Source organism: Dipodomys merriami, unplaced genomic scaffold (genome assembly GCF_024711535.1).
Source record: "Dipodomys merriami isolate MVZ:Mamm:240054 unplaced genomic scaffold, mDipMer1.0.p SCAF_146, whole genome shotgun sequence".
Classification (NCBI taxonomy): Eukaryota; Metazoa; Chordata; class Mammalia; order Rodentia; family Heteromyidae; genus Dipodomys; species Dipodomys merriami.
Window position 1 is genome coordinate 899589 of NW_027202782.1, and position 116244 is coordinate 1015832.

A 116244-nucleotide genomic window follows, 5' to 3' on the forward strand; every position below is an offset into this window, starting at 1 on the left:
TGAGCCTGTTACCTCCAATTCACCACTAAAAAATTAGAAGTGTAGCTGATAGCATCCAGGGCCTAAACCCAAGACCCACTACTGGCACGCATGTGCACACACACAAGCACACACACACACACACACATACACACACACACACACACACACACACACATAAATTATAACATTTTTCTTAAGAGAAATACAGCTAATTGAAAGTATACAAAGTGGATTTTGTTCATTGAAATTTTATTTCTCCCTGACAAATTTCTGTAGTAATTCCATATGTCTGTATTGGTCATTTGATCTGTTTGGCTCAGTTTGGTCATCCATAAATACTCAAAAAATGCTTTGGTGGTTGTTCTCTCTATTCAGAAATGAACAGTGACAAATGGAGACTTCAGTGCACTGGCCAACACCTCACCATACCCCACAGCTCTTTGGTAAGGTGAAGAGCCAGCCTCTGCTTGCTGCGTGCTGATGTCATTATTGGAACAGGAATCTGGCTTATTTCTATAACCCCTGTCACAGGCAGAGCGTACTCTTAAAGAGGTAACTTGAGGCAACAGTGAAAACTTTTCCCCAATCAGAAATTAACATGGCCTTAAAGTTTTCCTGAGGGACATCCTGCTACAAAACAACTAGTTCCTGGACAAAATCCATACTTTTACAGAATTGCCCAACTCAGGAGGCAGGAAAACTACCAGGGCAGAAAATAAATGGGACACACAAACAAACAAATGGAGCACTCTGGTTCTTGGCAATAGCAGATTCAAGTCCTTGTGGTGGGGGACGGGGTGGAGGAGCATGCCACAACTCATAGCAACTCAATAGGAGTTTAGTCTCTGACCAACAAACCATGAGAAATACCACGTGCACTTCAAAGAGTGGATTTTTCTTTTAGAAAATATAGATTGTAGCATATAATAATTATATAAAATTTCTAAAAAATTAGTCCCCAAAATAAGAACGCAAATACACACTATGAAGGACTAGACATGATGAAAAATAAACTTAAATTGAACATTTGAGCCAATTGAACATTGAACCAGGCACTGATAATCCTGTCTGTTCAGAAGGTGGAGATTAGGAGGGCTGATTTGAAAACAGTCTGAACAAGAGGTTATTGAAACCTAGTATTGAAAACAAGAAGTTATTGAAAACTAGTTATTAGGTTATTAAAACTAGTATTGAACAAATATAAAACTAGTATTCAGGTATAGTGGTATATGCCTGTCATTTCAGCTGCATAAAAGGCTGAGATCAGAAGGAAGATTGTGAATTTAGCATAGGCAAAAAGAAAAAAAAGTTGGAGAGACCCCATCTTATCAGAGAAAGCTTGGCTTGGTGCTATGTGCTTGTCATTGTAGCTGTAGCAGGAAACCGAAATAGGATCATGGTTCAGGCCAGTTTGAGCAATAAATGAGACTTAATCTCAAAAATAACCAGAGCAGGGCTAGGAATGTGGCTTAATGGTAGAGTGCTTGCCTAGCATGCCATGAAGCCCTGGGTTCGATTCCTCAGTACCACATACACAGAAAAAGCCTGAAGTAGCTCTGTGGCTCAAGTGGTAGAGAGCTAGCCTTGAGCAAAAAGAAGTGAAGGGCAGTGGTCAGGCCCTGAGTTCAAGCCCCAGGACTAGCCAAAAAATTAACCAGAGCAAAAATGGGTTGAAGAGCTAGGTGCTGGTGACTCACAAGTGTAATCGTAGCTACTTAAGAAGCTGAGATCTGAGGATTATGTTTCAAAGCCAGCCCAAGCAGGACTGTCCATAAGACTCTTGTCTCCAATTAACTGATAAAAAGCCTGAAATGGTGCTGTGGCTCAAGCTTGAGCACTTGCCTTGAGAACAGAAAGCTCAGGGGCAGTGTCCAAGCCCTGAGTTCAAGCCCCAGGACACCGGCACACACACACACACACACACACACACACACACACACACACAAGGGCTGAAGTTGTGGCTCCAGTGGTAGCATACCTGCCTAGCAAGCCCTAAGCCTTGAGTTCAGACCCCAATTATACCTCCTCTAAAAAAAAATCAAAGAAATGAAAAATGGTTGCAAAAATTCTTTTTGAGCTTAACAACAGACTGGAGGAAATTAGTGAATTTTAAAATGCAGTTGAATTGCTTAGAATGAAAAAAAAAAGACAAATGAGTAGAAAATATAAAGGAAAGGTTAAAGGAGAAACAAGTTAAGACAAAATCTATGATACCAATAACTAGAGTTCCAGGAAATAGTGGCAGAGAGGCAAATGTTTCAGAGGTAAAAACTGAGAGTTTTCTTCAGGCCAATGAAAGACAGGAATAAAAAAATAAAATAAAAATCTGAAATCAGCCAGACACTGGTGGCTCACACTTGAAGTCCTAGCTACTCTGAAGGCTGAGATCTGAGGATTGTGAATGGAAGCCAAATAAGAAAGGCCATAAGACTCTTATCTCCAATTAACCACCAGAAGTGGAGCTGTGGCTCAAAGTTGTAGAATGCTAGCCTTGAGCAGAAACTTGGGGGCAGCAAGTGCCCAGACCCCAAGTTCAAGCCCCACAACTGATAAAAAAAAATCAAAAATCATAATGCTTACCACCAGATAAGAAAGCAACTCTTGGCTGGGAAGGTGGCTCAGTGGTAGAGTGCTTGCCTTGCATGCCTGAGGCCCTGGGTTTGATTCCTCAGTACCACATAAGCAAAAAGAAAAAAGCTGGAAGTGGCGCTGTGGCTCAAGTGGTAGAGCACTAGCCTTGAGCTGAAGAGCTGAGGGACAGTGCCCAGGCCCAGAGTTCAGGCCTCACAGCTGACAAAAAAGAAAAAGAAAAAGAAGAAAGCAACTTAAAAGTAAAGCCACACTAAGAAGATCTTTAGAGCAACCAGTTTAAAAAATAAAAAATGAAAACGATCACCCACAATTGTGAAATTAAAATAATATAACAGACTTCCTAACAATAGGAATAAAAATTATAGTGACATAGTATCTTAAAAATTCAGAGAAGAGGGGCTGGGAAGGTGGCCCAGTGGTAGAGTGCTTGCCTTGCATGCATGAGGCCCTGGGTTCGATTCCTCAGTACCACATAAGCAAAAAGCCAGAAGTGGCGCTGTGGCTCAAGTGGTAGAGCACTAGCCCTGAGCTGAAGAGCTGAGGGACAGCGCCCAGGCCCAGAGTTCAGGCCCCACGACTGGACTCAAAAAAAAAAAAAAATTCAGAGAAGATGTGAATGGCAGCTTAGAATCATAAATTCTGCAAAATTTTTTCCTGATTTTCAAAAGAGAAGGCAAAGTAAGGATGTTACAAACAAACAAAAAATGAGGGATCTGAAAAAAGGAGAAGACGGGGAGCAAGGATATCTTAGCAACCCTGGCCTGCACAGAATAATCATGTCCATGTATACAAGGGGTTTGATTTATTACCGTTTATTTATTTTACAGTGCTAGGGATCAAACTCCAGACCTTATGTATGCTGGTCAAACTGTCTTTTACTGAGCCACACTTCCTTCCACCCCCAGCACGTGTGTGTGTGTGTGTGTGTGTGTGTGTGTGTGTGTGTGTGTGTGTGTGTGTGTGTTTAAAAACACACTAAAAACCATGTAGTTAGTTGACTAAGGAAATAAGTTAAAATGTTCTAACACCCTTATGTTTTGCCTAGGAATGGGACTAAATGTGGACTCATTGAACTAAGTTAAACAGTCCCAGAAAAATGTGAAGGGTAACCAACAAAAAACTGAAATTACACATACAGCATCTAAATCATTGGGGCAGAAGAAATAAAGTAAGACAAAAATTTCAGAGTTTTTGTTTGGGGTGGGAGTATGGGGGGGTGTGCACACACGCACACACACACACACACACACACACACACACGAGTGCACACACATGTGCCAGTACTGTACTGGTGCTTGAACTTGGCCCCATGCTCTCCCTTAGCTTTTCACACCATGGGGTGCCTTCCTACTTGAGCCACACTTCCAACTCCAGCTTTGTGGTGGTTATTTGGAGATAAATGTCTCATGACTTTTCCTGTTTGAGGTTGGCTTTGAATCACAATCCTCAGATCTCAACCTCCTGGGTACCTAAAAGTACAGGAGTAAGCCACCAGTGCTTTAAATTTTAGTTTTTAAAAGCAAGAAATGAGCTGGGCACCAGTGGCTCACACCTGTAATCCTAATAATCTGGAGGCTGAGATCTGAGTGACTAAGGTTTGAAGCCATCCTGGGCAGACTTCATATCCAATTAACCATCAAAATGCTGGGTGGGATGCAGGTGCTCATGGTTTATACCTATAATCCTAGTTGAGATCTGAGGATCATGATTAAAAGCCAACCCTAAAAGGACAGTGCAGCAGGTTCATCTTCAATTAACCATCAGAAAGTGGTTAGTGCAGAAAGTGGAAGTGCAGCAATGACTCAAGTAATAGAGCTTCAGCTTTGAGCAAAAAAGCTATAGGACAGCTCCCAGCCCCTGAGTTTAAGTTTGGTATCCCAATAGGGATACCAAAGAAAGTTGGGCTGGAGGTATGGCTAAAGTAGTAGAACACCAGATGAGTAAGCAAGCCAAGTGAAAAAGAAAGATAAGAAAAGGAAGGAAGGAAGGAAGGAAGGAAGGAAGGAAGGAAGGAAGGAAGGAAGGAAGGAGGGAGGGAGGGAGGGAGGGATGGAATAAAATGAAGAAAGAAAAGAAGCAAAAAATAGCATAGAAAAAAAACCCTATGAAACAAAAAGTCAGTGTTAGAAATGTACCTACGAACAACTCGGAAGAGGAATTCCTACCTTCCCTGTATCATCGGTGGGGGGGGGGGGGGGGGGAGAGGGAGGTGGAGGTTGCTAGTCTATTCACTCGGTGTCCAGGGAAGACTTTAAATTTCTCACTAATTTCTGCTAAGATTCCCAGATCAAGCAGTTTCTAGGTCTGGCACACGTCTTAGCACACACTTTACAAACCAGTTTCTTGAATCCATGACACAGAACACTTTCCCAAGTCAGGTGTGGTGGATTTTCACAGACAGGGTGGACAGAAGCCTAGGATATAGGGCCATCAACCCCCTAATATGAAAGGAAGCTGCCTAGGGCAAGTGGAGTCTTGCTCGCATGTGTCCACTTCACACTGTGGTTGATGAACATCCAAAGCAGTCCACTTCAGGCTTCATACCTGAGGGCCATTGAACTCTGAGCTTATGCATTACAAGGCATCCTGTTCTGGGAGAAATGAAGACAAAGCTTGGGCCAGCTCAATAGCTGTCCTTCAACTCAAGGTACTTCCTGCACAAAAATTGCAAGAAAAGGGTGACAGAATCCACTGACGCCATTCAGGAGACCCATGCTTTTGCAATAATCAAAATAAATGCAAATAGAGCTGGAAGGAGTCGAACATTTGCCTAGCAGGTGCAAGCTCTTGAGTGCAAGCCCTAGTCCTACCAAAAGTAAAAATTAGAAAAAAAATACAAGAAGATTAAAGGCCAGTCAATTCGATTTGAATACAGTTATATGTTTGGGGTTGGGTTTTTTAGATTAGAAGACTGAACTTACTCTTCCACTGTGCTAGATCCCCATCTCCTAGTTCTTTACATCTTCTTTACAGGTACATGTCTAGAAACTAAAGTGAATATTCTTAACGTCATTAAAGAAATTACATTTGTAGTTTAAAATGCCCCCCTGCCACACACACACACCCCACAACCTCAGACCCAGGTAGTTTTGCAGCAAAATTCTACTAAATTTTCAAGGAGAGAATAATTCTATTATAAAATCTCTTCCAAAAAAATGTTTAAAAGATGAAGTATTTATGAGGTATTGAGTTCAAACCCCAATACCACTACTCCCTCCCCATAAAAGGTGAACAATTCTCCAACTTAATTTATGAGGTCATGAGAGGTTAAAAAAGAAACTAGACATGAAATATCAAGGAAAATTACAAGCCAACCTCACTCTTAACACAAACGCAGAAACCCTAAACAAAGACATTAGCCAACGTAATCTTGGGATATATAAAAAGATCATGCATCATGACTAAGTTTGTCTTATTCCAGGAATGCAAGTGTAGTTTAACATAAGCTCTATAAATACTATTAACAGCATTCACCACATTAAAATTTTTGATCATCTCAATAGATAGAGAAAAAGAAATTATCCCCACTCAGCACTCACTTGCTGTGATTTGGATTTTGTTTGCATGCATCCCTCAGGGTTGGACAGTTGAAAGCTAGGTTCCCAATGCGGCAGGATTAAGAAGAGTAGGCCTTCATTGGGAGCACTCTCCTAGGACAGTGTTAATGTTCTCGAGGGGCCCAGTTACTTCCCACAAGAGCCAGTTGCTGTGAAAAGCACAAGTCTTGCTCTCCCCCGCCCCGCAGGCTTTCTGTCTCACCATAGTCTCTCTTTTAACAAGTGTTCTGAACATTGTGATGCCAAATACCACAAAACTGTCAAAGGCCAAATGGAGAGGGCCACCAGGCATGGGCTTTCAGTCTCCCATACTGTGAAGTCAACCTCTTTTCCCTATAAATTACTGAGGCTCAGGTATTGTTACAGCAATAGACTAAACATCTAAACATACATTTTTTTTGTTTGGCCCGAGACTGAAACTCAAACTTGGTACCTGCTGCTTTCACTCATTGTTTAGCATTCTACCAACTGAGACACGTTTCCAACCCTGAACGGGAACATTCTTAACTTGACAAATATAATCTTTTAAAAAGTTACAGGGGCTAGCTAGGCCCCAGTGCCTCTCACTACTCAAGAGGTTGAGATCTGAGGATCAAGGTTCAAAGCCAGGCCAGGTAAGAAAGTCCATGAACATATTTCCAATTCACCACCAAAAAGCTGTAAGTGGAGCTGTGGTTCAATAGGCAGAATGCTAGCCTTGAACAAAAAAAGGAACAGCACTCAGGCCCTGAGTTCATGCTCAGCACGCACACACGCTCACATGCACACGCACACACACACACACACACACACACACAAGTTACAGGAAATATTCTAGTGGTAGAATGTTGGTAATCATTTACATATAATTAGGAACAAGGACTAGCAGAATAGCTTTGTGGTAGAACACTGGCCTTGCATGTTCAAGGCCCTAGATCCCATCTCCAACACTACTAAAATAGTAATAAAATAAATGAATAAGTCAGGAACAAGACAGGATGCCCTATCACCATTTCTATTTAAGGTTGTACCAGAAGTCCTGGCCAATGCAAAACAAGTAAATAATAGAAGGAATAAAGATATATGGAACAGAAGAGAAGACATGAAATTCTCATTGCCTACAGGTAACACAGTTGCTCACACTGGGAACTCAAAAAGGTCTAAACATTATTTTAGACAATGAGAGAGTTTGTGTAGATAGTTGCTTTACATAAGTATAAAAACCTGCCAGGCACTGGTGGCTTACGCTTATAATCCTAGACACTCAGCAGGCTGAGATCTGATGATCAAAGTTCAAAGTCAGCCTGGGCAGGAAAGTCCATGAGACTCTTATCTCCAGTTAACCACCAGAAAACCAGAAGTGGTACTATCGCTCAAGTGGTAGAGCACTTGCCTTGAGATGAAGAGCTGAGGAACAGAGCCCAGGCCCAGAGTTCTAGCCCTACAACCAAGAAGAAAAAAAGAAGAAAGAAAAATCTGAGTTGTCATATACTAGCAACAAATGAAAACAAAATGATTACTAGAAATGTATTTTACAGTGACAACAAAATATAAACACATTTGTGGGAGCCCTGCAATTAGAAACTTATATAATTTTTATTGAACGCATTAAAGGAAAACAAGGTATATACATACATGTTTCTGGAAAGGAAAAGTCAATACTTTATTCTTTTTCTGTAAAATGATATACAGATCTGATGCAATAAATACCAATAGGCTTTTTTTTTAAAGAAATTGGTAAGCGATTGTAATAGGTTTTCTTGTTTTTAGAAATGGTACTGCAGGAGATCCAGAAAAACAACCAACCAAAAAACAAAACAACAAAAAAATAAAACCTCACCAATCCCATGAGAATGCATGTAATACCAGGCTTTGCCACACAGGGGAGCCCTGAGGTCAATCAGGAGACAAAGGGAGACCCAGAAAGGTGGGCAAGCACTCATAATGCCCCAGGGAACAGGCAAGGCAGAAAAGGCAGGCTTAAACTTTCACTAGGTCTGGGGCATAAAGGCTATCTCTGATTGTATTGTACCTGGCTTTGTGGTGATTAGTGTGGTTGCATGCTGGGCTGGAGTCTGAGAATCTAATAAGGACTTGGTGAGAGTCTAGGCTCTGGATTGTGTTTGAAAAATACAACCTCAGCCTGATACCAGTGGCTCATGCCTCTAATCCTAGCTACTCAGGAGGCTGAGATCTGAGGATCCTGGTTCAAAGCTATCCCAGGCAGGAAAGTCCATGAGACTCTTATCTCCAATTAACCACCAGAAAACTCGAAGTGGCGCTGTGGCTCAAGTAGTAGAGCACTAGCCTTGAGCTGAGGAGCTGAGAGATAGCACCAGGCCCGGAATTCAAGCCCCATGACTGACATTATTATATGCATTTATCTAAATGCCATAATGAAACTCTTTACTGTGGATCACTTCATGTTTGCCAATACAAATGTAAATACAGATGACTCACATCTGTAATCCTAGCTACTCAGGAGGCTGAGATCTGAGGATAGCCATTCAAAGCCTGCCTGGACAGGAAAGTTTGTGAGACTCTTACCTGTGAAGAACCACCAAAAAGCTGGAAGTGGAGCTGTGGCTCAAGTGGTAGAGCTTTCGCTGTGAGCAAAACTAAAACAACTTAAGGAACAATGCCTATGCCTTGAGTTTAAGCCCCAGGACAGGCACTAAATAAATAAATAAGAAACAGCCAGAAGAGGACTTTTTCCAAAGGTGGTGGTGACACCGAGGCAGGGCCATGGTAAAGTGATGGGGTCATATTATGTGCCATCAACGTGCGCCTGGCATGCAAACAGGACAGGTGGCAATGCGTAGGGTTTGCAGAGCTAAAAGCATGGCTAGTATATAAACTTATTCCAAAATTTCTGTGGAAAAGTCAAATCCCAAGATGAGTTAAGGTACACATGATGAATAAGATGTGGAAACTTGCCCCACCAAATATCAAGATGTATTTTAAAGCTATCCTAATTAACACAATATGGTATATGCACAGGAATAGACAGAACAGAGAACCTAAAAACAGATCCATGCAGATATGGAAACTTGATACACCATGTTTTATTGGTTTTTGAGATACACTTTTTGCATATTTTAATTTCTCTGGAAGTTCTTCCAACGTTCCTTTCACAGTGGCCTAGCTACCATCACATACTTGGTTGTCATAGCCCACCAGGGCTCAGACAAGACCAGCGTACGTGATCTTTAAGCCAATAAGTGATTCCAAGAACATTAGAACATGAATGAAGAGCCTAGGATGTATAACTCCATTCTGGTTTTTTAAAAAAAGAAGAAGAAAAGAATGATATGAACACACACAGAAGAAGAAGAAGAAGAAGAAGAAGAAGAAGAAGAAGAAGAAGAAGAAGAAGAAGAAGAAGAAGAAGAAGAAGAAGAAGAAGAAGAAGAAGAAGAAGAAGAAGAAGAAGAAGAAGAAGAAGAAGAAGAAGAAGAAGAAGAAGAAAGAAGGTCAAGGTGTTTTATTTAAAGGATTACCACAATGAAACCCTTTCAGACTAGGAATGTATGCCAATAAAAATACACTCACAAGGGCTGGGAAGGTGGCTCAGTGGTAGAGCACTTGCCTTGCATGCATGGGCCCTGGGTTCGATTCCTCAGCACTACATAAGCAAAAAGAAAAAAGCCTGAAGTGGCGCTGTGGCTCAAGTGGTAGAGCACTAGCCTTGAGCTGAAGAGCTGAGGGACAGTGCCCAGGCCCAGAGTTCAGGCCCCACGACCGGACCCAAAAAAAAAAAAAAAAAAAAACCACTCACAAATAAGGTGTTGGGCCTGTCACTGGTAGATTACGCCTGGTTTTCTAGCTACTCAGGAGGCGGAGATCTGAGGATTACAGTTCAAAGCCAGCTTGGGAAGACAAATCTAACCATTTCTTTTTTTTTTTTTTTAATTGTATTTTATTTTATTTGAGAACATACTGTACAGAGGGGCTACAATTACATGGGCAGGATAATGCATACATTTCTTACCAAGCATTGCAGCCTCCTCCTTTGTTTACCCTTCACTTCCCTTCCCAGCCTCCCCCCTCCCCCCACCCAATTTTACCCCCCTCCCCCCACTCAATTATACCCCCCTCCCCCCCCCACACCGACATTGTAAAGCTGGTTTTGACATGACATTTTGTACTTCTCATTGTTGCAACAGGTCCACCTGAATCCTTAAACGACTTGTTTGTCCCCATCTCCTCCACATTTCTTATCTCTAGTTAGCCAGAAAAGCTGGAAATGGTACTGTGGCTGCAGTGGTAGAATATCAGCCTTCAAAGGAAAACTAAAGATAGTCTTCAGGTCCCAAGTTCAAGCCCCAGTACCAACTCGCACATGTATGCACGTGCACACACGCGCATATACACACACACACACACACACACACACAAAGTGCTTTTTACTACAATTTACAAAAGTAGGCATCAACAGCATGGAAGAAAATTCCAGAAAAATAATAATAATAAAGCATTACAAAGTATTCTTTTGGAAGCCTTGTTATTATTAAAAAAAAAAAAAAAAAAGGATTGAATTACTGACATGCAACAGTTCTCTGCAAAAACATTATGTTGACCCAGAAGTCATTCATTCACATTCATTTCTGGGCTAGGCAAACTTAATTTCTATATAAACAAACTACTAAGGGCAAAGAACTCCATAATGAATGAACTCTGAAGAGCAGTCACCTCTTTGGGGTGGAGGTTGACCGAAAATGAGAATGGGGTGATGGAAACTGTGTATCAAATTACTGAATGTTTATATATTAATATACAGATAAGTGTGCAAGTTGTTTAGATATGTGTAACTGTGGAAAATCAACAACCTGTATATGTAAGATCTGTACAATTTACTGGGCTTCAAAAAATACTTAAATATTATATATCAACAATGTTCCTGATGAATCAAAGTTGTTTGTATGTTTGTTTTTGTATACTTTTTTTTTTTTGGTCGGTAGTAGGGCTTGAACTCTGGGCCTAGGTGCTGATCCTGAGCTCTTCAGCTCCAGGCAAGCACTCAACCAACTTGAGCCATAGTGCCACTTCCAGTTTTCTTAGAGATAAGAGTTTCACGGCCTTTCCTGCCCAGGCTGGCTTTGAACCACAATCCTCAGATCTCAGCCTCCTGAGCAGCTAGGATTACAGGCGTGGGCCACCAGCACCCAGCTAATTGTAGACTTTTCTGCCTCAGCATGCTTCCAAGCTCAGCCCTTAGATTGAGTCTCCAGAGTAGTTAGGATTAAAAGTATGAACCCCCCGCACCCAGTTTTATATTCTGAGGAAAAGCATGGATCCAATTACTCTAAGTCCTAAGTGAAATACCAATGAAGATAATGGAGGAGGACTCTCAGATTATCTTCTCCATCAGAGCAACAAGAAAGCTAGCAATACATAGTCAGACTCAACATGTTCTGAACTCTGGAAATTAATCCGATGATTACAACAATCCGAACATTGATTCATGGGAACTACTAAATCTCAGTAAAAAAAAAAAAAAAACAACACAAGAGCTTTTGTTGTTGCAGTTTGTTCTGCTCCTGTTCCTTGCTCTGTAGTATCATTGCTTTGAAAACCAGACTTCCACAGTCATGATGGAAAGCCAGGCAGCCACGGATGAGTTCAGGGGCCAAGTGGAGTTCCCCAGGGCCTCACTCCCACAAAACTGCTATCACTTGAACTGTAAGATTGTTCTCTGGGGACCTCAAGACTGCAAGACTCCTTATTTGACCTCTCAGGAAACACAGTGGGAAAAAAAGGCTTTTCCCCAGGACATAGTTGGTGCTGAGTTTCCTTCCTTCTTACTTTCTTTCATTCCTTTTCTTTCTTTCCTTCCCTCCTTCCTTCCCTCTTTCCCCTTCTTCCTCCCTCTCTTCCTTCATTTGTTTTTTGAGACCAGATCTTGATTGAGTTGCTCAAACTGCCCTGGAACTCACAACCCTCCCAGTTCAGCCTCCCAGGAAGCTGGGGTCACAGGCATGCACTATCATGCCCATCCAGGGGCATCTATTGAAAACAATAACAAGTATTATTTAACTTTGGGGCTACCTGAGGTGTTGGCCCTTCCTGACCCCTCTTTTTTCCTTTCCTTTCCATCTCCTTTATTCTGTAGGCTCCATCTTTCCTTCCCTCTCCTTCTCACTTTAAAGAAAATTATAGCAGTACTGTTTATATTTGCTCCAAACTATAGGCAACGTGAATTGTATCAACAGAGAGTTACACTAATAAAGTGTACCCTGCAAATGAGGACAAGTTATTAAGCAAGAAAAGAAAATGAGGGGCTGGGAAGGTGGCTCATGGTAGAGCGCTCGCCTTGTATGCCTGAGGTCCTGGGTTCAATTCCTCAGCACCACATAAGCAAAAAGAAAAAAGCTGGATTGTGCTGTGGCTCAAGTGGTAGAGCGCTAGCCTTGAGCTGAAGAGCTGAGGGACAGCGCCCAGGCCCAGAGTTCAGGCCCCATGACCGGACCCAAAAAAATAGTAATAATAAAAAGAAAATTACTTGCTCAAGTGAAACTTCAAACCATAACATGGAATAGGGAAAAACATAAGTGACTGAATAGTGTATGCTATGTGGTACTACTTGTGTAAACCTCAGAAACCAAGCAAAAGCAATGATGTGTTGTTTAGCAATATGTATATATGTGATTTTTAAAACAATGTTTTAAGGAAACACAACTGATAAACAACAAATTGAGGATAGATTATATGCTGTTTGGAGTACACTTTTTATAATGACCAGACACAAGTGAAGACTAAACAATATTATTTAAGAACACATACATATGTGATTTTTAAAACTATAAAAGCAAGGGAATGATAAAGCCAAAGTTCAGGATAGTTTATATTTCTAGGGGAGCAAGGGGGGGTAGGAGCTGGACAGTTTTTTCTGAAGTTGTGTAGTAGGCTTGTGGCATACATTTTGATTGCCATGTTTCACAATTTACAACTGTGCCTTCTATGGATAGTTTGTTGGATTCATATGTGAAGAAAAAACTTAAATTTCCCCTTTCACTGGCCAGCAAATGACTGCTGTGTGCCTGAGACACAAAGCTCTGTTCTGTCCTAGGTTCTAGGACCGAGCAAGGAATAAAGCAAACCCCTCATAGCCTCCCAGGATAAAGAGGGTTGGGTGTGAGCTTGCTCTTTAAATCTGCAGAAAGTAGAAGCCAATCCACAGTCTGAGCCATGAGATTGTGGGATATCTTCTTGAAGGAGAAAGTTTTAAATTAAGATAATTAGGGCAGTCAATGGGAGCCAACAGAAACACCTCACTTGGAGTGATCTTCCTGCCTCAGTCTCCTGAGGAGCCGAGACTACAGATATGCACCACCATATCCAGCTTAATTTGTCTTAAGCACATGTTATTTACATAAATGCACAAAACCACACAGGGTTAGTCCAAGTTTATTCCAAGACTTCCCTCTATGTGCGTGTTGAAATGCTCTTTCATTTTCATAGATAGTTGTTAGACTTCATTACTGTTTAGCAAAGTATTGTTCTATTTTTTGGTGTTCCTAGCTTGTACTCCATGAAATTCAAGTGCAGAGACCCCTCCATATCGCAGTCCTGGGGATATGCCCTGGTGGAGGGGCATGTGGGTGCTGGGGTAGGGCCTCATGAGTGGCTTGACACCTTTGTTAGGGAATGCTCTAGCTCCTGGCAGAGTTTGGCTTCTTTCTTTCACACAGCCAACTTGGCCTTCTGTTGCTCAGCCCTGAGGCCCTCATTAGAGGCCTGGCAGATATGGCCACCCAATTTTTTCAGCCTTCAGAACCCTTTTCTTCATCAATTTCCCAGGCTCTAGGTTTTGATTATAACAGAAAACAGACCCAAACCGTTGGTCATATAAAGAACTGACTAATTAGGACAGGTGGTTCATGGCTCAGCCTGGAATCCTAGCTACTTAGGTGGTTGAGATCTGAGGATCATGGTTCAAAGCCAGCCTAGGGAAGAAAAGTTGATGAGACTCTTACCTCCCATTAACCAGCAAAAAGCCAGAAATGGAGGTATGCTTCAAGTAATAGGGTGCCAGCCTTGAATGAAAAAGCCAAGCAAATGAGTAAGTACACTTGGCCCTTTGTTCCAGCCCCCAGTATGAATACAAAATAAAGTTAAATTTAAAGTTTAAATTCATTTATAATTAAGGTCTAACTATTTTACCTGCTAAAGGTGGTCAAGACTTGTCACTTTTTAAGTAGTGACTATTTACTACTAGTTTATCCTCCACGCAAGAACCTGTTTTCACTGTGAACTGCGGCTGTGGTTGGACCTGTCCACGGCTAGGGTGGACCTGTCATTCACCAAGACTCCCGTCCTCATTATATGGCGACTCCGCTGTCTCCTGGAGGTGATTCCGGGTGACCGCATACAGCCACTCTCTTCCCCATGGTGTCTGAGGCTGGCTCTTCCTTTGAACGCATTTATTCCCTGAGCCCCTGAGATGGGGGGGGGGGCAAGGGGCAGGGAAATAACATGTGGAATCTTGGTGGTACTGAGCTTCCTGTCTGGTAGCCCAGGTTACAAGTGCCTGTGAAGTGTCAGTCCTGTGGGCTCTGATGGGCAAGGTGAGCCCCGGGCTCTCCATCTGTAAGACTAAGGGGCTGTGGAGAAGGCAGAGCTCTGTCCTGGAGGGCAGGCATCACACAGCCAGCAACACGTACTTCTGCATAATCAGTAACAGGCCGGAACAGCAAAACTGGGAAGGGAAGATTAAAAAGTAATCCAGATTTCATAGCAGAGCGGACTGTGATGAAATGTAGGCAATCGGGGGAAAGCACTAAACCCAAGTCACCAAAGCCTATCTTGCTCTTACAAAAACCTCAAGGCCGATGTAGAAAAGGATATATCTGCCCTCGAGGGAGTATTTCAGGGTCCCCCCTGAAACAACAGACTGCCCACTTCTGAAGTTCTGTCTTTGGGGTTGAGGGCTGGGGAAGCCCAGGTGACCCAAGGTAATTCGCTGAGCCATTCACAGTAAAGTAGCCCCAGTGAACATTTCCCCCATCCCTCAGACCAGAAAGTCTCTCGGCAGGGCCTTTGGTGGGATGCACTGCTGCCTGAGAAATGCTGCTACCATCTCCCTTCAAACATTGGCTGGATACACAGTGGCACCCAGATAATAAGCTTGGGACAGAGACAGTGGAGGCTGAGCACCTAGCATCCTCTGGTGCCCTCTTGTGGTGGTTTATGTGATGTGCTTGGCAGGAACACTTTCACCCTGCTCCAGCCCTACCCAGTGCCGCCACCTCCTCTCCCCAAGCTTCTGGGCACTGGTCCAGGATCTGCATTGGTTCCAACTTTCTCTTCCCTCCCTTAATCTTCCTTCTTGCGCTCAGGTCTCCTGCTCCCCTCTCTCCACTTTCTTTTCCCTGTGTCCATTTTCCAGTTTACAACACTTAAAGACCCAGATTGAAGGTCTTTCCTGTTGGGAAACTGAGTCCTGAGGGTATTAGAATAAACAAAGAGCAGAAAACGATCTCAACAGACCAAATCAGCTCCTCATGGTGACCTGAGGAGAGATGCGAGGTGTGGCATGTTGGGGACAGGGATGAAGGGACTTAAGCAGGGCTCTGGGTGAAGGTGGCTGGAGTACAAAACGTTTCTGGACGAGCTTTGTAAGTTTGTGGTTTGGACCTGAAGTGATTTATGTAGGGCTGGCTCCAGGAACCTGTTATGCAAACCCACTGAACAGGTTCTAGTTCAGCCAGGTGTGGCCTGCTTCGAGGAATTCAGGCACCTGCTACCTGGCCAATGAGGGGAGGAGGAGTGAACTTTCACCTTTTGAGAATTGCAGATTCCTATCATTTCCTACTTCAAGACTTGGAACTAGGCTTTGCCATTGTGACTGAAACGTAGGCAACAGGCTTTTCCAGGAAGTCCAGAACACAGTGAGCCCCTGACTGTAAGATCAAAGGACTCAGACCTGCGGGAACTTGGAAGACTCGGTGGTCTGGCCAGACAATCAATGAGACAGAAAATACTTTCAACAACCATTTCCATGCCTCCCCAATGCCAGATCCTTCACCTATCCAAACACTAAGTTCCACAGAAACCACTGTGATTTCAAAGTCAGTTTTGTCCCTCTTCCCTCTCTTGAGCAGAATGTCTCCCCTGGCTGGAGTATAAACCTGACAGGAAGCAGGCCACGTGCTCCACAGAGAGCCCAGCGTTCACACCCCATGAGGGAGGAACAAGTAGCCTAAGTTCACCAATGATGAAAATGAGTTCATGCTGAATTACCCAGAACCACAGAGGATGGGGAAGGGCAGAAAGTTTTCCCACAGCAGGGCTCTAGTCCCCAGGGCCTCTCCCTTAACTTCTACATCACCAGCTCCTTGTATAGGATCCCCAAAAGGCTTTGATGCATGAATGGGCTAAATTACCTTCTCCCCGGAATACTGACCTGCATGCTGTGACTGTATGGAAATACTAATGTACATCAGCTTGTGCTTCTTTTACATTCTCTCTCTCCCTCCCTCCCTCCCTCCCTCCATCTTTCCCTCCTTTCTCTCTGTCTCATTGTATATGTGTGTGCATTCACACACGCGCCAGTACTGGGGCTTGAATTCAGGACCTGGAAGCTGTCCATTCATTTTTTCACTCCAGACTTGTGTTCTGCTGCATGAGCCACAGCTCCACCTCTACCACCCATAGACTTTTTAACTCTGACTGGCTTTGACCCTTAGTCCTTAGATCTCAGCCTCCTGAGTAGTTAGGATTACAGGTGTGAGCCACCACCATCTGGCATCTCTCAATTTAACAGCTCAAAAGCTTCTCATATTAACATGGATATTTTTTAAAGAAATATAGTGCAGATATTTGTCAGCAGAATGTGACTAGATGGAAGTTTTGTTGTTTTTTTTTAAGGATGTAACCCATCACCTCATGTGAATAAATTTAGGTTTGATTATCTACAGGTAACATAATGTGAGAAACCTAACATTTGAACTCAGACTCTGTAATATGGGAGATTAACAACAGATTAACTGATCTGAACTTTGGTTTTCTTAACTATGAGCAGAGGACGTAAAATCTATACTCCATCATCACAAAGGATGATAACATAGACAAAAAGCCTACCACAGTCTTCACAAAATGTCATTCACTTGCTATTTCCTCCATCCCCTTCCATGGGGAATATGGATTTATTTACATGTTCTTATTAAAGTCTTAAAAATGGAAAATGTAGTCAAATCCAAGTCACACACGTACATATATAATAAAGGTACCTATGATGCCTAAAATCCTTTGAAAAGAATGACACAATAACTATTAGCTGACAAGTTATTGAACATGATATAGTGCCATAGTCTCAGCACAAAGTGACCTTCACTACTTCCTTATTTTTACTGCAACAAATCACACGATGAAGACCTTCACTGGGGTCACAGCGCTGGGAAGGGCTGGCGTAGGCGTGTGCGGGCATCTCTGGGGACATCGGTAGAAAGTCTCAGTAATTGGTTTAATGGAGCCATGCCCTCCCCCACTTGAATCCATCCTGTCTCTCTTTTTATGTGTCCAGTCCTCTATACCTTGAACATTTCCTCTGTCTTTTATGTCCCATTCCAGCCAACTCAGGGCAACAAGTGAATTCTAAGCAGGTGTTGCATATCCAACATTGCACCAGAGCACTCGGAGAATATCAAAGAAGCAGAAATTGTGTCCTAGCTGTGGGGCACACATAATCTTGTCAAGCAATTTGGGCAGCGGCTGTTATCTGGATATCAGTGCTGATATCTGACTTTCTTAATATAAGTTTCAGAAAGCTCAAGAACTTTTAAAAGGGTACAACAACACAACAAGGAAGGATAATCCATTCTTCCACACAAATAAATAAAGCCACACATTTATTAACTCCTAGTTGAGGCCAGGTAGCAGGAGAGGTTCAGCAATAAAGATGACTTGATCCCCAAAGACAAGGAGAGCTCCATCTTATGGAAGAAGATCAATCTTGTGTGTGTGTGTGTGTGTGTGTGTGTGTGTGTGTGTGTGTTTGTGTGTGTGTGTGTATACAAATCTTGGAACTTGAACTCTGAGCCTGTGCACCATCCTTGATCATTAGTGCTCAAGACTGGTGCTCAGCCACTTGAGCCACAGCTCTACTTGTAGCTTTTTGGCAATTAATTGGAAATCAGAGGCTCAGGGACTTTCCTTCCCAGGCTGGCTTTGAACTGAGATCCTCAGATCTCAGCCTCTTGAGTAGCTAGAATTACAGGTGTGAGCATCTATATGGCTGAAAAGATCAATCTTTAAAAGAACAGGTGGGACTCCTCTTTGGGGCCCCTTTCTTCGGAGAGTCTTCCCACTTTCAATTGCTTTCCTTTAACTTTCAAATAAACTTGCTCAGTATGCAAACAAACAAACAAATGGATTGGCTATAGGGGCAGCTAAGTAGTAGAATACTAGCATGCACAAGGTGTTTAATCCCAAGCACGGAAAAAAAAAAGGCAAAAGGCAAGTCCATAGCATATTATCACACCCTGGCCAGTCACAGTGAGGAGAAAAGAGTCCAGTCTAGTGACTATTAGCTGGTAGCAGGAGAGAGATGTGGTCCTTAAATTGAATGCAATACTGGTGGAAGGTAGATGGGAAAAGTCTGAAGGATAGGGTAACCTAGTAGGTCCAGAGGGAAAAGCAAGAGAAAAAGTAGGAAATATGGTTAGAAGTCTCTAGTGCCCTACCAGAATGTGCATTTTATTCTGAAAGAAATGGATCCACCAGCCGGGCGCTGGTGGCTCACGCCTGTAATCCTAGCTACTCAGGAGGCTGAGATCTGAGGATCGCGGTTCAAAGCCAGCCCGGGCAGGAGAGACCTTGAGACTCCTATCTCCAATAAACCACCAGAAAACCAGAAGTGGCGCTGTAGCTCAAGTGGTAGAGCGCTCGCCTTGAGCTGAAGAGCTAAGGGACAGCGCCCAGGCCCAGAGTTCAAGCCCACAACCGACAAAAAAAAAAAAAAAAAAAAAGAAATGGATCCACCAAATGGTTTTAAACAGAGAAGGAGAGAGTGAGACTTGCATTTTTTAAAAGTTCTTCTGGCAGCAAGCATGAAGGATAGGCTCATGGGTAAGAGTCTGCAAGGAAGGACACCAGACATTAGAGTGTTTCAGTGGTCAAGATGAGGAATGAGGGAGTAGAAGGAAAGAGCAAGGCTGTGGTAGAAAAAGGAAGGAAGGGAGGGAGGGCTGGGGTGATGTTGATTCCAGCCATTCTGAGCTGGCTCAGGAGGAAGTGGGTAACAGGGAGAAAAGAAAGACAAAGTAGGGTATCATCTACTGCAGCTAAAATTAGGAGCTTGTTTCTGATAACTCGGGGAGCAGAGAGAACCTCTCCTCCCATGCTCTTCCTCCTGAGAGCTAGTTATAGGCAGGCTCTAGGGATTGCTAACTGGGTGATCTTGGGCAAGCTACTATACCTTGCAATGTCTCGCTCCTCATTGGTGTTCATGAACAGTAGTGAGTTCCTACTGTCACCCCTTGAGATCCACCAATACTGCAAGCCTGGGCTCACCCAACTGCAGGGAGAAAATATTTGGTAAAAGAAAATTGTTACTGAACACAACAGATTTCTTTTTTTTTTTTTTAATTTTATTTTATTTGAGAACATATTGTACAGAGGGATTACAATTACATTGGCAGGATAATGCATACATTTCTTACCAAGCATTGCAGCCTCCTCCTTTGTTTACCCTTCACCTCCCTTCCCAGCCTCCCCCCTCCCCCACACCCAATCATACCCCCCTCCCCCCCCACTCCGACATTGTAAAGCTTGCTTTCACATGACATTTTGTAATTCTCCTTGTTACAACAGGTCCACCTGAATCCTTAAACGACTTGTTTGTCCCCCTCTCCTCCACATGTTATACTGACATCAAATAAAGTGAAAGCGGGGGTTACACTGTGGGGGAGGGACATACAAAGCAACAAAGAAATAATCTTATAAATGCGTTAGAAACACATGCATGAAAGAAACGAAAACATTAAAATACATATTTAAGGGTTCGTTTTCCTAACATCACATTATCTGATCTTTTCCGCTTGACTCATACCTATACTAGATATTGCAAATAAGGGAAAACATGGGACCTATGTTTCTTTGGGCATGGCTTACTTCACTTAATATAATTTTTTCCAAGCCTTTCCATTTCCTAACAAATGGGGAAATGTCATTCTTTCTGATGGAGGCATAGAATTCCATTGTGTATATATACCACATTTTCTTGATCCATTCATCTACTGAGGGGCTTCTGGGTTGGTTCCATATCTTAGCTATGGTAAATAATGCTGCAATAAACATAGTTGTGCTGGTAGCTTTAGTGTGGTCTTGTTTGTATACATTTGGGTAAATGCCCAAAAGTGCGATTGCTGGATCATAGGGGAGATCTATGTGAAGTCTTTTGAGGAACCTCCATACTGCTTTCCAAAGTGGTTGAACAAGTTTACATTCCCACCAACAATGAAGTAAGGTTCCTTTCTGTCCACATCCCCTCCAGCATCCACAACAGATTTCTTGTTGTGTGGCATAACCATTATTTGTATAGCATTCACATGATATGAAGTGTTATAAATACTCTAGAGATTATTTAAAGTAAATGGGAGGGCCAGATGCCAGTGGCTCAAGCCAACAACCTTAGTTACTCAGGAGGCTGAAATCTGGAGGACTGTGGTTCAAAGCCAGCCCTGGAAGAAAAGTCCATGAGACCCTTATCTTCCATTCACCAGCTGAAAGCATGATTGGACATGTGGCTCATGCAGTAGAGCACCAGGTTTGAGGAACAAGCTGCATAAGAACAAGGCCCTGAGTTCAAGCCCCAGTACTAGAAAAAAATAAAAAGTATTCAGAGGGTCTGTGTTGATGAAATGCAAACAGCATACCATTTTATATACGGGACTTGAATATACTTGGATGTTATTGCCCATGATGGCCCCCAAGCTTACAGAGGGACAGCTGTGCATGTGAGTACTTTAGTCGGGCCCCTCACGGTGGACTATCCACAAATACGACCTGTTATGCCTGTCTCTCTTCTGAAGGCTTTGCCTTTCCTACAGGGTGAGTGACCACTAGCCAGGAACAGACAATAGTGCATCTCATCTTTACCCCTCCATAACATACTTCTCACTCACAGGAGCAGGGCCCAAGAGCGCTTGATGCCCCTGTCAGGAGGGAATGGATTTCATTGTTAAATTTCCACACATTTACATTACAATCAATTCTGGCTATTTGAGCAGAGGTTATACACCCTTCTTCATTCTTTGTTTTTTGCATATATGCTAGTCCTGGGGTTTGAACTCAGGGCCTTGTGCTTTCACTTGGCTTTCTCGCCTGTGGCTTGTGTTCTATCACTTGGTGTTCTGCCTCCAGCCCCTCATGTTTCTGGTTAATTGGAGATGGAGCCTTAGGACCTCTCTGCCTGGCTGGTTTGCACTTTCTGCTTTGAGCTTTCACTTGGGTTTTTTTTTTTTTTTTTTTTGGCTCAAGGCTGGTGTTCTACTACCTGATCAATTTCTCCACTCCAACATTTTCCCAGTTAATTGGAGATGGAGTTTCAAGACTTTTCTGTCTGCGCTGTCTGCCTGGGCTGTCTTTAAAACCTCCATCCTCAGATCTTAGTCTCCTGAGTAGCTAGGATTACAGATAGGAACAATCTGCTTTCAGACATACATTTCTGAAAGGAGATATGTCAGGTTCTGCTCTGTGAGAGTGGCATCGAAGGTCCATGAAGGAGAAATGATCCTTGCTCAAAGATATTAGGATCTATTTTTGACTACCTGAGGATTCCTCTGAGTGAGTTTTTAAGTGACATGAAGGCCTATCACTTATAAAGAAAACTGATTTTTCTCAAAGGCCTTTCCAGAAAACAATAAAACGTTTCCTCACTTCGGAAAGAGGAGGTCAGATCTGGACAACATTCTGTGGGCTTTGTTTTTGTTTTTGTGCTTTGTTTGATTTGGGTTGGTTGCGGCTGGTTGGAGTTTTGTTTTGTTTCTTTTTCCTGTTTGCTTTTGTTATTTGTGTTTTGCATGGAGCCGAAAGCCTCATGCAGATTTCCTACCACTGAGTTATATCCTAGCCCTGTTGTTTTTTTTTTTAATAAAAGCTCTTACTTAAATTCCAATGTCACATAATAATAGAATTGCTCTTGTTAGTTTAGTTGGGAGAGTGATTTGGACCATGTGTGTGCATATATATGGACATATAATATATACATGTATTATCCTCACATACTCAGAACTGATGGTCCCAGAAGCTCATTTATGGTGACAGAAATCAGAGCAATGGTGGAGTATGGAAGGAGATGAAAGGGGCACCAAGGAGATTTCAGGAGTCCAGGTACCTATTCCATAGTTAGCAGGTGGACTACACAGTATGAAAACTCAAAGAACTATACCCTCAAAAGCTTTCCCTTCTATTTTATGTAAGTTATTCTTCGCATTTTGAAAAGGAAATGAGAAGACATGCAAGCGGATCTCTAGCTCAGCACAACTGACTGAACTTTCATTGAAGTGCTTTCCTCTGCAAAGCCATAGGGACAGGGATAATACAGCAGAAAGCTATGAAGATAGAGTCCTGGGGGAAAGATACAAGGCACAAGCGTGTTGGTGGTTGGGTTTGGGGTGTTTTTTGTTGGTTTTTGTTTTTCAAGTGAGGAGGATTGTACCAAGGGTTCTGCATGCACTAGTAAGTGCTCTACCACTGAACCATACTCCCAACTCCTTGATGCAATTGTGAAGCTGGGAAAGAGTTGGAGTCAGAATTGTCAGAGCAGAGAGCTAGAGATCTTGCCCAAAAGAGAGAGTACCTGCCAAGCAAGCATGAGTCCTTGAGTTCAAACCCTAGTACTGCCAACTAAAGAAAAAAGAGCTGGCAGGTGGCTTACACTTGTAACCCTAGCCACACAAGAAGCTGTGATCTAAGCTTTGTGGCTCAAAGGCCAGTCCTGACAGGAAAGTACATGAGACTCTTCTCCAATGAACCACCAAAAGCTAGAAATGGAGCTGTGGCTCAAGTGATAGACTTGGGTGAAAAATCTAAGAAGCAGTGCCCAGGGCCTGAGTTCAAGCCCCAATACCAGCACACACACACATGCTGAAACCACAGCCAAAAGATAAACTGGGCAGCCCTGGTAACAGGAGATGAGCAATCCTAGTCTCAGGATGAACCCACATTTCTCACAAGTCTCAAATCCAGTGTGGAGATTTGGTATGACTGTGATTCCCAGGTGTCAGGCTAGCATTGGAGAAACGCATTTTGTCTCTCCATATCTCAGAAGCTATAGCCTAGTGCCATCCTGTTTGAGTTTGAGCTACTCTGGCAACTTGAAAACAAGGAACAATCACAATTCAAGGAACCAGGGAACACTTTACTATTCCAAGTAGGTGAAGAAAGTCACTAGAGATAGTCCTGGAATAGAGAGGGTCAGATGTGGAGCTGCTGAGGAGTTTAAGAAACAGGGAGCCTGTGCTGTGGAGGGGATGGTGGCTGGTGGCCCTGTTCTCTGTGGTGAGGAGGGAGCCCCATCCTCAGGGTTAATTCAGGTTCCGGGAGCTCTAAACCAGTGGTCAGTGTTGTGGTAAGCCTGCAGGCCTGCCTTCCTGCAGCAAGTGGTTTGCTGTCCAGCAGAACTGAAAGCTCTGGGCCCGGGTTGCACAGATCACTTCCATTTCACCTTTCTTTATTTTTGTAGGGTGGTTTAAGGCCCAAAAGCACTGGCATAGATAAGCAGTCAAGTTCCTTCATTCTCCTGTATAGAACTCAGTGCTCTGCCTCTTCCATACACCTGAGAGATACGCCCTTACCTTGGACATTTGCTGGTCCTGGCCCTCATTAATTGGAAGGCTTCTGGAATATATGAGGATCAGCCCAGCCAACAGGATGCAAAGCTCTTCCCGGCAAGCAGTCATTCCCAATATGCAAAGAAATGAAGCTTCTAAAGTAAATGCAGCCTTGAAGCACAACTGATCCTTAACTGGCCTGGTTCTCAGTCCACAGACAGCACTGGCCTGAACAGCAGAAACTATTAACAAACTCCAGCTAAAGCTACTGCCCTACCCACAACCCCTGGTAGGCTCCCAAAGTAGAAGACCTAGAAAGAACCTTCTCTAGTTTTTAGGTTTCTTTTTATTTCCTTTTAGTGTATTTTACTATCATTCTTCCTTTATTAATATCATTTTTAGGGGGGGTTGGTTGGTTTTGTTGTTTTGTTGGGGGTTTTTGTTTGTTTGTTTGGTCAGTCATGGGGCCTGAACTCTGGGCCTGGGTATTGTCCCTAACTCTTCAGCTCAAGGCAAGTACCTTGAGCCACAGTGCCACTTCTGGTTTCCTGATGGTTAATTGGAGAAAAGCGTCTCACAGACTTTCCTACCCAGGCTGGCTTTGAACCATGACCCTCAGATCTCAGCCTCCTGAGACAATATACAGGCCCAGAGTTCAAGCCCCAGGACCAGCACCAAAAAAAAAATTCAAACTGGCTGAATGGATTAAAAAAATAGCATCCAATACTTCGCTGTCTGCAAGAAAGTCACCTTGCTGGCAAAGACAAAATAGACTGAATATGAAAGAATGGATAAGGATATTCCAAACAAATGGACCCGAAGGGAAGCAGGAATAGCCATATTCCTATCTGTCAAAGGATGATACTTCAAGCCAAAATTAGTCAGAAGAGAGGAAGATCACTACATATTCAAGGAATCATCTATCAAGAAGATGTCAAAAAGATAAACATACATGCACCAAATTTGATGCACTCTAATTTCATAAAACAGCACTAGAGTCAGGCATCAGTGGCTCATGCCTGTAGTCCTAGCTACTCAGGAGGCCAAAATATGAGGATCTTGGTTCAAAGCCAGGTTGGGCAGTAAAGTCCACAAGACTCTTATCTCCAATTAAGTACCAAAAAAGCTGGAAGTAGAGCTGTGGTTCAAGTGGTAGAGCACTAGCCTTGAACACAAAAGATCAGGGACAGCTCCAAGACCCTGAGTTCAAACTCCAGGACTGGTGCATGTGCACACACACACACACACACACACACACACTTAGACAAAAGGACAGATAAGCCAAGATAAAATAGTAGTGCTTATTAACCTAACTTTCATCAAAAGATAGGTCATTCTGGAAAAAAAAAAATAACAGAGAAACCTACTCTGGTTTAGGCAAGTCATGCCTATAGAATAAGGTATGGATTTGGGAAGGAGCTGTAGCTCAGATGGTAGAGTGCCAGTCATGAACTAGCAAGCTGAGAGCCTGAGTTCAAGCCTTGGTATCAGTAAAGGGATGTCTTCATTCTGACAAAAAGGAAATTTAAGTTACTGTACTGTTAAAGGGATGCAGTAGTCCTATTTGGGCAATATTCTAAGCAGAAGACAAGAGACATGGAAAAGAATCCTGTGATAAGCAATGGGCGAAGGGGCAAGACACTTGGGGAAAGGACACGGGATGTATCCTTGTATAACAAGGATTCCTGGGTTCCAAGGGCACAGCTGGACTGTGTTGCAAAATCAGACAGGCCAACCAGAATTAGCAAGCAGGAGGACAGGGGATGGGCCTGCCCAGGAAAAGGCCTAGTACCACTGAAAGTGGAATGGGATATCAGATCTCCTTCAATATCTACTCATCTTGTGTGATGGTATTACTTTCTGTGTGTGTGTGTGTGTGTGTGTGTGTGTGTGTGTGTGTGTGTGTGTGCTCATGCGTGTGCATGTGCGCATGTACACACTAGAACTCAGGACCTGGGTGCTGTCCCTTGCCTCTTTCACTCAAAGTTGGTGAGCCACAGCTTGAGCCTCAGCTCTACTTTGGCTTTTTTGGTGGTTAATTGGAAATACGAGATTCACAGACTTTCCTGTCCAGGCTGGCTTTGAATTGTGATTCTCAGATCTCAGCCTTCTGGATAGCTAGGATGATAGGATTGAGCTATTGGCACCCAGCCATTCCTTCTTGAACTTTTGATGTGACAAAAGTCCTCTCCCAATCTAGGTTAGATAAGCATTGAGTTAGATCAGGTTACTAAAGTCACGGCAATTCTGTGAGGTCAGGATTTTCACCATCAGTTGACAGAGCAAGAAACAAGTCGGAGAAGCTGAGCAGGCGCCCCAGGTGAGCTCTCTTAGATAGATAGCACCAGTGCTAGCTTCCCTTCTTCCACCCCATGGCTGTCTGACTGCAGAGCCAGCATTCTTTCCTCCGCTCACGCTTGCTGAAAGCAAACACAGCAAGACAAATAATTCCAATACATGCAAAAGTGCACCATTTGCCTTTTCAAATTTGTATAATTTTAAATGTCACCGCAAGTTCACTTCTAGGTCATTTTTTAAACAAGCAACTTTGCTTTAAGGCAAGTGGGGAAAAGAATCTTCTGAAATTTGTACAGCTGTAAAGCCACTATTCCATTTCTGCTCCGCTTTCCAGGGACAGTTCAAAACGAAACAAATGACAATCTAGGACACTTATCTTGCCTGTGGTAAAAAAAAAAAAAAAAAAAAAGACCACAGTGCTTTGCTTCCTACCTGGGAGATAAAGCCCTCACCAGGTTCAGGATCGCCTCTGGGCAGACAGCACAGCAGAAAAGCAGTCACAAAAGCAGTCAGATGCTTTCAAGTGCAGGGGCACCCACTACAGGCTCCAGACCAATACACACTGACTTTGAACATTCTGGTCTCTTGTCCTCAACTCCAGCTGAAAAAGCTCTCCCACCTTGATCCAGGGCCCAGGCTTCTCACTTACAAATCTGATGATTCTTTTTTGAAAAATACTTGTATTGTTACTGTAAAGGTGATGTACAGAGGGGATACGGTTATATAAGCCAGGTAATGAGTACATTTCCTGTTGAACAGTGTCACCCTTTCCCTTGCTCTCTCCCAGTTTTTCCCTCCCATCCCCACTCACAAGTTGTACAGTTCATTGTCAGTTCAGTGTCTAGTGAATATCACTGCTACATTTGTTCATTTGTTCACCCTTTATGTTCCCTCCTTTACCCTTCCAAAGACAGTTAAACTAGCAATCAAAAGAAAACAAAAACAGCAACAAAGGAAAAAAAACTCTTGTTTCCACTTCTTGGAGTTCATTTCAATAAATATTATTGGATATAAACATAACCATATACATATAGCTATTTAGCCTTTGTGATCCTCTCCTAAGAATATCCTCCTTTGGTCTTACTGTGTGAATGTCTAGATACATGTATAATTTATCATATCTAAGTATAAAGTACATCCAATCTACATGCATTTCCTAGATCTACTTAGCCCTGAGGTGAACATCAAGAATTTTCAAGTTTTGCTTTAAAATTCAAATAATCTCACAGCCATGAGATGGTGGCTCATGCCTGTAATCCTAGCTATTCAGGAGGCTGAGCTGAAGACCATAATTTGAAGCCAGTCAAGCAGACAAATCCCTGAGATTCTTATCTCCAATTAACCAGCAAAAATCCAGGTAGGTAGTGTGGTTTACGTGGCAGAGCACCAGCCTTGCACAAAAAGAGCTAAAGGATCATGCCTAGGCTGAGTTTAAGTCTCAATACAAGTACTATATACATAAATAAATAAATGAAACAGTGGCATAGGGACTAAAAGACTCTAAAAGAGGGATGATGGCATGGAGCTCATGATCAGGGCTTACAGCAAGGGGGAAAGGGCATGTGCAGGAAATTGTGCTGCACAGAATTTAACACTGAAAGGACTGAGGATGACCACTCTCGATCCTTCCAGAACTCATGCCCACCATGTCAGAAAGGAGGGGAAGAAGCCCACCAAACTGTTCGTCCCTTCATCTGCCCCAGTTCTGCAGAGAACTGTCTTAGGAGCCCTCTGATTGCTACTCTGATCACAAGAGCATTGTCCATGGTGGTACTTTCCCTACCTGTTAGACTTGGTAAGAATGAAGCTAAAATAAGCAGCCGTCTCCAAGGTAGCATTCCCCAAACAGTCTTCCTTTACTCTTCCTTTACTTTTTTTCAAAAGACTCATATGACATCACCTGATACATAGATTTTCTGCCCCTTAAACCTCACTGACTATGAATGCGGCATAAGCAGTGGCGAGAAAGTAATGCCCATCCCCAAACCACCTTGTGCAGCAGCATGACACATATCCTGGATGCTTCTTTTTAGCCATTTTGCATTATATGATCCTCTCACTGCCTAATGATTTTTAAAAAATGAGCCTCCAAAGGCCATTAGCAAACTCTTATGCTCATGCTTTAGCCCAAAATGCACATTTGGGAATGGAGGGGCCAATCTCAGGTCTGATTCACGGATAGAAAGAGCTGTCAATGCCCCATCTTCTTCTCCACCTGAGCCTCCCAGAGAGGCTGGAGTCACCAAGTAGGAGGGAAGAAAGGCCACAGGGTCTCATGTGCATATGGAAGGTGGCCATGAGATGTGGGCTTTGTCCAGCCTGCAGAACCCCAAGACCCACTGTCTGGATGATGGAGGTTGAAAGAGTAAGCTTAAATCAAGTAAGTAACTATTCCAATATCTCAGTTGCCTTTGCTGATCTGATTACTCAGAACCCTTCTCCCCACCCACAGGCTCACACAGAGCAGCAGCTGTGTGTGGACCGCTTTGCCCTCTGGAGTAGTCCAGTAGTCAAGAAGGCCTTGCTCCAAATCACAGACCAATCCACTCCCTTGCTGTCCCAATAGACAGGAGCTTCATCGTTGTTCCAGAAACAAATGGAAAGAAGGGCATCAACCTGGTCTGGTTGGTGGGTGAGAACTCTGGCATAGGGAGAGGGCAGGTTCTCTTTTCCTGGGAATGGCATGTGAGAGGTGTACATAAAGGGTCACCCAGCTGCAGTGCAAGCCAAGGGTTCTCAGCTCCCTGTGATCCTCCAAGAGCCCCAAGCTCCCAGGTTTTCAGTGTGGCACAAAATGGGGTCTCAAACCAGAAGACACCTGCTCTTTGGCTTGGCAGATTTTAGATTCCAAGCAAATGGCTTGGAATGTGAAGAGGAGGGTTTTTTGTTGCAAAGTGATGCTGTAGCTGCTTCAAGCTCGCTGTAAGCATCTTCAAGACATGTAACTGGTGCTCTCTTTGTGCTGGGCCCTGTCTATTAAAGTCCCTGCAGGGCAACGTGTCATGTCTCTCAATATCTGTGAGGTTATTATCTGCTCCATGGAGAAACCAAACTTCCTCATTGCTCTTCACGAGTCTACTGTGAGCATTAAACCAACAGTGCATTGTCTGGTACATTGACATGATGCAGAGACAGACAGACACACATAGATGGATGATTTTGCATGATATAAATGAACAAGTCTGCATATACATATGTACATTGTGTGAGAGAAAGGAGAGAGAGAATCTTCCTGCTTCAGTCTCCCAGGTAGCTGGCACTACAGGTGCAGCCTACCATGACTGGCTGATTGACTCATTCACTCACACATACATACATGCACACACATATACACATACATACATACATACTTCATTAGTCCAAATGTGTTTAACGGTACACAACTTTTTCTTGGAAACAAAGTACTTAAGGAAAACAAAGCTGAGGTACAAACACCCTTCTTTTTGGATGCATTTGGAGACAGGTAGAAAAACACTGATGTAATAAGCATGTATACATATATATATATATAAATGTATATACATTATATCACATATATCTATTATGTATTAGATATATCATATATTAGATATTAGATATATATAACACATATACCTATGTATTGTATGACAACCAATTATAATTATTATGTGACAACTGTCCATGAGGAAAATTCATCTACAGAGTCTGCTTCCTTATACACCAAAAATATTTATTTTCTGCTTTTTAAAAAGCAAGTAGGCCAAGCACCAATGGCTTATCCTTATAATCCTAACAACATAGGAAGCTGAGAATTGATTGTGGTTCAAAGATAACCTGGGTGGAATAGCTGAGGTACTATTATCTCTGATTAGCCCAGCAAAAAGCCAGAACTGGAGGCAGGACTCAAGTGTCAGGTTGTGAAAAAGCTAAGCAAGATCAAGTCCCCAGCACGAAAAAAAGTGTCATATTTTATCAAAGAAACCTTTTATAATTTTATCCATTAAGATGACACAGACTTAAGCTAGGTGTGGTCTTTACACCAGCTCTGTGGAGACATAGGTAGCAGAATCAGTTTTAGGCTGGCTGAGACAAATAGCACAAAATTGGGGTTGGAGACATAGCTAAGGGGGCAGAGCACCAGCCAATGAGTGACCGAATTAGATACCGAGTCTGAGTCCCAGTCTTGGACAAAAAAAAAAAAAAGCACAAAATCACTAAAGGGGGAGGGGATGCTAGGCATGGCTCAAATGGTAGAGCACTTGGCCCTGAGTTCAAGTCCCTGTACCACAAACAAAACTATAAATGAAAGGCTCCATGTTAGGAAATGATAGATGCTGTTATTGTTTTGGATGAAGTAGAAATCGAGACACAGATAATGCCATAGTTGCTATTACCACTCCAGGTTATTCCCAGTGCTTTTCTGTTCGAATGCTATAAGGATTGCCTTTAAATGCCTCCTTCCACAGACATGAGAAAGTTGTTTGGGAAGGATTCCAAGGACTGGAGCTTCTGAGTTAACAAGACTATGCACCATTGTCATTTCAATCGATAGCACCTCAATTGCTCACAAAAATAACTATTTCTACTCCCACTGCTGGCCAGGCCCATCAGGGCCAACAATTATTACTCAACCATTCACTTCTCAATTCCATCACTTAGCACAGCACTCTGTTTTCATTTAGATTTCCAGGGAAAACATCATGCCCAGCTCTTCACCTCTCACACAAAATATCAGCTTTTTGTGGACTGTTGATTTTTGTTATGTTTGTGCTTTTTGTGATAATTTGTAAGAGTCTGTCATATGTTCTAGAAGTTAATCTTTTTCTATTTTATATGTGCAAGGAGTGTCTCCCAGTCTTCTGGTCTTTTTACAATTCATATATTGGCTAGAAAAAATATTATATATGAATTAGAATATATGTTTTAAACATCTATTAATGTATATTCAAACATTTACATATATACACACACATATATATATATCTAAGTCAAATTTGGCAAATTCTAGCATTCACATTTTATTTTAATGCCTCTCTATTTTCTATAGTTAGCTCATAATTTCATGGTTATATAATCCAATGAAAATGCAGTAAATATTAAACATATTTAATATCCATTCAATGTGTTAAATGCCTTCCTCTTCTCCATGGACAGCTAATACTACCAATATTATATATGAAGTTTCCATATACATTTGTCACTTTCCACACTCTCTCCTTGGTCTGTATCATCATCATCAAGCTACTTTGGTTACTATAAATTTACAATATATTGTGACATATAAGCAACCTCTCCCACCACACAATCCACTTTTTGTCTTTCCAAGTTAATCTTAGTTATTCTTGTACATTTACTTTTTTTTCTGTGTCAGTTGTGGGGCTTGAACTCAGGGCCTGGGTGCTGTCCCTGAGCTTTTTTGCTCAAGGTTAGAGCTTTACCACTTTGAACCACAGCATCACTTTCAGTTTTCTGGTGGTTAATTAAAGATAAGAGTCTCACGGACTTTCCTGCATGGGCTGGCTTCAAATCGTGATCCGCAGATCTCAGCCTCCTGAGTATAGGGTATGAGCCACTGGCACCTGGTATACGTTTAAGTTTCCAAATAAACCTTAAGATCCATTTGTCAAATTCTATAATCAAGCTCCTTTGGGATTCAGAGTAATGTCAGTTACAGACCTGATACCTTGTACATATTCCATCTATTCTCCTTCAATTTCTCTCTGTACTTAGGCCTCCTATAGCCCTCTGATAACACTTTATAGCTTTCACGAGTACTTCAGTGCAGGCTCATTATCTAACACCCTTTGTCATAGTTCTAATAACTTGTCACTTGATTCCCTTAGCAATTACATAGTCTGCAGGTGAGTGTTTTGTCTCTTCCTTTTCACTATCTGTGGCTCTTTCAACTTTTCTTCCTGGGTTAGCTACAGTGAGGCAGAACAACACTGGACAGAACCGGGTCACCCTTGTCCTGATCCTACCTAACAGATTTGTGGAAACATCCAGTAGTTTTCTCTGATTAGCCTTCATCAATTTAAAGGCATTCCTACTCACTACTAATTTTTATTCATGCACAGGGACAATGTCATTAAAAGCTTTTTTGACATCTACCGAGATCATTTTTCCTCTTTAATCTATAACTTACATAAATTACATAGATAGGTTTTCTCATTTTAAACCAATCTCCCATTCCTGGCAAGAGTCCTTTTTTAGTCATAATGCATTTTAATTTTTTATTATCTTTAAGCAGTTGTACCAAAGGAGTTACCATTCAACAAATCAGTGTGTAAGTACAGTGCATGCTGGCTGGTATCACTCCTTTCATCTTTCTCCCCATCCCTCCCAACCGACTCCTCCCTTCATAGTATATGCATTGAATATGCGCTGTCTGGATTCTCCCTTCCTTCCTTTTCTTCCTTCCTTCCATCCTTCCTAATTTTTTTCTTTTAAATCTGAATTTATAAGTAAAATTATGTAATTTTTGTGATAAGGAAAATGCACACAAAATGAATAGATACATAATATATAAATAATGCTATATGTGTGTATGTGTAAATGGCACTGTTTATATAAGAAAATATACAGGTAAATACAGGCTAACTTCACATTTCAAAAGACAAGCCTGTATATAAATTGAAGGAGCAATCAACAAATGAATACATGAGAAGCTGCTCTGCCTTTGGGGCTCCCCACTGGGCTATGGCTGGTGTCACCTCCCCCCACTCCTCCTTACACAGCCCACACCCAGGCACTCTTCAGGTCTCAAGCATTCTGTCTTCCCTGGAAGACCACTGGGTAGAATGGCAGATGCCAGAGGATTTTAAGGAAAGCTTGGCTCCAGGTGCCTCCCCTGCCCCACTCCACTCCCAATCTCCTATCTATCACTCAAGGCGGATGAGATGACCTAGGCAGAGTACTTGCTGCCTTGGCTTGGGTTTCATGGAGGTCACAGGTGAGCAGCCTCAAGGTCTCCTTTCTCCTCATCCTCCCTCTGTCCCTGCCCCAGGCCAGCTCTCCAGTCAACCTTCATCTTTTCTGCCATCAGGATGGTTACTTGGGCTCATTTTATAAAACACAAATCAAATCATGGAATTCTCGTGTTTAAATCTTACCACTGCCTCCCAACTACACACCAGATAAAGTTCCAAGTCCTTGATGTGACTTACAAGGCCTGACTTGCCCACCCTTCCGGTCCTTACTCCTTCTAGTCTCTCTACTTTATACTCTGTGAAACCCCAAGATTGCTCAGTCCTTTGCCTCTGCATGCATTATTCCCTTTTCCAGGAAGCCTTTCCCTTCTTTCCTTCTAAGAAAAACTGTGAAGACAGAGCTCAAGCAGTATTGGGGATTGAACTTCTGCCTCAAAGTTGATAGACCAGGGCTTAACCACTTAATCTACACCCCTAATTCTCAACCAGCACTTTAAAAATAAACTAAAATGAAAATAATCCCGTAAGGTATATTAAATGGGTAGGTTTCATTAGGTAGCCAATGAAGAGAACACCACCCTCTATTCAGGCAGGAAAAGAAGTTTATTTACTGAACTGCTGCCCCACCATGCATACTGGAGAGGCATGGCTGAAAAAGGAAGGGGAAAATCACCCCTGGGCCAGGACTTATCTAGGCCAGGGACAGGAAGAGGTGTGGCCAAGTGGGGGAAAGGTGTGGCCACACAGGACTCTGGATGTGACCTTAGGGTCTGGGACCCTCCTAAGGTCAGATGGGAGGCATGTGACCAGAGGTGGCCTAGGATGTGACCTAGCAGAAGGGGAAGGTGACTACTTCCAGGTCTGCCAGTTACCTAGGTAACAGATACTGGGTGGAAACTTAGCCAAGGGTAGGGAGGTGTCCCTGTGCGGACCTTACAAATCCCACACAGAATTAATTATGCTGCTGTCGATGCTCCCGTAGTGGTTTTTCTTTCAGTTCTACTAACATCACTTGCGTGCATATCTTTCCCTTCTCACTGGGGCAAAACTTCTGTCCTAGGTCATCTGTATATTCAGCATTTTGTATAATAAGTGAAGAAAATAAATAGAATTTATTTTATAGAAACTCTACTACATTTTTCCACAAAGCAAAGCTGTTTCTGACCAAGTTGAGCAGACTTTCAATATTGATTTTAAAAATAAAGTTTTTTTCATAAATTACCATCACTATAAAACCAATTCATCTAAGTAGCAATGTAAAGGGTAAATTAGGCCTAATTGTAGAGCCACCCAATTTTTCCAGGAATTGTGATTGGACACATGTTGGCTGAAAGGCCAGCTACTCTCAGAAAGCCGAAGTATTCTATTATTTGGAAAGAATATATTTTCCAGGATGTAGACTTGTTCTTTTTTTTTTTTTGGGGGGGGGGTCCGGTAGTGAGGCCTGAACTCTGGGCCTGGGCGCTGTCCCTCAGCTCTTCAGCTCAAGGCTGGCGCTCTACCACTTGAGCCACAGCGCCACTTCCGGCTTTTTTCTTTTTGCTTATGTGGTGATGAGGACTCGAACCCAGGGCCTCGAGCATGTAAGGCAAGCGCTCTACCACTGAGCCACCTTCCCAGCCCCTGTAGACTTGTTCTTCAAGAATAATTTTCTTCCAGAAGCCTAAAGATTTGCCTACCTCTTTTCTCCACATAAAATAGTTTACTATAGTAAATAAGTCAGTAAATACAGCTCAGATCAGAAAAAAAAATGTTAGCAATGATATTGTATACAAACAGAGATCCTAAAGAGAAAAGTGACTCATTGAACCCCCTTTAAAATACATGCTATCCAATGTCACCCCCTGAGCTGATCAGTTTTGACTGTTACAATCTGGTCCAATAACAGTAGCAGGTGCTCTACTATAAAACCAGGGAAGAAATACAAAATAAATAGTACACTGGAAGCAGAGGTATGGTTCAAGTGGCAGAACACTCTCCTTAAGCGAAAAAGCCAAGAGAGGAGAGAATGAGGCTCTAAGTTCAAGCCCCAGTACCAATGTGCACATACACACACACACACACACACACACACACACACACACACACACACACACACACACACACACACACACACACACACACACACACACACACACTAAACAGTACAACCTTGGTCTTACCTTTGTAAAGAATCCAGCCTGGTGACACTGTTCAAAAAGAAATGTACTCTTTACCTGACTTATGTAACTATAACCCCTCTTCACATCACCTTTTATAATAACAATTTAAAAAATTTTTTACAAGAATCCAACTTGGAAATTACCAACATAATCCTCAACTTGATACAACACATTATGATTTTTGAATACAAATCTTTTGTTGACAAAAATCAATGTTTTTCTCATATTAGGTCTCAACAAGGAAGGCAGAAAGGAAGAGAAGGAGAGAGGGATGAAGGGACCTTTAGAGAAAGAAACACAAGGCCAGGATTAATGTGTTCAGATTTATTTGTCAATTCAGGTATAAAGAGCTTAGCATAGGTATGCAAAAAGGAAGCCCCAGAGACACCTTTCACCAGGATAAGATGGGATTAACTTTGTACTTCCTATAATCTTCTTCACAGAAGAATGCAATTTCAGTTTCATTGGCTGAAAAAGAAGAAAAACAGAATGGAAAACAGGTTTTAAAGTAAAACTAAATTTTAAACAAGTATTGAGATCTGCATTTGATTTTTAGACTAACTAAATTGTAAGGTCTACTCCTGGATGGTGAGCAGACCCCACCCAGTACCTGTGTTACCTAGGCAACTGGGACACCTGGAAGAGGTCACATCCAATCGGCTGAGGTCACATCTGGATCTGATGTGGCCACACCTTTCTCCCACCTAGTCCCACCTCCTCTTACCTGGTCCTACCTCTCTTTACTTGGCCCTACCCTAGATAAGGCCTAGCCCAGGGCCAGACGCCCTCTTTGCCAGCTGCATGGAGTGCCAACCTGGCCTGGTCCCAGTAGGTCTACTGAATAAACCTACCCCTTACCTAAATACCATGTGCATGGTGTGGTTCTTACTCAGCTACCTCTCTTTAAAAACCTAACATAAATGTTTAGATGCCAAAAATGAAAAAGATGAGTCAGTCTTTGGTTTGCACAATACCTTTAATCACATCAACCAGAAACTTCAGGTGTGGTTAGAAGAGTATAAAATCCAAATAACTTAAAAGGAAAACCAATACTTTCACCCCCCACCCCTGTACAAGAATGGTCAAGATTTTCAGGAAATCCCAATCTTGCTCATTTAGCATCCTCTGCACAGTTCTAGAAAATAAAAAACTTTCATCTTTTCAAATATGCTCAGTTCCTGAAAGGGAGGGGGCACACTTCCCCCCACCCTGAAAATGAGCCTGTAGGTATAATAATTTAATACTTAAAGGATCAGTAGAATATTTTACAGATCACTTTACATTCTCCCTCATGACCCATCAAAATATGTGTCTGAAGAAGTTAATTTTTTGCCCTGCTTATGATTAATTCATGAGGCTTCAACAATATGCAAAGTGAAAGACACAAATTGGCTTCTACTGCAATACCTTCAAATGCCTCTAATTATTCACAGGGGAAATGGCTCAGCTAAAGGACCCACAAAGGTTCAGAGCAGTCACAGTTCTTTCAACCTAGCAGGTCAAGGACTCCGTATTCTAAAGCAGTAAGTCAGCAACATTATTAATTCAGACTGGAGACAAGCCCTGATGGAAAGCCTTCCAATTATTAAACATGCGATTCTTTAAGGTGGCGTGCCAACAAGTTCCACACTGGTTTTTTAAATTAAACCAGAAGTTAATACAGTCTGCTTAGCTTTCACAGAAAGAGCAAAAGGGCCTTCAGAAATCTTGAGGAGAAAACAGACAAGATTATTTGTAATGAATACTGAGTACTCAATTAACATAGACTCTAAAAACAGCAAAACTCTTCAAGTCAGATAAACAGGATAATAAGAGTGCCACGGATTACAGCTGGTCTGTAATTTCTAGCCTTAATCTCATCATTAGAATTTATCACAAAAGGATGAAAGAGATTAGCATGACATTTCATTAAAATGGTTTTGCTGTTTGCAAAAATATCAAGTAGAATATCTCTGCCATATGCTATTGTGCTTACTACAGAAAACAAACAAGTGTTGAGAGAAGGAAATAAATCACTCAGACTCGCAGATGCTCCCTGAAGTCCTACTATGTCCGCTAGATGAAATTTAATCTAAACACATGAAAATCAGACCACATGCTCTCCAGAGACATAGCAGCAAGGAACTGGAAATCTAGGAGGGGCTGGGGCAGAGGCTGAAGCAAACTGGGCAAATAGGGGCTAGTTAGTTAAGAAATCAAATTTCAAAGAATCACTAAGAGGCGCCATCTTTGGATCAGTAACATATTAAAAGGGATTTCAGAAAACGGGTTATTCAAAGGTAAGATATATTTGGAGATCTATGCTTTTAACAACAACAAAAAAAGCTCCTGGGGTTTTCTTTTTGAAGAGAAGTGTGTTCAGAGGCAGACCTACATCATTGCAAGTGACTGTAGCCATCTTACAATAGAGAAGGAGCCAAAGGCTCCTGCTAATAATCACAGAACAATGCTTCACCTCTGATGTGCTATTTACCTATGGAACATTCCCAAGTCTTTCCAGCCTGCACTGTACTCAAGGCAGGCTATGTGTAATTACCACGTCCATTTACTGCAGTTGACATTTATCTGCACCTCCTTTAAGAAGTATTAGCTTCTTGCACGCAGCTCAGACAGGACACAGGGAGCTTTCTCTACAGAGATGGAAGGCAAGCACTAACGAAGCCGTTTGGTTTTCATGAGTCCAAGTCTAATTAACTTAGAGAGAAACTCATTATTTATAAAGTACAGATGCCATCTCCCAGAGGCTCAAAATAACATCATCTAGGTAAAGATTTTATTTTCAGATTATTGCATTTTTAAAAGGAAAACTAGATTGACACATGAGTTAAAGCCTAAAATACTTCAAAATCAAACAAAAAATACTTTACTCTTAACAAAAAAAGCACACAAATTATGTTACTCTGAACATTCGAAAGTAATACATGGAATGGATTTTAAACTTTAGTAATCAAGTCTTCAAATGGTAGTTTTCTTTTTAAAAAAACTATAAAACTGTTGAAAATGTTTTAGAAAATGTCATAGGCATATATTAAAAATTGACTTACCAATGTATTTTTATTTAATTATATGCTTGTTTCTAATTAACTTTTCTTTTTGTTGGTACTAGCGATAGACCACAGAGCCTCCCACTTCCTAGATAGGCACTCTACCACTTGAGTCAGGTTGCCAGTCCTTTTGCTTTTCATTTATTTTTTAGATATGCTGTTGCATTAACTTTTCTTTCTTTCTTTCTTTCTTTTTTTGTCGGTCGTGGGGCCTCAACTCTGGGCCTGGGCACTGTCCCTCAGCTCTTCAGCTCAAGGCCAACACTCTACCACTTGAGCCACAGCACCACTTCCAGCTTTTTCTGCTTATGTGGTGCTGAGGAATCGAACCCAGGGCCTCATGCATGCCAGGCAAGCACTCTACCACTGAGCCACCTTTCCAGCCCCTGCACTAACTTTTCCTTGGACCACGATTCTTCTTCCAAATAGCTGGGACCACAGGCATGCAACACACGCTTGGCCTGACTTGCAAACTTAAGGGGAGGCAAATTACAAATGATTTTTCAGACCTGTGTATAATCACTCTTTTCATCATTATCCCCTAAACTCCCGCTGCCTAGATTCTATTTAAATGGCTCCTTTAATGGAAGCTGGGAAAGAGCCCCCAGGAAGTCTGCTTCATGCATGCTGTCCCCAGGGCACCTGGCTTTAAATTAAATGTGCTGCAGGCGGGAGTGTAGTCAGGTGCAGAGCAGAGAGCCTTGCCCTGGAAATCGGAAGTGAATGTGCAATCTAAAATCCAATAACACACCAGAACCTCATCCTTTCATCTTACTATCAAATGAAATCAAGTAGGAGCTCTCCAAACACATTTGTGAATCATTTTCATAGGACATTCCTGTTTAAGGAACACAGACAGGGTTTTTAAACTTAAGAATTGTATAACACTTCCAGACAGGTAAGACTCGTGGGCACACCTTTAACAGGAAAATACTAATGATGGTTTGAAATAAAATTTTAAAACTTTAAATCTAATTTTCACTGTGGAATTCCAAGAAAAATCAAATGCAATGGACTTAAACTCCCTCCCTGACATCTCCACAAATGTATCATCTGTCCATGGGACCTCACTGTGTGCTGCCCATGTCCCCTACCTCATGCTTGGTGGCACCAACCCTGTGGTTTGGTGAAAGGAGACTGAGATAGGTTATGTGCATTGGCTTTGTGGGTCAACCAGCAAAGGCTGTCAAGTAGCAATAACTGGATTTGTTTTTTAATGCATGAAGGGCGTGGTGTGGTTTATGAGCAATATGAAATCAAAACACGATTTTACCCTCTCTCCTGCTTTGGGAAAACATCCTATCTCAAATTTCACAGCCATTCAGAGCCTAGCTCTCAGATGAGTTCTCCTCAGTTTTCACCAACGGAGGCTGAAAGACAAAGAAGCCTCAAATGCTGTGGGTTTGCCTTTTTTTTTTTTTTTTTAAATCAGAGTCTCACTATGTGGCCCGCTTTAGCCTGGAATTTACATTCCCTGTTCTCCAGCCTCTTGCGTGCTGGAATTATGAGCATGCTCATAATGCCCAATATTCAAGTACTGTGCTTTTCACATCAGACTTCCAATGTCTTCTTTGGATTAGCTGTTTAGGGGGGCTGGAAGAGAAGATTATAAACTACAAATATTTGTTTTAAAAACCTGACCTTTCCTAGACTAAGTACATACCTGTAATTTCTATAATGGTGAGGGAAGGAAAATAGGGTGAAAAAGGGGAGAATGGGAGGTGTGACTGATGGGACTCTGCAGTCATAACTAAATGTTGCTCCCATGGCTAGGCCCACATATTATCCCCTCCCCACCCCCAGGGGAGGGGGACCTTCCCAGTCCAGTCTCCAGCCCAGAAATCTTAATCAAAATGTGAAAGCCCACTCCCCTATCATCACAGGTGACAGGCACCAGAATACCTCAAAGCACACTATTCCTGGCAAAGCAAGGCACTTGCTCAAACAATAGGTTCCCAGAGCCAGGCCTGCACCATAAACTCATGAAACTCTTTGAACCCTCCAGCTCCTGTGACCCACCCCCCACCCAAGACCCTACTTAAAGTCCCTCCACCCCTCATTACACCTCATTACACCTCCTGTCTTTCCTCACTCTCCTCTGGTCATGTCTCCCTTCAACTTTGATCTGGTTGGCTGAGGTTGATGTCTTTGTCTGCCTTGATTCTTCTTGCCTCTTGAATCCGTCCTTTTCCCTAACAGTGACAATGATGAAGATGCATTACACTCATAAGCTGATTTGTGTAACAGTGACCCCTTAGTATGGCTACTTAAAGAAAATTAAAATGTAATTAAGAATAAGGAGGAAAAATAATATACATTGGAATATTACTCAGCCACAAAAATGGATGAAATACTGTCATTTGTGGCAACATGGATGGAATGGGAGGATGCAGAAGGAAACAAGCCAAACAGAAAGATAACTACTGCCTGTTTTCAATTATATATGGAAGCTAAAATGTTGTTTCCATACAAGTAGAGAATAAAATAGGGTTACCAGAAGGGATGGAGGGGTATAAGAAAGGTAGACATTGGTCAGTGGGTAAAGATTACATTTAGGTAATACGTTCTGGAGTTTCATAGAAAAGTAGCATGACTACAGTTACCAATAATTTATTGTATATATCAAAATGGCTAGAAGAAAGGGATTTCAAGCCGGGCGCCGGTGACTCACACCTGTAATCTTAGCTACTCAGGAGGCTGAGATCTGAGGATCACAGTTCAAAGCCAGCCCAGGCAGGAAAAGTCCATGAGACTCTTGTCTCCAATAAACCACTAGAAAGCCGGAAGTGGCGCTGTGGCTCAAGCGGTAGATTACACACTCCCTTGAGCTGAAGAGCGCAGTGACAGCGCCCAAGCCCAGAGTTCAAGCCCTACGACCAACCAAAAAAAAAAGAAGAAGAAAAGAAAAAGAAAAGGATTTCAGTGCTCCCAACACAAAGTAACAAATGCTTAACGTGATTAAGACACATTAAATACCCCCACTTTGATCATTATACATGATATGTGTGTGTGTGTGTGTGTGTGTGTGTGTGTGTATCTGTGCAGCTCAGTGTAGATTGCTTCCCTAATGTATGTAAGACCCTGGGTTCAATCCCCAGCACTACAATAATAGTAATAACAACAACAATCTCTGAGGGTGCATTCTAACTCCTATTTTGGAAGCCCTCAATTCCCTGGACTGCCACCTGTCACCAGCACCCAGATTGTCACTATGTTAAGGTGAAGAGAAGCTACCATGACACTCTGTCAGAGGGAAACATGCCTGCTAGACATTTCTACCCCCAAAAGAGATCGAGGAAAACCTAAACCTTAAAGAAACATAAACGCAAAAGCATCTTAATAAGAGGTGCTAGGGAATCCTACAGTGTTAGCCTCAGTGGGGGAGAGAGAGCCAGAGAGGTCCACAGCACTGACATTGGGTTCTGGTGGAGGCAGATGGCAGAAGCGACACAGAAGAAAATAAACAAGGAAGTTTTGGAATTATTACAAGATCTCGCTTGACAAGAACTCTTCTCTCAGATAAACACTTCTAGTGTAGTCTATTGTAACTTAAACTATTTCCAATAAAACAACTAGTGTTGGAGAGTCAACAAGCCACAATTCTTTCTTAAATCAGAGCAATTCAAAAGATAACGGTAGCCAGGGAAATAGCAAAATAAAAGACATAAAATACCACTGAAAACAACACTTACATGCAAATTTATTACTTAGGAGACAAAGCCTATAAGCCATAATCATTAAGAGTAATGGGGGATAAAAAGCCTTTAAATTGTAAATAATATCTCCTGGCAAAATCTTCCTTTTACTTTCAGAAAGCAAATCTATTTTGCTTCTATTTATTTCCCATTGAGTCCACAGTAAAAGCTTGGGCTGACACCAGGAGTGTAGGTAAAAGGCCAGAGCATGAACTAACTGGTGGTCGCTCTGTGGGCAGAGGGTCTCCAGAAAGCTTCCATGTTTTCCCTCCAATCTTCCCTTTCCTTCCACCACTCCTGCAGAAATATCACAATGATAAATCTCTTACACTGGCATTATTCCCATGGCAACGGACAGAGAAAGCGGAGGGCCAGCTCTGCAGCAAGATCAAATGGTGAGAGAGAACTTGAGGGTTTTCTGTGGAGCCTCTTGCAACCTCACTATATGCAGTGTGGAAGGAAGGGAAAGTTCCCCAGAAAAATCATACACTTAAGCATGGTTATGACAACTTGACTCCTCCCAGATACAACCTCAGCTTCCTCCCCAAAGCACAGCAACACCCTGATCACAGCAACACCCCGATCAACCTGGGACCAGTGGAGAACCCACGAAAATAATCAGACTCTGATCACAGTTCTATGGGTGTAAAATAAGCATGACAGAGAGGGATTTGGCTCTCACCTTTACACAGGTTGTTACAAAAGTCAGTCTGAAATTGATACACAGGGAAACCAAGTTTGTGTCATACTCAATTTAGAATACACAGAAACTGCCTCATTCAGACAGGTGTTCAAATAAAACAGGTGTTGTTCTCTGTGTGGTGTTCTACAACCTCTGCTCTTCTCCTCAACCCTTTCTCAACTTCACCCACAGCATGACAGCAACTTTCTCAAACAGGTTTCATTGCTCCCATTCTGATAATGATAATGATAATAACAATAATAATAATTAACAATAATAAACAGGCGGCTCATGGAAGATCACAAAGCAAGCAAAATGTACAGACCTCAAACCAATTTTCTGGGAGCTGGGAAGGTGGCTCAGTGGTAGAGCACTTGCCTTGCATGCTCAAGGCCCTGGGTTCGATTCCTCAGCACCACATAAGCAAAAAGAAAAAAGCCAGAAGTGGCGCTGTGGCTCAAGTTGTAGAGCGCTAGCCTTGAGCTGAAGAGCTGAGGGACAGCGCCCAGGCCCAGAGTTCAGGCCCCACGACCAGACCAAAAAAAACAAAACAAAAACCAATTTTCTCTATAGTGATTTATTTAAAAAAAAAAAAAGATCCTTAATTACAAAGAATGAATGTAAACTAGAAAAATCTTAATCACACAAGAATAATTAGATAATACAGGGGGAAAAGGGAAAAACTCAATTACTGACTATACCAATACCCAGAGAAAGCATTTCTAGAACATTAGTACATGATCTCTTCTCCATATACACCTACAAATACGTAAACCTGTACACTTTTAAATGATAATGGGATCACTCCAGATGTATTGCTATTCAGTAAATAGCCATGTTAGTGATTCATGAACAGGGAAGGAAAGAAAGAAAGAACCATCTGGCTGGGAAGGTGGTTCAGTGGTAGAGCGCCTGCCTTGCATGTATGAGGCCCTGGGTTCAATTCCTCAGTACCACATAAGCAGAAAAAAAAAGCCGGAGGTGGCGCTGTGGCTCAAGTGATAGAGCACTAGCCTTGAGCTGAAGGGCTGAGGGACAGCACCCAGGCCCAGAGTTCAGGTCCACGACTGGACCCCCCCCCCCAAAAAAAAAAGAAAGAAAGAAAGAACCATCCCCTCACCACTACCACCACCTCTCCCCCGGTCCCACACCCCAACTGCATACAGCAGCATGCTCCTGCTGGCTTAGGGGAAGACATGACAGAGTTAACTATGAATGGACAAAGGTGTACACTCCAACTATGTCACAAGATAGCATCTGTTCCTAAGTACCACGAACACCTTTGGAGACAGACCTCTACTCATATTCATAAATTGCTAATCCTGTAATTATTGCTGCTTCCCCAAGGTCACCCAGAGGCCAAACTGGGCTGTGGAAATGCTCCTGCTGTCGGCTATAATTCTTAACCACCACACTGGGTTTCATAAAGTAGTTTCTACTTCTATGTGCATTTCTCCCGCTGTAAGTGGGGAGGAACTATTTTTTCATATATGTTAGCTATTCCTTCTAAGAGTAGAATTTCTCAGGGTTTTTTTCATGCTAGTTATAAGAATTGTTTATAAAGACAGGCTAGCAACATTTTATGTGTCATTTACACTGCACATATTTCCCCAGTTTTTTATTTCTCCTTAGCACTGTCTATACTTTCTAGACTCAATCTATCACTTTCCCCTTCCATGGCCTTGGCCTGCTTTTGAGGTCATGCTTCATAAGCTTTCCCCCAGGATTATGAAGTTTTTGAGCTACAGTTGATATTTATTTATATACTGATTGCATTACATGCATTTAATCCACATAGAATTCATTTTTGAATAAAGATAAAAACTTGAAATGTATTTCCCTGACTGCTTTGGCAATTGGGGCCTGATGTGATTTTTCTAATTCATTTGTTCTCCATCAATTAGAAATACCACTGCAATCACCTTATAAAATATTTCCTTTCAGTTTTGTTTACTTTGTATTTTCTAGTCCCCTCATGAAGCTGTCAGTTTCCGTATCAATAACAGTCTATTATATTCACTATACCTTATAGTGTGACAAAAAGCCAGACTACCTGTATGCCACATGCTCAAAAAGACAGGTGCACCTGACACAGTAATAGTACCCGAAGAAACAAATGCCCTGTTAAAGACTATTTTTCACATAACCATCAGCCTTATGTATTCAGAATAAGAAAAGATTCTAATCCTGGCCAAGAATGTTGACTTAACCCAGAAAACCACCTGTGATTTCAAAACTTGTTATTTTAAATCCTACCTAAATGGAAAGATCCCTGTCAGGAATTCATGCTAAGTCACATAAATCATTCAATGAATTCCTGACACATGTGATTACAGTAATTCAGAACATCCACCAAAAAAAAAAAAAAGTATAGCTTCCCCAATGTGGGCCTCACATGGAGAATTCCTTATGCAGCATGCACAGAGGATTATGAAGTGTGACTGTGACACTCCATTGTAGCCACTGGCAACAGAGGTGTGACAGAGGTACAGTGAACTCCTGGTTAATCCTCGCTCTTCACTGCCTGGCCTGCTTTAGGTACATGAAGAAGAATAGTGACATCTAATGGCCACAAGACATGTCACTAACATTTCTGTTCTAGTTCTATATTCTATTCTATTTCTTTTCTCTGTTCTATTTCTATTTCAATAAAGTAGAACAATATACATATTCCAAGTTGAAAGACGAAGTCAGACAATTCTTCAGTTGTACACATTATGTTCCTATTATAAATTCTATGCCTGGGTCAGCCATGAGTGACTCGGATGCCTATCAGAAACCTCGCAGCAGGGCTGGGAATGTGGCTTAGTGGTAGAGTGCTTGCCTAGCATGTGTGAAGCTCTGGGTTTGATTCCTCTGTGCCACATAAACAGAAAAAGAAACCTCACAGCCTGTTGTAAGAACAATAACTCATTTCATTATTCAACCTTAGTTCTACTACATTCAAGACTGTGGGCTCCAGTGCCACCAATGAGAGTAAGCAATCCTGGTACTAATGGCCTGTCAATCATCTTAAATGACCCTCAGCAAAATTCTGAGCAAACTTTCTGAAAAGAACTGTTTGTATTTGGAACACTTGGAAAGTAGATCTGGTATTCTGGGTCAAATGTGAGCAAGGACAGCATTTTGAATCCCAAGCAGGACTCATAAAGGCACACAGGGAATGTTTGAGTTGCAGGGAATCACTTGATACACCCAGCCAGGCAGGGCGACACAGGTCAGGACAGCAAGTGCCCCACAGCACACTGCTTTAACAAGCCCCCACTCACCGATGCCTGCCTCTCTCAGAGTACTGCCTTCTCTGAGCAGAAGTTGGTCATCATCCTCCAAATTCAACACCAGCTCATTCGTCTGAAAGGGAAGGAAAGCCATCAGTATTCCTGCACAGTGCATATCTGGGCATGCTTCACAGAAGCATAAGAATTGTTTCTTGGAGGTATTCAATAATCTAAGTCACATTCGACTCCCACTGTGGTAAGAAGAGGGGAAGGAAACAAATGCAGACCTACTAAGTGCATACACTGTACTGAAGAGACAATACTAACAGCAAGGGCTTTGAAGAGAGACCTAGCTGGGTTCAACTCTCAAGAGCCCAGCTGTGGGTTCCCTGTAAACTGTGAAACACAGGATCGTTTCCCCCTCTTTAATAAAGGGGAAGAAAAGCATTTTCCTCATCACCTTGTCATGAGGACATGAGATGGAAGTGGATAAACCCTCACACACAGGAAGCACATGCCTCTTCTGACCAGTTTTCACTCTAACAAATGCAGGATATACTGCCAGTCAGTGGGGGAGCTTAAGTTAAATCTTTACCCATTTGACTTCTTAGAGAAGCAACTTTATCTCACATAACCCAAAAGTCCACCTAGCTAAACATATTGTCCAAGCAAACAAGGATTCACCTGTGTCATTCAATTGTACTATTTATGTCATTAGGGTGGAAGCAGATGAGTTTGCTCTCCACTTACAGCTACAAATCCAATTAGGCATCATAGACATAGGAGTTTTAGGTACCATTTGGCCATGGACAGCACATGCAAGTGACACTTAGTGGGGTACACAGAACTACTTTTCAACCAGATGTCTTTTCTAGAAACAGAACAGAAAGGCCTCTCAGCTCCAAACTAGACCCTCTGAACCCAAAGGCCATCAGCCATGAACTTCATTTAGTCAGGAGCACAAGAACTTGTTCTTCAAAGCAATGTATTAGAAGAAAACAGAAAACCTCCTTTTTGAAAATCATTTTAGAATAGGTAGTACATACTCGTGATGTAAACATATGGACAGAGTGAAAAGTATGGCTCCTCCCAGCCCTTCTCTGCCAGCTACTTCCAAAGAACTTGTATCTACTCCTAATTCCTGCACAGCCTTCACAGGTTGTCTCTGTGCACTGTGGACAGATGTGTATGGAAACATTTTCACACACCAGGATCATAGGTATGCTATGTTCTGACTCCTTTTGCTCTTAAAAACAATTTCTAATCATTCTGCCTTTTCTTTGAAAAGACATCTAGCTCAGTCCTCAGAGATGAGCACTGAGCTTCTTCCTCTCCTCTCCATAAATTATCTTGCAATGAACACCCTTGCACATATACTACATATGTACAATTCTATCCATGCTATAAATCCCTAGAAGTAAAGTCAGAGAGTTATGTGCAACTTTTATTTTGGCAGGTGTTGCCAGATAACTCTCCTGAGAAACACTTACGCAACCTATGCCTGCAGTAACTGCTTCCACACACAAGCCAACAGTGAGTTAGCAAGACTTAAATGCACATTAACTGTACTCTTAATTTACATTTATTTTCTTATGACTAAAGTGGCTTTAATTGATTTGTAGGATAACTGATCCAATTCAATTGTGTGATCTCACATAAGGACAGGTAGTTATGTCTCCAGTGTCGATGGGATTACAGTGGCACACCACCACGCTCTACCACTTGAACCACATTCCCAGTTCTTCTGCTTTTAGTTTTGTTATTCTGATAAGTTTCTTCAAGCCAGCTATGAACCATGATCCTTTTGCCTTCACCTATCAAATAGTAGGGACTACAGGTAAGCACTGAATCACCCAGCTCAGAATTGACATTGTGATACTATCACGATACTATCCTCATTATCCCCAGCATATCTCTCTCTCTCCCTCTCCCTCAGCCTGTCTTTCTCTCCCTTTCCCTTTTCTTCTCTGTCTGTGTGTCTATGTGTCAGTCTCCCCCCTCCCCCCCTTCTCTCTCTCATTCAACTCAGGGCTTGGACACGGTCCCCGAACTCTTTTTGCTCAAGGCTAGTGCTCTACTGCTTTAAGACACAGCACCACTTCTGGTTTTGTGGTAGTTAATTGGAGATAAGAATCTCATGGACTTTCCTGCCCAGGCTGGATTTGAGCCTTAGATCTTAGCCTCCCAAGTAGTTAGGATTACAGGCACGAGCCACTGGCACCTGGCTATCTCCAGCATTTCTATTTAAGACTTATTATAACCCTCATGGGATATTTTACTCTCTTAAGTTGAAATATAATTTAACTTAGTAAAATGCATAAGTCTAAGAGGAACTCACTTTAATGAGTCTAGACAATCACAGCTTGTAGAGTTATATTCTTTTTTTTTTTTTTTAGAGTTATATTCTTAAGAGTGTTTAAGCCAGGCACCAGTGGCTCACACCTGTAATCCTAGCTACTCAGGAGGCTGAGATCTGAGGATCTTGGCTCAAAGGCAGCCCAGGCAGGAAAGTCCATGAGATTCTTATCTCCAATTAACCACCATAAAACTGGAAGTGGTGCTGTGGCTCAAGTGGTAGAGCACTAGCCCTCAGATGAAGAGCTCACAGAGAGCACCCAGGCCCAAAGTTTAAGCCCCACAACCAAGAAAACAAAAGGCAAAAAACAAAAAAAAAACAGTGTTTGTGACAAGGGAAGGGAAATAAGGCTAGCAGTGGGTAGTACAGGGTGTGATGAGAACATGTGGCTAAGGTTTTCTGAGGTTTGAAGACTGTTATCTGTAAAAAGCACATGGAATTCTTTAGAAAGTTGCATAACCATCTCCAGGGGACAGAGTCCATACTTAACTGGAATAGTTAGGAATTGGGGGAAAGTTTACAACCAGAGTCCACAAATACTCTAAGTGACTAGCTCAGGGAATTCCTCCTTGAACAAATGTACTGCTCAGCTGGGGAAATAATCCTAACTCACAACTCAGTGAGTGCCCAATGGGTGGGCAGCTGTGGATTCAACCATTTATGGATTGAAAACACTATCAGTCATATGCTGGTTCTCTCTGTCTGGCATATGTAAAGATCTTTTTCTCTTGTTATTACTCCCTAAATGATAAAGTATAATGACTATTTTGATAACATTTATACTGTCTTAGGCATTGTAAGTAATCTAAAAATAATTCAAAGTGCTCTCTGTCTCTCTGTCTCTGTCTCTGTCTCTGTCTCTCTCTCAAACCTTTCTATCTCAAGGACTTGAGGATCTTTGATTTTGCTGTCCAAATGGATCCCAGAACCAATCTGAAGGAAGGACTATATTTCATGTTTTCCATGTTTTGGGAACAAGGTTGAAAACAGTCCTGGCCTTAAGAAGTAAAAAACTGGATGAAGTCTGTGGTCAGATGTAGTGATGGAAAGTTCTAGTACCATAAATGGGGCAGAAGACACTGTGTGTCCCTCAGACACATGTAAACACAACATTTTGAGGTATCTGACAATGGGTATTACCAATTTTTCATATATGAAAGTCCCTATAAAGTTACCAATCCCCCTGCCATTTTCTTATGATCTAGGTCATATATTCACCTGAAAGCTGATTGAGTTTATGAGTATAACTACACCTCGACACAAAGATGAGTATTAGTGACCCTAAGAGTTAAAAGTAAGATTAGGTCCTGACTCCTGACAGCTTCATGTAACTGAGTGAGCATACTGCTTCAACAAAAAGTCCATGTGGGACTAAACAAGAGGCAAATCTTCTACTGTGATCTCATCAAAACATTACTATAGGAAGAAACAGAGGGGCTGGGAAGGTGGCTCAGTGGTACGGTGCTTGCCTTGCATATATGAGGCCCTGGGTTCGATTCCTCAGCACCGCATAAGCAGAAAAAGCTGGAAGTGGTGCTGTACCTCAAATGGTAGAGTACTGGCCTTGAGCTGAAGAGAGGGAGGTGGGGAGGAGGAGGTGGAGGAAGAAGAGGAGGAGGAGGAGGAGGAAGGGGAGGAGGAGGAGGAGGAGGAGGAGGAGGAGGAGGAGGAAGGGGAGGAGGAGGAGGAGGAGGAGGAGGAGGAGGAGGAGGAGGAGGAGGAAGAACAGAGGTGTGAGTACAGGACTGAAAATCCCTTTAGAACTCACTGTATTCTATGACCTGGGGAATAAGCTAGACTTCCCTTACAATGGATCACCTGCCTCTAATTGCTTCTGGGATGTCATTAAGCAGAGAGACTAGACTGCCAAGTAATAAATGGCTTCTTTTATATGTGACCCAAGCTTCCTTATTTTATATAAATATGTTAGGTATTTTAAAAGTACACCATACACTACCTTTTGTGTGTGTGTGTGTGTGTGTGTGTGTGTGTGTGTGTGTCTGTCTGTCTGTCTGTCTGTCTGTCTGTCTGTCTGTCTGTCTGTCTGTCGTGGGGCTTGAACTCTGGGCCTGGGCGCTATCACTCGGCTCTGATTCAGCTCAAGGTGAGTGCTCTACCACTTGAGCCACAGCAACACTTCCGGTTTTCTGGTGGTTTGTTGGAGATAAGAGTCTCTTGGGCTGGGAAGGTGGCTCAGTGGTAGAGTGCTTTGCCTTGCATGCAACAAGGCCCTGGGTTCAATTCCTCAGCACCACATAAGCAGAAAAAGCTGAAGTGGCACTGTGACTCAAGTGGTAGAGCACTAACCTTGAGCTGAAGAGCTCAGGGACAGTGCCCAGGACCAGAGTTCAGGCCACAAGACCAAAAACAACAACAACAACAACAAAGAGTCTCATGAACTTTCCTGCCGGCTGGCTTTGAACCGCAATCTTCAGATCTCAGTCTCCTGAGTAGCTAGGATTACAGGTGTGAGCCACGGGCACCCAGCTACACTACCTTTTTAAAGGATCTGCTACTAATAGATATATGTGACTTGGCTTTTTTAATTTAATGGGAAAGGAAGGCTAAAGAAAGGAAACCTACAAAATGATAATGATTTAAATACAAAATATACATGCGTTCACTCACTCCTCAGTTCAACTAATGCTGAGTCCTACTATAAGCCACATACTACACACATGGAACATACCTGACTTATTTCAAAACATTATTTGTATACATGTTAATTGTACTGCATAAGTTTCGTTTTTTTAACATTCCTAGACATGTTTATAATGCGGTTTGCATACCTTTGATTTATGTGCTTGATGCATAATCTTTAGTTTATCTGAAAAAAAAACAACAAATTGTCTATTTACACAGATTATTCTAATAGTTTTGGGGGTTTTGTACTGGTTCTGGGGCTATCCCTGAGCTTTGTTGCTCAAGGCTAGTGTTCTACCACTTGAGTCACAGCTCTACTTCTAGCTTTTTGGTGGTTAATTGGAGGTAAGAGTCTCACAGATTTTCCTACTCATGCTATTGAGGAGAATTACAGGCATGAACCACCAGCACCCACTTCTAATACTTCTTTTGAAGCTGCTGGAGGTGTTGCTAAGTGGTAGATCACTTGCCTGGCATACTGGAAGCTCTGTGTACAATCCCCAGCTCCAGGAGAGAAAGAAAAAAAAAAACCCACACACAGATAAAAGTACAAAGATGCTTTAAAGCTTTGTACTTTGCCACACAACAATGGTGTTTCACATATAAAGTCAACTCAGCCCCTTTGACCTTTGAAGAAAAACAAATCCCATGACTATTTCATCTTTTAAGAGTCATTATTAAGGCTAAATTCACAAATATGAAAAATAATACATATATCCTAAATTGAGGCAGGCATTAACCACAGCAGTTCAAAAACACACATACTCTCAGAGCAGGCATAGCATTCTGTATCACTGTCAGAAGTCAAACATTGTCTGGAATGGCTGGTAATCACACAGCTGCTGCTCCACGAGCACAGGATCCACTTTCTGCTTTTACACACTGCACAGGCAGACTCTGCCCAAGGCGCTTTGTTCAACCCCAGCCTCATTCCTTAATCTGCTTACTCTGAAGTCAGGTCGTACTGTGCTTTTACAATAGGCAATTTCTTCACACTTGGGTAAAATTCTGACTGCAACCATCAGTCCCTAATTATATAGTAGATATAGCCATTCAATAGGCTTAAATTCCTGAAGTTTCCAGTTCCCAACTCTGTTTTATTTAACCATTCCATTATTCTATTGTGAGTACAGCATATTATTACATCTCAGTAGGCTGGAAAGTACAATTCATTTCTATTGCTCATGCTGTCACAAGGAATTTCAGTGGTGGTAGGAAATGAGCCATTTAAAAAACAGACTTCAATTTGATGGTGTTGCCATAATACCCCAAGAATAGGGTATACATCTCCCAGTGAAGAACTGCCATTCTCAAATACCCACGATTTAAGCAGTCAACCTACAGCTATACATTACTAGTGTTTTCTTTTCCTTCTATTTTTTCATTAGTATACATTAGTTATTGGGGGGGGGATTTCATTTGACATTTCCATACATTTACAATGCATCCAGTCAGTCTCACACACACCCCAATTTCTCTCTCCTTATTAGGATAATTTCAACATGTTTCATTGTTCTATTTTCATAGATGCAAACCATCTACTTCCACTGAGTTTATCCTTTTTCATTCTTTTCCAAGTGCTTTCTATTGAGATTTTCAGTACAAGGTCAGCACCCTCAGGACTACAGATCTACATTCTTAATAAATACAAGAAAAATATGCTTCTTAGGTATGTAAATATGCTACAAGTGTTAAAACTCAATTTACATTGAAGGAATAAAATAAACAAATAAAAATAAACAAAATAAAACAATGTTACCATTAGATTCTTTATTATTCTGAGTAACCATTACACTTTTCTTGCTACATGTGTGTTTGCAGTTATTATCTGAGTTAGGTTAGAGAAACCAACAACTTTTTTTTTTTTTTTTAATAAAAGGAGCTCAAGCTAGGCGCCAGTGGCTCACACCTGTAATCCTAGGAGTTTGAGATCTGAGGATCACAGTTCAAAGCCAGCCTGGGCAGGAAACTTTGTGAGACTCTTATCTCCAATAAACCACCAGAAAACTAGAAGTAGCACTGTGGCTCAAGTAGTAGAGTGCTTGTCTTGAGCTGAAGAGTACAGAGACAGCACCCAAGCTCAGAGTTCAAGTCCCATAACTGATTAAAAAAAAAAAAAAAAGGAGCTCAAAGTCTGTTAAAATCAACTTGAAAACTGTACTTTGACTTTTTAAATATTAATCACAGCCTACATATTTTTAATGTCTTTTAATGAGAAATAACTTTGTTTTGAGAGATTTGGCAAGTCCACAACAAGACTATGTTATTTTACTTTTAACAGAAAAAGAAATACTCTGAACAGAAATTTCACCAGATTGTTCTCTCTGACACAAACTGGTGAAATCCAAGAAGAGGGAATGCAGAAAAATGATAAGCTAGCAGAAAGTGTTGTATTTTATATATCTTTTGTGGTTGTATAATCTCCTTTGCTTATTTTGACTTCTTAAAAAATACTCTTTATTAACAAAGCACTATCTATGGGTATTGTTTCCTTAATAAAATATCCTTGAGGAAAGAACTTTATAAAAAATAGTATCTTGTATTTGTGGAACATTTACTATGTTGGCACATGAACTGTCTGATTTTATAGAGCCTTATAAAATAGCAATTAGCATATGAGCACTGGACATGAATGCCTTGAATACCTGATAGCTACACAATTGGGACTTAAAAATAAGTAGCATAAGTGGTTAAATCAGTAACAGATGTAGATGTCAATTAAACAAGAAGAGGACTCTGGGAAATCTCAGACACTGATGGCCAAGAGAGCCAGCTGTGCCCAAGGGCACAGCAACAGTAACCTGAAACATTGGGATCTGACTCTGCACCCTTCCTACTTCCCCACACCCAGAGGAGTGTTCAGTTTCCACAAGTCATGCAACAATGCTGGATGGCAATGGCAGGTGACAAAGTAAGACTGCAGCCTTTCCTGCTCCTCACAAAGTATCAGACTGTTAACTCGCCAAACCCCAACAAAGAAGACTCCAGTGGTTCTGCAATTTCTCCCCAGCTCATCTGCATACACAGAAGCCCTGGGAGGAAAGGGTTTCAATCAGATGCAATCATCGAAAGGGAATTATTTATCACAACTCAGATAGTCTGATGCTCTCATTATTTTTAAATTGATCTTTAGAAACAACTTGTGTGGAATCTAAGTCTTATATAGACACAAGCACCATGCAAAAGGGAAACCATATGTAACTCTTCTAATTTGAAGTGGCATGTGAAAGATGAGTCAAGTTGAAGGTTCTATTTCAAGGCACTATTCTTCAAAAGCCAAGAAAGCCACAACTGAGAAGTTTCATGTTTACCTTAATCACACTTTCTATTCTTTTCTCTTACTCAATATTGAGTATGTAAATGCTTTAGGGCCAATAAATCAAGGTACTTTCCACTCAGTGCCTTCAATTCTGCTTGACTACCTCTTATGACCTCACAATTAAGTCTCTGGTATTAAAATGCAGACACACGGAGGAGACTGCTATTTCAAAGGACTCTAGGTCATCAGTTGCCCTGTGGAACTGGAACAGCAGAAAAAGCCACTCCAAAAAATGATCTAAGGTAATAAAAAATGTATACTTTAAAAATGTCTGCACTCATTAATGGACATATTCATTAGGTGCATCCTAATTTTCAAGTCAACTCTCCAATTCAGGTTTGCTAAATGTCAGTATGCTGAAGGGTAGTGGCTCTTCTGTCTTTATTCCAATTCATGACTCCCAGCCTCTGGACTTCTTACAATATATTTAAATCATCATTGCAACATGCAACATATAAACCTAACTTGTTCAAGTTATTTGCATGTAAATTACAAAATCTGTTCTTCTCATTCTTAGTCCTCAATCATTTTTCCTTCTTTGATTATCTGGTAAAGAACTTATTATAGAAACAGTTTTGCCAAACATGTTATTCCTCAAACACACACTGCATTCCTAAACAATTACAACTTGTTTTAACAATATAGTAGGATTCCTATACTCCATAACCTTCCAAATGGGTTATTTACTTATTTTGGAGCCAGGGGATGAAACCCAGGGCCTTATACATACTAAGTATGTGTGCTATGGCTGAGCTTTACCTCCAGTGCCTCCAAACTCATTCTAATTTACAGTAAATTAACTTTGAAAACCAAATTCAAATTCCTATCAACAAAAAACAAATGCAAAATAGTGATAACATACACTTCAGAGAATAAGAAAACAATCATTACCATATTTGTAATTTCTGAATGGTGGTGGCAGGTTGGTCCTCAAAGGAATATCTACAAAAGAAAGATAATTTTTAGTATAAAATATTGGGACATGGGGCTGGGAAGGTGGCTCAGTGGTAGAGTGCTTGTCTTGTATGAATAAGGCCCTGGGTTCGATTCCTCAGTACCACAAAAGCAGAAAAAGCTGGAAGTGGCACTGTGGCTAAAGTGGTAGGGCGTTCGCCTTGAGCTGAAGAACGCACAGGCAGCACCCAAGCCCAGAGTTCAAGTCCCACGACCAACAAAAAAAATATATATATGGACACAATGTACAATGTACATAATGTACAATGCCCTCCTCTGTTCACAGGCTTAGGCTTAAGTGAAGACAGGAGACAAATGAAGCTAATGTGACATCAAAATCCATAGGCATCTCAAACAATGAAGCCATCAGTAAGGTATCAATCAAGCTGTTATTAACTGAACTAAAAATTCAAAAACAATATTAACAGAATCAGTACTTCATTAAGCACAACAGTCCCTATGTGCACTTAAAATCTATAATATACATGTATAGGTCATTATGTATTTTCTATATACTTGATGCTTATATATGACTTTGAGAACCCTTGAATGTCTTTAGTCACTAGCAGGAACCAGTAATCTAAAACAATATTATGACTCTTACCAAAATTCAGAGGCCCCACCTAAATCCTCACAAAAACAAAACAACACAAAGAGTAAGTGGTCTTTTTAAAACAGATTCCAAATACTAACATGCAGTTTAATTAATAGCATCTGATAGAACTCCTACAGAGGATAATTTGGTAACATATCAAAACTGTATGCCTACAATACTTCACCTAGCCATCCCACTACAGGAACCATCACTGAGACTTTACATGTGTGTGATGGGGGGAGGGGTAGTGACATACATACATGGATAGTACAGCTTTGATTACAAATGTTCAGAAAAATACATTCTTCACTGACATTCTTATTCGATATAACATGCCTAATAAAATAAGATAAATTATACCTACATATATATGTGTGTATATATATATATATATAATTTAGAGAGAGGGAATACATCTTTCATAGGGCTTGGATTGGTTTATTGTGCTGCTTTTAGTTAGGCATGTGACCTCATGTTTCTCAGGCATGTTTCTCAGCCTCGTTTGTCCATTACCTGTACAATGAGAGTGATGGCAAGGCAAGAGGCAGCAATGAAACTATCTAGGCAGAATGCATGGGTACAGTAAGCACCTCAGACACAGCAACACCAGCAGTCATCATTATCACTATCTCAAAAACTCCTCACTCAGCCAGGTATCTTTGGCTCATGCCTGTAATCCTAGCTACTCAGGAGGCTGAGATCCAAGGATCTCAGTTCAAAGCCAACATAGACAGGAAAAGTCCTTAAGACTCTTATCTCTTAGCCACCTAAAAGGGACAATGATGCTGTGGCTTAAATGGGAGAGCACTAGCCCTATGCACCAAAGCTCAGGGACAGTGACCAAGCCGAGTTCAAGACCCAAGACTGGCAAAAAAAAAAAAAAATCAAAAAACAAAAAACAAGACTTCTTTGAATGCAAGGATGTGGCTCACCAACTCTTCTAAGCTCTAAGGACCTGCAAGTCAGACGAAAAAGATAGGCTTGGGCACCGAACTCACAGCTCAAAAGTTTGTGTATCCCCAAAAGTTCACCTTTTTTCTAGCAATGGAATGGCCTCTACCATGCACAACGGGAGACAGGCAGTGGTTTTATTTCCCCTACAGCAGGTGAAAGCCATTAGCAGGCAGGCCTGTCCATGTGGGGGTGATTGGAACCCCTGCTCTGTTGGGGGACAGGGTACAATCAGTCTCCCTCAGTGATCCTCCAGTCCTGGGAAGAAAAGAATGTACAGACTCTGGCAAGTCTACAACTTCCCCTGGCCTTGTTGTAGTTTGAAAATTACATCTTATTCTCGAGGACTTTAGAGGAATCTATTGTGCCTGTACCAAGAACTCCCTTGCACTCACTGCATCAACACCAAACACAACACAACCAGAAAGAATTTAAAATAAAAATGTAGGGATTTCCTTTTGCTTTAAAACTCGAAAATGCTTTGAGTAACAACCTCTCAAAAGCAGGACACTGTGATATTGCAGGAAACCAGAATGTGCAATCTCAATCTGTGCTTCTCTGGCATAAGGTTTGGAGCTAAAAGCAGATGCAAAAAGTTCTTTTTGTTCCTTCTATTTATCTAAAAGCAGTCCACAGACCACAAAGACAAAGGCTATCCCACCTACCCTCTTCATCAGAGGAGCAAAGGTTAATGGCTGACAACGTTTCCCTTCTCAGCCAGCAGATGGCACCAGAGGGGAATCACACTAGTAAGCTTGCCCAAGTCTTTGCTCCCTGCCCACAAGCTGCCAATCCTGAGGTCTCAAAAGCCTTTTTCCACTGTCTTGGCACTGCTCTAAATATTGTGCACCAAAGACTCTGGATATGCTAGAATATAGGGCCTTCACTGAGAATTACTCCCTGACTATCCCCAGGTACATATGAAATACACTCTAATAAACTGCTTACTTTTCCCTTGTTAATCTATCTTTTGTTCTAGGTTTCTCTTCCAACTATAAGGGTTGAAGAAATTATTTCCCCTCCCATGTAACATCATCTCTTAGTATGATCTGTCAATCCCCAGACACATTAAGAAAACAGCAATAAGCTGGAAGTGGCGCTGTGGCTCAAGTGGTAGAACGCTAGCCTTGAGCTGAAAAGCTGAAGGACAGCGCGCAAGCCCAAAGTTCAGGCCCCACAACCGGACCCAAAAAAAAAAAAAAATCTCACAGGCTTTCCTGCCTGGGCTGCCTTGGATCTCAGGAGTAAGCCACTGTGCCCAGCCAAGTGAGAGATTTTTAAAGTCAGTTACAAGCATGTGAAGCCAGAGGCTTTGCTTAGGTTTCCCTGTTAGATTGTAATCTTAATCTTCTTCAGTACCTTGATTCTCCTTACTGAAGTAATACAGGCAAAAAAAAAAAAAAAAACTACCCCAAAATATACAGGGAATTAAAAGTGTTAGGGAGAAGAATTTTTACAAAGTCCAATGGGAATTGAAACATGGAGATTCATTACGTTTTTGAAAGTTATCTAGAGCTGAAAATGTAGCTCAGTATTAGAGCACTTGTCTAGCAAGTGAGATGACCTGGGTTAAATGCCAGGCACATAAAAATTAATAAACAAATCTTTACATACTTTCATTGATCATGTCTGACATTAGGTGTAGGGCAGAGAAGAATCACAGGAAGTCGAAGACATCAGAGTAAGTGCTCAAAGTATGGGGACATATTAAAGACTGAAGGGATCCCAGTGATGGCAAAGACTTACATGCCTTTAAATAGAGAACCACGGAGTCTACAACAATATCACTGTAAACAAATTGTTCAAATAAATGGGGGAAGGAATGTTTTTCCTTCTTGTAGAAAGTCAGCTAATATCAAGAAAAGGAATTCTAGAACTAGAAAAATCACTGTTTGGAAAAAAAAAAATCACTATGAGTGATGCAGCCAGAATCATCAGACTGCTAAGCTGGTGGATAGAAGTCTGATAGATACAGGATGTACACAGGACCTCAGGGCACTCCCTGTGGAGATTGTCAGTTACAATGGAAACCTGACAGACATCACTTGCCGCCTTCACCTAACTGCCCATCGCTGCCAGAGCCAGGGCCAACCCTGCTGCAATGCCCTGGAAAAACACCACCGTCACCCCTACAATCCCCCTGCCCAAAGGTCAGACCTAAATCTAAACTGGGAAAAACCATCAGAAAGTCAACAGAGGAACAGTCCATGCTATGCAAAACTGTCAACATGATGAAATACCACAGACTATAGAAGTATTTTAGACTACAGGAACTGTATGTCACATATGCCCTTAACTTTTCTCATAAAAGACCTTACTTAAATAATTAAGATCTCAATAGGCCTCAATTAAATATTGTGTGTGTGTGTGTGTGTGTGTGTGTGTGTGTGTGTGTGTGTGTGTGTGTGTGTGTGTGTGTGTGTGTGTGTGTGTGTGTGTGTGTGTGTGTGTGTGTGTGTGTGTGTGTGTGTGTGTGCGCGCCAGTACTGGGTCTTGAACTCAGGGCCTACTCACTATCCTTTAGCTTTTTCACTCAAGGTTGGAGCTCTATTACTTGAGCCACAACTCCACTTCCAGCTTTTTACTAGTTACTTGGAGATAAAAGTCTCCTGGACTTTCCTGCCTAGGCTGGCTTCAAACTGAAATCCTCAGGTCTCAGCCTCCTGAGTAGCTAGGATTACAGGTATGAGCCACCAGCAGCTGGCTCTCAATGAAATCTTGACACCAAGTTCCTGTGATCACCATACAGTACTATGCAAGAGAAAGCAAAGTCTTTGTTTTCAGAAAATCTACACTGAAATATCGAGGGAATTTTGCTAGCAATGTATTCCTAAATGGTTCACAAAGAAAAACATGGAGGGGGGGAGGGGGTAATAGGAGATGAAAGAAAAGAGAAAAGATACAGATTCCAATGTTTCAAAGGGTTGACAGTTGGAGAAATCTCCATGAAAACCATCCCCGCATGTCCTTACTATTCTTCTGAGTCTGAATTATGCCAGAGTGAAAAAAAAATATGGTTGGATATAAAATGAAACATGTCAACCCACAGAACTGTACACTAACACCTGTACCTTGAACTATATCTAAATTATACCTTAATTGAAATAATGAAAGCTAATACTATATGCTTTATCAAATAGTGATGACTAGAACCCTTCAATGAAAAACAGAGGTAAGGAGCCCGTCACAGACCTATTGAAATGACTGGGTTCTGCTTACTTTTAGTCTGAAATAATAAACCAGCCCATCAGAATAGCTGTCATTCCTTGTGACCACAGACAGCTCTCATGATTTCCTGGCTGTAAGCTTCTACTACCTTCCTGCCATACTCCTTGACCAAAACGTATTGTGTATTCAGCTGTGTAAACACAATCTCTCCATTCCTTTGTGAATCAACCCACAAAGACAAAGGTCCATTAAAGCAAATATGATCTTCCTTTTTTTGAAAAGCCAAACATGACAGTAATATTCCCTGATGAGGACACAAACACTCCTCATTGAGAAACACAGGGCAGGCTGATGCCCTGCCCAGGAGCCAGCTGGGCACTTGGCTTACAATCTAGTATTTTCCAAATACTTTAAAAACAGGGATTTAGGGCTGGGAAGGTGGCTCAGTGGTAGAGCGCATGCCTGAGGCCCTGGGTTCAACTCCTCAGCACCACATAAGCAAAAAGAAAAAAGCCGGAAGTGGCACTGTGGCTCAAGTGGTAGAGCACTAGCCTTGAGCTGAAGAGCTGAGGGACAGTGCCCAGGCCCAGAGTTCAGGCCCCTCGACCCAGAGTTCAGGCCCCACGACCGTACCCAAAAAAAAACAAAAAACAAAAAACAGGGACTTAGCCGGGCACCAGTGGCTCACATCTGTAATCCTAGCTACTCAGGAGGCTGAGATCTGAGGATCACAGTTCTAAGTCAGCCCAGGCAGCAAAGTCTATTAAACTCTTATCTCCAATAAACCACCAGCAAACTGGAAGTGGTGCTGTGGCTTAAGTGGTAGAATGCTAGCCTTGAGCTGAAGAGCTGAGAGACAGTACCTAGGCCCAGAGTTCAAGACCCACAACCACCACCATCACCACCACCAACAACAGAAAAAAACAGGGTCAAGCTATATAACCTACGTTGGCCTGAAACTCAAGTTCCTCCTGCCTTTACCTCCAAGTGCTGGGATTACAGGCATGTGCTACCATACTCAGCTTCCTTTTATATTTTTAAGAGATTATTACTAACATCACAGCCAGCTATTTTTTTCCAAAAATACAAATAAAACAAACTGACTTTAATATTTCCTACCTTGCTTTAGAAATACTATAAATTCCTTTACAGTTTGTTCTAAATCGATTCCATGATATACCAAAAATTTGAAATTGCGGTGCTCAAATGAACGAATGATGCGAACTGTAATTGTCACTCCTTCAGCAGCCATGTGAAGCAATTCCTGTGGAAAAGATATGAGAACAACCTAAGTGAAATCAGCTCACAATTATCTACAGGTGACATGTCTGCCTTTCCACATTAGTTCTCTGGCACCCAGTCCGTCCTTCCATGCTATATAGTTAGTAACAGACTCCCCATGTGGAAGGCAGATTCCAGGGCACCTACAAGGGACCTTGAAGATTATGTCCCCCCACTACTGTGATCCAGGACAGTCAGTGTCACAGACGTCCTGACCTATGGAAGACTCAAGGGCACAGAAGATGAACAGAAGTACTAGAGCTATATGCATGTATGCGCAGGGAGAAATGGAATAGCCAAACACAAGCACATGGTAGACCCACCATGGCTCTGAGATTGCTATGCCAACAACCTGAATTGGTCCTGAGATGAAAGTACATTTCTAGTCAATCCAACAAGGAGCAATGTAACCTTGCAAGTGCTACCAGATGTCAGGGTTGAACTATCAATATATTATGGCCTCACCTATCTTTCACAGCACTGAAGTTGAGTATTATACTTCATCCTAAAACTCTGTACTAGTCCTATGTGCCATGGGTTAATATTATCTCAGGTGAGGATGTCACCTAACTCACTGGAAAGGTAGAGACCAGACACTTTGAGAGACTGCAGAAAGGGTTCGACATAAAGCTGGGAAATGATGGGCCAGGATTCAGGTATCAATTTCATTCCAAAGACCATGCTTCTAACTTATGAATTGTATCTTCCCAAAGATGCTGCAAAGTTGCCAATATTTTAAAGACACAGTGCAGTACAGTTGCATATAGTAGTAGCTAAGCCCTGCTATTTTCATGTCATTTTCAGTCATAACCTACAATAAGAGAAAGGCACAGTCATCCCTTAGTATCCTTGGGAAATTAATTCCAGGATGCATCACCCCAACACATGTACCATGAACATCCAAAGCTAAAAATGTCTGTTATTTAGGATAGCATAGTATTTACATTTAACTGTTTACAATCTACTATATTCTACTATATGTTCAGTAGATTTCAATATTTTCAATCAGCACTTGGTTAAATCCATGCACACAGAACCTATGGACATTAGGAAAAAAAACCTCTGATGCTAATAAACATAACAGAGAATAAAAATTTAGCAGGGAATGCATGTTGGCATTTGCCTATAATCCCAGCACTTGGGAGCCAAGATAGGAGGATAGCAGATAAGAAACCAGCCTGAGCTACACAGTGACCCTGTCTAAAAAAACAAAAAGAGCAGGGCTGGCTCACTACTGTAATCCTAGCTACTCAGCAGGGAGAGATCTGAGGATTGCAGTTCAAAACCAGCCCAGGCAAAAAAGTCCCATGAGCTTCTTATCTCCAATTAACCACCTAAAAAAAAAAAAAAAAGCCAGAAGTGGAGCTGTGGCTCAAGTTGGTAGAGTGCTTAAGCAAAAGAAACTCAGGGACCACACCTAGTCCCTGAGTTTAAGCCCCAGGAAGGCACCAAAAAATATTTTTAAGAGAATAAAAATTCAACCTTACAAATAATCCGAGATAAAAAAAATGGCAAATTAAAGTGTGACAATGCTAGTGTTGACAGAGGGACAGGGTATAAAACAATGAAAGCCTGACCATTTTGATAAATATTATTTTATGTGATCACCTTTGTGATTGGATCCTTTGATCTCACTCTGTGTGAATGTCTACCCCCCCCGCCACCCCCACCAAAAAATGAACTATACAACTGGGGGGGGGAATGCACTTTTCATCTGACATGTAACTGTAACTCCTCTGTACATCATCTTTACAATAACAATAAATTTAAAACAAAAGTAACAGCCTAACCTAGGCACCAGTGACTCATATCCATAATCCTAGAATACAGAATAAAATAACTGCAAAAAAGAAAGAAAGAAAGAGAAAGAGAGAGAGAGGAGAGAGAGAGAGAGAAAGGAAGGAAAGAAAGAAAGAAAGAAAGAAAGAAAGAAAGAAAGAAAGAAAGAAAGAAAGAAAGAAAGAAAGAAAGAAAGAAAGAAAGAAAGAAAGGAAAAGAAAGAAAGAAAAGCCTAATTAGTGAAGGGACAGGGAACACTCAAATGGGAACTACTCATGGTGACTCAGGCAGTAGTTAGGAAAGCTGTAAAACTTACCTTTCAGCCCAGCAATTTCCTTCATAGGCAGAGGCCCAGGGAATCTCTGGAGGAGGTATGCAGGGAGAGCTAGAAAGGAATAATAACACAGCATGGCTTGTTAACTACGAAATGTGCTGAAAACTGTCCATGGACATGAGAATGGATATGCAAATGATGGCATATTCAGACTACAAAATACCCAGGCAGTATGAACACATTAAGTGACCCATTAACATGGACTGATCTCAGAAATGCTGCTTTAAGTGAGTAAAAACAAGTTACACAACAATCAGAGCAGGAATAAATTTTTTTAAATACTACAAAATATCAAATGAAAGGCTACATTTTTAACCATGAGGGTTCAAAATTGTAAAAATTTCTATCTTGGTATGGTGGACACACTTGTAATTCCAGATGTCAGAAGGCTGAGGCAAGAAGATGGAGTTGGAGGCCAGCCTGAGTTACAAGGCAAAATAACTGTCTCAGGAAGACAGGGAGAGAGGGAGGGAGGGAGGGAGGGAGGGAGGGAGGGAGGGAGGGAGGGAATGATATAAAATAGTAAAAAAAAAAAAAAAAAAAAAAAAAAGGGAGCCTGGCACCAATGCTTTATGTTTAAAATTAACCACTAGAACAGTTTTCTGTGGTTCAAACTGGTAAAACACTAGCATGAAGTGAAAAAGTTCAGGGACAGGACCCAAGTCTAAGTCTCACAACTTATACTCCCCACCCACCCCCCACCCAAAAAAAAGCCAGAGGTAGAGGTATGGCTCAAGTGGTAGAGTGTTAGCTTTGAGCAAAAGAAGCTGAGGGATAGCACCCAGGCCCTGAGTTTAAGTCTCAGAACTGACACCAAAAAGTAAATATATAAATAATAAATAATGGCCAAATTAGTGTCAATAAGGATATGGATAAATATTTTTATCCACTACTGGTAAAAATATAAAATGGCAGAGCCTTTATGTAGGTAAAAGTGGTAATTTGTCAAGGCTTTCAAATTATCAGCCCTTTCATATGTTCATTTTGCTTCTAATGAGTCATCCTCAAAAGATAACCATACCAAATAAATCCATGAATTTGTAATATTTTCGTGTGTTGATTGTGGAGCTTGAACTCAAGGTCTGGATGCTGTCCCTTAACTTTTCCCCTTCAAAGCTGGCATTTTACCACTTGAACCACAGCTCCACTTCCAGCTTTTTCTTGGTTAGAAACAAGACTCTTGGGGCTGGGAAGGTGGCTCAGTGGTAGAGCGCTTGCCTTGCATGCCTGAGGCCCTGGGTTCGATTCCCCAGCACCACATAAGCAAAAAGAAAAAAGCCGGAAGTGGCGCTATGGCTCAAGTGAAAGAGCGCTAGCCTTGAGCTGAAGAGCTGAGGGACAGCGCCCAGGCCCAGAGTTCAGGCCCCACGACCGGACCCAAAAAAAAGAAAAGAAACAAGAGTCTTATGGACGTTTCTGCCCAGGCTGACTTTTAATCACAATTCTCAAATCCCAGGCTCCTAAAAAAATGATGACTTCAAGTATAAGTCACCAGCACCCAGCCACACACACACACACACACACACACACTTTTTTTTTTTTTTTTTTTTTTGCCAGTCTGTACCTGTTCTCTGACTCCGAACTTCTTTTTGCCCAAGCCTAGCACTCTACCACTTGAGCCTCAGTGCCACTTATGGCTTTTCTGAGTAGTTTATCAGAGATAAGCATCTCATGCATTTTCATGTCCAGGATGGCTTTGAATCACAGTGATCCTTAGCTCTCAGTCTCCTAAGTAGCTAAAGTACAGGCATGAGCCACCAGGGCCCAGTTCCATAATAATATTTTTTGGGGGGTCTGGTCGTAGGGCCTGAACTCTGGGCCTGGGCACTGTCCCTCAGCTCTTCAGCTCAAGGTTAGCACTCTACCACTTGAGCCACAGCGCCACTTCAGCTTTTTTTTTTTGCTTATGTGGTGCTGAGGAATGGAACCCAGAGCCTCAGGCATGCAAGGCAAGCGCTCTACCACTGAGCCACCTTCCCAGCCCCCCATAATAATATTTTTAAGAGAAAGCTAACTAGTCAATGTTGAAGCTAGCAGGGGACTAACTTTTTTAATTATCTTCTGTAGAAATGTGAACCAAGCATTTTATCCCCTCTCTTACAGATTTATTTCAGAGTTCTCAAGAAGCTAATGGAGAAAATTCTTCTTTACAAACTATTTACAGTTTAAAAGTACTGGAAAATGATAAAATTTAAAAATCATAATCTTCAAAGCTATCAGAATGGCTCAACCAAAGCATAGATAATCACAAATTCTGGTGAAACTAGATGTCCCAGGTATTGCTGCTGGTAACATAAAATGGTGTAGCCAATATGAGAAAGAATACAACAATTTCTTACCAATATAATCCTCTCAAGAAGTGTTCTCAAGAGTTTGTTAGAGATATCAAAGTCATGTTTGCACAAACACATGTACAGCAACACTTGTAACATAGTTGAGAGTAATATCTCACACTGAAATCAATCCAAATGTCCTACAGTAGATGACTTGTTAGAAATAACAATGAAAAAAAATATTGGCACACAAAACTATTTGGAAGGGAATTAGGAGAATCAAAGACAGCCAATCATAAAAGGTCACAAACTGATATAATAAAACTACAGAAATAGAGAACAGTTGAGTACCACCACAGTCAGCAAAAAGAAGTGTGTCGGGGATCCTTGCGGTGAAAACCTGATTTTTGATTGGTACTGCCCACATTTGTCTCCACATGTCATAAAACTACACACACACACACACACACACACACACACACACACACACACACACACACACACACACACACACACACACACACACACACACGGAAATTTAGGGAGATTTGAGTGGATACCTTAGACTGTATCAGTGAATTTCTTGGTTGTTATAGTGAACTCTACCCAAGCAAGATGTCACCATTGCATGAAATAGGGTGATGGATATAAAGGGTCATTCTGTATCATATTTTACAACTACATGTGAAACTTATGGCTATAAACAATATGTCAAATGATAAGGTACTAAAACTATCAGGTTAAAAGATGGGAGACATCAGGTAGAAACAGTATGAATGAGTGATCAAACCCTAGATTTCCTGGTGCATTAGGAATGATTGTGGAGGACAGGTTAAGGAATGCTATGAGAAGCCTCAGATATATCTACCAGAGAAGTGAACTTGTTTCTTCTAGAAATAAATTACATGAGAAATTATGGGAGGTAGGGCTTAAATGAAAAGAGACTTTAAAGAGATGTAATAACCAGTGCCACATTTAGAACTTGTATAGATCCTAATTTGCAAAATATTAGGTGTTACATATGAATGCTAATTTTGTGCATATAGAATTATGTTTATTATTTTAAATGCTTTTTTTTTGGTCGGTCGTGGTGGCTGAACTCTGGGCCCGGTTCCATAATAATATTTTTTGGGGAGGTCCGGTCATGGGGCCTGAACTCTGGGCCTGGGCGCTGTCCCTCAGCTCTTCAGCTCAAGGCTAGCACTCTACCACTTGAGCCACAGTACCACTTCCGTCTTTTTCTGCTTTTGTGGTGCTGAGAAATCGAACCAAGGGCCTCCTGCATGTGAGGCAAGTACTCTACCACTAAGCCACCTTCCCAGCCCTTAAATACTCATATTAAAAGAAAAAGAAATATATAGACAAAATGACAAACAAATACCAGGTCAGACAAAACAACTCTGGAGATGTAGGTAAGAAAAAAGAACTGGGGGGGCTGGGAAGGTGGCTCAGTGGTAGAGCGCTTGCCTTGCATGCTCAAGGCCCTGGGTTCGATTCCTCAGCACCACATAAGCAAAAAGAAAAAAGCCGGAAGTGGCACTGTGGCTCAAGTGGTAGAGCACTAGCCTTGAGCTGAAGAGCTGAGGGACAGCGCCCAGGCCCAGAGTTCAGGTCCCACGACTGGACCAAAAAAAAAAGAAAAAAGAACTGGGCCTATGCACGTAGCTCAATGGAAGAGTATTTGTCTAGTAGGTAAGCGCTCTGGGTTCAATTCCCAAAATTGAAAAAAAAAAAAAAAAAGGAAGAAGAATGTAGAACACTGTTAGCCACTGGAGATGAGTGTATATTAAATATTATATTATTCTATTTTTGCATAGGCTTGCATTTTTAATAACAAGAACATTTTGGGAGTGTTCAAGGATCTAAATGTGAGGTTTTTCTAAGTTACTGAAACTGGAATCTATATAAATGTTGATCCATGAAGAACTGGTTAAGTAAATTATACTCCAAAAAATAAAATACTTTGCATGCATTAAAGGATGGTCTATATAACTTAAGGGTACTGCTGTGGTTTGTGTGTGATGTGTGTCCCTCAATGGTTCATATGTTGGGAATCAGGCCTCAGGTTTGTTATGTGGAGGAATGGAGGATCTGTGCTAGAAGTAGGGACCTGGGCTCAGGGTATAAAGCACCTACTTAGTGTGAATAAGGTTCTGGTTTCAAACTCTAGCATGAGATGGTTATATCCTACTATTTACCAAGGAATAATAAAGATATCCAATAGGCATTTAGCAATCAGGGCCATCAGAAGCAGGTCACAGGCCCAGAAGGAGTCTGAACTTGTCTACATTTGCTTTCCACATTCAGCCCTGCCCTGGCTCTACGCCCCTATGTGTCACCCTATGCTGTCACCAAGCCTGCGCCACACCTTTCTACTACAGGCTTCTCTCCTAAGCCCTTCCATGTCCTGATTCACCTTTCAATGCCCTTCAAGAGTAGGCCAGGAACCACCTCCTTCCTGCTGGACACCTTCAAGGTCAGTTTCTCCTCCCCCCATGCTGAGCTTTAGCCTCTCCTTTGCATCCTTAAAGTGGTCACTTGTTGAAGGTATGGAATCTACTGGCTTTTTGTTGTTGTTGTTATTGTTGTTTTTAACAAATCCTAGGCCTTGAACTCAGGACCTGGGCACTGTTCCTGAGCCTCTGTTTGCTCAACGCTAGCACTCTACTACTTGAGTCACAGCACCATTTTCGGCCTTTTCTGTTTATGTGGTACTGAGGAATCGAATCCAGGGCTTCGTGCATTCTAGGCAAGTACTCTACCACTGAGCCATAGTCCCAGTCCTAACTGGCTTTTCTTTTTTTACTGTTATTATAAAGGCAATGTACAAAGGGGTTACAGTTACATAGGTCAGGTAAAGAATACATTTCTATTTGGACAGTATCACCCTTTTCCCCTAACTCTCCCAGTTTTTCCCTTCCATCCTCGCTCACAAGTAGTATAGGTCATTTTCAACATAGCGTCTAGTAAGCATCACTGCTGCATTTGTTCCTCCATTTCTGTGCCTTTCCTTACACTCCCAAAGACAGATAAATGAACAGACAAGACAAAAAGAAAAAAAACAGCAACAAAGAAAAGAAAAACCTGTTTCTATTTCCTGGAGTTCATTTCCTTAAGTATTATTTTATATGATCAGATGCACATAGGCATTGCACCTTTGTGTTCCTCTCCTAAGGGCATCATGTTCCCATGTATTTTAGGTAGCTTCTGTCCACTGGTTTCTTGAAAAGAACTAGACTTACTTTCCTATACCCAGAAATTTGTGCTGCACATTGCAAATCAGAGGCCCTACAAATGTTTGCAGAACATTTGTGTGTGCTGAGCCACCAAAGGGCCCTACGGAAATCTGGATCCTCCATTTGCCCACGGACACGCTGACATAGTAATCCTGCACTGAGGACAGCAAAGGTTTCAATGCTGGAGTGTAGCTCAGGAGTAGTGTACTAGCCTGGCAAGGCTATGGATGTTTGAGACTTGGAGGCAAACCTTGTTCCAGAATTTTTAAAATGTGGTTAAAACAAAAATTTGTGTTTAAACATCCAGAAATTAACACTTAGACAGCAATTCTATAACTACAAATTCTATAACTACAAACCTATAACTACGTATGGATTCAACTTAATGTGAGATCTGGGTGTATCTTAGTACATCTGAGACAGGGTAGGGCTCTGAAAAGTAAGAGTGCCATAGGCTTGGGAAGGTCTTTAAACTTCCCCACCTAAAAACCTGTTCTGGCAAGAACCTTCCAGAACTCATAGCACCTGACCACTGCATCACTGCATGCACACATCCTGATACTGCCTCCTGGCCCTTTCTGGAAATTACAGACTTCTTTTCCAGCCCACACTCCAGCATGGTGAAGAACTCTACATGGTTGGTCTTGGGCCTCTACAGCTGAAATGCCCCTTCAGCTTCCCATCCCTCAAAACTGGGGTGGAAATTGAACAACTGAAAAAAGCCAAAGCAAGCTGTCACCAGGCTTCCAGTTCTCCAGCCTAATCCCTTCCCTAGCTGGCTCATCTTCCCATGGCAGGTTTCCAGCCGTAGAGCTATAAAGCAGCAAGACTGCCTTATGGGGCAAAAATCCAGCACAACAAGTCAAACCTCAGAGCCTGGCATTATAATAACCACAAAACATACATGTTCACATCATACCTGATTAACACTGATTGCTATCAGCTCAAAAACAAAACAAGAACAGGTCACTACAGTTACTTTTTTTTTTTGGTTGTGGGGCTTGAACTCTGCATCTGGGCGCTGTCTCTGAGCTCTTCAGCTCAAGGTTAGCACCCTACCACTTGAGCCAGAGCACCATTTCCAACTTTCTGGTGGTTAATTGAAGATAAAGAGTCCCACGAACTTTCCTGCTCAGGCTGGCTTTGAACCACGATCCTCAGATCTCAGCCTCCTGAATAGTTAGGATTACAGGTGTGAGCCACAGGCGCCTGGCTTACAGTTAATTCTGTTGTTCATCAGCAGTAATGATGTTCTAATAACAATTGGCTGCAAACAGTCAATTTGCAAATCCTAAACCATTGCTCCTAAGGGAAATCCTGAGTTTGGTTCCTAGGAGCCTCTGGTCACAACAATTTTGCCAATCAATCAATACATAACCTCATTTCATTCATGTTTCTATTGAATGACACTATATGACATATATTGTGACTCATTAATGAAGCCAACAGCCAAGAGCACTGTAACTCACACATGAGCAAGGCTTACATATTGTCTCTGTAAGGCACACAGCCACCTTCTTGAATTCAGAACATTCCACAGCACTTACCCTACACCTGGATGTACAGCCAAACACCAGAATGTACTAGCTAGACTATAAACTGGACATTTGTTTACAATACAAGAATTCAAATAAGAAAGCAAATCATCACTTTGTTTGGTTTTTTGATACTGCTGCCCAGACTTGCCTGGATTCAAGTGATCCTCCTAGCTCAGCTTCCCAAGTAGCTGGGACAATAACCAAACACCACCATGCTTAACACTGCCTTCAAGTATTTGAAGCATATTATTGACCTTTATCAAATAAAATGAAACCCAAGATGAGCTCAGTATCAGAAAAAGCATTCAAGCACAGAGGCAGCTGACATGAAGAAAACTTCTGTCTACAACCACTGCATGAGGGCACAGTGGCTGACCTTTCCACAAGCAACAGGTGGACATTCAAAGAGTGGGGCACATGGCTGGAACTGCAATAGACTCCTAAATAAAATCATTTTGAAAGGCTACAATGTTATAAATTTGTATCCACTCCATATTTAAATATTATAAAATCAAAATCATCACTTATAAAGTTTGTTTTAATTTATTTTTTTGGGGGGGTCCGGTCATGGGGCCTGAACTCTGGGCCTGGGCACTGTCCCTCAGCTCTTCAGCTCAAGGATAGCGCTCTACCACTTGAGCCACAGCACCACTTCCAGCTTTTTTCTTTTTGCTTATGTGGTGCTGAGGAATCGAACCCAGGGCCTCAGGCGTGCAAGGCAAGCGCTCTACCACTGAGCCACCTTCCCAGCCCCTATAAAGTTTGTTTTAAAACCAATCTTAACTAGATGAAAAAGGTATAACTTCCAAAAAAGTAGTTCTAGCCACACAAAAATACACATATATAATATATAATTTAAAGTGTAATTACTACTGTGACATATAATTAATATAATTACATAAATAGTAAAATATATTAATTACTATGCATTAAGTACACACACACATACATATATATTCCTCACCGTAAATAGTTAGTCTCCCCTTAGATTTAGGATATATTATAGGTCAAAAAGTCTACTGCTTTTCTTTTAAGGTAATTTTTTTTAACAGTGTTTTGTCCTTTTAGGTAAGGTAACTAAACTAGCAATGATGTCCACATATAAAAGGTGAGTGACAGGTATAGTGGTGCACACCTGGAATTCCAGCCACTTGGCAAGCTAAGATAGGAGGATAGTATGAGCCCAGGAATTGAACACCAGCTCAGGCAACAGAGCCAATACCTCATCTGAAAAAAAATTAACTAAGCCAGGGGTGGCAGATGACATCTGGAATTCCACCACTGGGGAAACACAAGCAAGAAGGTCAAAGGCTCAATGCCAGCCTAGTCTTGAGATCTTACCTTAAAGAAACAATCAAAATCTTATAGAAAGAATACAATTCTGGAACAAGAAAAATCACTGAATATGCAAATGATTCTGAAATTGTGTTTTAATAATTTTGAAGAAATAATCCTTAAGTTATGTAAGTATGATTCTATTATGATTGAATATAAAATGTTTCCAACAGACTCATATGTGTATACTCGATCTCCAACTGGCAGTATCATTTGGGAGGTTTTGCAAGCTTTGGAATATTGGGTGGAGCTGGAGGAACTGGGTCACTGGGGATGGACCACTGAAGGTTTCTGGCGGTTACACCTGGCCTCTGGTCTCTTCCCCTGTCTGCTTCCTTCAACCATGTGGTGAAGGGGCTCCTCCACTGCTCACTCCCACTATCAAGGTGTTCTGTCCAAGGAGAACCATGAAACCAAAAGTCAAAATTAGGCTTTCCTGGGGCTGGGAAGTTGGCTCAGTGGTAGAGCGCTTGCCTTGCATGCCTGAGGCCCTGGGTTCGATTCCTCAGCACCACATAAGCAAAAAGAAAAAAGCCGGAAGTGGCGCTGTGGCTCAAGTGGTAGAGCACTGGCCTTGAGCTGAAGAGCTGAGGGACAGTGCTCAGGCCCAGAGTTCAGGCCCCACAACCGGACCAAAAAAAAAAAAAAATTAGGCTTTCCTCCCTGACACTGTTTATGTCTGGTGTTTTGTGACAGCAAGGAGAAAAGCAACCAATATACATTCAAACATAACATTTTACAAAAAAAAAAAAAAGTTTAAGGATGAGATCGAGACATACATTCTTTCATTACCCTTCCTAAAATACTCAGCATCTAGTATATTAGTGGTAGATGGATGATCCATGTTCATTGTATTTATTTATTTATTTATTTAGCCTGTCTTGGGGCTTGAACTCAGCCTGGGAACTGTCCCTGAGCTACTTTTCACTTAAGGCTAGTACTCTACCATTTTTTTTTTCTGTTTATGTGGGGCTGAGGAATCGAACCCAGGGCCTCATGCATGCAAGGCAAGCACTCTACCACTGAGCCACCTTCCCAGCCCTACCATTAAGCCACAACACCAGCTTTTTCTCAGTGGTTAACTGGAGATAAGAGTTTCACAGACTTTCCAGCCTGAACTGGCTTTGAACCACAATCCTCAGATCTCAGCCTTCTCAGTAGCTAGGATGAAAGGCATCAGCCACTACACCCAGCCATGTTCACCTTTTAAAAGAGAACTTAGCCAGGTGCCAGTGGCTCATACCTGTAATCCTAGCTCCTCAGGAGGATGAGATCTGATGATCACATTTCAAAGCCAGCCTGGGCAGGAAAGTCTGTGAGACTCTGAACTCCAATAAACCACTAGAAAACCAAAAGTGACACTGTGGCTCAAGCAATAGAGCGCTCGCCTTGAGCTAAAGAGCGCAGGGATAGCTCCCAAGCCCAGAGTTCGAGTCCCACAACTGACAAAAAAAAAAGAACTTAACCTTAGCAAATAGTAAGCCAAGATAAGATTCCAGTTTAAAGTTTAAAAGAATGACAAATTATAATCAATTCACATTTAAGATTATGACTGAAAGTGTTAATTCAATTTTCATCTATGCAAATCTACCTCAAAAACATAAATTTCCTTTTTCATCCTTCAAATGGGAACAAAATTTTGTTCTAAAAATGATTCTTGCCAACAATGAAAAATCCAGTGCTGGTCATTATGGTAAAAAGAAAAAAGATAACAAGAATTTGCTTTAAGTTTTTCAAAATCTAATGTTTAAAGTAGGACACTAAGTCTGGTGTGGTGGGTCATGTGTATAATCCCAGCACTCTAGAAGCTGAGGCAAGAGGATCTTAGGTTCAAGGGTAGCGTAGGCTATATAGGAAGACCCTGTCTCAAAAGATCCAAAATAAGTCGGGCACTGATGGCTCATACCTGTAAGGCTAGGTACACAGAAGGCTGAGATCTAAGGATTGAGGTTCAAAACCAGCCAAGGCAAGAAAGTCCATGAGATTTTTATCTCCAATTAACCACCAGAAAACCAGAAGTGGCACTATGGCTCAAGTGGAAGAGCACTCACTTTGAGCTGAAGAGCTCAGGGACAGTACCCAGGCCCAGCGTTCAAGCCCCATGACTGACAAAAAATTTAAAATAACATTAAAAAGTAAACATATTTGTAATAAACAAGGACTATGTGAGAATCAAGTAATCATTACAAATTTCTTGGTCATTTTCTTTAGTTCACTTACATGACACATACTCATTTTTCTAGAAAAATCAGTTAAGTCAACTTTCACTAATGCAAATGAGAATATTTCCAACATATAAATTTGTGAATGATTTAAAAAATTTTCAATCTCATTTTAATTTTACTAATAAATTTACTTATTTATTTTTCTCCTGTGATGGTACTGGAGCTTGAACTCAGAACCTCATATTCTCACTTTGCCTTTTCACTCAAGACTGGCTCTCTACCACTTGAGCCACGGCTCCACTTCCAGCTTTTTGGTGGTTAACTGGAGATAAAGACTCTCATAGACTTTTCTTCCATGGGGTGGCTTTGAATCAAGAACCTCAGATCTCAGCCTCTACCTCAATCATTGTTAGATAGCTTAAAAATTAACATTAAGGACTGGGAAGGTGGGTCAGTGGTAGAGTGCTTTGCCTTGCATGCGTGAGGCCCTGGGTTCAATTCCTCAGCAACACATAAGCAGAAAAAGCTGGAAGTGGCACTGTGGCTCAAGTGGTAGAGCAATAGCCTTGAGCTGAAGAGCTGAGGGACAGTGTCCACGCCCAGAGTTCAGGCCCGACGACCAACACACACACAAAAAAAATTAAAATTAAAAATTCCACCTGTAGGTCCTTAAGTAGCACAGCACTTTCAAAATAAGAGCCATATTCTGCTAGGCACAGGTGGCTCAGACTAGTAATACTAGCTACTTAGGAGGCTGATTTGAGAATCATCGTTTGAAACCTGCCCAAGCAGGAAAATCCTTAAGACTCTTATCTTCAATTAACTACTAAAAAAGCAGAAAGTAGAGATAAAGCTCAAGTGGTAAAACACTAGCCTTGAGCAAGAGCTCAGGGACAGCACTCAGGCCCTGAGTTCAAGCCCAGCACACACAAAAAAATCAAATAAAAAATTAAAAGAGCTAGATCCAACAACTAGACTCTTCTCCATGCTATCTTTCCTTTATTGTAGATGATCATAGCAGCCAGCCTTCTCTCAAGATGCATCTCAATTAGTTTTATGTAAACAAGCCTGAAACTTCTGTCTCACCTAGCACACATTTTAACACTGGCAGCTGCACAGACCTGCCATTCACCATGACCTTCCATTTGGGACAAACACACAAAGCCATCATTTGTTTTCTATGCTCAAAGACATGTAACTCTCTCAGGAAATCATTCTGGAAAGCTGAGTTGTCCTCCTAAGTGTTAGAGATGCAACCACTGGGAGAGAATATTTCATGTATTTCCTTCTCATATAAGGCGTATTGAATATAAATTTAACTTCTGTTGGTTCACAATCATCAGTGAGAATGTTAATGCTTGTACTGTGTGTTAGGGGACATTTCTCCATGGATCTCTTACATTTATTTCAGCGTGTATTGTAAGCAGTAGTCCTGGCTGCTCAGGTTCTGAACTGTTTCAGGCATGCATCAGAGTCACAGCCCAGCAACACCCAGAAACAGTATCTCCCACCACAACAAAAGGCAGGTCTGTTTACCATCCAATGAAATAAAGAGAACATCTCCCTCCAGGGTAAAGTTGTTTGTAGCAATCCTTATAAAGATTTTGGAGCTGGGCACTGTGGCTCATACCTGCAATCCTAGCTACACAGAAGGCTAAGATCTGAAGATCTCAGTCCAAAGCCAGCCTAGGGAGGAAAGTCCATGAGACAATTACCTCCAATTAACCACCAAAAAGTCAGACCCAGGCCCTGAGTGTACACACACACACACACACACACACACACACTGGATTAGCTAAACATACTAACATGAAGTGGCCACACACACACACACACACACACACACACACACACACACACACACACACACACACACACACACACACACACACACACACACACACACACACACACACACACACACACACACACACACACACACACACTGGATTAGCTAAACATACTAACATGAAGTGGCCATTGGGCTACCTGCATGGATTCTGTGAGACTTCAGAGCAAGAGGAACAGGAACAGACACACAGTAAGTTCATGGTGTTGAACATGCTGAGAACAGAGTCATCATCTCTGACCCAGGAATCTTATATCTTCTGCCAACTTCAAGATCTAAGTAATCTAAGAGTAAGGGGCTACAACTATGACACAAACCCACTGAAATGTGATACCCATTGAGTGTATTCTCATTGTCCCGGATACAAATAGTGCTGTGGCCATCCCTTCACCAATAAAAGTAAATTTTATTTATTCACCAAGTTCAATTTCTTGGTACTATGTGGGTGGTTTCACAATGCCCTATCCTTTGAGCACCAAAGAAAAGAGGCTAACCCCTTAGCTCTCACCACAGAACAAGAAAGTCTGATACCTTGTTGACTCCCAAGTTCTAGAGACAGTATGTGCCTAGGATGGCTTTGTGATGTGTCGAGTGGGCCAAGTTGAACTATAATCCCTAAAATTCATTTCTAATATGTTTCCAATTCAGGTGGACTAAAGAGATATTCTCTGGAGGATGATCGGACAGTGGCCATTTTGTAGCACACCCACATCTCCCCACTACTCCTATGAAGGGGCAACTGGAAATGGATTACAGATGTGAGCCACCAGTGCCTGACTCAATGATTCAATGAAAAGATAATTGCACATTTATGGGGTATAGTGTGATTTTTTTAAAGACCTATTTTACATAGCTCCCATTCTCGTAACTGGTACTGGTGGAGGTGTAGTTGAAACAGAAGTCTTTCTAGTGGAATTACTGACAAGGTACAAAAGCAATTTCAATAGAGGAAAAACACCTTTGCAACAAAATAGTGCTGGAACAACTGGACATAGCAGGAGCCAGCAGGGACTAACCTCTACCTAAACCTTTTGTTTTTTAATTTAATTTTATTTTATTTGTGAACATACTGTACAGAGGGGTTACAATTACTTGGGCAGGATGATGCGTACATTTCTTACCAAGCATTGCACCCTCCTCCTTTGGTTTACCCTTCACATCCCTTCCCAGCCTCCCCCCTCCCCCCCAATCCCAATCCTTCTCCTTCCTCCCCCTTCCCCCCCCCCCCCGCACCGACGTTGTAAAGCTCGTTTTGGACATGACAACTTGTACTTCTCATTGTTGCAACAGGTCCACCTGTATCCTTAAACAACTGGTTTTTCCCCATCTCCTCCACAAGTTATACTGACATCAAATATAGTGAAAGCAGGGGTTATACTGTGGGGGAGGGACATACAAAGCAACAAAGAGATAATCTTATAAATGTGTTAGAAACACATGCATGAAAGAAAAAAACATTAAAATACATATCTAAGGGTTCATTTTCCTGACATCACATTATCTGACCTTTTCCGCTTGACTCATACATATACTATATATTGCAAATAAGGGAAACCATGGGACCTATGTTTCTTTGGGCCTGGCTTACTTCACTTAATATAATTTTTTCCAAGTTTTTCCATTTCCTAACAAATGTGGCAATGTCATTCTTTCTGATGGAGGCATAGAATTCCATTGTGTATATATACCACATTTTCTTGATCCATTCATCTACTGAGGGGCATCTGGGTTGGTTCCATATCTTAGCTATGGTAAATAATGCTGCAATAAACATTGTTGTGCTGGTAGCTTTAGTGTGGTCTTGTTTGTAAACATTTGGGTAAATGCCCAAAAGTGGGATTGCTGGGTCATAGGGGAGATCTATGTGAAGTCTTTTGAGGAACCTCCATACTGCTTTCCAAAGTGGTTGAACAAGTTTACATTCCCACCAACAATGAAGTAAGGTTCCTTTCTGTCCACATCCCCTCCAGCATCTGTTTTTGTTAGAGTTCTTGATTTTTGCTGTTCTAACTGGGGTGAGGTGATATCTCAATGTTGTTTTGATTTGCATTTCTTTTATGGCTAGGGATGTTGATCATTTCTTCATGTGTCTATTGGCCATCCTTCTTTCTTCTTCAGAGAAGTTTCTCTTTAAGTCTTTCACCCACTTATTTATTGGGCAGTTGTTTCTTTGAGGATTTGTTGTTGGGGGGTTTAATTTTTTGAGTTCCAAGTATATTTTAGATATGAGACCCTTGTCCGTTGTATGGCTAGTAAAGATCTTCTCCCAATCCGTGGGCTTTCTATTGATCTTGCTAGCTATGTCATTTGCCCTGCAAAAGCTCTGCAACTTTATGCAATCCCATTTGTCCAACCTTTCTTTGATTTGTTTTGTTTGTGTCAGACCTGGGACTTGAACTCAAGAGTCTAGAAGCCATTGCTGAGCTTTTTTGCTCAAGTCTAGTGTTGTACCACTGAAGCCACGGCACCACTTCTGGCTTTTTCTGATTAGTTTATTGGAGATAAGAGTCTCATGGTGTTCCCTGCCCTGGCTGGCTTCAAACTGAGATCCTCAAATCTCAGCCTCCTGAGTAGTATTACAGGAGTGAGCCATTAACATCTGACCTTTCTCTTTGGTTTATAGGAGATAAGAATCCATCTAAATTGTATAAGCTAGTTACAAACTACTGGACTCAACTGCTTTTTTTGGGGGGAGAGGGGTCATGGGGCTTTTTAATTCCTGAGCTCTTCAGCTCAAGGCTAGCACTCTACCACTTAATGCCTTAAATAAAAACTAACTCAAAATGGGGCTGGGAAGGTGGCTCAGTGGTAGAGCGCTTGCCTTGCATGCATGAGGCCCTGGGTTCGATTCCTCAGCACCACATAAGCAGGAAAAATAAAAGCCAGAAGTGGCGCTGTGGCTCAAGTGGTAGAGCGCTAGCCTTGAGCTGAAGAGCTGAGGGGCAGCGCCCAGGCCCAGAGTTCAAGCCCAAGACTGGACCCCCCCCCAAAAAAAAAATTAACTCAAAATGGATTCTGTTCTACATAAAATGAAAAGCCACAAAACATTTGCAAACAATAGAAGAAAATCTTCAGGACCCAGGAACAGCCAAAGTTCTTAGCTTTGACACCAAAAATCTATACAAAGAATACTTAATATAATACATTTCATCAAAATTATAAAATTATTGGTAGGCTGAAACAGAAGAATCATCAATTCCAGGTCAGCTAAAACTACATAGTAAGGATCTGTCTTAAGCAATGAATAATTAAATAAATAAAATTTAGGTTCTGTGAAAAACTATTAAGTAGATTAAAGGACAATCTACAAATTATAAGAAAATATTTGCAAACCCATCCAAGTAAAGACTAGAATTCAGATTATATTAAGATATACAAAGCATGGGCTGAGAAGGTGGCTCAGTGGTAGAGCGCTTGCCTTGCATGCCAGAGGCCCTGGGTTCGATTCCTCAGCACCACATATGCAAAAAAAGAAAAAAGCCGGAAGTGGCACTGTGGCTCAAGTGGTAGAGCGCTAGCCTTGAGCTGAAGAGCGGAGGGACAGCGCCCAGGCCCAGAGTTCAGGCCCCACGACCGGACCCAAAAAAAACAAAAAACAAAAAAGATATACAAAGCATGCTCAACAATCAAGTAAGAAAACAAAACAATGAGAGCACAGTCAAAAAATAAGGATAATGGCTCACACCTGTAATGCTAGCTAATCAAGAGGCTAAGATCTGAGGATCATTTTTCAAAGACAACCAGGGCAGGAAAAGTCTGAGACTCTTCTTCCAAGAAAGATGGAATAGAGCTGTGGCTCAAGTAATAGAGCACTAACCTTGCTCAAAAACCCTCAGGGAAAGCCAGGCACTGGTAGCTCACAACTGTAATGTTAGCTACTCAGTAGGCCGAGACCTGAGGATTGTGGTTCAAAGCCAGCCCATGCAGCAAAGTCCTTGGGATTCTTATCTCCAATTAACCACAAAAAACCAAAAGTGGTGCTGTGGCTCAAGTGATAGAGCACTCATCTTGAGCTGAAGAGCTGAGGGACAGGCCCAGAGTTCGAGCCCAACAAAAAAAAAAAAGAAAGAAACCCTCAGGGACAGAATCAGGACCAGCACACACACACATACAAAAAAAAAAAAAAAAAAAACATGAATGACATTCCCCAGAAGAAAATTCAAAGGTGAACAATGAGTATGAAGACATATGCAATGTTGTATCTACAAAACACTTGGCTGTGACTTTGATAGGGATTACAGATAGCATTTTATTTTTTTCTTGTGACCCTTGTTTATTTCTAGTGTGTACTAGCAGTTCTATTTCTTTTTTAATATAATAACTATAAATTATAATGTATAATTCACATAGCAGTTCTATTTCTACATAGAGATGCAGTTGCAATCACTCAAAATAAAATATTTAGAAACAACTAACAAAATATGCATAGGACTTGTATACAAAAACTACCAAATGACAAACGAAGAAAATCAAAGATCTAAATGAATGAAGAAACATTTTGTGTTCATTTATAGGAAGACTCACTGTAATTTAAAAAATTTTTTTTTTCATTCGCTCCAAATTGATAATATAAACTTAACAAAACTCTTATCAAATTCACAGCAAAACTTTTTTTTTTTTCTTGGCCAGTATTGAGGCTTGAACTCAGGGCCTCCCTGAACTCTTCAGCTCAAGGCAAGTGCTCTACCACTTGAACCACAGCACCACCACTGACTTTTTCTGTTTATGTGGTGCTAAGGAATTGAACCCAGGGCTTCATGCATGCCAAGCAAGCACTATACTACTAAGCTACATTCCCAGCCCATACAGCAAGGCGTTTTGTTGTTACAAAATTCATATGGAAAAGCAGAAGAAATAGAATTGCTGGAACACATTTGAAGAAGAGTAAGTGGGAAGAATTAGGTTATCAATGATGATAGCTATTAGGGAAACACCCACTAAAACCACAATTAAAGGTATCACTACACAATTATGAAGATGGCCAAAAGAAAATGTAGTGATAATTTTAAATTCTGTAAAGAGGAGAAGCTGGATCTCTCATCCATGCTGGTGGGAATGCAAAATGATATAGCCACTCTGCAAAGATATAGCAGCTTCTTACAAAAGATAGAATGAAATTACCATAGCACTCTGGTCATTAATTCTAAGATAAAAACAAAGGTTCACACAAAATCTTGTGTATACGTGGTTAGCAGCAGTTTTATTCTAAATAGGCAATAGTTCGGTGGCTGAAGCCTATAACCCAGGCATAAAGCAAGAACTGACCTCAAAAATAACCAAAACAGGGGCTGGGAAGTTGGCTCAGTGGTAGAGCGCTTGCCTTGCATGCCTGTGGCCCTGAGTTCGATTCCTAGCACCACATAAGAAAAAAGCCGGAAGCGGCGCTGTGGCTCAAGTGGTAGAGCACTAGCCTTGAGCTGAAGAGCTGAGGGACAGCACCCAGGCCCAGAGTTCAGGCTCCACAACTGGACCCAAAAATAAATTAATTAATTAATTAATTAATAAAACAAAATGGGGCTGAAGGAGCAGCGTAAGTGGTAGCACACCTAACTTGCAAGAATGAAGCCCTGAGTTAAATCCCCAGTATAGGAAAAACAAAACAAAACAAAAACCCTGAATACCATCAATGAGGGAATGATTCATCCATATATTGAATACTACTCACCAATAAAAAGAAAGCACTATTATTGCTTAGTATGTCTAAACGAGAGGAAAAACAACAACAACTGAAAGCTGGAGGCTAATATCTGTAATCCTAGCTACTCAGGCTGAGGTTAAAAAAAAATGGTTTAAAAAAAATGGCAGTATCACAAAATACAGGTTTTGTTTTGTTTTGTTTTTTGGTCCTGTCGTGGGGCCTGAACTCTGGGCCTGGGTGCTGTCCCTCAGCTCTTCAGCTCAAGACTAGCACTCTACACTTGAGCCACAGTGCCACTTCCGGCTTTTTTTTTCTTATGTGGTACTGAGGAATCGAACCCAGGGCCTCAGGCATGCAAGGCAAGCGCTCTACCACTGAGCCACCTTGCCAGCCCCAAATTACAGGGGTTTTTAAAATGAGATTACCCTTCCAAAAGTTATCAGTTGCTAGATTTTAATATCTCTAATTTTCTCGCTAACAAGTAATTAAAGAGGTCATTAAGAAAACTGATCTCTTAACAATTTAGTTTGAAGGCACTTTCTAAGTGCTTCTCATGTGCAAGCAGGAGCTACAGAGACAGGCAGAGATATAGAACACAGTGTTGATTTACAAGAGAATATACAAATCTAATGAAGATGAACAAGATAGCCTAGAAACACAACTATTTCTCTTTGTTTTGTTGCTGTTGTTGATGTAATTTTGTTGTTCCAAGGGTCAAACTCAGGTCCATATGTGTGCTAGACAAGCACTCTACTGCTTTATCCCTAGCTTTAATTATAAATATTTATAGATAGAACACAAGCAGAACCTGACCAGTGAATGACCAACCTGTGGATAAACAATTCCTACGGGAAGCCTTCCCTTCCTTACTTCTAGCCAACTTCAGGTTTCCATATCTCAACTCAGACCCACCACAATGTGCTGCCTGGTAGAAACTAGAAGTGGAGGAAAGGAGAATGCAATGCCCAAGGACATCTCACACACTCATACACAAACATTCCCCTCATGCCCACCTTGATGCAATTCCTCTAAACATGAGCAGAGGAAGGGGTAAGCATGACAAAGGAGAGGCTTTCTTACAATTCCAGCTGCCAAGGGTCTTCTTTCCATGGGAAAGCCAGGGTGCCCTTCTACTGCAAGCACCTCAGCTCTTACCTCCCTCAGCTTTCACAGAACCCATGTCTTTCCCACTCTTATCCCAGAAGCGTTTCCCAAATGCCTCCTTCCCTTTCAAACATACCAATCTCCTTCCAGCTTAGCTGGAGTCCTGTCATGGGACTCACATTCAATGAAAATGAAAAATAAATGCAGAACAGACAAATCCATGATTTGTACATGTCCCTGCCTTGCAGTAAGGCTCTCCCATAACCATAGTCCAATTCTTAACAATTAGGTTACTTTTAGAAATTAGAGGTTTCATTTATACCAAGAAACCTAATAGCAAATGACAATTCACACCCATTGGGCTAGAAAAGCCTTCTCCTGTTCATTTATCTTGCTCTCTGGCTTAAGCTGAGAGCCAGAAAGTGAGCCTGTGGGCAGTCAGAGTTACATCCCATGGGCGTGAAGGCAGGCTGAAACAATGACAGTGGTCTCTGTTGACTGGCTGGGTCAGTTTGGCTGACAAGTTGGCAGGTCAGGTTCCTCAATCTTCCTTAGCTTTCCAGGTGCTCTGCTTCCAAAACAAAGAGATTACGTGCAATAGTTCTATTTTAGCCCAGAATTTTGCATTCAGTTCTAACAGATTTAGCTGGCTTCCAAGGTCACAGCTTATCAAAAGGAACCTGTCTTCCCTCAGAGAAAAGCACATTATTCACCCCAGATGAGTGTCTAAGAAGTGTCAGGCCCTAGGGCTGGGAAGTTGGCTCAGTGGTAGAGTGCTTGCCTCTCATGCATGAAGTCCTGGGTTCAATTCCTCAGAACCACATAAGCAAAAAACAAAAACAAAAACAGAAGTGTCAGGCCCTAGGAGATAAGGCAGTGACCAAAATACATGGTGAACTTTATCCTCCCAGGCAAAAACAGTAGAAAAATAAAATTAAAATAATTGTGAATAAAAGCTACCACATGCAGCACCAGTGTCTCATGTCTCAGAAGGCTGAGATCCAAGGATCATAGTTCAAAGCTAGCCCAGGCAGAAAAGTCTGTTAAACACTCCAATAAACTACTCAGAAAAAGCCAGAAGTGGTTGCTATGACTCAAGTGGTAGAGCTCTAGTCTTGAGCAAAAGCTCCGGGTCAGCACCAATACCCTCACCAAGCAAAATAAAAAATAAAAAGTTACCACATGATATAGCTTGAGATTGTAAACAGGGCTTAGGAACCTGCACTCGCACAGGATTTGGAAAAAACAATGACCCCTTCTAGTCTTGTAGAACTATGTAAGAAAAGTTTCAGATAATTTGTAAACCTCCTCCAAATATACTCTGAAGTTTACTTTTTTTTTGTCGGTCATGGGGCTTGAACTCTGGGTCTGGGCATTGTCCTTCAGCTCTTCAGCTCAAGGCTACCACTCTACCACTTGAGACACAGAGCCATTTCCAGTTTTCTGAATGGTTTACTGGAGATAAGAGTCTCATGGCCTCCTGAGTAGCTAGGATTACAGGCGTGAGCCACCAGCACCCAGCTGAAGTTTACTTTTAAAAGTGCCAGCTTGATACTATCTAGTTACAAGCTGACTCTCATCCCAACTCCCTAGAGTTAGAAGCACGAAGTAGACTAATAAGGAGACTTTTAACATTTGCCAAGGATGAGGTACCAAAAAATGATCTCCAAGCAATAAGGGGACAGAAAATATACCAAAAAGCACACCAACACATGTGTGAGTGAATACATGCCCATGTGCTGCTACACGGGATTGAACCTCAGAGCCTGGGAGCTATCCCTTAGCAATTTTTTTTTTCTCAAGGCTGGTGTTCAAACCACTTCAGCTATACCTCCACTTACAAGTTTTGATGGTTAACTAGATATAAGAGCATCTTCCTGCCTGATCTAGATTCCAACTGCAGTCTTCAAATCTCAGCCCCTAGAGCAGCTCAGATTGCAGGCCCAGGCACCAGACTCATACCAGCTATGTTGAAGTTTAGCCGAAGGTGGGCTCCATAATAGCACTTTTCCTCTTTCTTTAGATTAAAGTCACTTGCACTCTGCTCCCTTGAATCCACAGTCTTTCCTCATGCCATTCTTCACCTGCTTTAAACAACTCATGTGCACACAAAAAATATACAAAGAGGGCTGGGAAGGTGGCTCAGTGGTAGAGCGCTTGCCTTGCATGCATGGGTTCCATTCCTCAGCACCACCTAAGCAGAAAAAGCCGGAAGTGGCACTGTCGCCCAAGGGACAGCGCCCAGGCCCAGAGTTCAGGCCCCACAACCAGACCCCTCCCCAAGAAAAATACACAAAGAATTCTTTTAGGGAAATGAAGTCTATTGCAAACAACCAACCAATACATCCATCCTCCCTGAACTGGACAATGTCTTGTTAAGGTCAACACTCTCACCAGCCGTGCCTTCTACAATGTCTCACTCCAGGTAAAGTTCCACACCAAGTGATTGAGAAGTTAAATGATAAGGAAAATAATTACGTTATAGAAAAATACAGAAGTTATCTAATCATTTCCAACATTTCTGCTGCAAGTATTTATTTGTCTAGACCTCCAAGGAAAAGAGGGAGTTCTGAAGTGTTGCTGTGGAAACTTGCATTTCTCACAGTTCACATGTAATTTTCCCAAATTTAACTACAAGATGTTTACTTAGCTTCGCTTTCTCAAGCAAAGCTATTCACAAACCGAGGACTCTAGATTTGTTTCCTAAGATTCAATTCCCACTTCTTAAATGTTTCATAAAGCTGACCTACATTAAATTAGGAATGGCCATGTCAAAGCTTCTACTTGACCTGGGAATGGAATCTGGGGCCTCTTACATGTCAGACAAGCCTCTAAACTCTGAGCTCTAACCTTAGTCCTCTCCCATACTCTTATGTAAACACCTACAGCTGTAAGGGGGATGGAGGAGAGTAGGGTGGATATTTGTGGTCCAGGCCTCTTGCCACAAATGTGACAAATCACTTCTCTCTCCATCCATGCTTCTATGACCACTACTAGAAAATTCTTTTTGTCTCTTAAGCATCAAATCTCACTTTTTCCCTCCACCTGTGCTTCCCAATTCCCATACAGATCAGCCTCTGTGACAACCTTACAAAGGCCCCTTCCGCACCACTGATGATTTCTATCTCAGCAGAATGAAAGTCTGTATCCCTGAAAAGTGACCAACCTCTGCATCACCTAGTTAGCTGGCCATCATTTTAACGCTGACTTCATGTCTTTCTACTCCCTCCCTCATTGCCTTCTCAGAAAGGGTTTATACACTGTTCCTCCTCTTCGGATATTGGCACAAATGTCACATCCCTCAAACTACACACACACACACACACACACACACACACACCCCTAGCTACTCAGGAAGCTGAGATCGGACCATCCAGGCTGATATTGGCACAAATGTCACATCCCTCAAACTACACACACACACACACACACACACACACACACACACACACACACACACACACACACACACACACACACACCCCTAGCTACTCAGGAAGCTGAGATCGGACCATCCAGGCTGATATTGGCACAAATGTCACATCCCTCAAACTACACACACACACACACACACACACACACACACACACCCCTAGCTACTCAGGAAGCTGAGATCGGACCATACACACACACACACACACACACACACACACACACTCAGGAAGCTGAGATCAGAACACACACACACACACACACACACACACACACACACACACACACACACACACACACACACACACACCCTAGCTACTCAGGAAGCTGAGATCGGACCATCCAGGCTTGAAGCTAGTCCAGGGCGGAAAGTCTCATCTCCAATTAACCATCAAAAAAGCTGTGGATGGTGGAGCTGTGGCTAAGTGGTAGAGCGGTAGCCCGGGGAAGGGGAAGGAGGGAGACCCCCTCTGGGGCAGTACTGGCACATACACACAAAACTTCCAACTTTCTGTTCCTCTACAAAGGACTAGAAAACTTACTATGTACTACAGAAGTTGCAGGACTGCAAGGATTCATGTTTGACCACTGCTGTATCCCCAAGGTCTACAACAGTGAGGGTTGGCTTCGTGGTGTTTGCTGGGCTCAGGAAAGGAGGTGGTCCCGCCTCCACCGCCCCAGCCGGAGCACGGCGCAGCGCACGGGGGTGTGTTCACGTGTTTGAGGCGTGGGGACCACGGACACACGAGCAGATCGGCGAATGTGCAAGTGCTTTTCTGGGGCCCAGTCCAACCCGCCGCCATTGCCGGAGACTAACGGAACCCACTCGCCCTCCCGAACCGAGGAAGCGACGGGTCCGGAGGCAGAGCCGGCAGCCTCCCCGCGCCCCGGAGCAGGACGGGAAGGGAACAAACAAAAAGACCAGGGCTCCGTGGTCCCCGCCGCTCGGCCCTCACCCTTCACCCCACCCCCGGGACCTTCGGCCCCCAACACCATACTCCCGCCTTCCTCCGCGGACCCCACCTGCTCCCAGGATGCCCCGCAGCTCCTCTTCCGCGCGTGCGCAATCAGGCCCTCCTGGTTGGGGCGGGACTAGGGCTCCCACCAGTCTGGACACACCCCTCGAGCATAAAGCTAGTTCCTGATTGGCTGCTGAGGCTCGGCTGAGCCGCAGTTGGAACGCCTGGGCTGCGCTTTTAAAGGCGCTCGCTAGCCGGTCCCAGGTTTTCGTGATTGCTGCTCCGCTCTCGGGCGCTCGGCGATCCTCGTCACCTCGCCGCCGGCATGTCTCAGGTACTACTGCGCGTGCCCGGTCGGGCGGCGAAGCCAGGGCTGGGCGGGAGGCTGTGGTGTGGGGAATATCCTCGGGCAGATCCCCGCCGGGTCTTCCGTCTTGATATCCAGTGGCTCTTGGACGGCTGCCTCTCCCTGGTTCTTCGTCCAAGGCTTCGGGAGCAGAACTTTTCGTTGGAAGATGTCTCAAGCTGCTGCCCACGTCCGCAGCTGCTGGGAAGGCGCCGGTGGGGTGGAGTTGGCGGTGCTGCGGGCATCCGGAGTCGCAGACGGAGAGAGCGGGCTGGGGGACGGAGGGGCTGTGCGGACCGGGGGGGGGGGGGCGCCCCGCTCCCGGAAGCCCGGGGCGGGGGGGGGGGGAGACTGTGGAATTGAGGAGGCCCCGGGCTGGGAGCTTGGAGGTCAGGAGAAGTTGGAGCCGCCTGCCCTCGAGGGGAGGGGAGTCGCGAACGGACGGGAGGAGTGACTCGAGCCCCCACCCCAGTCGCTGTGGCCCCTGGACGCGGGCAGAGCTTTGGGGAGCGACCTCCGGCTCCTCCTCTCTGCCTCTCCCCAATCTGGGCACTGGGACAGAGGTCAACGCTGAACTTCCCGGCCCCAGGGCAAGGGGCCAGCGGGCTCCTGCCACTGGCACCGCTGAGATGCGCCTCTGAGAACCAGAGCTTCGCGGGGATCCCCAGCCATTCCGGTGTCAGGCTGGGGGTGAGGGTGGGGTTGAGGGGGCAGGCAGGCAGCCACGCTTGAGTGTGAGCCTACAGCAGGCCCAGCCCTGGCCTCCTTCCTTAGTCACTGTACATACAGTATACCAGAACTTAATGTCCACCCTAGTGGGAGCGCCAGACAGTAGTTGTGGATTCACTAAGTGAGCAGATGTGCTTCCTTCCCCTTCTGGTTTAGTCTCTAACTGCCCTGTAGGGGTAGAGGAGACCCAGCTTGAGTGGGTTGCTTTTCCACGGCAGAAGCTACCAGCTAAGTCTGTCATCCTAGCTACTCAGGAGGCTGAGATCTGAGGATCGTTCTTTGAAGCAATCCAGGGTGGGAAAGTCTGCAAGAGTCCTATCTCTAATTAACTACTAAAAAAGCCAAAAGTGGAGCTGTGGGCTCAAGTGGTAGAGTACTAGCTTTGTGCAAACACAGCACTCAGGCCCTGAGTCCCAGACCCAGGACTAGCACAAAAAAAGGAAGGGAGAGGGAGAGAAGGAAGAAAGGCAGGAAGGAAGGTGGGCACTGCCTTCCCATCCTCATCTCACAGGACTGCTATGCTCTTCTACTCTTCTACTGTATCAGCCTTCATTCTTCTTCCTCTTGTGTACTTAGGCTGAGTTTGACAAGGCTGCTGATGAAGTTAAACGCCTCAAGACCCAGCCTGCTGACACTGAGATGCTGTTTATCTACAGCCACTTCAAACAAGTCACTGTGGGTGATGTAAATACAGGTATGTCGAACTGCTCAAGAAACTTGTGTCTTGCCATAGTGAAAGTCTATGGGAATTGTACTGTCATCTGAGGCCTGACTCTTCAGGCCTGGTCACAGTTCATTGGATCCCAGAGGTTTAAGCTGGGAGATATTCCCCCAGATATTTCTTCCAGGATTCTTTTTTTTTTTTTCTCTCCCCCTTATTTTGTCAATCCTGTGGCTTGAACTCTGGGGGTGGGCTCTTTTGCTCAAGGGTAGCAAACTACCCTTTGCGCCACAGCACCACTTCCATCTTTATCTGTGATTTATTGGAAACAAGAGTTTCACATTCTTTCCTGCCCAGGCTGCCTTTGAACCATCATCCTCAGATCTCAGTCTCCTGAGTAGCTAGGAATACAGGCGTTAGCCACTGGTGCCCGGCCTCTTCCTAATGCTTGGGGTAGCAGAATCCCAATCTTGGTTTTCAAAGGGTTTCCATCTACTGTTAAGGAAACGATCCAACAGAAGTAACTTGCCGTAAGCTATCACTCAGTAGTAGCTTCGTTGAGCTACTGCTTCCTTCCAGGGTTAAAGTCAGGGCACCTGGCAACCCACAAAGTCTAATGGTGGAGCTACACCTAGTAATCTGGGGAAAATCAGGAGTGTTTTTGTTGGCCACAGTGTGCACTTCTGGTGTTTACTAGCCAAAAGTCTTGGTGCAGATTTTGAAACTATCATAGTTACACTACCATAATCAATATCTTGTATCTATTTGTGTGTATATATAGATAGATATATAGATATAGATATAATCTTTCCTCCTTTGGGCAGTTTTTAGTCTCACTTAAGTTCCTGAAATGCATCTATAAAGACATTGGCACAGTGCATTTCACAATACATTAGCAGCATAGAAGGAGCCCCCCCTCCCTCTTGTTCAGGTAGAGATTGAGCATGTTTCCCAATTCTACTTGAACTGTGGTGGCAGGTAGAGCAGGTGGAATTGGCTGCTAGCCTGCCACAAGCGAGAGATGATAGCTAGAGGGAAGGATCTGGCAATGCCAAGTCAAACATTGGTGTTCACATCAAGACTTTAGCTGAGGAAGATCTTGTGTCAAAGATGAGTTTTATAGTGAGGCTTATAAACTGTATTTTCTGAGGGAGGGAAAGGAGAGCTGAAAGGTACTTAGTGTAGGTAGACAGGCTACTAGTCTATCATCACCGTAGCACAGAGATAATTGGCTCTCTGGCGCTAAACTGTACCATTCAGTAGCCATATATGGCAGTTTAAATTTTAATTGAAAATAGTTAAAAATTAAATAGGGTTGACCAAGTGCCAGTGTCTCATGCCTATGATCCTAGATACTCAAGAGGATCACAATTCAGAGTCAATCTAAATAGGAAAGTCTGTGAGGCTCTCCAATTAAGCATCAAATAACTAGAAATGGAGCTGTGGGTCAAGTGGTAAAGCACCAGCCTTGAGCAAAAAAGCTAATAGCACCAGGCCCTGGGTTTAAGCCCCAATACTGGCCCCAATACACCCCCCCCCAATTTTTTTTTTAATTAATAGAGTAAAAGTCTAGCTGAGTGCTGGTAACTCGTGCCTATAAACCTAGCAACTTAGGAGATAGATCTAGGCTCTCCATTCAAAACCAGACTAGGCAGAAAAGTTCATGAAAGTCTTATCTCCAGTTAGCCAGCAAAAAGCCAGAAGTCGAGAATGGTAGAATGCCAGCCTCAAGTGTAAAAGCCAAGTGAAAATCCTGTGTTTTTGCCCAGTCCTGTGTTTTGGCTTATACATAAATACATACAGCTCAGTCTCTAGCCACACAAGTCATATTTCAGAAGCCTCAGTGGCCCGTGAATTGGAATGTTGGGAACATCTATTCCCATGATGACAGGAAGCCTGGCATGGTGTGCGGCTCTGGGCATCTAAGGGGGCCTCTCTGAAGGTGCATTCTCTTTAAAGTATCTCAGGGAATGCTTCCTGGAAACAGGACACATTAAATGTTTTCTTCTTTTTTTTCTTTTTCTTTTTTTTTTTTGTCGGTTGTAGGGCTTGAACTCTGGGCCTGAGTTCTATCCCTCAGCTCTTGAGCTCAAGGCAAGTGCTCTGCCACTTGAGCCACAGTGCCACTTTCAGTTTTCTAGTGGTTTATTGGAGATAAGAGTCTCATGGACTTTCCTGCCCTGGCTGGCTTTGAACCATAGTCCTCAGATCTCAGCCTCCTAAGTAGTTAGGATTACAGGTGTGAGCCACAAGCGCCTGGCTTCATTGAGATTTTCTCAGACATTGCTCTAACCATAGACACTGTAGTTACTCCCTTTGACAGTGAAATAAACACCAGGGAACGATAGGTTCCCAGCATCAGATAATTACAAGTCTGCCCTTAGTAAAATCTCCCACCGGTCAAGAAGAACAAACTAACAAGATGGTAGTGGGAGGGAAATTGGGTGTCTAAAGAGTAGAGGCAGAAAGGAAGCTTGATAGTACTTCTTTTTGCTGTTTATGAATCCTGCACCATGTAAATATTTGTTTTAATTATTGTTTTTGTTCTTATTGATGTATTTTTGGGGGCTTGAGCCCAGGGCCTCCCATTCTCACTTGGCTTTTTCTCTCATAGCTATCACTCTATTACTGGAGCCATGCTTTTAGTTCCTGAAGTGCTGTTTTTAAAAGGAGAACTCTTGGAGTTTAAATATTTTACTCTTATAATAAGACAATTTTCCTTCTATTTTTCTCAAGATTTAAAATTTGGATTTCAGAACCCACTCTGCAAGCTCCATGAAATAATTGGTGTAATAAAAGATGGCTTTCCAAGCCGGGCGCTGGTGGCTCACGCCTGTAATCCTAGCTACTCAGGAGGCTGAGATCTGAGGATCGCGGTTCAAAGCCAGCCCGGGCAGGAGAGACCATGAGACTCCTATCTCCAATAAACCACCAGAAAACCGGAAGTGGCGCTGTAGCTCAAGTGGTAGAGCGCTTGCCTTGAGCTGAAGAGCTGAGGAACAGCGCCCAGGCCCAGAGTTCAAGCCCCACGGCTGACCAAAAAAAAAAAAGATGGATTTCCCACACTCAGAGAGATAAATGGTGCATGCTTTTTTTTCATATGTGGAAATTAGATCTAAATTATAAACATGAAACATAGGGTTATAGGCAAATATATACAAATTGACTAACATTGTATACTAGGGGAGGATTCCAGAGCTGTTACTGAACAAATGATGATCAGTTTAACAAAATGAATACCAGGAAGCTAAAGCATGTTTTGTTAGGGGAAGGTTAAGGTGAATAGGAGCAAACAAACCAAGAGAGGAAGGATGAATGAATACAGTCATTATATTCAATGCACATATGTGAAAATGGAACTGTGTAACTTGAGGGGGGGGGTGGGATTGGGAAAGATGGAGGAGAATAATGGAATAGTTGACGCTGCCAAGATGATTGACATTAACATAAGCTGATCAGTTGAATTGAAACCTAAAGTTGTAAACTATTTCAAGGTTAAAAAAAAGGAAACAACCATGACTTTCCTGGGAAGAAAGTTGATGAAGTTCTCCATCAGAACTTGAAGCGAGTCTCACCTTGTCTTTCTCTTCTTTCTTTTCCCTATTTAAGATCGGCCCGGGTTTTTGGACCTCAAGGGCAAAGCCAAGTGGGATGCCTGGAATCAGCTGAAAGGTGACTATGCTAATCAGTCTGTGGAAGCCAGTAAAGAATGTCTCTTCACTGCAGAGTATATGGGAGAGGGGAGGAAACAAAAGTACAGAAGGCACATTCTGGAAACCAGCCCAATCCGTGCCTGAGTTGGGAGTTTAGGGGGAATTGGGCCACCTACTTTTCTCCCCTAATGATATTCATTCCTTTTCTGAAAGCGTCATCTCTGAGCAGGGGTGTCTTCTAAGAGGAGGAGCCACTGAGAAATAGACTAAGAGGTGACATTGGCTTTGGATGTGTTCACAATAAATGATAGTTTCCTGTCCATCCCTCCCTTCTCCCTGACAAGGCCAGGTAGTGGCCAAGCGGCTGTCCTAGTTCCCTTGCAGCCAGAAGGACACATGAAGAAGGGAGTGAGGTAATGCATGGCCAGCCCACTGCTAGGCTTAGTGAATGGAGCTATTATTTGCTGAGTATCAACAGCCAAGAAGTATTCAGGCTCCCACTGGGTCACGTGCTCCATGGCAGCAAGACCTAAAACTTGTCTCCAAAGTTCCTGGCAGCTTTTGTGTTCTTTCTAGAGTTGTTGAATAAGCCCTCTGTCTTCCAGCAAAAGGACCACAATACAGTAAATGCACTTGTCAGATTTGCAAGGAGGGAATGCCATTGACTGTCCATCTTCATCTGGCATTTTTACCTCATTCTCAGGCCCCAGGCACTCTCCAGTGCTTCACTGCAAGCCCCCGGTCCCAGGGGGGGTCTGGTTTCCCAGGACAATCCAAGAGACTGCATGTGACTGAGGATATATTCACTATCTCCTGTACTGCAGGATGGAGACAAAGATTCACCTTATTCCCCTCCAAGAAGCAGCTGCTTGGGCTGGGAAGGTGGCTCAGTGGTAGAGCGCTTGCCTTGCATGCCTGAGGCCCTGGGTTCGATTCCTTAGCACTACATAAGCAAAAAGAAAAAAGCCGGAAGAGGTGCTGTGGCTCAAGTGGTAGAGCGCTAGCCTTGAGCTGAAGAGCTGAGGGACAGTGCCCAGGCCCAGAGTTCAGGCCCCACGACAGGACCCAAAAAAAAAAAAAAGAAGCAGCTGCTTTTGCCCAGTTTAGAACCTCTATTCATTGCTTCTCTGGGGAGAAGTAGGTGACTGGCTTTGCTTTTTCTCAGCCAAGCATAGCAAATCCAAGAGAAATAAGAGATACTTGATAATCCAAAGCCAACCAAGAGATCACCAGGATCATTAAAGTCACTGTAGAGACAATTGCCTGACTGGAGGCATGAGGCTCATGATGACTGCTCCGCACTACATCATAAGGGACAGACTAAACCCCACGATGCCTGAGCTCAGCATCATGGAGCAGAACTCTGGGCACACTTCCTGTGTGTTTTAAGTGTGATCATCACTAGATCTCTGAGGTGTGGTAATCCCCTGCTACCTTTCTACCATGCTCTCTCTGATGTGTAATAATGTCTATACATTACAGGGATGTCCAAGGAAGATGCCATGAAAGCTTACATCGATAAAGTAGAAGAACTAAAGAAGAAATACGGAATGTAAGAGATTGGACTTGGTTGCCAGCCACACATTTAACCTAAAGTGATATCATGCCTTTTTTTTTCTAATACTGTAGATTATGTGGCTCTAACACATTAAGGGAAGAATTGGTTACTGGTCCTTCCTAAACAGTTTTTATCTGAAATGAATTAAAAGTGCATTTGTTACTTTAAGTCTTTTTTTCTTTTTTCTTTTTTTGTGCAAGTACCAGGGCTTGAACTTAAAGCCTCATGCTCTCACTTAACTTTCTTACAGCAGATGCTCTTCCACTTGAGCTACACTTCCAGTTTAGCATTTTGATGATTAATTGGAGATAGAATTTCTCACTTTTCAGTCCTCTAGGTCTCTGCCTCCTGACTACTTAAGAGGTTTATATGTGACATGTGTAAGCCACCAGCACCTGGCTAGTAGTCTGAATTCTTGAAATAATTTACTCTGTTATGATTTCTTATCCCTGCTTTCTTCTAACCATATCATTTAGACAAGTTTGGCCCACTTTCCTCGGTACTCTGATGGTTTTTGAGCCTTGGTGGGGAGCCACAGCATTATAGAAGTGGCTTTCCCCTTTTCTGCCCCAATTCTAGCCACCCCAAGGAAAATGATGTGGGCTGGTTGGTACTGCAAGCTACAGGTACTTCCAACTAGCAGGGATGTGGCTGGCCTCAGCTTCCAAGGAAGGTAGGGTTGACAGATACCGAGATTTGTCTGAGCATGGTATTCCTGCAAGAATGGGAGGTCTCACCTATCAGGAAAGGTATGCACTTGACATGAGACATCCCCAGGATTCCTGTCAAAAGCTGGCCATCAAGGAAATCACAGAGAGACAAGGCAACTAGAAGACAAGAGAAGGGAAGGCTGCCAAGATTGGGAAGCTGCGGGAGAGAAAGGCTGTGGTGTTACTAGAGGAGGACTTCAGTTGTTGGGAAAAAAAGATAATGATAGACCTGACTGTCCTTGATAGATTCATTTCTAGCTGGGCACCAGTAGCTCATAACTGTAATCCTACTTAACCAGTAGGCTGAGATCTGAGGATTGAAGTTTGAAACCAGCTCCAGAAGGAAAGTCATTGAGACTCTTACCTCCAGTTAAGCCCAGCAAAAATCTGGAAGTGGAACTATATATAGCTCAAGTAGTAGAGCACCAGCCTTGAGTAAAAAAGCTAAGGAATAGCACTTATGCACTGACTTCAAGCCCCAGTACTAATACACACACACAAATAGGTGCATCTCTTCCACAGTCTCACATGAGTGACAATCATGGTTGTCCCCTATATAGATAAAGATGCTAAAACAAAGGGATTCAGGGGAAGCAGCTCCGACTTCCTTCCAAAGCCTCCCTGGTTTGTTGTTGTTGTTGTTGTTGTTGTTGTTTGGGTCGGGTCGTGGGGCCTGAACTCTGGGCCTGGGTGCTGTCCCTCAGCTCGTCAGCTCGTCAGCTCAAGGCTAGCGCTCTACCACTTGAGCCACGACACCACTTCTGGCTTTTTTCTTTTTGCTTATGTGGTGCTGAGGAATCGAACCCAGGGCCTCATGCATGCAAGGCAAGCACTCTACCACTGAGCCACCTTCCCAGCCCCGCCTCCCTGGTTTTAAACACAACTCACTATTACTCTCTGCAGAGCACTGCAGCCTAGGAATAATTTCTTGTGCTGGTGGTAAACAGACTGAGAACCAGCTTTGCAATACAGATCTCCCTGGTCTGGAACCTGTATGTCCAGAGAGGCAGGGACATAGGAAGGCACCTGCCTGGTGTGTGGTGAGCCCTCTGTAAGCCAGGACTACGGAGTGGAGAAGTTTGAAAGTGCTATTGGATCCTTGGCAGTGGGAGTGCTGGGAGAGGATATGCTAAAAGACCATCTAAGTAAATCAACAGCTATCCAGAAAACGCCTCCAGTTCTAGCCCAGATCTCAGTGGAAATCAGGAGTTTAGTAGAGCAAGATGCCAAGGCCCCAAACCCGCCCATATGGTCCAGGGGAGATAACTTTCTAAATGGCAGTGTGATCAGCGAGTTCGTTTTCCTTGGATTACTGATGTGACTGAGGATGCTTGAGACAGGGAGTCCACAGTCCTGCTCAGGCCTTACCTGGCTTCTATCACCTAGGCTTCCAAGATCACCAAACTTGCAGACCCTCCTTGAGACTCAGCCAAAGGAATAAAGAGCTATAGCCCCTCACCTGCACTCATATTTGAGTCATTTCCTTTGCAGAGTTATTGGCTGCTTCAGTAGTAACTCATTAGAGCCAGGCACTGTAGTGCATACCAGTAGTCCCAACTACTTGTGGGCAGAGGCAGGAAGATCATTTGAGCCCAGAGTTCAAGGCTAGCCTGCACAATGTAAGAGGGCAAGACCTTCACATATAGAGATAGACAGGTAGATAGACAGACAGACAGATGAATGTCTGGAGAATATCTCACTGGTAGAGCACATGCGCAGGGCCCCAGTGATTCCCCAGCACCAGAGTAAGGTGGGGGGAGGGGGAGGGTAGAAATTATGGGAGAAATCCTCACATGGAATGGGTACCAGCATGAGGTACTTTATCTCCATATTGACTTTCAAACTGCTTGTTCCTGCAACTTGTCTCCTGCAGTAGCCCTGAGTCAAGGACTCACTGGTACAGGGTGAGTACATAAGAACTTGCCCAGATTGCTAACTGGTTTCAGCTTGAGAGAAACAGTTGGGCTGTCCAGCAGTAGGACTTTATTATAACTACTTGATATGGCTTCTCTCTTGAGAAAGAAAGAACTATTGTGTGGAGATGAAAAGGTTTATTATGTTGCTGGGCACCAGTGGCTCAGGCCTGTAATCTTAGCTACTTGGGAGGCTGAGAGCTGAGGAGTCCATAAGATGCTTATCTCCAATTAAACACTAAAAAAGCCAGAAGTAGAGCTGTAGCTCAAGTGGTAGAACAGTAGCCTTGAACAGAAAAACCTAAGAGGCAATGCCCAGGATCTGAGTTCAAGCCCCAGTACTGACACCAAAAAAAAAAAAAAAAAAATGTATGTCCAAGGCCCATGGCTCATAGGGCTGCTGTTATGATCTCTAATTTGCCATCATTTACTGAGGCCAGGCTCTGGCTCAGGGCTATTTCAATTCTTGCATTTTACCCTGCAGGACTTAGGTGTCCCTCCCCCATCCCAGCCCCTTTTCTTGGGGACCATTGTAATGAGGTATAGTTGGGGAATACATTCCAAGTCATTGCACAGATATCTGAGACCTCAGATAGCAACTCCAGATAGACTTGTTTCTCCCCATGCATGTGTGTATTACACTTTCAGTTATAAATTATACACAGAAAAAGATCAACAAGGGGCTGGGAAGGTGGCTCAGTGGTAGAGTGCTTGCCTTGCATGCATGAGGCCCTGGGTTCGATTCCTCAGCACCACATAAGCAAAAAGAAAAAAGCTGGAAGTGGCGCTGTGGCTCAAGTGGTAAAGCACTAGCCTTGAGCTGAAAAGCTGAGGGACAGTGCCCAGGCCCAGAGTTCAGGCCCCATGACCGGACCCAAAAAAAAAAAAAAAAAAGAAAAAGATCAACAATAACTAATCATTAAAATGAGCAATTATATGCTGTAATATGAGTTATTTAAAACTTAAGACTTGCTCACTTTTGTAAATCTCCATTATATATATTTTTATACCAGTTTATTGCAAGTATTGACAGCACAGAAAGCAAAAGACAAGTAAGAGGATGCTAACTCACTGTGTAATGGGGATCACTGCACCCATTTTCCAGACAAGGGAATGGAGGCTCTGGTAATGTAAGCAGATCCAAACACACCCCTCTCTGGATGGAAAAGCTCTGCTTGTCCTGACCACTGACAGCCTCTCAGCTCTGCATCAGCCAGAGAACCAGAGTTCCATAGTCTAGCGGGCAGATGTGAAAGGATTATGTGCCCTTTCCTGGGGATGAGCTTGCATAATCAGGCCCCATCTCCAAGCTAGTAGGGGGCTCAAGTGAGATGTGTTTTGTCAGCACCTCAGGTGGTTCTGGGGCTCAGACCAGATTGTGAGGTATCCTTCTCTCTGCCACCTCCATACTAGAAAGCTGTTGTACTGGTTTCTCAGAAAGTAACCTTGGCAGGTATTCTGAGAGCCAGGTGGCAGTGGCCTCAGGGCTGTTCTGTAAGGCCTGTAAGTCCTATGGGTAGTTCACAGGATGTGAACAGGAACAAATGACATCCTGGGGGAGGGAATGTCACCCATCTTCCCTTCTCAGTGAGGAGCCTCAGCACCTTCATGGCATGTTCTATTTTCAATACTATTTCTGTGTGTGTGCCGGTCCTAGGGCTTGAATTCAGGGAATGAGTTTAAGCTTTTTAGCTCAAGGCTAGTGCTCTTCCACTTAAGCCACAGCTATACTTCTGGCTTTTTTATTATTATTATTAATTGGAGATAATAACTGGAAGGTTTCTGGTTAATTGGAGATAAGAGTATCACAGGAGGGCTGGGAAGGTGGCTCAGTGGTAGAGTGCTTGTCTTGCATGCATGAGGCCCTGGATTCAATTCCTCAGCACCACATAAATAGAAAAAAAGCCGGAAGTGGCACTGTAGCTCAAGTGGTAGAGCACTAGCCTTGAGCTGAAGAGCTGAGGGACAGCACCCAGGCCCGGAGTTCAGGCTGCACGACCGGTTTAAAAAAAAAAAAAAGAGTATCTCAGGTTTTTCTGCCTAGGCTGGTTTTGAATCACAATCTTATCTCTCAGCCTCTGAGTAGCTAGGATTATAGGAGTGAGCCACCATTGCCCAGCTACTTCTAAACTTTTTGGCAGACTTAAATGTGAATCCTACTTCACTTTCAGAGCCTTTGATCTCTTCATCTGGAAAATGAATAAAATCTGTACACACCAAGACTCACAAAATGGGCCAAGTGCTTGCTCAAGGCATGCCTAACAATATGTCAATTACCTGGATGTCTTCCCAACATACTACCCTCCCCACCAAAGGTGGCACTCGGTGCTGCATTGCTTCCTGAAAACACTCCAGGAACTTGGGAGCCCACCATGCAAACAAGTAAGGGTCATCTAAGGATATCCTCTCTACACCAAAGTTCTTCCAAAATCCAGAAGTCTGGAGATTAGGAATCTCCAGATAGGAGATGTTGGGAAAAGATGCTGGATTGCCAATCTGGAAACTTTGGTTCAACTGCTGTCATATAAACTATGAACAGAAAGACACTAGAAGGCCCAGGGGTATCTGCCTTGACTCAAACCAGGCTGAGGTAGTGAGGGGGTGGTTTAAACAGCCAGACAATTACAGGCACTTAAATTATAGGTGTTTGGAGCTAAGGATGAGCTGAATGAAGTCACCAGCAGGGTAAGCTTGCTTGCTTGCTTTTTTTTTTCCTTTGGAGGGTGGGTATGGGGGGGGGGGGTGTTGAACTCAGACTAGGCACTGTCCCTGAGCTTCTTTTGCTCAAGGCTGTCACTCTACCACTTGAGCCACAGAGCCACTTCTGGCTCTTTCTATGTGGTATTGAGGAATTGAACCCAGGGCTTCATGCATGCTAGGCAAGCACTCTACCACTAAGCCATATTCCCAGCCAGGGTAGGATCTCTTCAGGGTCTGGGTCAAAGCTAGATGGGCCTATGTTCTTAGCAGCTCCGTGGTAGAGATGCCAAGGTTGAGATGCTTCTTCCTTTTTAAAAAAAAATTTACTTTATTGTTATTTTAAAGGTGATATACAGTGGTACATAGGTAATAAGTATATTGCTTTTAGCCTAGTGTCATCTGTTCCCTCATTCTTTCCCATTCATCCCTCCCATCTCCACCCATGAATTGCACAGTTCACTTTCATCAGTGTCCAGTGCAGCCAGTGTGCTCCACTGCTGCACTTTTTCACCCTTTTTCCTCAAATCCTGTGCCCTCCCCCCACCATCCCAAAGATGTGCACATGAATATACTATATATAAGGTAAAAAATACAGAGTCACAGAAAAAGAAAAAACAAATTAAGAAAAAATTCCCTTGTTTCCATATCTTTGGAGTTCATTTCAGCATGTATACTATTTTAGATACATATAAAGAGGTGCTTGAGTATTGCACTTTTGTGAATCTCCTATGACTATCCTCTTTTGGTCTCACTGTATGTGGGGTATCTAGAATCTGTGTAATTTGTCATATCCTAGTGCATTTTAGATCTAACTTCCTATGTCAGGGAGAACATGCACTGTTTGTCTCTCTAATCTTGGCTTACCTCATTTAACATGATTTGTTCTAGTTCCATCCATTTCCATGTAAATGACACTATTTTATTCTTTCTAATGGCTGTGTAAAATGCCATTGTATATAGGTACCGTATTTTTTGTATCCATTCATCTATTGTGGAGCATCTGGGTCATTTCCTTATCTTGTCTATTGTTAGTAGTGAAGCAATGAACATGGATGTCCAGGTGTCCTTATCATATCCTGGCTCATGATGCTCAGGATAAATGCCAAGGAGTGGTAAAGCTGGGTCATAGATGGGTTTATGTTTCATTTTTTGAGGGATCTCCAGACTGATTTCCAGAGTGGTTGTACATTCCCACCAGCAGTGCAGTAGGATTCCTTTTGTTTGTCTATTCTAGGAATTGAACTCAGGACCTTGTGCTCTTATGGCAGCTTGCTTGCTCATACAGCTGGCACTCTGCCATTTGAGCCACACCTCTGGTGCTCCTGGAAGACTTCTAAAGGAAGCATTGTGTGGTTTCTCCTTAGTCTATCTGAATTGCCACATTGCTACTCACATTTGGGGCCATTATTCATGAGATAAGGCTTATTTACTACAGCACTGTGATTCCAAGATACTTGTTCTAGTAAGCCAAGCAGCTATTAAGTGGCCAGTGGGTATGTAGTAACTACGAGGTGGCTAGGTCAAGAGGCAAAGCACATTGCAGGGACCTGGCAAGAGATTTCATGATGCTGCCCAGGACAACACACAAATTGCTATATTTCTGCTAGTTTTTATTTAGTATTTTCAGACTAAGGCAATTGAAACCCTCGAAGTGAGACCCTAGATAGAGGGCAAGGGGGAATGCAGTACGGACTTTGCAGGCCTAATGAGGCTAAGGATCTTGAGATAAGCGTCTCCTTAACATTTTATGATTGGGGTGGGCCCTAATCCAGTGACCAGATTTCTTTAAAGACAGAGGAGAGGAAGATCGCACAAAGGTCACATAACAATGGAGCAGAGCTGACAGTAATGCAGCTATGGACTAAGAACTGCCAGTGACACATGGCACTGATTCTCACCTAGAGCCTCCAGAAAGAGCTAATTTGGTTAATGCCTTGGTTTTGAACTTCTGGTTGTTGGTAAGTGAATACATTTTGATGGTTTACGTCACCCAGTGTTTGTAATTCATTGCAGCAGTACTGAGATACAGACTAATTTGGCTGCCTGTAACACCACTAAACACAAGTCCACCACTATCTCCTGAGATATTCTCTTCTGAAGTCTCATCGGATTCAGGCTTATGGGTGTGGGAGTTTGCAGTTTGGATAAAAAGTGTGATATTAGCAAGGAACTGATGGCTCATTCAAGCATGATGCTAGAACTCAGGTTACTTCCAGGGTAGCCACATGTAGCCCAGGATATCCACATCCAGTAGGAGAGTAGCCAAAAAGAAAGGCAGATGCTGGGCGCCAGTGGCTTACGCCTGTAGTCCTAAATACTCAGGAGGCTGAGATCTGAGGATTATGGTTCCAAGCCAGCCTGGGCAGGAAACTCCGTGAGACTCTTATCTCCAATAAACCACTAGAAAATCAGAAGTGGGGGCTGGGATGTAGCTCAGTGGCAAAGCGTTTGCCTAGCAAGTGCAACATCCTGGGTTTGATCCCCAGTACCAAAAAAGAAAAGACAAAAAAAATAGTTAAAAAAAAAAAAAGAAAATCAGAAGTGGCGCTGTGGCTCAAGTGGTAGAGCACTCCCTTTAGCTGAAGAGCGCAGAGACAGCATCCAAGCCCAGAGTTCAAGCCCCACAACCGACAAAAAAAAAGAAAGAACGAAAGAAAGAACGAAAGAAAGAACGAAAGAAAGAAAGAAGGAAAGAAAGAAAGGCAGGGCTATGAAGTCGGAGGGGATTCAAGGAGCTGACTGTCTTTGTCTTTAGCATAGTTTTGTCCAAGGTAGTCCTGCCATACGTGGCCATACCACCTTATCAGTCATTATTTTGGGGTCTTCCTATGTAGGCTAGGCAGTCCTCAAATTCAAGATCCTTCTGCCTCCACCTCCTAACTGCTGGGATTGCAGCTATGTGCCACCATCAGCTAGACCTGAGTTTGAACCATAGCAGAACTTTTGTTCTTTGTGATCATGAAGGGGTGCTTTGATTTCTCTGAGCTATAAAATACAGATAATTCTTATGCCAAAAGATCAAAGGGGATATTAAAATGTATACTACAAGCCAGGCATCTGTGGCTCATGCCTGTTAATTCTAGCTGCTCAGGAGTCTTGAGATCTGAGGATCGCGGTTCAAAGCCAGCCAGGGCAGGAAAGTCTGTGAGACTCTTACCTCCAATAAACCACCAGAAAATCAGAAGTGGTGCTGTAGCTCAAGTAATACAGCACTAGCCTTGAGCTGAATTGCTGAGGGACAGCACCTAGGCCCAGAGTTCAAGCCCAATGGACAAAAATAAAATAAAATAAAATGTGTACTACAAAGGGATGACATTGATCACAATGCATTGTAAGTCAGGCATCAGTAGCTCATGCCTATAATCCTACATTACAGGAAGCTAAGGTCTGAGGATATGAGTTTGAAGCCAGCCTGGGCAGGAGAGTCTATGAGATTCTTATCTCCAATTAACCACCAAAAAGCTAAAAATGGAGCTCTGGCTCAAGGGGTAGAATAGAAGCCTCGAGGGAAAAAAAGCTCACAAACAGTACCCAGGCCCTGAGTTCAAGCCCCAGGACTGGCACAAAATAAAATTTAAAAAATACATAACACAATAGAAACATCTATACAAGATAGCTATTATAAATCAAAAAACATATTTTAAATCAATAAAGAATGAATTTGTGCTTTCTTAGGATTTCATAGTTAGATGTTCTAGCTTAGCAAGACCAGGCTCTTCCACAATATTAGACTATGCACACTCTGTGATTGTGTGAAGTTGGACTAAGATGAGTAAATTCTTTTCCTCATCCTGCCATCCCTATTCCTGGCATCAGAAACTACCAGAACATTAGCATGTAAGTCAGAGGATCCTGGATGGAAATCATAGGGAAAAAATCTGATTCCTTGAGTTGTGTAACAATTTCTGGGCCAATTCTATGCCAAAGGCATGAAGCACTTAGGCTAGGACTGTATGAAAAGTCCTCCTCTTTCAAACTAGTGTAAATTAGCTTTTTGGTTTGTTTTTGTCGGTTGTGGGGCTTGAACTCTGGGCTTGGGCACTGTCCCTGAGCTCTTCAGCTCAAGGCAAGAGCTCTACTGTGTGTACCACATGAGCCACAGCGCCACTTCCTGTTTTCTTGGAGATATTGTAGATAAGAGTCTCACAGCCTTTCCTGCCCCGGCTGGTACCAGCACCCGGCTAAGTTAGCTTTTTGTCAATTTCAACATAAAGAATAGAAAACAGTATTCTTAAAACTTCTCCTGAGTTGGCCAGTAGAGGGGTTTATTAGTCAGTTCTTTCATTTTATGATGCTCTGTAACAAATAATCCCCCAAGATTACAAAACTTCCCTCAGGATCAGCCACACTTGACTCCAGGTTGAGGTCTGGATTTAGGGCTTCTCCATAGGACTCCTTCTTAGACCAGTGGCTACTTGGGAAGTGTTCTTCTGCTTAGAAAACTGCAGAATACAAGAGCCAAACAAAGCTCACATCAGCTCACATTTTGTTGCTCAAAACAAGTTTCATGGCCAAATCCAAACCAACATGGCAGGGATGTTCACTCTACCTGCTCTAGTAGGCTCTATAAAGTTTCATGGAAAAGGATAAAGGACATGTAGTTTTGTTGTGGTAAAGAAGAGAAACACTGAAACCAACCATCTAGTAAAGAGAATAGGTACGGAAATCCTAGGTCACAATAATCACGAATGCCCTTGATCAAAGGGAAAGATTCTTGGTTCGTAGTGGTCTTTGTCTCTAACCAAGCTGTTCATTTCAGGAAGAGGGCATGTGGAGAATCAGGAAGAAAAAGAACATACAAGCGTTTATGATGCTGTCAGCTCTAGCAGATGCCCATATTACTGGAGAACTTAAGAATGCAAATAGAGGGGCTGGGAAGGTGGCTCAGTGGTAGAGCGCTTGCCTTGCATGCATGAAGCCTGGGTTCTATTCCTCAGCACCACATAAGCAAAAAGAAAAAAGCCGGAAGTGGCGCTGTGGCTCAAGTGGTAGAGTGTTAGCCTTGAGCTGAAGAGCTGAGGGACAGCGCCCAGGCCCAGAGTTCAGGCCCCACAAGCAAAAAGAAAAAAGCCAGAAGTGGCGCTGTGGCTCAAGTGGTAGAGTGTTAGCCTTGAGCTGAAGAGCTGAGGGACAGCGCCCAGACCCAGAGTTCAGGCCCCACGACTGGACGCCCCCCAAAAAAATGCAAATAGAAAAATAGAAAGATTTTGACTCGAGAACTCTGCAGGAGTGCTGGGCTTTTTAGATAAAGATTTCTTTCTGTAAGAGACTAGATCCTTGTATGTCAAAACCACCTGTTTTTGATGCACAGCCAAATGCAACTCTTAAGTGATTCAGGTATTATGATTAGAACTGTGTTCACACATGGTCAGTACAGTAAAATCTTAGTGTATGGGGACCTGGAATTCTAGAATACAGCATATAGGGACATCTGAAAGTCTCAAAAAATTGATACTTCAGAAATAAAAACCAAATGGGATATCATGTAGAGGATTCTTTCAAGTAAGAAAATCTCTTACTGGACATGGTAGATCTCAACTACACAAAAGATGTAGGTAGGAGGTTTGAAAGTTTGAGGCCAGTCCAAGCAAAGTTAGTGAGATCTTATTTCAAAAACAAAACACAAACAAAAAGGCTAGAGGTGTGTTCAAGTGGTAAGAGCACCTCACCCGGGATTCAATCTCCAGCATAACAAGATAAAAGGGAGGAGAGAAGAAGGAAGGAAGGAAGGAAGGAAGGAAGGAAGGAAGGAAGGAAGGAAGGAGTGTTGGTTAAAGGCCAGCTCTGATCAGGTAGATGAAAGTCAGAACACACCTGAACCTACTGCCTGGGGTCAAATCCACTAGTCCCAGACAAACCTGGCAGAACTTCCAGCAGCCAAAGAACTGTAAGCCACAAGTAGATGGGTGAGTATTGTCAGAAATTACTTGGTCATACAACAAACAACATCACACCAAATGTTTGCGGTAAACATCTCTTATTTCTGTCTATCTGGCTTCCTTTTTCCCATTTGACTAGTAACAATTACTTTCGTCATTGTTCTGCCAGTCCTGGAGCTTGAGCTCAGTGCCTGGGCACTGTTCCTGAGCTTTTTTTGCTCACTTTACCTCCTGAGCTACAACTCCACTTCCAGCTCTGTGTGTGTGTGTGTGTGTGTGTGTGTGTGTGTGTGTGTGTGTGTGTGTGTGTGTGTGTGTGTGTGTGTGTGTGTGTGTGTGTGTGTGTGTGTGTGTGCTTAATTGGAGATCAGAGCTTCATGGACTTTCCTGCTTAGTCTGGCCTTGAAACAGGATCCTCAGATCTTAGCCTCCTGAGTAGCTAAGATTATAGGCATAAGCCACCAATACCCAGCTCAATCCTTCTTTTTTTTAGGACAACTGACAAAAGGTGACTCTGGAGAGCTGCCAGAGTACCTCATTGCAGAAATTTCCACAACCCAAGAGAGCAAAAGGAAAGATAAAGAACAAAGGTTGCTTCTTTTTTAACCAACCTAGAGTTAGTGGAACAATAATTGCCTTCAAAACCTAAGTTGTTATCACTAAAGCCTGTAAATCCCTTAGGTTGAATAGTAAATGGGAACTGTGGATGCAGATGGGAGTTGCTAATTCCTCAATTCTCTGGATTTTCTAGATGGGCTGAGTATAACCACAGTAATCCTTAGGTATGTAAGAAGGAGGTAAAACAATCTGTAGCAGAATGCTGTATTATGGGAAAAATTCAGCCAGACATCACAAGCTAAGGCATTCGGCAGCCTCTAGGAATTAGAAATATGATCACACTCTTTCCTGGAGCCTCCAGAAATAAAACAGTCCCACAACTTTACCTAGTGAAACCCATGTCAGACTTCTAACCTGCAAAATGGGATGACAGTACACCTGTTTGTTATTTGTTTTTCAGTTTTGGGGCTTGAACTCTGGGACTGAGTACTGTCCTTGAGCTCTTCAGCTCAAGGCACTCTACCACTTGAGCCATGGCACCACTTCTGGTTTTCTGGTAGTTAATTGGATATAAGAGTCTCATGAATTCCTGCCCGGGCTGGCTTTGAACAGCAATACTCAGATCTCAGCCTCTTGAGTAGCTAGGATTATAGGCATGAGCCATGGGTGCCCAGTATACATCTGTATTTTAAGGTATGAATCTGGTTATTTGTTCCAGCAACAATAGGATACTAATGTAAGATCCTCCTTAAAGGGCCATACACACTTCTGCTTATATTTCACTGCTATAATTTAACCACATTTTTTAACTAGGGTCTTGGTCTACTTTCTATTGCTAATAACACCATATCACTGACCAGGAAAGTTAGAAAGTAGTTTTATTTTAGTTCATGATTGTGGCCAAAGGCAAATGAGCTATGTTGGTGATGGCCTTTTTACTGGCAGAGTCCCAAGGTGACAACAGAGTATCATATGTTGAGAGACCTAGCCAAACTGGCTTTTATGGCAGACTCACTCTAGAGTTAGCCCATTAATCCTCTGTCCTTTAACCCATTAATCACATAAATGACAGGGCCCTAGTCACCTCTTAAACCTTCTTCCTCTTAATATTTCGCAAAGGGAATTAATGTGTAACATGAGTTTCCAAAAAAAAGAACCAGAATCAAACTATAGCCCAAAAAAGGGAAGAATGTGTGCTATAAAGAACAAATAAAACCCTTGGTCACAGAATTTCAGTCTTTTGGCCATAGTAATTTTCCAGATAGATTATTATGCAATAGACTAGCTCTTGCTTAAGATTTTAATTGGATATTAGAAGAATGATGAGACTGATACAGCCATGGGTATATAGCCACCGTGTAAATTCCCTACCATGAATGAATTCAACAAAAAAGAAGAATCAAGCACTGGAGGTTATTCTAGTCATTTACTCCTACCTAATAATGCCATTAACACAGAGTGCTTTAAAATAATATTTTTATTGTTCACATGGCTCTAAGCTTGACTAGTCTCAGCTGTGGACTTTTATACAGAATTTACTGCACACAGCTAGTTGATGGCCAAGGTTGGAATCATCTTGGTGTTTCCTCACCCATAAGTCTGGTAGTTGTGGCCAGAATACCTATACATGCCTCTTCACATGACTTGAGCTTCCTCCCAGCATGGTGGTTGAGTTTCCAGGGAGAGTATCCTAAAAGACCCAGGCAGACTGCATCACCTTTTATAATATAGCATCACAAGATATACCATCAGCTCACCCAAAGTCAAAGAGAGGGAGCACAGATCCCCTCTTAACTCTGGATGGAAGGAATGCTAAAGTCCCATGATAGGAAAGGCCTATGAGAGAGGATATTGTATTGTTATAACAACAGAATATTATAAAGTTATTCATATATGGAGTTTTGTTCAAGCTATCCTTTTTGGTAATTTAGTCAATACATCTCCTTTTTGTTTACGAGAGTATAAGCTGGATTTGTATTACTTCCTGGCTATAATATTTTTTTTTATTTTTTTTTAATTGTATTTTATTTTATTTGAGAACATACTGTACAGGGGGGCTACAATTACATGGGCAGGATAATGCATACATTTCTTACCAAGCATTGCAGCCTCCTCCTTTGTTTACCCTTCACCTCCCTTCCCCGCCTCCCCCCTCCCCCCACCCAATTTTACCCCCCTCCCCCCACCCAATTGTACCCCCCTCCCCCCCCCACACCGACATTGTAAAGCTGGTTTTGACATGACATTTTGTACTTCTCATTGTTGCAACAGGTCCACCTGAATCCTTAAACGACTTGTTTGTCCCCATCTCCTCCACATGTTATACTGACATCAAATATAGTGAAAGCGGGGGTTACACTGTGGGGGAGGGACATACAAAGCAACAAAGAAATAATCTTATAAATGCGTTAGAAACACATGCATGAAAGAAACGAAAACATTAAAATACATATTTAAGGGTTCATTTTCCTAACATCACATTATCTGACCTTTTCCGCTTGACTCATACCTATACTAGATACTGCAAATAAGGGAAACCATGGGACCTATGCTTCTTTGGGCCTGGCTTACTTCACTTAATATAATTTTTTCCAAACCTTTCCATTTCCTAACAAATGGGGAAATGTCATTCTTTCTGATGGAGGCATAGAATTCCATTGTGTATATATACCACATTTTCTTGATCCATTCATCTACTGAGGGGCATCTGGGTTGGTTCCATATCTTAGCTATGGTAAATAATGCTGCAATAAACATAGTTGTGCTGGTAGCTTTAGTGTGGTCTTGTTTGTAAACATTTGGGTAAATGCCCAAAAGTGGGATTGCTGGATCATAGGGGAGATCTATGTGAAGTCTTCTGAGGAACCTCCATACTGCTTTCCAAAGTGGTTGAACAAGTTTACATTCCCACCAACAATGAAGTAAGGTTCCTTTCTGTCCACATCCCCTCCAGCATCTGTTGTTGTTAGAGTTCTTGATTTTTGCTGTTCTAACTGGAGTGAGGTGATATCTCAATGTTGTTTTGATTTGCATTTCTTTTATGGCTAGGGATGTTGAACATTTCTTCATGTGTCTATTGGCCATCCTTGTTTCTTCTTCAGAGAAGCTTCTCTTTAAGTCTTTCGCCCACTTATTTATTGGGCAGTTGATTCTTTGAGGATTTGTTGTTGGGTGGTTTAATTTTTTGAGTTCCAAGTATATTTTAGATATGAGACCCTTGTCCGTTGTATGGCTAGTAAAGATCTTCTCCCAATCGGTGGGCTTTCTATTGATCTTGCCAGCTATGTCATTTGCCCTGCAGAAGCTCTGCAATCTTATGCAATCCCATTTGTCCAACCTTTCTTTGATTTGTTGTGCTTCCGGGTCTCTATTCAGAAAATTTCGACCTGAGCCAAGGAGACCTAGGGTTTCTCCTATTCCATCCTGTAATGTTTTCAGAGTGTCTGCTTTGAGTTCAAGGTCTTTGATCCATTTGGAGTTGATTCTGGTACAGGGTGATATATAAGGATCTAGCTTTAGTTTTCTACATGTAGTTAACCAATTTTGCCAGCACCATTTACTGAAGAGGCTGTCTTTCTTCCATTCTATTGTTTTAGCTTCCTTATCGAAGATTAGATGGCTATAGGTCTGTAGGTTCATTTCTGGGTTTTCAATTCTATTCCATTGGTCCTGAGGTCTGTTCTTATGCCAATACCAAGCTGTTTTGATTACTATGGCTTTATAGTAGAGTTTGAAATTTGGTATTGATATTCCTCCAGCAGTGTTCTTTCCGTTGCCTGGCTATAATATTATAAGGCATATTCCACAGTGCTGTTCTGAGGATTAGGCCAATGATAATGTTTATAAAATTACCATCACAATGGCCAACAGTTGGGGCTCTATTGCTCACAGTTCCCTTACTCTACCAGTGACCTTTTACTTCCCCTGTGGATGGTGGAAATGTATGTTGCAAGAAAGCAGTGACAACAACCATTGTCACTTTGGGTGGATAACAGACTTGCAATAACACTCTTGGAATATTTCTCACGGTTTGTTCCAGCTCAACCCAGACAGAGCTCTGCTCAGCAATAGATACCTTGTTTTTTATTAATAAGCTTTTTTTATTGTGAAAGTACCATATGGAGGGGTTACAATTACATGAGCAAGGTAATGAGTACATTTCTTATCGAGCATTGTTGCCTCCTCCTTTGTTTCCCCTTCCCATCCCTGCCCTCCCATCTCTCCCTCTCCCCACCAGCAGTAGATACCTTTATTCCTTCTTCCCACCCTCTTAACTTCTCCATCACTACACTTCCAATCTGAGACCCACATAGTCTCCACAGTATAAGCAAACAGTGTGAAAGTTGCTTTTTAGAAATTAGTAAAGAAACCTTCTATAATCTTTTTTATTTTTGTTGTTGTTTCTGGTTTTTGTTTTTGATGCTGGAGATTGCCCTCCCAGCATGCTCTACCACTTGAGCCACACTTCTTTCTTACAAGAGCTTCTTAAATACATTCTAACAATCCTGTAAGGTAAGAAATCATTAACGAACTTAAAGCTGGGGGTGATGGTAGCTCATACCTGTAATCCTAGTAAGTCAGGAGGCTGAGATTTGAGAATTGCAGTTTGAAGCCATTTCAGAAAAGAACTTTTTTTGGTCTGGGCCTGGGCGCTGTCCCTCAGCTCTTCAGCTCAAGGCTAGGGCACTACCACTTGAGCCACAGCACCACTTCCAGCTTTTTTTTTCTGCTTATGTGGTGCTGAGGAATCAAACCCAGGGCCTCAGGTATGCAAGGCAAGCGCTCTACCACTGAGCCACCTTCCCAGCCCCCCAATAGATTCTTATCTCCAATTAACTAGCAAAAAGCTGTAAGTAGAGTTGTAGCTCTAGTAGTAGAGTACCAGCCTTGAGTATAAAAAACAAGCAAAAGTATAAAACCCTGAGTTCAAGCCCTAATATAAATAAAACAAACAAAAAAGGAACTTAAAATAAAAGATAGTTTTATTCAGATACAGAAAATATTTTCAAGTCAGAAAACATAGGTTTGGTTTAGAAACCAGGTAAGAGCTTGGTTGAGGTTCAGCAGGATAGGGCATCTAGAACAACAACAAAATCTATCTTCGGGGAAGACCAGCAGGGAAATTCAGCAAAGGAAACAGCTACAAACCAGCATAGTAGTAAATTTTGCACATTCATTGAAATATCAGGTCAAAAAGGCAAATTGAACGGTATAGTGTTTCTCTAGCCTTGTGAAATGTTTGGGTTATAGAAAATTAATTAAAGCTCCTTTGTACAACTACTTAAAAGATTATGGAGCTGGGAAGATAGCTCAGAGGTAGAGCGCTTGCCTTGCATGCCTGAGGCCCTGGGTTCGATTCCTCAGCACCACATAAGCAAAAAGAAAAAAGCTGGAAGTGGTGCTGTGGCTCAAGTGGTAGAGCGCTAGCCTTGAGCTGAAATGCTGAGGGACAGTGCCCAGGCCCAGAATTTAGGCCCCGAGACCAGAAACAAGAAAAAAAAAAAAAAAAAAGATTATGGAAACTTGTTCCTTCTGGTGAATTCACCATGCCTATGTCAGGAAACAGCTCAGGCTTAGAAAATAACTCATTTTTAATCATTCTACAATATTTTTTAATTTTTATATTATCAATCCCCAGAATGCTTCATGTTTAGAAACAATTTTCCAGTCAAGCACCAGTGGCTCAGGCCTATAATCCTAGTTACTCTGAGGGATGAGATCTGAGGATTATGGTTTGAAGACAGTGCAGGCAAGAAAGTCCATGAAACTCCTACTTCCAATTAACCACCAAAAAGCTGGAAGTGGAGCTGTGGATCAAGTGGTAGAGTGCTAGCTTTGAGCAAATATACTCAGGAACAAGCCTTCAGGCCCTGAGTTCAAGCTTTAGAACTGGGGCACGCACGCATGTGTGCGCGCACACACACACACACACACACACTCACACTCTGTATATAAAAATCAATATGTAGCTGGGCACTAGTGGATCATTCCTGTAATCTTTAGCTACTGGGGAGACTGAGATTGGAAGGTTCTAGGCCAGCACAGGCAGAAAGGGCCATGAGACTTCTTCTCAAAGGATGGAAGCTGGGCACAGTGGGGCATGCCTGTCATCCCAGCAAAGATAGAAAGCCTAGGGGCTGGGAAGGTGGCTCTGTGGTAGAGTGCTTGCCTTGCATGCATGAGGCCCTGGGTTCGATTCCCCAGCACAACATAAGCAAAAAGAAAAAAAAAACAGAAGTGGCGCTGTGGCTCAAGTGATTGAGCGCTAGCCTTGAGCTGAAGAGCTGAGGAATAGCGCCCAGGCCCAGAGTTCAGGCTCCACAACTGGACCCCCCAAAAAAGAAAGCCTAAACAAGGCAGATCATGGCTCCAGTGTGGTGGGAAGTAAAACCCAACCAGAAAAAATGGGCTTAGAGTTGTAACTCAAGTGGTAGAGAACCAGCCTACTAAGCTGAGACCCTGTGTTCAATCCCCAGTACTGCCAAAGATAAAACAACTAAGAACAAAAAAATCATGCATTGGAAGTGGCGCTGTAGCTCAAGTGGTAGAGCGCTTGCCTTGAGCTGAAGAGCTGAGGGACAGCGCCCAAGCCCAGAGTTCAAGCCCCATGACCTACAAAAAAAAAAAAAAATCATGCATTGTAGAAAACTTAACAAAATTCTGAGTTGGGAGCCAGTGGCTCACACCTATAATCCTAGCTACTCAGGAGGCTGACATCTGAGGATCACAGTTCAAAGCCAGCCCAGGCAGGAAAGTCTGTGAGACTCTTATCTCCAATTAACTACCAGAAAACTAGAAGTGGTACTGTGGCTCAAGTGGTAGAATGCTTGCCTTGAGCAGAAGAGTTCAGGGACAGCACCCAGAGTTCAAGCCCCATGACTGACAAAAATAAAAAATAAAAAAGTCTTCATATTTGCATCACATCATTAAACTATAAGTTAGCTAATATCTGAATTACAATATTCTATTTTTTCTATTATTATAATAACTTGTTAAATATCTTCATATGTAGATATTTGAAACATTTTGGCTTTTTTGTACTTGGAATGGACATAGCTTATTAATTCAAAATGTGTAACTTTATAATATATTGTTAAATTTCAGTATTTCCATAAAAACTCCTTTAATTGTAAACTGGGCATTATTATTTTTAAATTTTCCATTTTTAACAATTTAGCATTTCAGGCTACCTTAAAAGTAAGATAGAGCAGGGGACCAGGGGCTCTAGCCTGCAATCCTAGCTATTCAGGAGGCTGGGATCTAAAGACTGAGGTACAAAGCTAGCTTGGAAGGGAAAGTCCATAAGGTACTTACATCCAAGTAACCACCAAAACATTGAAAATGGAGCTGTGACTAAAGTGGTAGAGTTCCAGCCTTGAGTGAAAAAGCTAAACAACAATACTCAGGCTCTGAATTCAAGCTCTGCACCTGCACACATAAAAAAAAAAAAAAAAAAAAAGGAAGAAAAGGGGCTGGGAAGGTGGCTCAGTGGTAGAGCGCTTGCCTTGCACGCCTGAGGCCCTGGGTTCGATTCCTCAGCACCACATAAGCAAAAAGAGAATAAAGTTGGAAGTGGCACTGTGGCTCAAGTGGTAGAGCGCTAGCCTTGAGCTGAAGAGCTGAGGGACAGCGCCCAGGCCCAGAGTTCAGGCCCCATGACCGGACCCCCTCCCCCCACCAAAAAAAGGAAGAAAAGCTTGATGGTTATTTTTTCCCTGTGGTTCTACGGTTCTCAATCCTAGCTGCCTTCCCCTCCTATTCCCCCTCTCACTCTCCTTCCTTCCTCCCTAGACAATTTCTGATCATGTGTTCCCATTCCTATTGGGTTTTAGGAGTCTTTTTTTTTTTCTTTGCTAGTACTTGGGTTTGAATGTAGGATCTTATGCTCTCACCCTTGTTCATAGATGGTAGTCTACTATTGAGCCACACACCTAGTTCTAGTTTTTTAACTGATTAAGCCAAGAATCTCACAGATTTGTCTTCCCAGTCTGGCCTCTCTCTGTGATTCTCACATCTCAGCCTCCTAAATAGCTATAGATGAGAGCCAGTGGTGTTTTGGGGACTCATCTGATAGTTATAGTTATATGTCTATATATAGCTATATATAGTTATATAGCTATATATAGATATAGTTACAGATTTGTTTCAAGTCCATCCCTGCCCAGGAACAGGTGTCCACATTTTCTGCTCATCAAGGTAGAGTGTGTGAGATGGTGAACGAGGCACCTTATGAATCATCAGAGGCATGCACAGGCATTTCAGCCTGTTGGGCACAGCAACACCTCTCCTAGGGTCAGATGTGACACTGAGGAGGAGGAACTAAAAGACAAGCCTTTTCAGGCCTCCCTGCAGCCAGTCCCCTTAACAATGTACCCATCCAGGACTCAAATGCTTAAAAAGGAACCTGAAAGCCCTGTGTGGGCAGACTGAGTCATAAGAGCACAGAATATTCTTTTAGCCACACTGAATATTATTCCTAGCTATGTTATTATAAAACTTTTCAAACATACAGAATAGGTAAAAGAATTTTACCATGAACAGCCATGTGTCTACTATGTCGATTTTATCATAGTATTATTACTCTGAGTGCTTTATCTTACATCAGTCCAATTATTTATTCATTTATTTCTCCAGAAATCTGAACTGCTTTCTCATGCATTTCTTTTTGTTGGTTGTTGTTGTTGTTGGTGGTGGTGGTAGTAGTCATGGGGTTTGAGCTTAGGGACTGGCTCTGTCCCTGAGCTCTTTTGCTCAAGGCTAGTGCTCTACCACTTTAAACCACAGCTCCACTTCCAGTTTTCTGGTGGTTAATTGGAGAAAGAGTCCCATGGACTTTCCTGCCCAAACTGGCTTTGAACTACAACTTTGAGATCTCATCCTCCTGAGTAGCTAGGATTACAGGTGTGAGCCACCAGCACTCAGCTTTTTTTTTTTTTTTTTTGGGTCCGGTCGTGAGGCCTGTACTCTGGGCCTGGGCGCTGTCCCTCAGCTCTTCAGCTCAAGGCTAGCGCTCTACCACTTGAGCCACAGCGCCACTTCCGGCTTTTTTCTTTTTACTTATGTGGTGCTGAGGAATCAAACCCAGGGCCTCAGGCATGCAAGGCAAGCACTCTACCACTGAGCCACCTTCCCAGTCCCCAGCACTCAGCTTTTAAGTACATTTCTTTTTTATTATTATTATAAAGGTGATGTACAGAGGGATTATAATTACAAAGTCAGGTAAAGATTACACTTCTTTTTGGACATGTCACCCCTTCCCCTACTGTCTTACGGTTTCATGCATTTCTAAGTGAACTACAGATCGCAATATAGTTCCCCTAACATTTAAGCATGTATTTTATTAGCTAGAGTCCAATATTTGCATATATAATTCTAACACTTCCTTGGGGGTAAATTGTATATACAACCATTACAGTTTGAATCCAAAGTATCATCCAAAGTCTTGTGCAGAAGGCTTTGACCCAGCCTGTGGTGTTCTTGGGAGCTGATGGACCCTTTAGGAAGAGGGGACCAGTAGGAGGAAGTTATGTGATTGGGAGAATGCTCTTAAAGGGGACATTGAATCCCCAATACTCCCATCCCATCTCTGCTTCCCAGTTACTATAAAGTAAGCTACTTCACCTTGCTAGATCCCCACCATGACGTGCTGCCTTGTCACCAGCCCAACAACAACAAGGCCAAGGTACCATAGACTAAAGACTCTGAAACCATGAACTCAAAGTTTTCCCCCTTTTAAGTTATCTCTAGTATTTTATCACAGTAATGGAAAGCTAGCATGATGACAAAATGCATACATCTTAAGTGCACAATCTGATGGATTTTTAACCAATCCATGTGCATATATAACAGATTCCTTTGAAAGTATAGGACATCATTATCAATCCAGAAAGTTCCTTTATGACCCTTCCAGTCAATACTTGTCACCATGCCCTCAGAGGCAAATACTGCTTTGATTTTTTTCTACCATAAATTAGTTTTTTTTCTGTCCTACAACTTTATATAGATAAAATTATATTGGCTTCCAACTGAGATCCTCTATATCTGAATCTACTGAGTAGGTAGGATTATAGGCATGAGCCACTGACACCTGGCTCCTCATTTATTTTCTTTTGAGATTTGTTTCACTGTATCTAAGAATACTTTATCATACAGGAAACTAGCCAGATGTTGGTTCTGTGGTGGACACTTAACAATTTATAGGCACTGACAAACTGATTCATAACCCAAGAAAACATCTCAAGATGAACTTGGGTAGGGTCATAATATTTTAGACCAGATACAGCACCAAGAGTATGCCCCATGAAAGATACAATCAATAAGCTGGATCTGATTCAAATTAAACTTCTGCTCTGCAAAAGACAGTGTTGAAAGAATAAGAAGAAAACCCACAAAATGGGAGAAAATAGTCATTTAAAAAAAAAAGAATGGAAAGGCATCCAGAGTGAAAAAGTTTTTGCAATACATTGGTTCTAAAAAATACTCAAAGAGAGCTGGGAAGGTAGCTCAGTGGTAGAGTGCTTCCTTGCATGTATGAGGCCCTGGGTTCAATTCCTCAGCACCACATAAGCAGAAAAAGCCAGAAGTAGCGCTGTGGCTCAAGTGGTAGAGCGCTAGATTTGAGCTGAAGAGCTGAGGGACAGCACCTAGTCCCAGAGTTCAGGCCTCACGCCAACAAAAAGAAAAGAAAAAGAAAAAAAATACTCTAAGAACTCGAATAAAACAATAACAAATAGATAACCCAATGGTTAAAAACAA

The 116244-nt window shown here is 42.4% G+C and overlaps 2 protein-coding genes across 3 annotated transcripts; one reads left to right on the forward strand and one right to left on the reverse strand.

Moving 5' to 3' along the window:
• Positions 1-35549: 35549 nt before the first annotated feature.
• Positions 35550-86944, reverse strand: CUNH2orf76 (chromosome unknown C2orf76 homolog). 2 transcript variants are annotated; one of them, XM_070021854.1, is made up of 7 exons: positions 86847-86944; positions 63236-63304; positions 60979-61123; positions 55083-55133; positions 51019-51056; positions 45925-46006; positions 35550-35702 (listed from the first exon to the last, which is right to left on the reverse strand). In XM_070021854.1, the coding sequence occupies exons 3-7, from the start codon at positions 61109-61111 to the stop codon at positions 35626-35628; spliced, it is 381 nt and encodes a 126-aa protein (XP_069877955.1). In that variant the 5' UTR covers positions 61112-61123; positions 63236-63304; positions 86847-86944; the 3' UTR covers positions 35550-35625. The 2 variants fall into 2 exon arrangements, with proteins under 2 accessions (XP_069877955.1, XP_069877956.1); XM_070021855.1 differs by lacking the exon at positions 86847-86944 and adding an exon at positions 86366-86649.
• A 67-nt stretch (positions 86945-87011) lies between these two features.
• Dbi (diazepam binding inhibitor, acyl-CoA binding protein) lies at positions 87012-93897 on the forward strand. The gene is made up of 4 exons (XM_070021856.1): positions 87012-87116; positions 88434-88551; positions 92128-92190; positions 93654-93897. The coding sequence occupies exons 1-4, from the start codon at positions 87108-87110 to the stop codon at positions 93725-93727; spliced, it is 264 nt and encodes an 87-aa protein (XP_069877957.1). The 5' UTR covers positions 87012-87107; the 3' UTR covers positions 93728-93897.
• The last annotated feature ends 22347 nt before the right edge of the window (positions 93898-116244 follow it).

Coding starts and splice junctions, on each gene's coding strand:
- Dbi (XM_070021856.1), top strand. Junction 88,552..92,127: donor TGTGGGTGATGTAAATACAG/GTATGTCGAACT, acceptor TCCCTATTTAAG/ATCGGCCCGGGTTTTTGGAC. Junction 92,191..93,653: donor TGCCTGGAATCAGCTGAAAG/GTGACTATGCTA, acceptor TATACATTACAG/GGATGTCCAAGGAAGATGCC.
- CUNH2orf76 (XM_070021854.1), bottom strand. CDS start 61,111: ATGGCTGCTGAAGGAGTGACAATTACAGTTCGCATCATTCGTTCATTT. Junction 51,057..55,082: donor ATTCAGAAATTACAAATATG/GTAATGATTGTT, acceptor TTTTTTTTTCAG/ATAAACTAAAGATTATGCAT. Junction 46,007..51,018: donor ATCAAGCACATAAATCAAAG/GTATGCAAACCG, acceptor CTTCCCTTTCAG/ACGAATGAGCTGGTGTTGAA.